General features: G+C 38.3%; 9 protein-coding genes across 18 annotated transcripts; 6 read left to right on the top strand and 3 right to left on the bottom strand.

Moving 5' to 3' along the window:
• Positions 1 to 50,473: 50,473 nt before the first annotated feature.
• On the bottom strand, positions 50,474 to 57,197 carry LOC135077693 (protein arginine N-methyltransferase 7). 3 transcript variants are annotated; one of them, XM_063972262.1, is made up of 9 exons: positions 57,069 to 57,197; positions 56,754 to 57,001; positions 56,402 to 56,647; positions 56,120 to 56,298; positions 55,491 to 55,716; positions 52,184 to 52,968; positions 51,615 to 51,763; positions 50,970 to 51,126; positions 50,474 to 50,643 (listed from the first exon to the last, which is right to left on the bottom strand). In XM_063972262.1, the coding sequence occupies exons 1-9, from the start codon at positions 57,119 to 57,121 to the stop codon at positions 50,536 to 50,538; spliced, it is 2,151 nt and encodes a 716-aa protein (XP_063828332.1). In that variant the 5' UTR covers positions 57,122 to 57,197; the 3' UTR covers positions 50,474 to 50,535. The 3 variants fall into 3 exon arrangements, with proteins under 3 accessions (XP_063828332.1, XP_063828333.1, XP_063828334.1); XM_063972263.1 differs by having other exon boundaries at positions 52,193 to 52,968; positions 57,069 to 57,196; XM_063972264.1 differs by lacking the exon at positions 57,069 to 57,197 and having other exon boundaries at positions 56,754 to 57,062.
• Positions 57,198 to 57,636: 439 nt separating this feature from the next.
• LOC135077690 (cytochrome c1, heme protein, mitochondrial) lies at positions 57,637 to 64,989 on the top strand. Its single transcript, XM_063972260.1, has 7 exons — positions 57,637 to 57,745; positions 58,055 to 58,105; positions 59,575 to 59,723; positions 60,348 to 60,474; positions 61,011 to 61,128; positions 62,336 to 62,517; positions 64,422 to 64,989. Exons 1-7 carry the CDS (start codon positions 57,677 to 57,679, stop codon positions 64,650 to 64,652), a joined length of 927 nt encoding a protein of 308 aa, XP_063828330.1. The 5' UTR covers positions 57,637 to 57,676; the 3' UTR covers positions 64,653 to 64,989.
• Positions 64,990 to 66,123: 1,134 nt separating this feature from the next.
• LOC135077688 (folliculin) lies at positions 66,124 to 68,412 on the top strand. Its single transcript, XM_063972258.1, has 6 exons — positions 66,124 to 66,464; positions 66,546 to 66,731; positions 66,821 to 66,956; positions 67,034 to 67,296; positions 67,786 to 68,090; positions 68,174 to 68,412. Exons 1-6 carry the CDS (start codon positions 66,198 to 66,200, stop codon positions 68,307 to 68,309), a joined length of 1,293 nt encoding a protein of 430 aa, XP_063828328.1. The 5' UTR covers positions 66,124 to 66,197; the 3' UTR covers positions 68,310 to 68,412.
• Positions 68,413 to 68,611: 199 nt separating this feature from the next.
• LOC135077332 (protein LSM14 homolog B-A) lies at positions 68,612 to 97,122 on the bottom strand. Its single transcript, XM_063971859.1, has 13 exons — positions 96,900 to 97,122; positions 95,918 to 96,334; positions 94,997 to 95,103; positions 93,907 to 94,174; positions 92,988 to 93,187; positions 89,321 to 89,460; positions 86,852 to 87,052; positions 85,492 to 85,625; positions 71,704 to 71,828; positions 70,029 to 70,055; positions 69,813 to 69,899; positions 69,440 to 69,701; positions 68,612 to 68,837 (listed from the first exon to the last, which is right to left on the bottom strand). Exons 1-13 carry the CDS (start codon positions 97,018 to 97,020, stop codon positions 68,638 to 68,640), a joined length of 2,289 nt encoding a protein of 762 aa, XP_063827929.1. The 5' UTR covers positions 97,021 to 97,122; the 3' UTR covers positions 68,612 to 68,637.
• On the top strand, positions 70,380 to 74,035 carry LOC135077207 (kelch-like protein 10). Its single transcript, XM_063971753.1, has 7 exons — positions 70,380 to 71,272; positions 71,344 to 71,525; positions 71,697 to 71,908; positions 72,237 to 72,385; positions 72,505 to 72,691; positions 72,961 to 73,083; positions 73,244 to 74,035. The coding sequence occupies exons 1-7, from the start codon at positions 70,430 to 70,432 to the stop codon at positions 73,432 to 73,434; spliced, it is 1,887 nt and encodes a 628-aa protein (XP_063827823.1). The 5' UTR covers positions 70,380 to 70,429; the 3' UTR covers positions 73,435 to 74,035.
• Positions 74,428 to 82,702, top strand: LOC135077689 (15-hydroxyprostaglandin dehydrogenase [NAD(+)]-like). Its single transcript, XM_063972259.1, has 6 exons — positions 74,428 to 74,781; positions 75,488 to 75,611; positions 79,352 to 79,458; positions 80,263 to 80,436; positions 80,880 to 81,034; positions 81,469 to 82,702. Exons 1-6 carry the CDS (start codon positions 74,689 to 74,691, stop codon positions 81,572 to 81,574), a joined length of 759 nt encoding a protein of 252 aa, XP_063828329.1. The 5' UTR covers positions 74,428 to 74,688; the 3' UTR covers positions 81,575 to 82,702.
• A 2,038-nt stretch (positions 97,123 to 99,160) lies between the features above and the next one.
• On the top strand, positions 99,161 to 107,454 carry LOC135077206 (condensin complex subunit 2). The gene is made up of 12 exons (XM_063971751.1): positions 99,161 to 99,407; positions 101,228 to 101,389; positions 101,662 to 101,862; positions 102,176 to 102,338; positions 102,532 to 102,640; positions 102,761 to 102,934; positions 103,073 to 103,194; positions 103,641 to 103,850; positions 105,412 to 105,649; positions 106,031 to 106,205; positions 106,578 to 106,688; positions 107,113 to 107,454. Exons 1-12 carry the CDS (start codon positions 99,279 to 99,281, stop codon positions 107,413 to 107,415), a joined length of 2,097 nt encoding a protein of 698 aa, XP_063827821.1. The 5' UTR covers positions 99,161 to 99,278; the 3' UTR covers positions 107,416 to 107,454.
• A 4,105-nt stretch (positions 107,455 to 111,559) lies between these two features.
• LOC135077685 (maternal protein tudor-like) lies at positions 111,560 to 142,762 on the bottom strand. 8 transcript variants are annotated; one of them, XM_063972249.1, is made up of 15 exons: positions 140,678 to 142,762; positions 140,403 to 140,603; positions 137,607 to 137,788; positions 136,529 to 136,609; positions 135,512 to 135,664; positions 134,975 to 135,112; positions 134,279 to 134,425; positions 133,338 to 133,496; positions 132,539 to 132,706; positions 129,554 to 130,506; positions 129,327 to 129,475; positions 117,214 to 117,375; positions 116,296 to 116,462; positions 115,642 to 115,877; positions 111,560 to 115,280 (listed from the first exon to the last, which is right to left on the bottom strand). In XM_063972249.1, the coding sequence occupies exons 1-15, from the start codon at positions 142,580 to 142,582 to the stop codon at positions 112,234 to 112,236; spliced, it is 7,848 nt and encodes a 2,615-aa protein (XP_063828319.1). In that variant the 5' UTR covers positions 142,583 to 142,762; the 3' UTR covers positions 111,560 to 112,233. The 8 variants fall into 8 exon arrangements, with proteins under 8 accessions (XP_063828319.1, XP_063828321.1, XP_063828320.1 ...); XM_063972251.1 differs by lacking the exon at positions 132,539 to 132,706 and having other exon boundaries at positions 140,678 to 142,761; XM_063972250.1 differs by lacking the exon at positions 133,338 to 133,496 and having other exon boundaries at positions 140,678 to 142,761.
• Positions 122,701 to 124,442, top strand: LOC135077687 (uncharacterized). Its single transcript, XM_063972257.1, has 5 exons — positions 122,701 to 123,058; positions 123,162 to 123,316; positions 123,680 to 123,745; positions 123,936 to 124,004; positions 124,105 to 124,442. The coding sequence occupies exons 1-5, from the start codon at positions 122,782 to 122,784 to the stop codon at positions 124,396 to 124,398; spliced, it is 861 nt and encodes a 286-aa protein (XP_063828327.1). The 5' UTR covers positions 122,701 to 122,781; the 3' UTR covers positions 124,399 to 124,442.
• Positions 142,763 to 144,179: the final 1,417 nt, after the last annotated feature.

Genomic DNA, 144,179 nt, shown 5'->3' with positions numbered 1-144,179 from the left:
TAATTACCGACAGTCGCGGTAAAAGTGATAAATTAATCACATTTAACAGTGATTATTTAATAATTCAACCTTAGTACTAACAAATTTCTTAAAATAAAAAGTAAAAAAACTAAAACCCAACTACGACAAAAAACGACGCTGAAAAAGTATAAAACAAGATTTTCAGAATACTGAACTGAACAAACTTGCTAATGTAGTTGCATAGTAATTTTCATGTTTGGAAAGGCGTAGTCACACGTTGTCAAAGTGCTACGGTAGGTAGGTATATGTAACGTGTGACTACGCCTTTCCAAACATGAAAATTACTATGCAACTACATTAGCAAGTTTGTTCAGTTCAGTATTCTGAAAATCTTGTTTTATACTTTTTCAGCGTCGTTTTTTGTCGTAGTTGGGTTTTAGTTTTTTTACTTTTTATTTATTATTTGTACTATTTTGGTGTTAAAGTGTATTTGTGGCGCATAATATTAACAAAAATTAAATTGATGAACTAATAAGTAGTAAAGAAGCTATGAACGAAAAGATGTGAATTATATGCAATCAGCCCTTGAATACAGGTAAAGTCACAAGCAAATGCTAGTAATATATATATATTCAAAATGTACAAGTAAAGCGCTTTCAAATGATACCAAACACGGCATATTTATCTTAACTTTATTTTTTAACTCTATATGTTTTGTCCGCTAGAGGGCGCCACATTAGATTTTGTGAAACCCCATATAGCCTATAACCAGCGGACAATTAAGACGCTTCTAATGATATGTCATTTGTCGAATTCTGATTAGTAGTTTAGAAGTTACGAGGGAACACATGAACATACATACATACATACATACATACATACATAGCCTGTCAAAATCATAACCCTCCTTTGGCTTTGCCGTAGTCGGGTAAAAAGAGAACAACATCTTGTGTACGTGCTCGTGTACAGCCAAACTTTTGAACATTTTGTTATCATATATTAATATAATTTGGCATAATGAGTTTGGAATGTTTCTTGCATAATATTACTTTTCCATGATGCCTATAACATAATGTTTTGATTTAAAGTGAAAAATAGGTTAAGGTGCGGCGGGGGTGGCCCTTGGGCCACCCCTAAGCCGCCTATTTAGTTTTATACACACATAAATGACCTCATATTAATCACATTAACCAAATCATGCGGTAATTATTCATAATAACCGGCGATTATTCAAAATTTTCACATTTATCACTTTGACCGTAACATACATACTGTTTCATGCAAAAAATACAATTGATCACAGGCTATATATAGTCCGAGAGCCTCACCCTAAGCTACAGATAAATTAAACGATAGAGCCAGTAAGGTCATAACTTGAATCAATAAAAACGGAATCTCATTTTGATTTTCCCTTACTTCTCTTCTCTATAACTGAGAGGCACGTGCATAAGATGCTTAATAATAATTCAATTACGCTGCATAATATTTAAAACGATATTCATGTTATGTATCATAGCTCCATCGTATTTACGTGATGGAAATTGAAATAGGCATTCAATACCAGAAGGAAGGTTATTTGAAAGACACGCTTATCTATTAAAGTAAGATGGAATGATCGTGCATAGCAGTCGAAGTGGTGGTATGATGGCAATATAAGAACCTATTATGCAGCGTTCAAACTCCATGCAATAAAAACTGTGTCTAAGGTAATACTTTTAAAGACTTGTTCATAACTAAGCATGGAAACGCAATAATTAAAACAACATTACGAGTATGATCTACCCGATATAAAAGCCTAGCGCAATTTGTTCTTGAACTATGCAAATTAGAAGTTAAATGTTTAAATTATACAGTGGCTGCTGTATTAAACACGGTACAATATTTGCCGAGTCGTAGAACCATCAATATGGGTGCTATTAGCCATTGCATTAAGCGAATTGCGTTTTAAGAGAATGGAACGACGCGTTTATGTAAACAAGCGTTAATACAGCATTATTGGCGACCCTTGGCCAGCGATGGGCTCGATAAATGCAGGAACTTCGAAGTCGTAGCCTCATAGGGCTGGCCACAGGTGAGAGGTCGGCTTTCGCCATTGGCGCTTTCGCTTGAAAAAGATAGGAAGATTTATGCGACTGGTATTTTTTCCGATGACCCGCTGCCTAATGAGGAAGCTGGTTCTTTCTTCCGTTAAGGTGGGTGAAGATTTTATGATAATTTTCCTTATGGCTTACAATGCACATACTCGCAAAGGTATTTTACCTATCTACTCGTAGTTATTTTAAGTGGATAGGATCATTTTTGACATGCTTTATAATAGAGTAATAGAATTATAGAAACCTTTACTCATCAATTATTAATTGATTTTAATGCAACTAAAGCGCAGGGCAAAAAGGCAGCGCAGGACCGTTCATTGTGGAAAACCTTGGGGGAGGCCTTTGTCCAGCAGTGGACGTCATTTGGCTGAAACGAACGAACGAACGAATGCAACTAAAAATATTTTTATTTTGGATCGAAAATTAGTGTAGAGAATTGATGCTCTTGGATAATCGACTTCCCAACTGTAGAATTTAATTTTATGATAAACGTTTTACATATTATCTTGTGGGCTGTCAGGAATCTGGCATATACGTAGTATCTAGATAGCTAATCTCTAAATTAAACCTAGGCCCTCTGACTCGCGAGTCGCGAGTCAACCATGCAACCAAAAGACTAAGGAAGCATAACTTTGCGTTTATCCTGACCCATGACACTACACGTTTATTAGCACTTTAATTACGCTGATGATTCCTGTTTGCCTCAAGCCCGTATCCTAATCTTCCTATGTCTAACGCAAAATGGCACCGCCACAGACCATAGATCTATGTTCCGTGGGCACCGCCACACGTCATAAATCATAGATGTTATCGAGAACCGTTTGCATTAAGGTGATGGGTGACCCTATTTTCATTGGACCTTGGTGTCTTCTGAAGGTTGAGCTTTGATGAGTGAAGCGACCACGCCCTACGACTGCCATACAAAAGTAACGGGGCTGATCAAGGGCTTGCGAGGTAGGTATAATAGGATAGAGGCACACTGAGAGCCATGTAATGTTACAAATGCCGAACGAACGTAAGAGTATAAAACAATCCAAAGAAAAAAATGACCTCAATCTTTTTACCTTACCAGTGAGAGTCGAGACAAACATTTGGCAAGTTCTGAGATGCATCAGCAAAATCAGTCACCACTAGCTGCCGGATACATTGATTGAGTGATGTCATATTTTGAATCTAAAATTACTTATAATAGGCCTACTCTTCGGGTAACACTGGATTTGTGTCATTTTGCTTTACAAGTAAACACAAGTCGTCATCATCATCAACAGCCCTTTATAGTCCACTGCTGGACTATGAGCCTCCTCCACTACAGTGGAGGGTTTTGCCATAATTCCCACGCTTGGCAGGCGGGTTGGAGATCGCAGTTTAAAAATTTGATGTTTTTCTCTGCTGCCCGTTCTCTGTTTGATGTGTAGTCCCTAAGTCGCCTCTTACGACACCCGTGGGAATAGTAGACATAAGTACCACATTCAAGTCTCTCAGTAGGTACGCCGCTTCGTTATTAACCAGTAACCTGTGACATTGATAAGAGAGGGCGATGATTACCGCGATCACGCGTCATCGGCGCAAGCGCAGACTTCAATGACTCCAGATGGTTTAATTGAGTATCTATGGCAAGAAAATTATCTAGCCTTTCAAAGGGCTTTGATTATCCAGTCAGATCTATCTAGATCTGCCATGAATTGCGAATCGAATAGAAGGCGTGTAATTTTAGTGTCTCCATCCTCGTAATAACGAATATTAAAAAGCAGAATAAACATAAGTTTGAAACATGTTCATAAACATGGTTCAAGCTGGCACCAGAGATGCTAATTTAATACTTTACTACCGAACTGAAAATTATCAATTACGCATTCATCGACAACTTCAAAATCTGCTTAAAAAGGTCCAAATTCATAATGAGGCACAAAAATAAAGTACCTCTTTTTCGGCAAAACATCATCGTAACATAAAACAAAATTGCAAAATTGTCAGCAATCAGTCAACACATAAACATGCAAATCGTCGTAACATTTAGTTACCATATTCATAAAATTCCGACCTCACACGGCTGAATCGTGCGCAGCTACAAAACAATTTGGCCGACTACCTAGAACGTCATTATCTAGATCCATAAATCTTCTCGAGTCAAATCGTTCTCATTTCACACCAAATAAGTTACGGGAAGGCGCGATGCGCGGACGCAAGCCACTGCAATTACGCATGCTAATGGCGGCCGAGGTTGCCACGCGTCCAATTACGTTTATGGGATATTTCCTAACGTGTTATTAAGTTGGCAGCGACGTTAAAATGAAGGCTAGACTTTGATAATCCATTAGCTTCGGTCTAAATAAGAAAAACAATGTCTTACCCATAGATCAACAGGACACACCTAGAAGCGATTGTATTAACAGTATATAATTACTAGTCGAGTAAAATTATGTATAATAGGCCATAGCAATGTTAAATTGCAATGAAAAATGGTTTATGAAACAATTTTTCTTCGTCTTTCTTTTTCTTCTCCAGGGATCGACTTTTCGGATAATTAGACGGCTCGCCCAAACATAGAACTAACTAGAATAAATCGCCATCATCTTTCATTCAAATAAGATGAAATTCTCTCTTTACGAATATCCTGTCATATAAATAATGTCATACAATTCGCTCGTTCGTTCGTTTATTTCAGCCAAATGACGTCCACTGCTGGACAGAGGCCTCCCCCAAAGATTTCCACAAATCTATATTCAGAGACGATTAATTTCGGTAGTCAGTATAGTCGTAGTGTAGTAGGTAGTCGTAGTCCAAAATATAGAGAATGCTTCCACAAAAACTAAAAAATCCCGAATACTCCATAACTGCTGGCCACACGAAATCCGCAGCGGTGCGCGCACGCACTGAAAAACAATAATTTATCGTATCGAAGTCGGCGCGCTGTGGTTTTCGCTCCAAACGCTTCGGAACATCGATTACGCCCGAATCGAGTTGCACGATGTTGTCACTCGATGCTTTTTAGGGTTCAATTTCAACTTAACAATCGTATCTGTATAGGTATTGATGGTTATGTCTAAAAACAATAATTTATCGAATCGATATTGTCGCGCTGGTAACTTTACCAACAGTGTTGAAACATCGACAGAATCTTTGGTTTCTTTTATTTTCACTAGCCATTTATAATACTTTCAACATACTTATCGTTTTTAGGGTTCCGTACCTCAAAAGGAAAAAACGGAACCCTTATAGGATCACTTTGTTGTCCGTCCGTCCGTCTGTCAAGACCCTTTTTCTCAGGAACGCGTGGAGGTATGAAGCTGAAATTTATATCAATTACTCAGGTCTACTGTCCCTTGAAGCTGTGAAAAAATCAAACTTCTAAGCCAACGTAATCAAAAGATACAGCCGTTTATGCCGCAAATTTTTGACACTTGCAAGGGAATCAAAACCTACAGGGTGCTTCCCGTGAACTCAGAATCTTGAAATTTGGTACGAAGCAACGTCTTATAGCATAGATAAAGGAAAAATTACGAAAACCATAAATTTTTAGTTACATCACATAATATTTTTTTTTTTAATAATTTTAAACTTACTACCCATTTCCTCATAAACGCGTAGAGGTATTAAATTGAAATTCATACCAAATAATCAGGTCTATAATACCTTTAAGCTGTAACAAAATCAAACTTCTATGTTAACGCAATCAAAAGAAACAGCAATTTAAGCTGCATATTTTGAAACTCGCAAGTACTCGCAAGGGAATCAAAACCTAAAGGGTACTTCCAGTCGACCTATAATCTTGAAATTTGGCATGAAGCAACGTTTTATAGCACACATAAAGGAAAAATTCCGAAAACCTTAAATTTTTAGTTACATTACAAAATACATATTTTTTAATAAATATAAACTTATTACTTTTTTCCTCATGAACGCGTAGAGCTATCAAGTTGAAATTCATATCAAATACTTAGATCTAATTGCCTTTAACCCGTGAAAAAAAAACATAGTTATGACTCGATTGTCGTAATGAACGAACTTTGTAAACCTTGCAGGTTTGTACGGAACCCTCGGTGCGCGAGTCCGACTCGCACTTGGCCGGTTTTTATTTACCAAGAATATTTGAGTATTTAAGAAATTTGATCTGATGTCAATTCTATTAAAATTCAACACCAAACCAGTCTTCAAAATACAATTTGTGCCGGAGAAAATATCTAATTTAAACTAAACTCTCGCAACACAAATCGTAAACGCGAAATTGTATATTGGCGGAAATAAGAATGCAGTACGTGATAACATTCCGTTTCAATGAAGACATTTATGGTTTTATACGAGCGTGGGTGAAGCTGTAAAATTCACCGATAATAGGTAAATTTATTGCATTTCAGCTGATTATACCAAAGCAACGGCAAACGGTTTTAATGTGGCAACATTTCTTAGATTTTCTAGAATTTTTATAAATCGATAATATCGTTGCAACGCAAAAGCTGCAACATTTCTAAACTATCGACTATTATATCGCAGACACGTCGCTCGTAAAATAGCAGTGTGCAATCGATTACCTTCATGAAGACGTAGCAATCCTAGTAAATTTCAAAACTAGCAATTACCGACAAAAAAGGTCTTACGCATCACTGTTTTTGCCTTATGTTAATATCATCGTGGTAATTATGCAGTGGCAACCTTATATTAAATTGTAAGCGGGCCAACAAATTGATAAGCCTCATGCATAAACATGCGAGCTTTCTTTGTCCAGTGTTGTACCTACTAAGGATGCGTACGGAATTACACGCAAGGTGTAACTTTGAAATAATAAAGCCCTTTTAGGGATCCGCAGCAAACGCTGCCTGTCATTCAGTTGCAGTCTTTCAAGAAAAAGAAAAGGAAGAATAGGAAGATAACAATCTTTTGCTGACGGCTTGTGTAACGCACAATTATTATGCGTAATTCTGTTTTGCAACGGCTAAGAAAATTACTTGTTGCTGGATCTTTTTCGAAAAATATGACTACTTAGTGCGTGAAGACAATGTGACATTATCAATTCATTTTTTTCTTTCTTCAATATGTGTCTTCTAATAGGTCCATAAAGTAGATGCATACGACTCATTAGAGTAGAATTTTACCTTTTAAGGTAATTTAACTTTGACTAGACTAGTGTCAGTCACTGGGCCTCATAAGGCATTTGCAAATACACCTATTTACTAGCCAGAACAGGTACCTACGTAGGGTAAACCAGAGAGTGATTGCCCACTGGTAGTGATTGCCCGCTTTAAGAATAATATTGTCAGATGCTGACTTTGAATCATTCTAGTTAGATTTGAATTTACTAGGTAGATGGCGCCGAGATCAATGTACAGTAGATTTAAAATTTACAATAGGAAACACTAAAAAAAACAGTTATGGCGGATTTTGTCAAGACGGGTGAAAATGTTACTCAAACAGGTAAAGACTAACAATTTTACTAAGGAATTACTTGCTTAGAGGTTAAATTTTTTTTGCAAGTTATTTAATATTCAACTAATGGTGTATAGTCATGATGAAATTATAAGTGTTTTCTCCATTATCAATGAAAATAACTGATAAAATTTGATTTCTAACGGTCATTTTAACGGTGGGTAATCACTGCACGTAAATCTGTATATTTTTAGTTATTGCCCACCATCATTTCAGTTATTGCCATATGTTAATGTATAGTTATTGCCCAGGGCAATTATAATTATTAGAGTGTTGCCACCATGCAGTAGCAGTGTTTAAGTTGCTCATTGCTAGACTTGTTTTGCAATTTACAGGCATAAATATTGAAATGGCTTTTAATGTTTCATTTTCAGTATGTCAAAGACTCCAAAAGTTCAATATAGCATAGAAAATTTGCAAAAAGCGATCGAAGCTGTACAAGATGTATCCAACAATTTATCTACAAGATAAATTGGTGAAAAATATGGTTTGGCTTGAAAACATTGATAAAAATTCAAACGCAAATACAAAAAATGAAAATCCTACGTTAAATCTACTAGTGAAAATGTTAATTGTAAGGAAATAGATACAAGTTTAGGGAAGAATAACCAACAGCTAATTGAACATTCTGAGCAACCACTTGAACTGATATCAAAGAAGATAAAAAAATAAATACATATAAAATTTACATATAAAATTCAAATTTTTGCGTCATTTATGATTTGAAGTACCTAGATGATTCTGTCTCTACCGATTGTGACTCATCAACATCAGCTCAAGAAATATTCGATAATATGTTAATAAGGCCAAACGCAATTTATTTTGAAATTTTGTAGACTGTACTACTAGAATTTAAGTTTAATGTTTTGTTTTGTTTCATCATCATCATCATTTCAGCCACAGGACGTCCACTGCTGAACATAGGCCTCCCCCAATGACTTCCACATCGCACGGTTTTGTTTATTTAAAGCCTATTTTGTCATTTTCAAATTGATTATTTTGTTTTAAGATACTGGGCAATTACTGTGCTTTGATGTGGGCAATTAGTGTAAGTAATGGGCAATGACTGTACTTTTTGGAGGATTTTAAATTTATTTCAATATTTTCTAAGTTACGTAAGTTTTAACTAAAAACTGTTAATATTCTGTTTAACAGTTTATTTAGTTATAAGAAAAAAATCATAAATGGTCGATAATTAAAATACTTTCTTTAATTTTTCATTTCAATGTGTTTGAAATCTTTAAGTGGGCAATAGCTATACGGTTTACCCTATATCTCAATACTGTGGCATCTTATGTGCTTGCAAAAGGTTCTATTTTTTCGACAAAAATGTAGTCTGATATACTGTCAACTGTACCATCCTGGACCCTCTAAGTATACTTGAAAAGTTTGTCATTAATCTTAAGTACCTGCTTATTACTGTTACGGTCTACATTTTTATATATTTTCTAAATTATTCGACTAGCACATAATTCTTTATGGACCATTACTATCAATCTCCTTGCACCATGCATTTTTATGTGAAATTTTAATATAGTGGTCGATATAATAACAATTTAGCTTCAATGTCTATCCATTTTAATATAGGTTTAGGTAGATACTATAATCTTGCTATCTCTATATCAACAATTACGTGAAAACTTAAAAAAAACACTATACTTAGTTCGAGTCTTCAGCAAAGTCGGTTGTAGTAAACGTTCGAATATAAAGTAATAGGATAATGCCTGTAATTCACATCTAGACCGGCAAGAAACGCGGCGGAATACTCGCAGTAGTGATGGGAAACTAATTTTTAACTGTCTCTGTTTCGAAAACTACTTTTTATACAAAGTATCGGTTTGAAGTATTCCACTGTCAAGAAACTTAACATAATAAAATAACATATTGCTCAAGGGTGAATGGTGTTAAACTCTAATTTGATAACAAAGAACATAGAACGTTACGCATACTAGCGACTAGTGTGCTAGTGTGCTATTAATGCCAACATGAACTTTCCTATTGGATCGAAAAATGCATAAAATCCGTAGGCGTAGCTTAGAAGAACTAAGACGGCATAAAAGGATGGAAAATCAATCAAAGCACGGTGTCGGAGAAAATCTCAAACTTAGGAAAATGCGAAAATCTAAATAGACGCAAAGCTAAGCGAGTTTTCACTTAGCTTGAAATATAAAAAGTACGTAAATATGCCAACTCTTACTAGCTCTTCCAACCACAACACTAGTAGAGTTATGTCGTCATAATATAAGTTTTCGCACGTCCCCGCGATCAGTCAGCCAGCGCAGCTGCGCTCACGCACCGACGCTGCACACCACACTACTAAAACAAAACACCTTAAATTACTTTGCGTAACCATCGAAAACATACTCTAATTCAACGCCATAAATTACACAATCGCCTGGACAGATGGATCCTTTTAGAATGATATTGTTTTTCTGCGCTATATTTTATCAATGTATAGTCACCGGCAATTGCGGTAGCGACTACCGACGCAATATGCGTGAAGAATAACAAACCGGTCGATATTTCATATAATTAACCAATAAAGAGTGGGCAACGTAACGCGACAGTGGCGCATCCTGTCGGTGTAACGCATACTTTATTATCAACCATTTAATCGTTATCATCTTAGAATGAATTAGGTTTCTTACTTGCATTTGTTTCCTAAATTGTGACGTTCACTCAAAGGATCATTTTAAAAAATCCACCTACTCTAGTCGAAATACGAAGAAATATTGGCAAAATCATTTGACTACCTATACAAATAACAGAGCACTATTAGGAAAAGTGTCATTTCAGATTCTAAGGAAGTAAAATCACTTAACCTTTTCGTTACCAGTGCTACAGATCACATAAGCCTAGGCGCAGACCATCGATTTTTCGTCGGCCGATAGTTAAGTCGGGCAGTTGATCAGTATGGGCATGTATGGAAGTGCGCACATTACACCGATTTGATTTGGCCGATTCTTCATACAATTTAAAATCGGGCACAACTATCGGCCAACAAAAAATCGGTGGTCTACGCCTATTCTAATAGTTACTTCCAGTAATGTAATTTAAGTAAAATGTTTAGCCACGATTGGTAACTCAGCGTTAATTAAGAACATACTTAGATTTAGTGAAAATAAAAATATTGGCCTTTTCAAGTATGTCATGTTACGTGATAACATCTGCCCATCCTCGTGGATGAGCGAAAATTGGATGACTTTTTCCGTAGATTATAGACGCCGTTTAAGCATTATTAGAGTTGTATTACTTTATAATGAAACTAACATTATTAACACTAACTGTAATAGAACTATAATAAGTTTTAAATTACACTTCATTATTGAAGAAACCATATTTCCAATTCAAGTAAACTCGCAAATAACCCAGTAGTCCCATAATAACAGACATTTCCAATCTTACAAAATATGAACGCCAGCGCACTATAGTTAGTTGGTTATCGATTCGCCACACGAAAACCTATCTCTAAAATAATAAATTACACTGGAATAATTCAAATTATCACCTCTGAGACAACCATGTAAATTCTATAGCGGATAAATGTAGAGTTGGGCGAGTTACTGTCTTTAATTAAAGTTAATGGATAAGATATCTCATGAAACTTCACAGTATATCCCAAGGCAATCATATCAGTGACACCAAATTCACGCCTACTGCTGGGCATAGTTCTCTAAATCGATTTAACAATCTCACTAATATCTCAAATTAATAATAGTAAAGGCATAGTTAATACTAAGTAGTGTACATTTTGTGAAGGAAAACACAAATATACTTTTCTATTAACCTGATGTGGTCACCAGCATCACCTTTAAACCTTGCCTTTGTCTACTTACAAGCTTTAAGAAGATGACGTGTAGGAACTACTAATTAAGTAATCTGTACTTTAGTTAGATCATCTGTCCATCAGGCAGTATACTGGACTATGTGCCTTGCTCTATCCCATTTTATTCAGCTTCCTTTTGAAGGATCATTCTTACACGAATTTCATCTGAAATTAAAATTATTATTCAGATACAAAAATACGGAATACCTATCTTGAATTGCTGTTTCTTTCACAATGAAATTTACTAACATCCGTTAGCCCATTTGTTACTGCAAATATTCAAACTCTGCCATCTTTTTACAAAACACCTTTAAACGAAATTACCGCTTGTTTGTTTTCAAACTATTTATAACTAAGAAATGGCTACAAGATAATACCACTGTGAAAATACATCGTTTTCTAGAAAACGGGTGTCATACTTGCTATCGAACGTCGAAGTATCTATTGTCTAGATATTGACAACTATGCATCAACGGGTCGCTACATCTACGGTCATCAACAGCCCTTTACAGTCCACTGCTGGACTATGAGCCTCCTCCACTATAGTGGAGGGTTTTGCCATAATCTCCACGCTTGGCAGGCGGGTTGGAGATCGCAGTTTAAAAGATTGATGTTTTTCAGAGAGCGCTGCTGCCCATTCTCTGTTTGATGTGTAGTCCCTAAGTCGCCTCTTACGACACCCGCGGGAAGAGTAGGGGTTGGTGACAAATGTATTCTACTCTGCCGTCACCACACGGCTAACATCTACGGTACTCTATATTAATTAGTACGTTACAATGAATGTTTTGTTATCGAACGTCGATGTATTTATTGCCTAGATATCGACAACTACTTATGCATCAACGGGTCGCTACATCTACAGTACTCCATAATAATTAGTAGGTACGTTACAATGAATGTTGCTGTATCCATTTGTATTCCCGCTTTGGCATGGGTTTTTTAACGTACGCCCGCAACCCACGGATTTGCTCGCAAGGACTTCGTCACACACACGCACGCGTATGTACTCAAATGTCTCCGCAGCGCCTAGTCGTTGTTGCCCCGTTCCGTTGACAGCAATATGGGATCATCTATACTAATATTATAAATGCGAAAGTAACTCTGTCTGTCTGTCTTGCTTTGTTATAGTTTGAGTCCCGGGAAAGGACATATGATAGTTTTTATCCCGGTTTTTGAAACAGGGACGCGCGCGATAAAGTTTTTCTGTGACAGACAAAATTCCACGCGGGTGAAGCCGCGGGCGGAAAGCTATCTTTAATATATCTGTAACAGTTTCAAAATCCGATTAAAAATCCAATGCCTCTTAAAGTGAGAGAAATGTCTAAAGTTCTAATAGAATTGAAAGTTTTATTCGGTCAAAATTCTTATAGCAATAATTAGTAATACATTTCAAATATTAAGTACCTATACAGGGTGGAAACGATAAGTCATCTAACTCGATTATTTATAAACTACACAAGATACCGAAAAACTGATTACTGATCCTGAAAGTGCTTCACGAGCTCTTTCAAACGATATTAGTAATAGGTTACCATAGCTGGGCATTAACTCGTTAATCCGTTAATCGTTAATTAACGAAGTTAACATTTCTATTAACGGATTAACTTTTAAGTTAACTTTAAAAAATGTTAACGGACTCGTTAACTTCCGTTAAATTATCCTAAGTCCGTTAATCGTTAATCCAGTACCTACTATTTACCAAAAAGATACAGCAGGCACGCTGAAAAACACTAGAAAAAGGGAGTGTCTTCGCTGCCGGCGCCGGTTTCCAAAAATATCGCCATTGGGAACCGGCGGTGTTACCACGTGATACACTGCCGGCAGTCAAAATAGCTGCCGGCGCTGGCACTCAGTATAGGCAACCGGCAACAGAGGGTTCAAGTCAAGTACAAAAAGCTAGTTTCCGAAACCGTACTTTTTTATTACTTTAAAGTTTGTTTGTATTGTTTTTCGATAGCTGCGAGTTTGTGTGTTTCTACATGTTTTTGATACACTTGTATAAAAGTCGGTGATGAATATTCGTCTTAAGAAGAGTTCGAAAACGCTTAAATATAAAAACAGTGTCTACAACGAATACTAGACTACATTTCTCCGCCTGAGTGCCACTCAAAAAATTCTTAAAGTTAAAAGTAGAACTGAATGAAAAACACAACCTTCAATCATCTTTCTCAGCAAAGATTAAAATTGCCAAAAACTGTTAAAGATCAGGCACTGTTAGCTTAAAAGCAGGCGCTAATAAAAAATTGTATTAGATCAAAATAATTAAAAAACAAACTGGATGCAAAATTACTCTAAAAGACTTGACCAACTTATCAAGGAGGACTTGTCGAAAAATACCTACAAATGTAACATAACTAAAGTATGGACCAACATCCGGCGCCGGTTACCAAATGAGCGACCGGCGCCGGCTGCCGAATCAGTGACCGGTGGTGCCGGCTGCCGAAGGCACAGGGCACTCCCCTAGAAAAACGCGTTCTGACAAGTACGTTCGGGCTTCCAGAACTTCCAGAACCCAAAACAACAGTTTTTGTAACCAGAACGAAACGATATAAAAATGCTATTTTTTATTTATTTACAAGCTTTACTTATATTGACTTCACTTGTTTAGAGTCAGGAGGTGGCCATAGGAACTCCTAAACGAAACGGTGGAAACTTATCGAGTTTGGGTTTGCTGGATTTGTCTTTTCAAACACTTTGGTGTTAAATTGTATTGTAATTGAACCAAGGCTCTGAGATTGAGATACTATAGACTAAGAGCTGGTGAACGCCAGACCAGAGACGTTACTAAAACGAAAAAAATAATTGTATGCAAGGTTCAAATAATTTCGAAAGCTTGTAGCGCAAACATAAATAAAAAGAGGAATAAATTCCAAGCTTTCCAAATTATTTGAACCTTGCATACAATTATTTTTTTCGTTTTATTATCACGTGTTAACGGATTAACGATTAACGTTAACTTGCGTTAAACCTTGCTAGATGTAACGTTTTAACGTTTAACGAAGTTAATTTTTTTATTAACGGTTTAACGATTAACGAAGTTAATAATAATAATAATAATAAGGTTCCTCAGCCTGTGACCCTGACCACCGGTAGCTTGGGCCCTGCTCCGCTACCAGCGGAATAACTATTTTTAAGTATTTTTTTATAATGTATTTTTATTTATTTTTTTTGATAATTTACATTGTAAAAAAATATTTAAAATTAAGAACCAAAGTTAATAAAGATAATAATAATAATAATAAGCCCCGCAGGGCAGCTTTGTGGCGAGCTGTTGGTGAGTAGCGACACCACGGGGCCAGTTGTTAACCCGAGTGCTCCCGAGAGTCGGTCAAGACCCTCGTCTTCGGCTTGCCGAAGTGGAATCCGAGAGGGTCTGCAGGACTTTCACCTCTGGCTTGCCTTAACCGGCCGGCCAGAGTGGAGCCGCTAGAGCTATATGCTCCAGGGGTGGAAGTGTTAAAGGGCATAACGCCGCGAGTAACCTCGGAGAAAGCGCAGCACACCTCTCTACACCCCTGAGCTGGCAGACGCCAATGTTGCCCCTCAGTCCGGTCTATACGACCCATGACGCCAGGGGGGGCCCATTTAGTCGCTGGCTAGTCACCGCCTGCCATTTTTTCAGTCCGAGACTATGAACCAGGCAGGTGACCCGTAGTCTCCATCCATAGCCCAGTAACCAGTCCATCCATCCTTCATCCATAACCCTAGTCCATTCTCCAATAACTGCAATAGCTCCTGTGCACAGGCTGGGGCTGGTCTCTGGCTACATCCCATGATATAGTCAGAGACTAGATCCAGCATGTGCACCACTTTCACTTTTGTCGATTATTTTGCGCTTAAAACGGCCTCTACGTGTTGGATCTGTATCCCCACGCAAGCCTTATAAAGGACCGGGCCACTTTTGACCCGTGAGCTCCAAAGCGTACAAACATAATAATAATAATAATAATATTTTATTTCCAAAAAGATATACATATTCTTGACTAAAATAACAATGTACTTAAACTATGCACTAGTTATTGACCTATTTAAATATTTGCCAGTGAGACCCAAACTAAGCAGTATAGCTTGTATCTTGGGTTTCAGAGAGTGCAGTTATCAAAACGAGGCGTTCTTAGAAATTGAGCAAGTTACAGATTGCATGCAGTATTTTAGTAGTAGTTAACTATTTGATTAACGGTGCCCAGCTATGTAGGTTACAGACTGGATAATATCCGAAAATTCAATGTTACTAGCTTCCATACATTTAGTACTGCCACAGTAATGGCACTCATTACTTGATAATGTTAGCAAGCCTAAAAACCAATGTTTTCCATGAATAATTTTAAGAGCGTTGTAGCAAAAAGTTGGCATTCGAATTTTAGGTTTTTATTGCTTGACGTCGCGTAGTGAGTGCGCAAACTGCATTTATCTGTACAATTTCAACGCTGCGTCGACTAAACGATCTTAATCCGTAGTTGTATCGTACCTAAGACAGTACATCATACATAATAATAAAGAAATAATGTATAATTTACCTATTTGATTTTTTCTCAGATCAGACTTTTAGCAAAATCAAGTTACGTAATTAATGTATTTTTTACACTAGTAAATCCCGCGACAAGTTTTTAATCTTTAAATTGAGTAAAGTAACAAGTTGATGGGTTTGAAAGAATTTATGTTTTATTTTATTCTTTTTACAGCATCAAAAGCTTGTTTATGAAAAATATTTACTATTTAAATTTTACTTTTGACTATTTAGTTTTTATGATGCGGGATGGAAAAATTAAAATTTATTCTGATTTTGTGACGTTTCCGCACATAAATATGGATAGGTTAAATAAATAGAATGAAATGTATGAAAACGAGTGTGCCATTTTTTAAACGTTATCTATAATATCTGTGTCCATCAAAGAGCTCGTAACTAAACATCGTAAGCGCCATTCAAATTATTATCTAAAAGTTAATAATAAATATTTAGTTTTTATAAATCTAAACAAGTCAGGAAATCAAAGAGGTAAATACTGATATCATTGTGATTTTATAGAATTTATTATTATAAACCAGGGTCGTATATAATGCTAAAAAATCAGAGGTAACTTTAAGATTTTTATCCAAAGAGCAAAATTGATCTAATCGTGTTTTTAAACAGTTATCCCATTAGGTACACATGCGTTCTGTAATACAAACCCATCTAAAACAATACTTGTCAAAAAACCAAGTCTCACTACTCAGTTGTTCTACGGTAAAAAGTTGTGAGATCCATGTAATACCAAGTCCAGTCCAGGAAATCATTAACGTTTTACATAAATATATTGACTTGGCCATCGCATGAAAACACGTGTAAATTAAATTATTTAGTGCGAAATGAAACTAAATTTTGCATGCCTGTGTAGACATGCAAAATTTCAGCTCAATGGGAAAACGGGAAGTAAGTAAATTTTAAGTTGCAAGATTTTACAACTCCAGATGTCAAAGAAAATAAAAGCTTAGTTAGCAAAGATAGCTTTACAAAGAAAAGAAAGATTTACGAAGAAAATAAAAAGTACTGTCTACGATACATTTGTTAGGCCGTGTTGCACCGTCTTACTTTAACATTGACATCAAAATTGTGGATGTCAAAATTTGTCTAACATAAAACACCGGTTATTGTCAGTTAGGGTCAAAGTTATGTGGTGCATCTCAGCCTTAGTGTATTTTAATTAAATTTAATACAAATAAGGATGACGAAAATAATCGATAAGTGATCTCACTCGAATATTTCTTATAGTATGTATACAAGATGTCGAACAAATGGTTACTTACTGAAAAAGTGCTTCATGAGACCTAGCAAACGGCATCAATAATATGTTTAAGAACGGACTGAATCTATTCAAAAAACCTATATTTCCAGCTTTTGTTTTATTCAGTGAACTGCTCCTGAATCGAATGTACCTACTACTACTATTTCTATTTATTTATATTAACCGGCAGACAGTGGTGACTGAGTTTGTTGCGGCGCTTCTTCTCAGCACTTGCCAAATGTTGGTCTCGAAGCGCTGGTAGGGTTAAAAGATTATGAGACATGTAGAGGCTCCTTAAGAGCAAATGACGATTTGTAAGAACTATTTATTATTCTAAACAAATAAAGAAATTTTGACTTTGACTTTGACTTTGACTTTCATACATTTAATACAGTTACAAACAAACACGAAATCAATGGTCTCTGAGAATTCTGAGTGCCTTAATGCCGTCCCCTTTATCTGTTTATTTAGTATTTATTAATTAGTATCTCTTGATGATATTGTAGCAAGTTAAACCTAAACTCATGTTTTCCGTAAATAATTTAAATAAGAATGCAATTTACGAGTTTGTTGTTTGATTAATATATATTACTCAATTAAAAATTTAAATTTAAAAAATTAACACTTCTAATATGGTAGGTATGGCTGGCGGCATACATTTAGTATGAAATTCAGAAACTTCGCATTCAAAAATTCATTGAATTTTTGCATAGATCCAGTTTATTCTTTGACCTATATATTGTTATTGTTTTAAAGAGCTCATGAAGCACTTACAGGAACAGTAAACAGTTTCTCGATATCTTGTATAATTAAAAATCAAGTGAAATCACTTATCGTTTCCACCCTGTACCTATAATTTTAAAAATAAACTCATTTTATACGTTCATTTGTATAAGTATCTACAATACAAATACCTAACCAACTTAGTTGACATTTTATAAAACTATTTGTCTAAGTGTCATCGAGCGACCGCTGGTGGATTTGCCATTTACCTGACCTAGTTACCCCTTTATTACTAAACGTTTAATATCAGATGAATAGTTACGCACCAATTTCTTTCATTCGGTCGTCAGTAATTGAACTTTCGGAAAAACATGACGAAGCGTTGTGTGACCATACAGACGCTATTCAACTTTTATTAGTAAGGTAGAGTATATTTTATGTTGGTAGAAACACAATAGCATAGACTAATGTTTTGACACCCTGTTAACATTTTTTTAGTCATTTATTTTTCCTGACCAAACAGATACCATAATAATATCTTTTATCTATTCTACCCATATTCTGTAAGTAAAATATTAAAAAGTTTGAAAAGAAAGAAATTACAAGTCCGATTTACCTAAACAAATAAATTAAAAATACTTGCAGATCAAAAGTACTCAATCATACTACAATTTACGAAAAAATCACGCGTGACGCATATACGTCAGTGGGAAGTCAACTGACATAGACCCGGCGTCTACGAGTGCCAAAGCACGACTGATTTATGCCATTTGATGCACCCGATTTTATAGTATTTTCAAATTAATTTTTCATTTGAAGATTGAAGATAGATATTTTTTCTTTTTCACACAATAATAGTACTATGTTTCTTCTTAAGTATAAAGTAGTTTATGTTGCCAAATGACTTTTAGATTATGAGATGTGACCTGTTTTCTTGCAGTAATTTTCTCGAATTTTGACTATCTTAGACATGATAAAAATGCATTTTAATGAATTAAACATCAAAATTTTCTCAATACACTTTCTTCTTCAGGATATGCTTATTCTAATGAATACATTCTATCTTCTTACTTAGAAATAAATTTGTTGTAATATTAGTTCAAAGTTGTGCCTTCGCGAGTTACTTGGAAATCGGGCTTTCGAAATTCGCTGTTTTCGTAGGCAAAACTCCAATTTGAACGAGATTTTGTCAATAGACATTCCGTAAAAACGTATGATAATTACGATGATATAAGTTAAAAGAAGCTATAACAATAAATTATATGACTAAAATCATTTCGAAATCTGCCAAATTCTCGATTTCTGCATGAAAAATGTGACAACGCTCTTAAAGTTCGTTATTTATCCACCGCGACTTTTGATGTCATGACACTGATTAAACAACCGATTGATTTCATGACTTTTAATATGGAGTACCGTAGATGTAGCGACCTGTTGATTTCATGACTTTTAATATGGAGTACCGTAGATGTAGCGACCCGTTGATGCATAGTTGTCGATATCTAGACAATAGATACTTCAACGTTCGATAGCAAGTATGACACCCCTAGAAAACACCTCTCTAAAGTGCTTATTAAAAATAATTACGCCGTGGACGTTTGTCAGTGTTGTAAGTAATAATAAGTTATAACTATTATTATGTCTGCATTATGCCATGTCCTTTTCAGCACTTGTCTCGAATGGTAATAGGCTAAGGACTAGAAAACAGTGTTGTCAGTTCTAAGAAAATAAATATGTACAGACTCGTTATTTTTTACAAAGCAGAACAAGTCTGAACAAGCGAGCGGATGCTAGCAATAGAAAGCAGTTATTGGTTTATTTGGTTTTATTATTGGTTGTACAAACATTACGGAATACAAATCTACTGAAATAAAAAGTACTTATTTGTAATTTGAAATAATATTGGTTTTGACTTAGTACCTTCGTGAAGACGCCTAGCTAGAAAATACCGAAAGAAGCTTCTTTAGTATTTTCAACCGACTTCAAAAAAAGGAGGAGATTCTCAATTCGACCCGTATGTTTTTTTTTTCTATGTTTGTTACGCGATAACTCCGCCAATTATGAACCGATTTGAACAAATCTTTTTTCAGCGTATAGGTAATACCTCAAGGGTGGTCCCATTTAAATTTAATAAAAAAAAAACCCCAAGGGTGGAAAATTGGGGATGAACTTTTTTATACGCAATATCTCCGCCGATTATAAACCAATTAGAACGATAACTTTTTTGTTGAATAGGTATTATCGAAAGGGTGGTTTCATGCGAATTTGAAGAAAATATTTCACCCCCAAGGGTGGAAAATTGGGGATGAACTTTTTTATACGCAATATCTCCGCCGATTATGAACCAATTTGAACGATTATTTTTTTGTTGAATAGGTATTATCAAAAGGGTGGTTTCATGCGAATTTGAAGAAAATAATTCACCCCCAAGGGTGGAAAATTGGGGATGAACTTTTTTATAATATACATTAAGAATATGGTCTCAATGTACTGCCTACCTTCAGTGGTAACATCAAGGTAATAATTAGTTAACTAAAAAGCAAGAAATAAGTAAAATTTTATTAAAAAAAACCGACTCCAAAAAACCTACACTAAAAAGTAGAAAAATAATTACTAATTACCTACTTATTTATTAGGACGAATTATTAATATTTATGGGTTATTCCGTATTCGACCCATGACCACTCAACCCATTTCTTCACTCATCCCAAATTAGTATTCCTAGCTCTACCAATTAAATAATTTCGTTATTCTACCCAAATGCATTCCTCACTCCACCCAAAGCAAATATACCAAAAATAAGTATGGATAGCAAAACAACGTTTACTGTTTTTTCAGAAATTTAATAATGATAAATACATACACACATACTAGTATGTACATTTATTTTTAATTAAATAAAACAAATAAAAAACATCACCTACATGAAAAAATGATAGATATGAATAAATGTTGATTAACTAAAATTATATCAAAGATTTTATTTTGTTTTAAGGTAAATACATAAACAAATTAAGAGGCTGAAAACTTTTATCGCGGGATTAGCTGTCCACATGATTTTTTTTTTATCTTTTGTCATCTCATACCGCTTGAAAAAAAAAAGATGAAATACATTGTATTACATATTTGAAATATTTGTACAAGTGTCTAGGGAAAAAATTATACGCCATTGCTTGGTTATACTGATTTAATAAAAAATCACAGTCGTTTGATTTATAGTAGATTTATAGTAGATTTATAGTGGGTGGATTTATAGTAGATTCTAATTAGTCATTATTTGATTTGTGTCCTTTTATGAAAAACGTTTTTCAAATATATTATTGTATCAGAATTCCTACAGTTTCGATTTAATAGAACGATCTTAACACAAAAGTTAACTGAGCTTAAATTTCTAAAAAATATATTTTTATTCTGACCGTACATAAAAATCTTATATTTTTTAAGTGGTTTTAAAATGGGTTGAGCTAGGAATGTTTTTGGGGTGAATAAGGAACATAAAATTAAAAAATTGTTGTGGGTAGAGTAAGGAACAAAATTGGGTTGAGTAAGGAAAAAATAATGAGTGGGTTGAGTTGTCGTGGGTCGAATACGGAATAACCCGTCACCACACATACGATAGGCCGAAATGTCATATTAGACTCGCACCAGCTTCCTAGAAAATGGCACTTTTTGATCGCTCCGAAAATTGAATCCGTTCGTCGAAAAAATTACAAAGCAATGGAATTTCGAAATAAAACAACGGTCTCGCTATCGACGTTAATAAACGTCACCGAATCCATTATAAGTCGATATAAATCAAATAAACCGTGAAAGAGTTATATTTTTACGACGGCAGCACTAGTAGCGATTATTAAACGATATCCCGGGGCACTTGCAAATTGAACGTTCGTCCTATCAATTTCTTTAACAAGGTAAACTTTAACCGGAAAATAAATGGTTTACCACGACTAGAGTTTACACTGTTTTCTTGTGCTAATGTCCACATCCATCATTCGTAGAACGCAATTATTAGAGCCGAGTCTTTCATAATCCTAGGGCTACGGCTTTGATGTTTGATGCAATACTCGAGGGAACTGATCCTAGGAAGAGTTTCAATCAACTGATTTTATAAATTTTATGATTATTCGGTTCTTTCAAATGAAAAATTTCCAATATTTTCTGATTAACTAAGTATCTCATGCCGAAATCAAACTCTGATGGTTTAATGAAGAATAGCGTTTATTGACGTATCTACTCGTTATTAGTTATAAAGGCACAAGTATTACAAATCCATGATGTCCAAAATAGAGCCCATGTCTGCCTAGAGCAGCGGTTCCCAAACTTAAGTCTACTACCCACTTTGAGAATAAAATATTTTTTAGCGCCCCCCATTTTTGTAGTCAAGAGTCGAGCTCAGTCGGTGTCTAAGAGTCCTCCTAGTAGATGACGCCTCCCAGGCATTTACACAACGTCCCGATTTTTTTTCTGGGCTTCTTACCGCCCCCCTTTAAGCCTGCAGCGCCCACAAGGGGGCGTTATCGCCCACTTTGGGAAAGACTGGCCTAGAGTGATTGTCATAGTTTGACGTTCTCCTGGGACTAAAGAACCTTCACTAGTTAAGGTTAATTGGTTTTAGCACGTACAGTTATCGAGGTCCTCCTATGTCTCGTTTTGTGATATCGATGTATCGCGAAGGCAGTAGGGCGTTCCCATGCGATGTGATATATCGAGTCCTGAGGCGTACGAAGCACCTTCTATTTATTACTCACATTCGTGCCGAACCGTTGTGTCATTTTGTAAGTTACCACAGAATATGCATGTTGATTGCAACTGGGACTCTACTAGACCATAAAGCTGAGTTCTACGGCTGATATGAAGAGACGTATTTGAGAAATTTTCTTGCGGCGAAAGTTTGATCCCTTCGCATCGTGTAGCCTCAGCCTAAGTTACAACAGTCACTATTTCAAAACAGTTCGTCAAATCTAAAATCGGTTTTGTGCACATGCTCTTATTCCTCTATTTCGTACCTGCTAATGTGTTGCATCCATCATCCTTGGCACAGCACGCAGTAATTATCCAGCTTTCTGCTAGGCTAGTGCCAGGGCTCAGCAATTAAAAACCGATAACCCTAGGCTAGGACTGGCGAAGGCAAGACGCAATTACGTAGTTGTTTTGATGAAAAAGTACGTTTTGATCGGATAATTGAGTATGGGGCGCGAAGATAATGAAAGAATAGGGAAAGGGCCCGCAGATGAACTTGATTCTCACGTATAATATGATTTCCTCTCCTAAGATCATTACAAGAAATAATTTTAGTAAAGATTAAGTACTTTCTAACTTTTTGAGGTCGTCTGTCCATCTTATAGGTGGACGTCTCATGCTGCGCTTTGGAAAGCGTACGTTACGGCCCCATCAGCTGGAAGGCGCTGGATGCACTCCGCTACCAACCAGTCAATATAGCAATCATTGGGGGAGATCTATGTTCAGCGGTGGACGTCCTCTGGCTGAAATGATGATGATGATGATGACCTTCTACGAACGCGAGACTACTCTTGCTTCTTGTTCCCATTTTTCACTACTATGTAGCCAGAATTGAGTTTTAGAACATAATTGGACCCGCAATGAAAATAAAATCAGAATCAAAAAAGAGGAGTTCAAAGTTCAGGAATGACTTTCCTCTAAAGTCTGGTCGCCGAGCACGTAGAATTTCGTCCAATGATAATGAACGATAAGGATGGGTAGCTTGGGGTCATTGGACAAAATTTTACGTGCTCGGCGACCGGACTATAGTTAGTGTAAACGTTAACATTGCTATCCAAATAAAAATCGTTTCTATAAAATAAAAAATCACGAGAAGTAGGTGTAAATATTAATGATTGGTGATAATAACTAGGTACCCAATTTTTATTGTGTCTGTTGAACAAGAAAATGATAGCTTAAAGCACTAGATACATTCACAATAATGGCATTACCACTTTATTCATGACATGCAACGTAAAATTAAATCGGTGTTCTACGTCGAAATTAGCGGCCTCTGAAAATTGCTCTGAAATGGTCTAGAATTATGTTTTACCAAACTAACAATCAAATAAATTAAACAGTGCACAACAATAAAGGAAGGTACAGTTGTCCCAATTATCATGACGAACTTTTACTATTGCATAAAAAATGAATTCATTATCCCAATTCAAAAAAGTGTTTTTATGCTTGACGTTAATGGTGAACCGATATAGGTACAAGTAGTTTTAACTGCTCTCTGAAATGTAGAATCAAATCTCTTTTTCGGACAGTCAGATTGATTTAAACTTGCAATATTCCAAACTGGAAAAATACACAAAGTGATTTTACATATAAAAATTATTGAAGTGAAAAACAATTTTCCTTTCAAATGTTAGGAACAGTACTATCGGCCACAGTGTTAACTTCCCATTTCCGATTTTTCTCTCGCTCTTATTAAATGGTGATTCTTTGCGATAGAATGAGACGACATGACCGGAAATGGGCAGTTAACACTGTGGCCGATAGCCGTAGCCCTGCTGTAATGTTTCTCCACTGTGGTAATGGTCTAGTGTTTCATAAAACACAGGTGTGTAATTATTAATGTGTATTGACAGGCCTTTTTAGTTTTTAATTAACTTAATGATCATTTACAACTAGCATGTGCTAGCTGTATGGTTTTCCTGGTATAAGAAATGGGGTAATTTCGGTTTACACGCTTTTTATAGAGTATTCCAATGACTTCTATTGCCACTAGTCATGTCCTGAACAGAAATGCAGCTAAGTTTGTGATGTTTATTAACAACTCATTTAATTTATAATATTCGACAAAGACGCATCATATCTATCTCGCTAAGTGCGTTTTTCACGTAATTTGACGCCGGCAGATTTAAAAAAAAATTAAAACGGTTTGTCTAGCAAGTCTTTAGAGGCGATTTCTTTTGTTAAACTTCACGCGTTTTTTAGCATCATTTATCTCTTGCACTGATCCAGTGATACCGGTCTTGACAAAATCGTAGATTTCGCAGATTGGCCAGAACAAACAGAATGAAAGATTTTAAGTATACTTACGCCCGTATTCACAAACGTTGCTTGCATAAGTGAAGCAGCAAACCGAACGCACAGCGTTGAATAGAGCTCTCTCTAGCTCTGTGATTGGTTCGTGTCGCACCCTATGCGCCACAAGCACTGTGAGACCTCATAGTAATGTTTGTATTTGCCCGTATTTACGGGCGTTAGTCTCAGTCTCTAAAATAAAAACTACATTCCAAGCTGACACTCAAATTGTTTTCAATCCTTCTCTTTGTACAACTGCCGGAGGTTTATTGACAGGTGGTATGTATGCAGACTTAACATCATTCATTTTATTAGGACTTCATTCACATGTATCTTCCAAGCTCCCCATGGTTCCCTTCGTGTGATAATTAGCACGGATCGTGAGAAGTGTTCCTTCGGATGGTCAAGATGGCTGCACCATTACGATCGCTCGGCAAGTTGACGCGGTTGAAAATCCACAGTGATGTGCAGTCGATTGTTTTCCGATCGAATCGAAAATTGATAATTATTAGACATAACTAGCACTTGTAAGACTAGCTGCCAGATATTAAGACATGCAGAGAGAGATATAAAAGATTTAAATAGGATTACATTAGAGGTATTTTGTTTTGCTTACACCCGTTAATCCTGTTATGAAACGAAATTTAATCATAGTACTAGTCTAAATACTTACTAAAAATAAACCAATCATCGGCCTCAAATCTTAAATCTAGTTTGAGCTTCGTTCATTTCATAATTACACTAAATCTTAGATTACTAATTTACATTAGAATTTGACTATGAAACCTAATATCAAATATCGATTAAACCTATCTCAAAATAATGTCGTCACATCTCTAGTCAGAGTGTCGAACTCAAATTAACCTCTTTTGGTATAATCCTCTTTACGCTCAACTATTTTAAATGCTGTTTTTAGTCTTGAGATTTCCTTCAGTGAGTGACTTGAAAAGTGGTTGTCACTTGTTTTTCACTCAACCGCTCGTTAAATTAAAGAATTGCCTGGTTAGAGTAATGGCAGCGGTTTAAATCGTAATCTGTGTAAGTATTTAAGTATTTTAATTGCTGTTTAGCGTTTTAACTTGGTGACAAGACAATTAAAAACTATAAGATAGCTGCTTCAGACTGAAATAGAAGTAAATAATTTATTAACTGTTCTCATCATCTGTCATCATCGCAGTTTTGCCAAATTCTAAGGTGATGAAGCGTTATGGGCAATATTAGTTTTCAATAGTTGTTGCAATTCACGAAGGCGAGTGAGCTTTACCTACATGAGTGTGGTGGCTCGCTACTTTTCGTTTTTCAAAAGTTTTGATAGAATTTACACTATCGTTATGTGCATTTACACGTACACACACAAGTAAAGCTCACTCGCCTTCGTGAGTTGCAAGAACTAAAAGTACCGATTTGTTGTAAATGACTATTTTTTCTTGGTTTTTGATGATTACTTAGTAATGCAGAGATTGAGGGGCATTTGCTAATTTCTATTAAATCAAGTCCTTTCCTTCTAAGGCACGTCTTTGTCCAATATTATTGGCCCCTAAAGACTAAGATAGTTGCGTACTTTCTTAACGACCCACTCATCAAGGGTGCCAATGAGCCCGTTGAACACCACTACGTTTTAAGAGCTTGTCTCTACATTTGGAAAGTATATTATTTACATTTCGCTCACCACACAATGGAACTCGGTTTCTAACGCCAACATATAAAAGTGGGCACTACAAACACTGTGTTGCTTGTAGGCTTGCCAGGTCCAAAAACAAAAAAGCCGGACTTGGCGCGTAATTTGGCCGGACATTTTACCCTAAAAGCCGGACATTCATGGCGTACACAAGTAGATTTTTCCGAAAAATATTTTTATGTGCTAGCACATTCTTTTGTGTTCCTTTTGTTGAGTGATGCCCTAAGCAATTGCTGAATTTCCTTCTGGGTTAATCCTACTTAGATGCATTTATTTTAAACTAGTGTTAAACTAAAGTTAGCAAATAAGGCATGCAGCCACATAAAAAGCCTAACAAAATCCTGACGAGAGAATATTTGGTCGGACACGTCCCTAAAAAGCCAAACATGTCCGGCTAAATCCGGACACCTGGCAACCCTAGTTGCGTGTTTGTCTTCTTGTCTCCTTAATGAGAGATCCGCTTCACGCGTCACGGGCATTAACTCTTGCACTAACATAAAAAATTAAAAAAATTGTCACCCTTATTCCTAGAACTTTAAAGTTCATTTTCTTGTCGCTTTTTAAAGCACAATTATGTGATTTGTCTGTTTGCAATGCGGGTTTCGAGTCAATTGACAGATCAAATAGAAAGGTTATGAGTACCAGTGGGCGTGACCTTTGGACGAGCCCTTGTTGAGCAACCTTCGTACAATTGATCATCAGATTAAAAAGAACGATGTTAGTCCAGGCGATGGTGATCAACTTTACTGAAGTTTTGCTAGAGTTCTTTGATACGGATTAAAGATACTACAGTCTAAAATGCAACTCATACCTAATAGTAAATCATTCTTTTGACAAATATGGAATAGTTAAGTAATAATAAGTATAATTTGATATAGTTGATGTGAAACGTTTAGTTACTGTGGATCATTAAACATTGATTGCATTGCGATGAGTGATTTAAACGATAGCGTATAATAAAATACACCTTCCTATAGTTACATTCGAATCCACGTAATAAAAGGTTATAGACCATAAACTGCAATTTCCTGACAGTCACTGAATACATTCAATCCGCTTCAATTGATTGACAATAAACGTAGAATTAATAAATGTTATATTTTCACTGCTTTATTACCGATAAATGAATAAATGTATTCAGATACTGATGGATAATTGTTATTTCCCGGTTAAAATGAGTTTTTTTTATAAAGAAGTAAGGTGCCGAACAAAGCAGCATGAGACGTATACCACAAGGTGGACCGACGACCTCATAAAGGTAGCAGAAAGGCGCTGGTTATAGCCTATAGGCCATTACAAACCGGGTAATATAGAAATCATTGGCGGAGGGCTATGTTTAGCAGTGGACGTTCTGTGGCTGAAATGATGATGAAGTGGTGCCTTGTACCTATTGGTAAATGGTAACACTACCTTAATGGTAAAACTATCTTAATAAAACAGACACAATTTTTTGCCGGCTGACAATAGTGACTGAGTTTCTTGCGCTTCTTCTCAGCTCTGGCCCATTTGTTGTCCCGAAGTAGTGGTAGGGTTAATACTGCCACGTGTAAAAGCTTACTTGCAAAAATAAATTGAGTTTTATGAGATTTGCACAACATTATTTGTCGTCTCCAGCGCCAGGGCTACATTTCGTATATAAGTGCAGTTTCAACATGACGTCAGACAATGGCGTTGTTGTCGATATTGGTCGAGTGCGTGTCGAACATTCGCCTCGGATCATGTTTGGTAATCGTGTGATTTTATCGCAGTAACAACACTTAATATGTTGTTAACATCTATCGAGAGGCGGGATTTGGGTCACCAAGTATATTCTATCAGCCCACGTTATTGGACGGACTTTCACTCTTTTATAGACTAGGAAACTAATAAAGTAATAAAATAAAATGATATTTTATGTGATTGGTGAAAGAGAAGTCCTAATGCTATAAATTATACCTAATCAACGTTTAATTTGATGGCGGACCGAAGTTGCATTTCAGAAAAAACAGCATTGTTGTGTTCCGTAGGCTGTAGATAAGATAGCCTCTGTGGTTGAGGATTCTGGGTGAAGCTCGCTTCTACCTTCAGCCTGATCATCACTTTCCATCAGGTGAGATGCAGGCCAAGAGCTTCCTCGTTTTACATTAACCCGTAACCAGGCTAAACAAAAAAGGCATTAGTTTTCAACGGTTTCTTAACAGCATAAAGTTCAAATTGATGTGAGCTTTATGTCAAAGTGTGTTTATTGCATTTCATGAATGTGTATGGGTCTACCAGAGCCTGGGTAAGGGTTAAATATATCTATTGAGTATCTAGTTACTTTGTTTGTAATTAAGTTTAGATTTATAAAACGTCTTTTCACAATCAATGTTACAATCACAATTAAAGTTTCACCATCACATAGGTAATTGCTCTAAGGCAGCAATATAAACAAACCATTAACCCTTCATTTGGCAAGACATAAACTGTTTGATTTTTTCAATAAAATCTATTTAGACCTAATTGTTACTATCAAATAAAGTTAAGAAAAATAATAAAAAAAATATTTGGTTGGTATTTTCGCGAAAAACGATTGTTGCTTATTTACCACATTGCCAAATAGGGGTACTTAAATGAAACATTGAGATATATTATAGAATTAATTTTTTAATATGAAAATCATGAAAAAATCAATCGTATTTCACATTTTATGCATTAAACTAGTTTTTGGCCATTTTCGCAAAGTCGACAACGACCTTTTTCTTCAACATTTGATAGATGACTCATGTCATCATACTTCACAATTATTATGCCGAGCCAAGATTCGCTTTTTATTTTCTCTTTAGCTTCTGAAACTGGTATGTTACCGTTATCTGCTATAGTTGTTGACTTCAACACAAGAAAAATGTGTTTATCATTTATATCAGTTCAGCGGTATAAGCGTGAAGAGAGACAACACAGAGACAGACAGCAAATTCTTCCTCCCTCCTAAAATGCTGTGCCCGACAGGGTCCATAATTGCATCCAAAGTAATTACCATACCATCTCTGTAACATAATTCATGTAATACATGTTTGATTTATTGGGTATTGACACTCTTTTATATTGACAAAAATCTAAAACTATTTTGTTAGATGTTTGGCACTGTTGCTTCTAGGCAACATCGAGGTTCGGAAGCATGTCATGTATTAGAAAACACAGTTTCTACGCCAAATATTGCTTTATATGATTAGTTTGATTTATTATGAACAAAATTTAGACAAAACAAAAACAATTGGAGTTCATAAAATAGTATAAAATCATAAAACTTCCGTCTTTTTTATTGTCATTGCGCGTCATCTTGGCGTCTGACAGAAGTATGGATATGAAATCAGTCCCAAACTCAGTCGACGACCGATTCACTAGTGTTTTGCTGAACTAAGCTTCGTAACAAAATCGAATGATTTGTACAAAACTTATTATTTGGTGCTGTAGAAATATTCAAAGTGGTTGTTGCTTAAAAGCATCACTGCCAAATGAAGGGTTAATCACGTGGAGGACACCTACATCTTCATTTGCCGTTGCAGTCATAGGTCATCTCGGGCTTTCACCAGGCCTACCAGGCGACGACACGGCATGCACATTCGTTATAGTAGCCGGGGGTAATGCACGTGGATAGAGTAGGTTTATAACATAGGCATTGTTAGCAACAGTGTCCGTGCTAGGAGTGCAGTGCATGATCTGAAAAGTGTTAGATATCGAAACAAAATCTCAAAGGCGAGGAAGATCACGAATCACAAAGCCCAAGTCAATAAAGAGACGACGCAGGACCGAGCTTACATGGAGACGCATACGGAGAGCTACCCCAAATAAAATGAGAAAAGGCCAGGCAAAGAAAGAAGAAGTGAATATACTAGGAGTTGTGACTTTTCCTCATAAAAATAAATAGTTAGGTATTATTTTTCCTTTTGAGGTAGGTATGTATGCGGTTTTATCCATTTGAAAGAATATGACTGCAGTAGTGCCTATAAAAGCTCAATCACTCTTGCCTTAAAAAGACCAATGATGGTCAAATTGCATAATGTAACAATGTATTATTTCAGCAATACGAGTAGGTAGGTACAATTTATTATTGTGAAATAGAGTTAGTTTCAGTTATTTTATGTTTTTCAGAAATAAGGTTGAAGTTGGCAGGGTGAAAATAAAACAACCAAAGACAAAAACAGGTAAAATATAATTTATTTAATTTCATTGTGTTTCTGAGCTAACTTATGATATAGGTAGCGGTTGATTTTGCCGTCAAAAATACTCTGTAGCTACTGTATATTTCTCCACTGTGTCAAAGTTATAGCCCCATAGAATGGGCATTGGCGCGATATGAAAATTATTAGCCACTAATATTTTCGCAAGGCAATAAAAGCTGCAATCTGCGGAAGTCACGACGTTTAGAAGCTGTTTAATTTATGGACGTGTTAATATTATGATGGAACATATTGCTCGAAAGTATGCTACTAGCATTCATATTCGAAAATGTTTATAACGTTCTAAATCACGAATTCGAATAAATTTGTAAGATATAATGATTTTCGTCGTAGTCTAATCGGTTGACTGTTACTTAATGGATTTTGTATTAGGTAATTAACTATCGAATAAATTCAACCCATATTACAACAATAAATTTTTTGAGGATGCACAATCGCTTCATTTTCCCATAGTTTTTATTTTCGTTTTTGGATATTAAATTAGGTAAATTAGGTACTACATAATATAAATAATCTGGACATCAAATCCCATGTTCCATCATCATACCCTGAGGCTATATTTAATATTTATGAGATTATACAAAAAAATCAATGCCTACACATGACTGTAACTAATTAAATAATTAAGTGACGTAATTGCCAACAATCTCAGGCTTAATTTAATTAAAAATGATAATTATAGTTAAGGATCTCAGGGGCAAGCTACCTTTTTGCTTGTAAAATGCAATAATGAAAGGAAAAATGTTATAAAAGTAAAGTACTTGTACCATTTTTGTACCAATTTGTTAAAGTTGTGTCTTATCGTAGCAGCTTATTTAACAAAACTCTGATTTTAGTTTTTTAAATTTATTTGGTTGCACGGCTCTGGGTTCTAGGCTTTTGAGCCTGCCATTTTCAAAACAGAACGCTGGGCATAGCAAACAAAGGCGTATCGAAATAAAAAATTAAATCTGCACCAGACAGAAAAATACCTGGCCGTCAGCAATAATTACTGAAATGGCCAAACAAATAGAGCTAATTGAACAAAAAGACCGGTGGCCAGTCAACCTTCGTCATCTGCCCAATTAACGGCGATCTGACCCACGGTGTTTATTTATGCTTTGTTTGAGCAATTTGCTAATGCACAGTGGGCAGTTTATCATTGTCGAGGTGAAAGTGTTATATGCAAATGGATAATGAAATTCAGTAAAGTTGGTCTGGCTTTAGGTGTATTTTTGCGTATCAGGATGGGGTAAAGTTGCTCATGGTACTTTCGTGCTGTTCAAAACTTTATTAAGAGTACTATGATGCAATTAGTGCGTTATTTCAAACCATTTGGTAACATGTGTTAGAGCTTTTCCTAGTGCTTAGAGGTTTGGTAGAAGTTGTTTTGCATTACATGACGTCATGGGGTTGGTTGTGTGAATAATAAACGCGAATATGAAGTGGCTACAGTCATTGTTTTAATGATTTTGCACCTGTTTCTTTGAAAAAAATTGTCAAAATTTTGGAGACGAAGAGGAGTAGAATATGAGAATTGATTTAATTGCTGACAAATAGCTTCGTTCTATTAGAACAGTATTGAAATTTGGTACCTACATTTGAAAGCCTATCAAGTGTAGGTAACAGTTGCACTGCAAAATGACATCTTCTGTTGTTCAAATAGAGGCTATTTTGGAACGAAAATGTATACTAGTCACATGTGCTGTTTACTGTACAGACGACAGCACTTAAAGCTAAACACTGTAGGCTCTTAATGTAGCTATATTAAGAGCTATTTTGCAACAAAAATGCATAGCCTGATGTGCTCTTGACTAACTGCGCAATAGAAATCGGTTCTATCTAAGATCTTCATACAGTACATTCCACATAATGACCGCCGTCGCATGACTTATAGATATTAATAATTGTACGGAACCGCCGAGGTCAACTCCCGAACGGTCATAACGATCCATCAGCCACTCTCGCAAGCAACAATGCTGGGATACCGGGGGGATAGGTAGTGGGTTTGATTCCGGTAGAGTGCGTATATAGATACTACTTCTATTCTATACGCTTTGTATCTGCAGTTTGACCCTGTTGTATTTCGAACTCGATTCAAAATTGTGGACCAGTGGTGCTAGGGTTGACTATAATTATCTATCTGTTTTATATTGGTAAGTCTAGTTCTTTGATCACGGCTTGTTTTATTACAAAAGCTCTGTAAATGTAGAGAGTGTAGGTAAATCATTAAACAAATACCTAGTTAATTGACAAGGTTTGCTATATTTCTCCAGAAATCCGTAGGATATTTTTGATCGTGACAAAATATCATCAACTGACATTTCTGTTTAATTTTCACTCAGAGGAAATACCGGTAGAGGAATAGTAGACCCGCCAAGATGGCAGAGTTTAATGAGCAATTATATTATTATGTATAGTTAAATAACCGTTAACTCTAATTTATCAGGCTTAATCTTAAATTAAGCAATCATGTTTTAACTACTGGTCACAAGCAAAGGTTCACTTGCGCCTTCTGTCTTTATTTCAGTTATTGCAATACCAGCAGTTGCCGCAATAAATTATGTAAATAGTAAACAATAAATTGCTATCAACTATTAGCGAATTCTATCTCATTTGAGCCATTCCCATAAGTTAGAGATGAGCGATTTACTCAAAGCTCGATAGCTCACAACCGATAATGACCGGTGTGATAAATCTTGGTACTCGTATTGCGGATTTGAATACGAAAGACCGTTTCCTATCTTAAATTATAATTATGAGGATTCCATACTCTACAATGTCGATATCGAAACCTACATCGTAACGATATGACGGAACGGTTCAAATGTTAAAGTTTTAAGAGTTTCTGTTCTACCTATAAAAACTTTCTTCGATCGACTCTACCGATAGCTACTGTTTTTCAATAAAATACTATCAACTAATTTAATACGCATATTATGATCTTCCTACTCAAAGTTTACCAATGATTATTCCGTTTTGTCCGTGTTAAGGTTTGATTCAGTCTGGCCAGCGTGGGGAGTGTAAGCCAAATCCTCCATTTGACTCTGGTAAATTAGAGAGGGTCGTGCTCCTGCAGTGGAGACTGAATGACCTGATGATGATAAAGTTTGATATCAATAAAAGCTTGATTTTTAATCAAACTAACTAATGTTAGTGTTAAATTAAGTATCGATTGTAACTCACTTAAAACTTAAATCGACATTATCACTTCACGGGATTTATTGCAACAAAATCTTTTTAACGGTAAATAAGATATTTACCTTCCCGACGTTTCGGCTCGGTTGCACGAGTCATGGTCGCGGGCAGACTGAAGAGATGCGGCGTCGTCTGCTCCGGCGCGATGAGTGAAGATAATTTTATAGTAAAAATGCAACATAATAGTTTAAAATATTAAATCGACATCTCAACTCCCATCCCTAGTACGTTATCTTCGCAGTCCGAGAGTCATAAAGCCGGACCTCTGACCGGGTCGCGGTTCGAGTCCCGCATAAAACACGCGAATGAACGGCACAACGTCATTAGCGGACTCTAGTGAGAGAGGCGGTGTTGCCAAATTATTGCGAATTCATGTAGTTATTGTGGACCGTTAATTAATTCTTGGGTTAGTTTTGTTGGAAATATTGGATAGAAGAACACATTTCAAAGCAAAAGTGAAGAGGAGCTTTAAGCCTAACGCTTTGATTTGATTTTTATTTTTATTGTGTAGGCTTCTACTAACCGTCCAATCTGGAAATCATTGGGGTGACCTAATCGAATGTTTAGCAGTGGACGTCTTGTGGCTGAAATTATGATGATGACACGAGAAATTATAATAAAAAACCTACACTAAAAAGTAGAAAAATAATTACTAATTACCTACTTATTTATTAGGACGAATTATTAATATTTATGTAGGTATACCATGATTGATACTTCTGGAGTCGGTGCCAAGATTATGAAACATGTAAAGTTTGCCTGCACCGACTCCAAAAGTATCAATCATGGTATACCTACATAACCCAAATATGGGTTATTCCGTATTCGACCCACGACAACTCAACCCACTCATTATTTTTTCCTTACTCAACCCAATTTTGTTCCTTACTCTACCCACAACAATTTTTTAATTTTATGTTCCTTATTCACCCCAAAAACATTCCTAGCTCAACCCATTTTAAAACCACTTAAAAAATATAAGATTTTTATGTACGGTCAGAATAAAAATATATTTTTTAGAAATTTAAGCTCAGTTAACTTTTGTGTTAAGATCGTTCTATTAAATCGAAACTGTAGGAATTCTGATACAATAATATATTTGAAAAACGTTTTTCATAAAAGGACACAAATCAAATAATGACTAATTAGAATCTACTATAAATCCACCCACTATAAATCTACTATAAATCTACTATAAATCAAACGACTGTGATTTTTTATTAAATCAGTATAACCAAGCAATGGCGTATAATTTTTTCCCTAGACACTTGTACAAATATTTCAAATATGTAATACAATGTATTTCATCTTTTTTTTTTCAAGCGGTATGAGATGACAAAAGATAAAAAAAAAATCATGTGGACAGCTAATCCCGCGATAAAAGTTTTCAGCCTCTTAATTTGTTTATGTATTTACCTTAAAACAAAATAAAATCTTTGATATAATTTTAGTTAATCAACATTTATTCATATCTATCATTTTTTCATGTAGGTGATGTTTTTTATTTGTTTTATTTAATTAAAAATAAATGTACATACTAGTATGTGTGTATGTATTTATCATTATTAAATTTCTGAAAAAACAGTAAACGTTGTTTTGCTATCCATACTTATTTTTGGTATATTTGCTTTGGGTGGAGTGAGGAATGCATTTGGGTAGAATAACGAAATTATTTAATTGGTAGAGCTAGGAATACTAATTTGGGATGAGTGAAGAAATGGGTTGAGTGGTCATGGGTCGAATACGGAATAACCCGTGGTGACGACTACTGTTACAGCGTCGGGTCTAACTCTGCCTGATGACCTCACTGCTACAACTACGGTAAAGCCTGGATCTACAGCTAGCCATCTAATGAAACCCAACCCGTGAAGCACACAAAGGCAATTTTTACGATGTTTACGAATAAACAAAAAGTAAAGTTAAAAATCTTTATTGTGAAAATAAGTAATAAACAGGCAAGCAATAAAATTTTCAAAATGGCGTTATCGCCTTTTTTCCTCTTATAAGAAAGTGAGAAAGAAAGATATAGATGAGTGGGTCTAATTGGCTTCGACATAGTGATTTGTAGCTGCTCTATTGAAGTTAAATCCCGAAGGCTGATTTAGTGACAACCATATTAAAACTTGCGCTGTTAAAAGAGACAGACGTAAGTAACATTTTCTCGAAATTCCCGATTATTAACATACGAACTAATAAGAGCGTACCCATGACATTTAGCTACAATGTTAGTTCTAAGTATAACGAGCCCGTAACAACTTGCAAGAACCTAAAATCAGTGCAGGCGCTAATCGTTCCCGCAAGTCAATTACCGTGCCCCAACCGGGCATCGTGCACGCAATCAATAAAAACAATGTTTTTGTCATTACCGGCCCGCATTACTCACCCGGTCCGCTAATATGTTTATCCGGCATGACACGTCGTTATCTATAAACAGGCCACAAATCAGCATCACGCCACCGCGAATTATCGCCAGTCGAGAAAACGCAGCTGGAGGCGTTCGCTCAAATCACTATGCTTCAAGGAGGTAAGGAGGTTGTGTGACTGCCCTATTTACAGGTTTTAATAAAGCAGGCAGGCTCTAAAATCCAGAGAAAATAGGCTTTTCAGAATTATACTATTTTTAATTGACTTCAACAAAAGGAAGAGTTTCTCATTTCGGTTGTTTGTTTACCTAGATATTATGTAGCTAATTCAATATGAGTGTAAATAATTCCATCTTACAATGCAACGTTTAATAAAAACCATTTGCCTCAGCACAGAAGAACCTGTCATTCATGTGAAGATTCAAAGCAATAAACTTTCAATGTTGTACCAATGGTTGTACAAACAACAGCACGTCAGACTCTACATTTTGTTCCAAAACAGTCCCTATGACTACAACATAAAATGCCACAGTGTTTAGCTTAATGTACTGCCTGTACAACATCAGTATTGGATCTAGAACACCTGCGCATCAGTAAGTAAATAAATGTATTTTCTTTACCGTAAACGAATTCAAAAAACTTTAATCCGGAGACCCCCTGGAACGGTTAGCATGTAGAATTTTTACTTTTTACGAGTTTTCCTTTAAGGGGTTATTGAGAAATCAGTCAGGGCCATGTTTGAACACGTCCATCGAGATGGCGAATGGAAATTAATTAAGCGGAATGCTGCGTTCCGACGATTAGAACAGGATATGCGCACGCGATTTCAATTTACGCCATTTGTGATTTGGGTTTAGATTAGCCACGGATCTGCGATTTTTTCTAACCGGGACAAGATTTTATTGTGAGGAGGCCTCCCAGCGATTGAGATGCCTAAACAAAAGGTTAACATTTTCCATGATAGCTCACGAATTTGATGTGCGAGTGGATGTGTTCCAAAAACCAAATCGGTGTTCCCAACTATCGAAAGAATGACTTGCGCTTCTTTCATTTACCCCTTTAGGCAGCTGCCCAGTTCAGGCGCTAGACACCCCGATTTCAGATTTCAAAAATGTTCAGTCTTTCTAACATAAGACAAAAGATTTATGATTTAAATCGAACGTACCATTACTGCTAAGTAATTCAGTTTAGTTAAGTTAAATTAGCGCATTCACTTCCGCAATAAACCAGACCTATGCGTGCTATGGCTCAGCTGCCCTCGACCTTCCTCCAGCCCATAAACCGTCCCAGTTAGCGCGTCCTATCTCGCGATCTAATCCTTGACCATAAGGATTCACTAACTTCATCCCACTACATTTTCTATTAGAATACCCCATCCAATCGACAGGTTTATGTCCCGATATCGCTGTGTATAAACGACTAGGTTTTGCCCACGACTTCGTACGCGTGAAAATAGTTTGAATTATTTTTCTCGGTTTGCAACATTTTTCATTAAAGTCTGCTTCTACTGATCGTAACTTATTGATACCTAAAGCCAATAGCTTCCTCGATAAATGGATTATACAAAAAGAGTAATTCAAATCGCACCAGCAGTTCCTGAGATTATCGCGTTCAGAATCTTTAGAAATTTCAGGAGTGCTTATTGAGTTGTTGAGTGCGTTCAACCAAACAAACTCTTCAGCTTTTTAATATTAGTGTATAGATTTACTAAAACGATGGTTTGCGTCTACTGATTAATAGTCGGTAATTAATCTTAATTTATCTACGACAACGCGAGATTAAGCCGGCATTAAAATGTCTGCGCGTTGGACTTCACGCCAAAAATCACACCTGGAATGCAATTAGAAAACCGATTGCGGTACTGTACAATGTTTCTGGGCAGTTTGATCATAGACAATGCTAATTATACGAAATGGTTCGATGGCTGATACTCCGCTATAGTGAAGTAAATGGGGTCCCACTTAATGCAGTACAGTCGAAAACAGATCAAGCGCCTAGAGTCGATGAAGTCTGAAACTGTGTCTTTAAAATAAAATAAATTTAATAATGGTTCAAAATAAATTTGAGTTTATTTTGTGGTAAAATTGATATGCTGTGGACACTACGTGTAACCCAAGTCTTATATCTTTGAAGCACCGCCCATTGTGTACTTAATGGGTTTGTACAACGCGTTGCATTCTTTTGAGGTGCTCCAAAGGCATATCGCAATGAGAACCGATAAAACCGTACAAAGTTGGATCTGATGTGGGGGACAAACCTACTGAAAATCTTCCTACTATCTACTTTTGGACACCGGCAAGAAGGAAATTATGGAATGTATGTAGAAAAGGCATCGTAGAAGATAAAAGGAACTTTTGTTTTTAAATTCAAATGAAATGGCTGACATCTTCGGGATGTGTACGTGTACAACTATAAAGCCTTCCTTCCTCCGAACCGTGTAAATGTTAATACCTCGCTCCCGTAATAATTTGTTGTTCCCGCGGCTTGTTAATAATTATTTATTTGTCCTGCGCCCGCGCCGACTCAACACATTCTAGGGATGTGAAAAAATTTATCGATTTCTTTTAACAATCGATTGTTTTCATATCCCTACAATGTATTGAATATTTAAAAAATATTTCTCTAATCTATATATTTATGTATATTACGAAAAACTAAATTAAATATTTGTATTAGGTAATTGAAACTCGATTCCAGTACACTTTTGTTTCTTTTTTTCCCAAATCGATTACTCGTATTATCAAAAAAAGAAACATCGATTGTTAATTAATCGATTTATTTCCCTCAACGTCACATCCCCACGTTCACAAAGACGCGCGCCGCTCATCTTTACGATGCCGACTTACGATTACACAGTAATTTAATGGAATTAAATATAACTTTAGCGATACGACACGTTAGCATTTTAACGTCAGTCGATATAGATTTCCATTTAAAAGTACACAGACAATAAATATTAACGTGAAAGTGCCTATCTGCCCCCTTAGACAAAACGCACTTTTTGATCGAATCGAAAATCGAATCCGTCAAAACTCCATACAAAAAAGGGGCTTTTCGACCACTTTTCGACTGGTTTGCGATTATAATTTGCACTTTGTCTAGACCCAGTCTACCCACTTTGTCTAGTTTAGTAGACAGCGAACACAAACAAAAAGTTTTTATGTAAGTAAACAGTAATTAAAATACCGGAATGTGTGTTTAATGAAAGTATTGTTAAAATGCCTAAGTTAAGAGAAAGTGCGCATGATTGATATGCCTATTATTGTTGTTATTATATTGCAGTAGTTTTTTTATTTACTTTACGCATAAATAAATATTTCAATACTGCAATTATAAGTTTTTTCATTTAGTAACCTGTTTCAATAAATAATTCATTATTATGTGCTATAATGATAGACAAAGAAGAACCAATCAGTAGAAATGTTACATAAATAAAGTAGTAGCTACCTATCGTAAAGTCAATCCAAAATTAATTATAATAGTAGTCACTATTTTAAACCAAATTATTTCAAACGTTTATTTTGGAGCCGAATAGATGTCAAAAACAGTGTAACATATTTTAAAGATTTTGAGTGGAAATAGAACTTACAACCGACGGTGTAGTAACCAAGTTCTCAACTGCACCAAATCAGTCGTGTCGTATTATGTACGACAAACGATTACATGCCTAATTTAGGCAATCTAGTATCTTTCAGTAACGAGTGCTCTTTCACGATTTCGCCCCAAACTATTTTGATACAAGTCTTTATAGCCTGAACTTTGACGAAAAACTACTTCTTATTCTATTTTAAGGACCCACATCGTCACGTATACCTTACCTACCAAAACCAAAATAACTTGGAAGTTATGGCGATAAAGTACCTATTACCTATAATATTGCAATAGCTTCAGTTCCCACTGTGAGCGTCTCAAATTATACCGTAATTAACATAAAGAATACAGTTCTATTAAGAAAAACAATTAAGCTCAAAGTAAGATATCTATTCAATTTACCTTAGTTCATTGTAAATCTTTGGCGCAATTACACCGGCGATGATAATACGGTCCACTTCATACAAAATAATTGCACCATGCAATTGCACTTAAAATACAAAGGTCTATTTTGTGGTAAACGCTTAAATAAGGGTGTGGCACACGATGCGCTATCTCTAAAACATTATGACATAGCAAGATAATACAGTCATCTTATTTAAGGGCTACTTTTCGCTATAAATATTGTGAGAAGGATGAATAGATCCAGAAATAAAGAAGCTGCGTTTGTGAAAATCTTACAGGTAGAGCGCATCTTCTCATTAGTTGTTCAAATTAGGACACAAAACCGAACCTTTATTTGCCTTTACGATTCCAAGAATTGCAATAAACAAAAATACTAATACGCTTGTTTCTATTGCATAATTAAAATTAGTAATCAGTGGCGACCTTACTTAATTTTACGAGTAAAACTTGACCTTCATTGGCGGTCCAGGTGTTGATCCTGGCTACACAGGAGTTGCAGCGGTGGAAGGAGAGTTGGGAATAACTTTCCGTTTACCATCGAGCGTTATTGCTTAACCTAACACACCGTGTGACAGTGGCTTTACTTGATTATGAAGTCGCCGCTGCAAGCACTGAAACTGGCCGTGGCATTTACTTACAAGCTTTGACAAACCAGCGACTCTAATTACTCGATAACTCAGGGGATATCTGTAAGATCATTCTCAATTCCGCAAAGCAATATCCTCAGTTATTTATCATTGGTGTAATGCCGCTTGTTTAGAGCTGGATGATAGTAGATAGTACAGTGGAGAGCACATCAGACTCAAAATATGTGTTGGAAAACAGTCTGTATTACAACGAGATAAGACGCCACTGGGTCTAGTTTGATATGCTGTACGAGCCAGCCAGTCTAGCTTTTAGTGCTATACCTAGAGCCGGGGCAGCCAACCTCCTGTAATAGTTGCACTCTATCAAACTAATTTAATGTTATCACTTCATAGCACTTTGCCCGCAACTGCGTGCGCGCATAGGGTTTCTATGAATCTCTTGTGGTTGGGATATTAAACGCTGAAAGGTACTTTAAAGTGATTTAATTGCTTTAGTCTTCAATGAACCTTTTGTGAGTTCGTTACCTTTTTAGTAAAATTTTGTTACCATCAACCAAACTTGTGAACGGTCCAAAGCAAAAGAAATGTGGTTCTCAAAGTGTAGAAGAGTATGTATCATCCCATATAAAAATTAAATCTGCTACATTCTATTAACAAATAGCCCAATTGACAGCCATGACTACACAACTTTTACTGGGTTTCACTAGCGTCCAGACTGTTAATTTTGTCCACAAAAGAGTTGCAGTGGTAGTTATGTCTCGAAAATGCATTTTGAGAACAGCGATTGGACCTCTTATCTTCCAATTTTCAAGACCTCTTCAAAAAATCATTAATCACTTTTTCGCCCAGAACTCAATTTAAAATGTAATACATGATTTTAAACTTTCGCGTTCCATTTCAATTAAAGTTAAATAAAAGCCGTGAGTACATAATGTAACACATTAATGAACGTCGCGTTAAGACCCGTGTCTTACTATTTTAATTAAAATGTAATATCCTTACATTTTCAGTGTTCTCCCACCTCTTTGGTAGTGCCATGAAGCTTGTTCACCTCTTCAAGCCGACCTTTGCGCGGATGCATTACGCTACCCGCACTAAAATACCGATTACCGATATCGCACCGCTATACCGCTAGCACCGGCAGAATCGTCCAGATTATATCGTGGATACTTATTAGCGAAGGTATCCATAATGAAGAAGGAGATACGTCTTAAAGGATGAAATGCAGTAAATAATAGCAGTAAATAGCACCACTAAAATTGGAGTTTCTTCTGAATACATAAGTAACTATTCCCATTAGTTATTTGTTTGAAATTAAGGTCTAAATTAAGCTCTCCAAATACATATTATCTCGTCTTCAATGGATGGTGTCAGTTTACGTGATTAAAAATGAAAAATTATCTTTCTTGAAAAAATGGCATGAGTGTACCTACTGAAAAATCAATTTCTTAAATAAGAAGCTTGCATAAGGATAGTTAATAACTTCTGCCACAAAATCGATATATTAGTTAAGTTATCTTTTATCACACATTCACCAAACAGACGTTCCTAATCTCCATCTCCTTACAGCTTTAGTAACTACTTACTATCTAATAAAATGATAATAAGGAACCTTCAAACGATTTGCGACTTAGTATCGAAACATTGCATGAAAGGGAGAATTTCACAACTTCGTTTATACTAGGTAGGTATACTTATTCAATATTAAAGCCTCTTTACACTCACTATAAGGAAGCTCGTCAAATTATCTACATTGTTTAATGTTAATTCAAAATACGTTACATGAAAGCTCTCATTGAAAATTACCATAGGTACAATAAATAACCTAATATGTGCTATAATTGCATAAAGACTGACAGTCTGACACTGTCCATGACACTTTCATATTACATGCTGTATCCCTTCGGAATAAGGTCTAGCTGCCTAATATGTGATGTGTTATTGGTTCATGGTACAACTAACCTTTGTGATATAGCCGCGGGCGAGCTAACCTTATCGTATCTTTAAGATTATAAATTGAATATCTAGCCAACAGCCCGCGGTTGTGTTTAGTAATGCCATGGTAAAATCACCTACATTATACTAAATATCATGTTATGATGTGGCAGCGTGATGGAAAACATGTACAATGGCCACACTTTATGGTCCCTAATGTTACGTATGCGTTCTAATTTACATTTAGTGGCGAATAACAAAATATCAATTTGATCGGAATATTGGATAAGGTGACAGCTCTTGTAATATATAATACTTACATAGTAAATGTAGCTGTAAAACATTAACAAATAATATTATAGTAAAGCCTTATAATCATATAGTATGTCACTATTATAATTAGAGTAACCCTAGTTCAATTTGATGCAGGAAAAGAAGTAGGCTTGCTACTTGGAAACGCGTAGATATTTTATTTATTGAATCTTCTTTTATTTACCTACTTACCTATACACTTTTATGTTCACTTACCTATTTATTGAATCTGAAGCTCTATGACTAATTATAAATAAAATATATTTCGATAAAGAAGTTATGTTCCTAAAATGTAATCTCGGATAATGCCACACCACCATGGGCACCACCTTTATACGAGCGATGTGATTGAATCTGCCGCTCACGTGTTCAACTGTTTAGAAACTAAAACAAGATTCGAACGAAACAAAAGGTCAATCGATTCAAGTAATAGCGGTATTTAAGCGATAGTGTGCCGATAAAATCAATGGTTTTACAACGACACTAACGTAGAGCGACGTGACGCGCCTGACATTATTTTGATAGAGCCTCAAGCGTCGTCTTTTGTCTTTTGATGGCTTAAGATGTGCAAATAACAATATCCCAAAGATTTAAGTACGTAATTATAGAGATAAGTTTGCATTATCTCTACGTTAGTAACTTTATGTGCGGCGTTAACTAAAATTATTGCTTGTGTGGAGAGACTTCTCGCGGTGTAGTAGGACGTCGTATGTTTGGTAATATTCTTCAGATTCAAAAATCTTTCGATGCACATCATGCACATCTTTAAAACTTTAAGGCTTCAGCAAGTTTTCAATTCAATTCAAAATTGCAAATCTTTTAAGGTTCTAGTTTTTCAATATATTTAAAAGCTACATGCCGCTCCCACAAAAAGTTTGAAGAGAGTAACACCACAATAAAATGCGGGGCTCGTCCAGTTAAATGGTGGGCTTTAATGGACGGCCATCACATTTGAAGCAATTCCGATGCGCCGGCGCTGGTCATTACCGATATTAACTATTAGCTAGGTTTTATCGCGACAAATAGCATTTTCGATTGCGCTTCGTCCGTTTCAACCAAAAGACGACCGCTGCTGGACACAGGCCTCTCCAAAGAATTTCTATAACCACTGGTCCTGAGTCCTGTGTTATCAAGGTGTTTTCCGCAACCTTCACCAGATCGTTGTTCCACCAAATGAAAAGTCTGCATACACTACGTCTTCTGGTCCATGGTCGCCAGTTGACACTCGGGAACTTTTCTACACCAGCAGCCTACGAGCTATGTGTCCCCAACTGCCACGTAAGTTTCGCAAATCAGCGGGCTATGTCGGTTACTTTGGTTCAAACACTCATTTCCGATTCTATTGCGTTTAGGTTGGGTATGGGCAGCGCGTCAGGGGGCGCAGTGTAGCCGCGGCCGCGCATCGGCATTCCGTCGACTCCCGCGTCGCCTGCATTATTCACCACGCCGGCGCTGTCGCATTATACGTACGATCCTTAACGCCTTCCACGGCCGCATTAGGAATACCGGAAAAACTAACAATGTCGTACCTATTACATGACAAATTGCAACATTAACGGGAGTCAGCTGAATAAGGCGTATGCACCTCATAATTATGGAAACGTTCGCTCGCGGAAAGCAGCTTTTTGCGTTAGGAAGTGCGCCAAAGTTGCGCTATGGCATAACGTCTTGCAGTGCTCTTGCGCATGCCATTCGCTGAGTTATAGCCCGGGAGCTACGGCATTGCGCCCACCGCTAATGCCTCCCCGTACCATCAATAAACTGCATTTCAACAAGTTCTACATAAGCAATAATGATTACTCAGCTTAATTCCGCTGCGAGAAAAAGTTGCTTATTTATGACATTTGTATCCTTCGGCTGTCTGTTATTAATAACATTGGCGGTTGAATTTATTATTCAGCAGCAATCTACAAGTCTCATACACAGTTGTGTTTTGCAATTACAGTTGAATGCATTGCTCGTAATAACCGAGTAGGTAACTGTATTAAATGTCATTCCAGCTGCTTTGCATAACGCTTATGTTGTTAGGTAAATACAAAAAGATCAATTTATTACCGTCAACATCAATGTTATTTAAACTGTGTTATTGATTCACTTCTGTCGGTCATTAAAGCCCTTTGCTTGATAATGTTCATGAATAGATAATACCGCAATATGAAAACGTAAAATACATCAACGCAAACCATTTTGCAATTCTAAATCGTGTACGAAATCTTTTCATATAAGAATATGCTTAAAATTTTACAGCAAAATAGGGACCAGTGTACGGCACCTAAGTGCAAACTTGCACAGTTAAACTGGCCGGAACCAAGATAGATATTCCAGCAGAAGAAATATCTGGGAATGTAATCGGCTCCCGATCTACACCGCTTGAATAGATGAATACGGCCACGCATTACCGTGCAAAAACATGACTTTATCTCAAAGTCGCCTACCCATGGGAGTCTAGTCTACCATCAGACTAACAATGCCCCTAATAGACCATTACATGGGGATTTATGTCACGCTGGCCCAGGATTGAGGTGCACCCAGCCCATTTCCATATACGAGCAACACATCAGTAACTCTACATGTCTCCAAAACAGGCTAATAGTCGTAGATGTAGAGAAATAACTACAAAAATAACTAAGGGGACGAGTCGGCGTTTGAATCAAAGGATTTAATGAGTAATTGAGCAGAACATCATTTTATTTCATGCTAGCTTCACTATACAAGAAAACTAAACGCGGAAGGAGAGATTAAGCACCGCGATAACCGTTTGCTTTTATGTTCCAGAGATGTTCGCAGACGGTCTTGCGTTTGCAGATAGATATTTTAAAGCCGATTAATTTCCAATTAAGCAGTAAAAACATTTGAATAACGTTTCAAATTAAGTAACGCAAACATAGATTGTAAATATCTAAGTACTATTGTAAAATCATTCTGGCATAGGCATAGCTAACAACTGCGCTACAAAATAAATAATGAGACTGTCTTACATTTTTTTTTGCAAACAAAGGTTGAGCACACAATATTGATTCATCGCTGTTCAGATGCCTCGTGACCTCATGATGAATTGATGAGGTAAACATAAACGACCCAAAGAAATTTTATTGCCTTAACCCCAGGTGTGTACAATAACACCAACCTCACGAAGTGACCTCCGACCCCTCACAATCGGTCACACCTCCGAACTATCAATCATAAACCTGATCTGGTACTTTAGATATCTATCGTAGATCAAGATAAGCGTCGAAATTATCTAGCTGCTCGAATCGGTGTGCTGATTTTCTAATAAGACATAAATAATTAATTGGCCGTGTGAGCCGCGTAAGCTGGGTGGTAATGAGTGCGAAGGGGGTTGCCAGCTTTAAGATATTTTCTACCGAATATTAACAAAAAATGTATATGGATGATGGCCATTCTATTAGTGAGTCTCCTTTAAACAATGTACCTAACACGATCAATTAGAATGAAAACAATATTTTACACATCGACCTACGTTTTCGAAGGATGTACTAGGTAGGTAGCTAGCAACACGATTATAAAATTGAATCTAAGTGTAAAGCAAAGAGCAATTTCATGTTGTTATGAGCGTTAGCGTTGGTGATCAGTTAAATGCATGCTAGGTACATGTCAATAGTACTTACCTATGCATAATTTTAATGTTGATCATTGTTACTTTGCGAACTTTTTTATCATATCTACGAGTAGGATTCGGCTCCGATCTACTTATTGTGATGTAAGATTGACACAATGATTTTGGTTGATCTGTTTTGGATTTTAGGAATTGTCTCGTTGTTAGTGATAAGTTTGCTTACAAGAAGGCATCCCTGAGGTTGCGTGAAGTCAGGCAAAAACAGTCGCTGTACGACTGTGGAATTACAAAGGGGACATTAAGGTTTTTCGCTGCTGCGGTAGGTGACAGCGGGGCGTCGCACACAAAAGTTTTAAGTGCGAAATTCTATAGTGTAATTACTTACAATAAACCCGCATTGCTGCCATTAATATTTATAAACGTACTGCAATGTTACGTGACATAGCGACAAGCTCTACAATCTCGAACTGCGCAAACGTTCTAAACTATTTTTATGACTACAGTACAATACTAGACTAGATAAGTAGGCAGCAAATAACATTTTGGACGTTTATAAATTTTAAATTGTAAAACCCTCAAAGAAACAGCAACCAATCCTATACAACACTCTATAAACTTTAAAATGCTGTAATAAATTTTTCATACTAGGAACTAACTTATTGAAACTTCGCTTCGTTACTTATTTACCTACAGCCTCTTCTAAATCATCGAGGCACTTATTGAAGGACAATTACAAATAGCACTATTAATGGTGAGGAAAGGAAAATAGAGTATCGTAAGGTGATAAATATTAATTTAATTGCCCACAAAGACTTCCTGAAACAGAAATCTCGGGGACTTTTGCAACGACCTGTACACTACATAAATAAAGCGGCCTTCCACGAAAACCCTTCGGAAGTCGAAATTTATGTCCATGAGTGTGTGCGCAATTTATGTAACGTTTCACTCAAAAGCTGCGCGCGCGCTTCTGTTATCTGGTGATCTTTATCGAGTCAACGCCACTGTCGCTACTATGATTCATGTTTGATGCAGCTACACGTCGTGTTTGTGGAGAGTGGACAGGTCAGCCAGTGCCATCTTTCTTATTTGTGTTCTTAGTTGTGAGTATGAGCAATGTAGTTTAATGTTTCTACAAGTATAGTCAAAAAGTTTCCAGATGGAGTAAAGGATTAGTAAGTAAAGGCCTTACCATGAGGAGGCTCCTTCTTAGTTGTTTTTAGTACCTACAGTTGTCGGAAAATAATATATTGGACTTGTGAGTGTATGTGTTTATGTAGTTTAGTAATAATTTAATATGTTAAGCCCACAGTAAGGGCATTGAAAACATGAATAACACTAAAAAAAATATGATAATATGCCTTGAACCCTGTCAGAACCTATAGCAGCTTTAAAGTCTGATAATGATGATGATGAAAAGAAAAGGCCTGCAAGGCCAGTAGTGCCCCATAATTCGAGTATTATCAAACTCTCGACTGTTTCTCTCCAGAAAATTTTCAAGAGGGGTCGCTACAAGTTGTTACCTGTTGTATGTAGATTTTTATTGTAAGCATGGTCCCATATTAACAAGGAAGAGTGATCCAATACGACTCAGTGACAAGAAGTGTCGCAGTTGTCTACAATACAATGCACCATTAAATTACTAACACCGTAAGACTCATAAGCCAGATGTTTCTCGAGTTAAGGTAAGTGCCCCCTACTTCGGTATATTAAGGCTCTTACGACTTTAACATTTTATTTAAAAATAACCAAGCATGATATCAGTATGAAAGCTTTTGTATGCTAAACTTTGGTCTTTTGACAGTAACTTAATACATAAGTTATAGTTATATACTTTGAACTTTTTTTAATATTAATTTTTCTGCGGACCTCTTGTTTGGATCCTGTTTCGTGATAAAATTTTGCTCTGTTTCTAAGTTCGTGAACTCATGTCCCCTATTTCGGGATAAGGTTTTATGCATCGAGTTAGGATATTTTAATAATGATTAAGGGTTTAATAAATTTAAAAACGATCATATAAATTTAGAATAAATGTATTGTGTGAAATTGACGATATTACTTACCTGAAATATGTATGATAAATAACGTGTGTCTAGCTAGGTACGTACCTACGTATAAAATTTTGATTTGTTAATTCTAACAATATGTGAAAATATTTATATAACCATTACAAATGTGGGGAGGACTCCCCCTCCCCTCCCCCTTCGTACCCATACAATTTTGATTTGTTATTTCTGACCGATAAGTATGTGAAAATATTTATACAAGCCATTAGAAATGTGGGGGGGGGGGGCTAACAACCCCTTCCTCCTAATCCCACCCCTGGAGCTGCTTCAAGTGAGGGTAGCCCCCCCCTGAAAATTACTTCAGATACGCCAATGACTCATAATAAAAAGTAAGTAATTAATTAATTTCTTAGGTACCTAGGTAAGTATTAAAAACTAAAAAAATGTCGATTTCTTTGATGGTTTGTGTCATAAAAGTACCTAACACTATACATTTATATATCACGAACTTGGAAAAAAAGTAACAATAATACGGTTTCTTGTTTCGTGATACTGATTATTCCAAATTCCCCAAGTAAAATTCATGGATTATTGTCAAATTGTGTCAATTAACTATTATCTATCTCATATACAATACAAATAAACAAAGATAAATAAAACAAATCGAATTAAAACCAAAATTAGGTTGGTAGTACTTATGCTAATTTTTCTTAAAATTGGTCATTTATGTGAACTTCAAACTCGTGTATTATAAATTCTAGTGAACGAAACATATACCGAATTTAGGTCATGAGAAACTTAAATAATTGCATTATTTGTTTCATAACTTACATTTCAATTATCATAAATAATTATTTAAAAACCAAGCATCAAAACGTTATCCATAATATCCTTGATTCGGTAGTATCACGAAATAGGGGACACCCGAAAAATAATATGTACGCTATTTCGTGAGTCAATTAATCGCAATTTTAAAAGAATTCTATGTTTTCTTATAACTTTTTTCCAAGCCAAATCAATTGTCAAGGAACGCATGAAACCACTATTATAAGTTTTATTCAAATGGACGTTCCTTCGCCTTTCTATAAGCTTAAGAAGTTGGAGTGCTTATCTTACGGTGAGAGCAACCTTTGCACGCCCCACGGCTGTTTTTGGCTCTCTGAGAGTTTGAAGCTTCGTATTGCTCTCATTTTTGGCGCCACAATGTTGGTACTTGGTTTTTTAGATAGCTTAAAGAATAGAGTTTTTGTAGTGATGAAGAATTTTTATAAATAATATTCCATTTGCTTATTATTTGAGCTAGAAAAAAAACTTACGAACTTACGTACTATCACGAACTAGTAGCCGTTTACCTTACTCGTGCTTTATTTAAATATTGTTAACCACCTTCTGTTAAGTTGTATGTCTTTATTTCTGTTGAGTTTGTTTGTTAAACAGTACTTATTATTATTCTGTGGTTAAACTGGCCCGGACGTTGTACCTACGTGTTTAATTTCATTTTTCAATTACTACCGTAAACCAAATCTTTGAAAACTCTCCTATGAAATCTCTCCTAGCAACAACTGCTGATCTACGGCTTATTGCATCTGATCTATTGTTTTGTATTGATGTGATGAAGGCACTACATGCATTTATTTTTATTTATATTCGGTAGCCTAGCTATCTATCTACCTAATGTATGGTATTTGTTTATTTTATGTTTATCACCACACACTCCTTTCTCATGATGCCATGCAGAATATCAGTGTTCCAAAATAAATCATTTCATTTAGTCAACACTACACTACAAGGTCTTTCTTTATACGACAAAATGATTAAAACGATGACATTCAGATGTAATAAAGTTTTATTATAAATGCGTTTATATGTTATAAATAATTAGACTGATGATTATTCCTCAGGCACCAAGTCTAGGCTGACGTTGAACTGGCCTCTTTCCAGGTCGCACGCTACTTGATACGTCCATTTGTTGCTGCCACTCACCATTTGGGTTTTTTTCTGGAAAGAGACAATGGTTTTTTACCAGTCGGTACAACAATTAGAAATCTTTGCGTCAAAGCACCATTATGACTGCTATGGTTGTCAGTTCTTATTTCGCGAGGTACAAATCGGTGCAAAAGTGCAGTCAGGATATTAAGATTACATTTTATTCTTTATTTAAGAATATTACAAGCGGATAAGCTCCTTGATGTGACTCTAAGTCTATGAGAAATACCCTATAGGTTTTTAATCCAGCTAAGAATTTCCTTTTAGGCATAAGTTCACTTTCAGCTTTTGTTGCCCTGCTCCTTACACCCTGTATATCAATACCAAACAATACTTACCAGTATTTTGACAGCTTGTCTCGTGTGCGTATCCCACTGCACCCTCTCCCCAACCGTGGGCCACTCGAGAGGCCCAGCGCTGGTCTGCTTCCCGCCGATCTTCCAAACCGCCCATAAAGCAAACCCGTTCATAGGGCTAGCTTCTGTGTCAGTGTCACTGTAGAAATATAATTTTAAAATTTAGTTAGCGGACCAGTGTCAGCGTCAAATAGTTCGTGATATCCAAAGTGGCCAAAAAGTTAACAACACAACCTTATTCCAATGAGGGTTTTCGCGATTGAAAAATCCGCCAGATGGCAATACGTAGACGCGAGGTCCAAATGCTGCATGATTGGTTATTTTTGACATGACATTGACAGATATGTCAAAATCCACCAATCATGCAGCATTTGGATCTCCCGTCTACGTATTGCCACCTGGCGGATTTTTCAATCGCGAAAACCCTCATTGTAACAAAGACGTGTTGCGAACTTTTGGCTAATTTGGGTGTCACGAACTATTTAACGCTGACTGTACTACAAAAAATAGGCACTGCGATATAGTATGAACGCGTAATTTTTTCACAACATAACTTATTGGCAGATTTTCTTACAAAAGTGAACTTTATTACAAGCAGCTAAGGTTCTACATACGACATCTACTCACACCAACACATGCGTGTCATCTCCCGCATAAGTAGCTTTTAACAGGCTGAAGTCGATCTCCAGAAGCTTCCTTGGAACTCCTCGGCACTTGCAAGGATACTCCCATAGCGGCTGGGCCTCTATTTCTGCGTCGCTGATGATGCGGGAACTCTGAAACACGATGGAATAGTAAGTATTTGATACCACCAACACATTGATGTACAGTTGACAGACATTTTTGTTGCCAAACAGCTTGTATTGCAACGAGATAAGACGCCACTGTTTAGCATAATGTGTTGTCGTCTGTAGTGCATCAAAATGGGCTTCTACATTTTATGGAACTTTTTTGGAAGGTATTAGATATGAATCTGCGAGTAAAATTGTAATTCACGTTCTTGAAATTAATTTAGTTTTTAGGACTAGAATGAAGTAAAGTTGCGCCTCGGAATGATTTATTTATGCTGCCAAATGTGATAAACTGACAACTTATTGGCAAGTAATAATAATAATGGAACACAGAAACGCAGCCCACAATGTATTTTCGAAGGGACTTAAGGGCAATATCGAATTTAAAATCAATAAAAATTCTACCTCAATTACCTCAACAAGGCTGTCAAAAACAGACATGTCGATTCCCTCACATTTTCCTAGGGGTATCCTTATTTTGTGCAGATCCTGGAACTCGACGGGCATAGCCCAAAACTCGCAACCCTCGGGAATCACGGACACATTCTCCCTTAGCTTATCTTTGAACTTGTACAGAGTGTACGCCATTTTTAAATTCTCCCATGGCAGAATAGCGCTGCTAAAGTTGGGATCGCTTATCACATTTGTCACTTCTTTCAACACCTCATCATTCGCCTCAGGTATGATCTTGACATTCGTTAAGCTATTCTCTTTGATATAATCCTCTAGGATGCCAATATGCATATTCGTATTCTCGATAATATAGACAGTTTTAGCGCCCATACTAGCCGCAGCTAAGCCCAGAACACTACTGCCATTAAAGTCTAAAAACACCGCATCCCTCCCCATTTCTTCCCTAATTTGGTTCAGGAACTTTTTACTTCGTTTGCCATCGTTCAAATACGACACGTGGGTTCTCGATAAGGCCATGTGAACTCCGCACTCACATACAGGCCTTTTGTAGTGACTGGGTTTTGTGTTTTGGTCTTCTAGATAGAACCATAGGGAGTATTCGTCTTGGCAGGAGATGAGAGTGATTTCAGAATCTTTGTTGAGTGTGATCTCTTGTGGGAGGTAGTATACGGCTTGCATCCAATGGTCGCGCCAGGGGATGGAGTCTTGCGGGCGCTCTGAAGAAATGTCTGCGTCGGGATGGGCCCACCAGGGAGCACAACTGAGGCCGATCTTACCTGGAAATGCATTGATAAAAACCTTTACTTTGTTCAATGAAACTGTATCACAATCATAGTCATATTACACAAATTACTTCATTTTGAAACTTTGATAGTGAAAAAAATTACCTGTAGGCCTAGAATGCGCGCCACGATAAACTTTTATCAAGGCATTTTATCGATTTTGTAAGATAAGGCCATATTATACAGGGTGTTGATTTCAATACCCGCCATATTTAGGGAGTTGATTAAGTAGCTTATTCTGATCACGAATCAGCAAAAAAACTGACTTCAAATTTTTTTTAAATTATATTTTAAATATCTACGATTTCCATAATCGACCACTACAGTGCAGAATAGTCCCCCAACGCAAACGGCGCGCGGCGCTCACCCGGTGACCCGGGCAAGCGCTGCGCCCCCCGTCCCGCGCCCCACTACCCGCGCTCGCCCATGAGTCAGTCAACTATCAGCCACAATCAGCTGTGAGTTCAACGACGACTACTGGACGGAGCTTAATCCAAATCTACCCTAAAAATGTAATGAGTAAATTAGTTAATTACACCTTATCACGTTACGAGTTTATTTTTTGTTCTAAAAACTAATTAATTAAGTAGGTCTTTAATAAAAAAACCTTTTACACGAATTTGCTTCCTTCCGCAAAATAAATTTTTTTACAGAAGCTACATTTTTTTTTTAATTAAACCATGCTTTTATGTGTGTGATAAGCTTGTACCTACTTATCATTCAAAAGTACTGTAAACAGATGACAATAATGCTCTTTCATACAGGTTCGTTATTCCTTACATTTCTAGCTCTCTACCTTAATAACTTTTACGTCTTTACGATAGTAATTATTAAAATAAAACTTAACTTACCGCAAACTGAACACCTAGAAATAACACACTGGCAAACTCTTGTTCCTTCACTTTCGATAGGAGATAAGACAAGATTTTGTTTTTAAACTCGATTGATTTCAGTATCTAAACAAAATTTCTATCATTTAGCACTTCTTTCATTTAAATACAATAATACCGCCGCACGGATATCGGGCTCGCACTGACAAGACAATACATACTTCGCTCATCTTCGTGTTTCGGGCGTCATCGGCGCTCAATCGTGGATCATCGATTTTCTCCATTCATCAGTCCGATTTTGCTTCCCATGTTGAGAGGCTGCGCGCACGCTCCGCGAAATCTAGCTCGTATTTAGAATTCCTAGTACTCAATCGCTATTTCTTTATTTCTTGCCTTGTAACATCAACTTTTCTCTTCCTCTCTGCTTGATAAATGTTTTCTGGTACATAAACTTCTTACTACCGTGTTCTATCTCTGTAAAAATTTGATTTAAAATAATAACGTAATTTAATTTCTATCGGCGTTTAATTTAAATTCCCTGAACGACTGTTAGGCTGTTAGTTAGGTTCAGGTTAAACTTCCATTCTTCATAACTTACATAAAATAATTCATCATCATGTTCGTGATTATTTTAAATGAACTTAATTTCATTACTTACACGAAATAACTATCAAAATGTATTGATATTCTTATCGTTTTAATAATAACGATTGAGCTACTACAAATCATTTGCATTTGAGTATTTTGGAAGCTTGCTATAAGAGCATTAATTATGATAGGACGGATCTTTAGTTAACAAAGATCTTCGGTCATCGAATGTGCAAATTTGCGATTTTTGATTGTTTTCTCGTGCGGTTTTGAGTAGGTAGTTAGTGTGTGAACGTGTGATAGTGAGTGTGGTAATAGTGAGTGAGTGTTAGGAATATGCCTAACCATACGTACAGTGCTCGTGAGTAGATACGTAAACGTCATGGTTTACTGTTACGGGAGGGCACGTGGAAACGCATCTGAAGTCGCATCGGTAAGTACCCAACTCTAAACTTAAAGGACATTCCTTTTTAATGTAGGAAGTGAATCTGGTAATTTTGTGTAGAAAATACTCCCGCCGTCGCGGTAGGTAGTGGCGGAAAGCGCTCCAATACACTCACACACACATAGGAAACAGCAAACTAATTTAAAACGAACTTTAACTTTAGTTAGTCAAAGAAAAATACCTATTTACACTACCAACTTTACGTATCCTTCAGTAGACTATCCAACATGATAAGCGAGCGATCCGCGTAGCTCGATGGGTGCCCGTGCCACAGTAAACGTATATTGCATTATTGCGAGCCATAGTAAAGTTGATGTTGCACGGAAAATATTCGCTAAAAATTCCACTTTCGTTTGTAATTTATTTTTTGGTGGATAATGCGTTTATGTAAGTCATAATATATCACCTAAATAAATATGGCGAGTATTGAAATCAACACCCTGTATTATATCGCCAAAAATGGTCGATAAGACGTATCAAAACAGCCACATGTAAAATTCTTTCTCTCTAATCAAGCTCTCTAATATGCTACTTTCAACTGCTACAAGCCTATACTAAATTGCCACATGGACATGGCATAAAGCCTAACTTTTGTATTCCCTAAATTTATGCAATAAAGTTCAAATTAGCAAAACAAACATGTGCAAACTCACCCTCTGTATCCATATTGAGTTCCCACCACATGAACACCATCTGTGCCTTCCCAGTACCAGTAACAGTGAACTCCTGTTTGACCGTCCTCTTCATATCGATGGCAGTTCGGCCCGACCAGTCATAGTAAAACACTGGGATTGGGTCGGAGAGTTCCCGGAAGGCTGTGCGAGGTAACTGAGACAGCTGGATGTCGTGGACGGCGGCGGAGCCCGCGCATTCCTTCATCTAAGGTAAAGTAGGTGTGCAATACAAGGGTCATTTTGTGACCATGACAATGTACTATTTTTAAAGCCTTTCTCTTTTTCTACTTTTCCAATAATTTATGACTAATAGACTATAACATTAATAACATATAACACTTATAACATTTTTTTTTTTATTTACAGACAGAATAGGACACAAAAATATTAAAAAATAATAATAGATCTATTGCCTAAGGTGGGTATTCCCACTTAAAGACTATGAAGCATCATGCAAAAATGATCTTATAACTAAGGAACCTGTCAGCAAAGATTTCTTTAAAGCATTATAATAAGCATTGCCATAATAATTACTGAGATACAAAATAAGCTGTGTACTTTCTGCAGCACATTAAAAACCAGAAGCGAATAGTGCAATATTGACATACTTTCTGTGGAGTCCTCAACACAATTTGCAGATCTTCATCGGCCAAATCGTTCAGTTTATTCCACTTCTGCATGGTCGGACACTCCACCACTTGTGCGTAAATAACCGCTGAGTCGGGCACCACGATACAGTCCTCTTCCAAGAGGAACTTATGTGCATGTGAAAATGTTGACAGTGCTCCTTTAAATTATAAGAAACAATAAAGTTATAGGCCACGAATAATAAATAATGATACAAATAAATAAAAAAAAACAATATTCAATGGAACCGAGAAGTCAAGTACCTTCTCCAATCAATTCAGTGTCAAAAACTTCAGTGACTAAAATATTAGCTTTCTCTTTCATGTCACCATTTTCACCGACCGTAATATCAGTGGATCGCTTCGGTATGACGGTTATTTTGTCTGCCACGCCATTACGAGCCAAGATCTTGAGGCAGCATTCTGCCATAGGCTCAAAGGCTTCGCATGCCACAATGGAGTCAGCGCCGCATCTTGCCGCCATTATGGATAAGAGGCCCGTTCCTGTACCTGGAATTCATAAAAAAGATCTTGTTAATTCCTATTTAAATGTTCATTACATTGTTTTTATCTCTGGTACCAAATAAATGTTTTTTCTTTACAAATTTGTACATACCTATGTCCAGAACATTGGCCTTTTTCCCATCATTGTGCATTTTCTCTATAGCCAATTGCAATGCCCTATAATATTTTTTGTTTCTCTCTGTATCATGCAACATGTCAGCAAAAGCTGAACGTGCAATCTCCTGGTGATAGTCGTAGTCTTCATGCTGCACATCCCACTCAGTGCTGCCGGTAAGGGGATTCCTCTTCTGCGTAAACACTTGCATTTTGACCTGATGTCGGCTCAATGAACTTTTCAGTCTAGAAAAGATTTAACACTCAGCCGCCGGTCTCAATGTTTTAACATTGAATAGCTATAAGATACTACCTGATGAAAGTATTAACTACAAATGTACATCGATAATTTAAAATAAAAGTCATGAATTAGGACATTAGGTTTACTTCAGCAGCAATTTCATGAAAATTAAAATATTTTATAAAATCCAAGACTTCAGAAACAAGAAATAACCTCAAAGTTTTGACATTTCTTGACAAAAGAGATTTGACAGTATTTTGACAGTCTGACTTCCGTTCAGAAATTATAAAATTATCACAAGTGATTGAAGTCCAACAAAAAACATACGATTTGGTCTAGTAATCGAAACTAATCGATAAGCAGCTAATTAATTAATTCTCAATAGCAAAATTGAGTAGAAAAATATTAATTTTCTATTGAATATTTGACTTTTTTACCTGCCAGATATTTTCTTGATTGATTGAAGTATGACTTTTGATTTGAGTTTTACATGACAAGACGTTGCATTTATGTTGTCATTTTACCATCAAATAATATTTAACGAAAAGCGTAAATTGTATCGAAATTTCTTAATTTTACAAAGTGTTTTTTTAATGTGTAAATTCAGACATTAATTTTTTCAATGGCAGCTACTTCGTAGATGTCATTCGTTTCGTCTTTCATTACGACGTTTTACTATCATGGCGGCCGCCGTCGGTAGGATTTGTGGGGCACGTCTTTTGAAAAATTATGGGATAGTTGCTCCCCAGGTACTGAAAATGGTTTAACTCTACAATATGAGTATGTACACTTGATAATAACAGTCACCAGTGTCGCCTGTAAGTTATCAGAGACCAAGTTGGGAGCCTTGCAAGTTTGACCAGATAGCGGGTGTATTTATCGCTTTTCATGCGTTTCTGGTAACTCGAGGCGAGGTTTGATGAGAAGTGATATAGTGCGGAACTAGTCATAACCAAATAATATGCAAGTGGTGTCAAAAAAAAATCATGGGCAAGTGATAACCTATTCTGCATTATGTAACAAGTACATTGGAAATTAACGAAGATCGTCCATTGCAGGTATGTCAGCTGTCCACCAGTGCTCAAGGATGGACTAGGAATAGAAAATTGGTAAGTCGATGTTGTTACTTACGTCACAAAGTGCATTTCCAGGACCCTAGGAGTCTTTGCCCCTAACACATTTTATTCCATACATTGAAATGATATCATCAGCATTGCAGTATAAAGTGCATACAAGTGCATTCAATAGTTTTATGTAAAATGTGCTCATCACATGTAATAACCATTAGCAAACAACTTTTTCGGAATAAACCTGCAATGCATAATTTTCTTGTTGTGTAATGTTGCAATTTTTAAAGATCCTATTGTTATTAAAACACTCTATTCCTTCAACTTCTGTCAACTCAAATAAATGCTAGTTTACTGTGTATGGAACTTACATAGTTTTACTGTAATTCTTGTTACTTTAAATCCAAATTAATTAATTAATAGTTAATTTCTTGGTCACACATAAATTACTATTATCCAGAAAATTCCAGAGTTTTGAAATAAAGACTCATTCTTGTTCTTTGCTACAAAACCATGTTTTGATTAGTAGACACTGTCAGTAACATGCTCTTTAGCCTTGAATATTTCTTCACAGTACCTGTTTGTCTCAAAAGCGTAATAAAGTGTTCAACAATTAAATATGTAATTAGCATGATTGCACAATAATTTTCAACAAAGAAGAACGGTCACGCCCCATACAAAAAAAACCCAGACCCGACAGAAACGAGACATACATCAGTTTTTTGTTATGTCTTAATTAGTTAAATTATATATTTTTTATATTCGAAATCTATGTATAACACCAAAATATTACCCTTTGTTTTTGTTCAGGCGTTATACAAAAACTAATACAAAATGCCTATTTATCACCAAAATTCGTAAATATACCTAAATGTCTATTACAGATGCTATGGAATGTATCTAGGTGACCTGGAGGGAGATACAGCCGGATTATACAGGGTGGTTATACATATGGAACGATAAGTGATCTCACTCGATTATTTCTAAACTAGGTATACAAGATATCGAAAAACTAGTTATTTTGAAAGTGCTTCACGAGCTCTTTCAAATGGTACCAATAATAGGTTACAGATTATGGAAGCAGGTAACATTGAATTTTTGGATTTTGTAACTTCTCGTTTCCACCCTGTATAATCCGGCTGTATCTCCAGGTCACCTAGATACATTCCATAGCAGCTGTAATAGACATTTAGGTACATACATTTACCAATTATGGTGATAAATAAGCATTTTGTATTAGTTTTTGTATAACACCTGAACAAAAACAAAGGGTAATATTTTGGTGTTATACATAGATTTCGAATATAAAAAATATATAATTTAACTAATTAAGACATGACAAAAAAAATGAGGTATGTCTCGTTTCTGTCGGGCCTGGGTCACAGATGACCGTTCTTCTTTTTAAATTGGAGTAACCAACTAGCTCGGATAGTAAGTGCAAACCGATAGCACTTCAACAAAAAAAACCATTAATTTTTAAAATGTTATATTCTTTTGTTTTTTCCTTCTAGTTACTCTCCACCTTGGGTGTGGTGGGAGGAGGAGTGGGCGCTCTCCTGTTCGCCCTGGAACAGTCAGTGCAGGCTTCGGGCAACGAAGCTCACCCACCCCATCAGCCTTGGAGCCACGATGGCATATTCAAGTCTTTTGACCATGCTAGGTAAGACATGTTCAGCAGTTCAACAGTTCACTGAGCATGATTAACTGTAGTCGTATTCCTGATACAACCCACAACTGTAGAGGTGCCATTTTTTGTAAAATAAAGTACTGTAATGAGAATCCATCTGTTTATTAATCGTACATTTATTAAAATAAAACAGATATTTTTAGGACATCAAGTACCTACCAATTAACAAACTTAACTAATATGTAATGAGAACGATGTTGCACTGGCTGCTAGACTACTTTTGCTAAAGATGATAATATGTTATCATTGAGTCTACATTACACCCCCCCTTCTATCTTTCGAATAAAATTTTTCAGAAGGGGTGTGGCCTTTATATTCACTAGACAAAGAGACCAGAGTAGTCCAATGCTTTCTACTTTTGTTTATGGCCAGATCTGAGATATCTGTGCACAAATAGGCCTAGTTGTTAGCCTACATGACCATGTATTTATCCCTAGCCCAGGGTGTGGGATACATCATTTTATTTTTCAAAAGAAATATATCATAACATTTGTTAAAAAGCAGCATATTATGTAATTTGTAATGTTAGTAGGACATGCAAATAAAATAATGATAAGAATTTTTATTGATTCGTAATAAGCAATTTTGTTCCACCAGCATACGCCGGGGGTATGAAGTGTACAAACAGGTGTGCAAGGCGTGTCACTCGCTGCAGTACATTGCCTTCCGAAACCTGGTCAACGTCAGCCACACTGAGGAAGAGGCCAAAGCGGAGGCGGCAGAGGTTCGTTGATTATTTAATTTTAGTCAATTTGTTTGTTTGATGAAATTTAAAAATAAATACTTCAGAGAAGTAGTTGAAAAAAACATTAATTCTGAGTTGCACCATCATACTAACCATAACTAAATAACCGGTGGTTTTTGTATGGAGTTTGACAGATTTTAGACGTTTGTTAAAGTAAGATGGACCCAGTCTTTACTTCTGTTCATAACGCCTACTGTGATAAAGACATCAAAACTGAAAACCGTGTCTCAAATGTGACCAAAGCACTGTTCTCAGTTTAAATTAAATAAATGGCAATTGAATGTGAAAGTTTAAAATCCTAGATGAAAAAATTTTGTTGTATTATTTGGCAGCAGTCTTTAATTTCAAATATTTTCTTTTCACTGCATGTCTGCATCCTGCAGTGATTGTGAGTTAATCCTGTCTTACTTATGGCTGCCGCGACCGCGACACAAGCACAGCTTAGTGCAGCAGCCGCTAGAAAAACTGACTGTAAACCCTTTGTTGGCAAATAAATACTTTTTTTATTCCTACAGGTTATGATCAAAGACGGACCTGATGAGGAAGGCAACTACTTCGAGAGGCCCGGCAAGCTGTCGGATTACTTCCCGTCGCCTTACCCCAATGAAAATGCTGCCAGAGCAGCTAACAATGGTATGTAAACATTTTAATACAAATAGTATAGGTAAAGATTAAATATTGTGAAATATAAACTATGTAATTGATTAGCTACGCTGGTCTAATTAGTTATGTTAATAAGTGTCATTAGGCGATAGAAAGCTTTTTTTTAATGATTAATAAGGAAATATGTACCATCCTAGACTGTATCTCACTTATCACATATCACAACACGATTGCGGTCAAATACCTGCCTTGTTATGCGTAAAAAAATAGGATTATTTATTTATCATTGTGTATAAATTCTCAAAATAAGCTCGTAATATGTTTATGAGACTACCAAATTCCGAATAATGGATAAAATAAATAAATAAATCATTTATTTCCCCTCACAAACTTAGGTTAGCAATTACATTTGGTAGAAAATACAAAGCTATAGGTACTTAATACTAAGTTTGTGTGGGACTGGTGCCTGAAATAGGTTTTGTTTATAACCTGTTCTACAGGTGGTCACCAGGTCACCTGTTTCACTGTCCTGAAGTGTTAATTTCTAACCGAAAATGAAGTACAGAAAACCACGCCTTTGTCCCTGTGAATCCTGCACCATATAATGTCTTAGAATTTGTTTCCACCAATAGGTAGAGTTTGATGGGGAATTTGAATAACATACAAATAAAGATAGATTTTTTATCCTGATTTTTGAAAGGGTGACATGCGGTTTTATGTTTTTTGTGACAAACCATTATTCACGCGGGCAATAACTAGTAAGTACATAAAAAAAAAACACGGAAACGAGAACTAAACAAATCTTGGAAATCATCATGGGATGCCTATGATCTTATTGCTGAAATTATGAAGATGAAACAGATCTTATGAAGTTTACTTTTATTTTATTTTATCTGCAATTAACTTTATCATCTGATTTTTTTTATTTTATTTTAATTACACAGGTTTTATACCATAGTACGTAATTAAATAGTTAAGTAACAATAAACATAATAACAACATATTAAAGACTAAAGAGAACACTGCTCACAAAAGGATTGACAAGTTGACAATATTTTGTGCCAAGGGTCCGAAAATATGTCACTTTGAGTGTAGTCATCCAGGAGTGCATTCGGCAGAGTGGGGACTCAGCGTGCGCTACCGTGCGGCTTGGCGGCCGGGCGTTGATGATGTTTTGTTTCTGTACAATATTGTCACACATGTTCTGTAAATAAAAACATGTTTATCTTAATTCCAGGTGCCTACCCGCCGGACCTGTCGCTGATCTGCTCGGGCCGCAAGGGCGGCGAGGACTACATCTTCGCGCTGCTGACGGGCTACGTGGAGGCGCCCGCCGGCATCGCGCTGCGCGAGGGACAGAACTACAACCCCTACTTCCCCGGGGGAGCCATCTCGATGGCACAAGTGTTGTTCGACGAGGTGAGTGCAGACTAGACGCTCGCCTGCCCGCCGCCTGTCGCTGGTCTGCTCGGGACTACATCTTCGCGCTGCGCGAGGGACAGAACTACAACCCCTACTTCCCCGGGGGAGCCATCTCGATGGCCCAAGTGTTGTTCGACGAGGTGAGTGCAGACTAGACGCTCGCCTGCCCGCCGCCTGTCGCTGGTCTGCTCGGGACTACATCTTCGCGCTGCGCGAGGGACAGAACTACAACCCCTACTTCCCCGGGGGAGCCATCTCGATGGCACAAGTGTTGTTCGACGAGGTGAGTGCAGACTAGACGCTCGCCTGCCCGCCGCCTGTCGCTGGTCTGCTCGGGACTACATCTTCGCGCTGCGCGAGGGACAGAACTACAACCCCTACTTCCCCGGGGGAGCCATCTCGATGGCCCAAGTGTTGTTCGACGAGGTGAGTGCAGACTAGACGCTCGCCTGCCCGCCGCCTGTCGCTGGTCTGCTCGGGACTACATCTTCGCGCTGCGCGAGGGACAGAACTACAACCCCTACTTCCCCGGGGGAGCCATCTCGATGGCGCAAGAGTTGTTCGACGAGGTGAGTGCAGACTAGACGCTCGCCTGCCCGCCGCCTGTCGCTGGTCTGCTCGGGACTACATCTTCGCGCTGCGCGAGGGACAGAACTACAACCCCTACTTCCCCGGGGGAGCCATCTCGATGGCGCAAGTGTTGTTCGACGAGGTGAGTGCAGACTGGACGCTCGCCTGCCCGCCGCCTGTCGCTGGTCTGCTCGGGACTACATCTTCGCGCTGCGCGAGGGACAGAACTACAACCCCTACTTCCCCGGGGGAGCCATCTCGATGGCACAAGTGTTGTTCGACGAGGTGAGTGCAGACTGGACGCTCGCCTGCCCGCCGCCTGTCGCTGGTCTGCTCGGGACTACATCTTCGCGCTGCGCGAGGGACAGAACTACAACCCCTACTTCCCCGGGGGAGCCATCTCGATGGCCCAAGTGCTGTTCGACGAGGTGAGTGCAGACTAGACGCTCGCCTGCCCGCCGCCTGTCGCTGGTCTGCTCGGGACTACATCTTCGCGCTGCGCGAGGGACAGAACTACAACCCCTACTTCCCCGGGGGAGCCATCTCGATGGCCCAAGTGCTGTTCGACGAGGTGAGTGCAGACTAGACGCTCGCCTGCCCGCCGCCTGTCGCTGGTCTGCTCGGGACTACATCTTCGCGCTGCGCGAGGGACAGAACTACAACCCCTACTTCCCCGGGGGAGCCATCTTGATGGCGCAAGTGTTGTTCGACGAGGTGAGTCTTCCAATTTCTAAAAGAGGACTGTCCATAACCCATGCAAATATGTATAATCTTATCAAGAGAAGATATCGTTTTCCAGTTTCAAAGGCTGAAGATCAAAATTATGTCTATTAGACAGTAGATACCTTCTATGTATCTTGTCTCCAAGCGAATAATTGGTCTTATAATCGTTCCAGCCCTGGTCAATCCTTGATCAAACTTACTGGCCTGTGCAGTCTGAACCACAATCTTTCGTTATTATAATCATACTTGTATAATGTAATTTATTCAAGTAAATTGGAAGTTCCAACTTAAGTAAACTACAGGCATAGTATCCTCATCATCTTTTTTCAATGCAATTAATTCAGGAAAATTAAAATGGCTACTATGGGAATTCTTACATTAACCCATCAAACTCAAAGCGGTGGCATAAGACCGCGTAACAATTGATTTCTATTATACATATCTCGATTCGCAGAAAATTGAAGGCCTAATGAATTGGTCCCAAAAGTAACAATCTCCAAATATAGCTTTGTTGGGTAAAAACAAACAAAATGCCAGCGAAATAACCATTCAAAAGCAATCTGACCAGATTTGCCAGCTAGAGTTTTAAATGAATATGTTGTCCTCAGGCGGCGGAATACACCGACGGCACGACGCCAACAGCGTCACAGCTGGCCAAAGACGTAGCCACGTTCCTGCGGTGGTGCTCGGAGCCCGAGCTGGACGACCGGCGGCTCATGACCATCAAGGCCATCGGCATGTTCTCCATGCTCGCCGCCGTCGTCTACTACTTCAAACGGCACAAGTGGTCCTCCATCAAGTCCAGAAAACTAGCCTACAAACCCGTCTCTAAGAAATAAAACGCCGCAGAAATATGTAGTATAAAACAAACGTTTTAGACACTTTTTTTTTCGATAGGCACAGTAATATGTTATTTGTTTATAATTAAATTAATTTATTTTATACACCACGCGTTTATTTCTGACCTCCGGTCGCTGAACGATGTTACCATGTGGTCCGCGTCGCGTCTTTTGATGCATACTAACTTAATGTAATGGTAATAGAGCAATTACGTCGCGTATTTGATTAGCACAGTCAAATTATAAACTAGGTGAACTTATCTGTGCTTGTGATGTTCCATGGAAGTTATTAACTGTGAATCAGTGTACAGTTGAATAAATGAGTTAATAAAATCGACTTTGATTCGTCTTTTAATGTTTCTCCTCTAAAGAATTTCCTCCTTTATCCTGGCTACTTTAATCCTAGTTTTCCAAAATAATTACAAATAGGTACTAGCGACCCGTCCTGATATCCGTACGGGTATAGATATAGGTAGATAATTTTAAAAAAATACGAAACCCAAATAAAAACCATGAAAATCGGTCCAGCCGTTCTCGACTTTTTGTGTTCGAACAAACCCGACTTCTATTCTAACAAACGAAAGGACTAACAGGAGCCTAAATACGTAATTTATTGCGGATTTTAATCGTTATTAAAATTTCTTATTCTTATTGAATAGAGTCGCTTCTCAAACTAAATCCTACTAATATTATAAATGCGAAAGTTTGTGTGGATGTCTGGATGTTTGTTACTCTTTCACGGAAAAACTACTGAAATGATTTTGATGAAACTTTACAGTATTATTATTTATAACCCAGAATAACATATAGGCTATAATTTATGACGATATTATGTGACAAACTAAATTTCAAGCGGGTGAAGCTGCGGGCAAAAGCTAGTTTTAAATAATTTTCGAGTTCCGCCTTAGGCAGTCCGTTTTTTTCAAGTTGTATAATTAACATTTTTTGCGAATTTGTTTATAACGTAACAGCAGAATTTACTTTTATCGCTCAATGTTTGCTACCAACCAATACATTCTTCGTGTGTAGCATAAGGATGGAGGAATACCAACTTTGATTTATTAGAAGCATAATTAGAAGAGACCAACATCTCATCTCAAGAATAGTCCAATCTGGGGAGCACAGAGTACGTAACTGGGGAGATTAACAAGCGTTTAGGGTCGTCTTAGACTCATTACTCTTCTTTTTGTAGTCGGATAAAATCAGAGTAGGAACCGGAACCGGATATCAACTAGGAACTAGGTACCTATCGCTATTTTGGTGCTCACAAAATTGAGTGATGAGCTGTAGAACGCATTTTAATTAAGTTTTTTGTATGGTTAAATTTGATTATATATTTCTATAAAACAATAAAATTGTATTGCAATAAATAAATCGAATGGGATGCGTTTTGTTGAACTGAAAAATGTTTGACAGTTCAATCAACAAGCTCCAGCTGACTTTGACATTTTCGTTTGTCATTTTACTCGTGCCAGGTATTTATTTCGCAAAATTAACAAAAATAAAGTGAATAAACGTAATATTTCGTGATATATCTTCCTCAAAATGAACGCTATTATTGGCCTGTGTCATTTCTGTGAAGCACATGGTCCCAGGCCATTGTTTTGTACGTTTACAACTGACGACGAAAATCATACGAAAGAATCCTCAAAATCTACTGTAGAATGCACAGGATGTTCTTCTCTCGGTTCGGAGACCATACTCGTGTCACGAGACGACGATGGCACGATATTCTGCAGTAGAGAATCAGTAGTAAATGCAGATGTAACCACTTTTCTACGACAGGCAGCTATCAGAAGTATTACTTGTGAAGTAAGTCGTATGAAATACAGCTTAGCGATTTAATTTGTGAGATCATACCCACCTACGTAACTTAAGTCTTCACTTTACCAGGTAAGTTGGAGCAAAGAAGGTGGAGTGGTATACTTCAGTGACACACAGGGGCATGTCCTAAGCCTGACGTTTCAGCTGAAAGATACGCGCGCTCGCGGTCTGAAGCGCTGGTTCTCAATAGTCGTGCTCATGAAGGACAAAATGCTGCTACTAAATCTCATGCCAGTTCTGTCTGAACACATGCAGGTAAAAATCCAACCCTTCACCACTCTTTCTTCATTCATAACCTCTGTCTTCCTGAAACATTTTGGAATTAAGCTGTTGTTTGTTTCTAGAAAATATCAAAAGAGCTACAAGATTCAGCTGAAACTGTATACAACAATGAACAAAAGATATGCTCCCAAAGAGCTTTGAGGCTGAAAACTGGAAGGAATGATTTTGGACAATCTAGGTCACTGAAACAACTAACAGGTAAAACGATTCTTATACTTAAATGAAGCATTGTGATTCTGTGGGCTGGAATTATTCTAAAATTCACTATTTTTCAGGTGATGAAGAGGTTTTCAAGAGACTTCACTCACACTTCACATGGATGCTAAAGGCTGGGGCTCTAACATACTCGGAGACATTGTACACAAGCCATGACCTACTAAATAAACTCAACCCTCAAATGGTCAAGAACTCAATATTTGATACAAAAGTCTGTGAAATCCCAAGCGAAGAAAACTGTATTGATTTGAGAGCATTAGAAAATATGCTGTCTAAATCTGTATTCCGAATACTACTGTACTGTACATTGATGGGAATCAATGTAAGTTTTAATTTCTTATCTTTATTTATAAACAGGGTTCGAGGATATATATCAAGGGATATATATCAAGATATATATCGGATATATATCCGATATATATCAAGCCGGTTTTGATGATATATATCAACTTTTAAAATTTGTTACTGTATTTGTACTTTTTGACATAAGATTTTTATTTTTTTAGTTGAATTTGCCGTATTTCAAAGATATTTTATGTTTTTGCTTTATTTGTCTGATTTTAAGTTATAAAAACATTAAAAACATGTTTATGTAACACATATGCAATAGTATTCATGAATAATACAATAAAATAATACTATGGCTTTCATACAAAATTGATATATATCAAAGTTGATATATATCGGATATATATCATAAATATCCGATATTTTGATATTTATAATAAATATCGGATATTTTCGAACCCTGTTTATAAACCCTAGTTAACATGTCTTTATTTCAAAAGACCTACCTTCATATTTGTTTCAGATTGAAATAAAACCTAACATTGAAGAAGCCAGCATTATCACTAAAGGATTGAAAAGATGTGTACCTATAGATGTTGAAACACCAAATGTAAGAAATGTAAACCAAAAAATACCTGCTAAGGATAAAAGAAGTGTCTGTATTTTAGAAAAAACTGATAATAGTAACTATTGCTGTAATTGGTCTGGAAGTTTACCAAGTAAATGTCCTACAATAATGATAAGAATAGAAAATGCAATGGAGAATTCAAGTTTCAATGATGCAGTTCTCCATCAACACATAAAATCATTATTATTAGAATGGCTTGGGTAAGTTTTAGTGGCAAATAGATGTTTTACATTATACCTGCATATTTGAATACAATAATTATTAACTTTTCTGATGTTTTCAGAACAGCAAAAGCAGTCAAGTCTGCAATAGAATCATCAGGGCCAAAATCAGAAGCAGTTGCTAACCTGAAAAAGGTGTTTGGTCTATCACCTCAAGATGACTTATTGATAAGCTATTGGATCAGTGCTTATTGTTGATCAATCTCAAAACTTACAAGTGCTTTCTAAAAGCCTATTTGTAGAAAATATAGTAATGTAGTTTAGCCATGTAAGAATAAATCTGTGATATTACAAGTGTAAACTTCTTGTATTACTTGCCCAGCACACTCACTAATTTATTTTAGTAAGCAAAATGTTAATATCATGAGCATGACAGTGACAATCTTGGACAAATTAATTTCCTAATGTATCAGATTAGATGAGGAATGCCACTATTCTGACTCATATTAGTTTACCTAACAGTACTCTTCCGCTCATTTCGTCAAAAATAAAACCAAAAGTAATTTTGTAGTCCTTATATTAAAGATTACACGTTGGAGCGGCGGCTGGGTCGTGCGCGCTCGTGTCCCTTGGAGCGCACGTAGGGCTTCGTGTGGGAGCGCGGCGCGCCAGGCGCGGGCCCGAAGTGGCGCACGGCCTCGCGGGCGTTGCGTTGACCCTGCACTAGCACTGTCTTGCGGCCGGTGGGGGCACGGAGAGCCAGCTGGTCGAAGGTTAAGATTTCTCCTGCAAAGACGAGTCAAAGTTAAAACTATGAGTCCACCAACTTGAAATTTTGGAGAAATAAAAAGCTTATAGTGTACTTTTCAATTTCTTTGATTGATGAATTCAGTATTGCTGAGGGAAATTGATGTAGTTTTCATAAAAATAGGCAATCAAGCTTTAAAAAATTTTGTGCTGCAGTGTGCCGCTACCTAATAATATTCCTACAACCCTGGACTAATATTAATAATGTTTAGGACGGAACTTTTAGATAGGTAGCATTACTAAAATGATTAACAAATGAACTGTCTCAGATAGTCTAAAATTAGGACTGACTTGTACCATGGGAACTTGTTATAAACATACATACTTGTTATAAATATGCATAGAAAACACCTAGAATCATAGATACAAACAAACATGTTCATGTAATATGTAGGGATCGAACTCTCACATCTTTTACAAGTTAGGTAAATAATCCACCATAGCAATGGAGCAGATGTTTTTGTACAACAAGAACTAGGTACTACATGTATACTGTATTCCAGAAAACATAGCACTATAGGATTTTATAGGTTGATAACTATCAAAAAAGTAAACATTGAATAATTGTTATTGTTACTAACCTCCAGCAGCCAAGATACGGGCGCGCGCCTTCTCTGTGACATGGAGGGCGGCCACGGTCATCTTGGGAACGGTGTATAACCTCACATCATTGGTCACTGTGCCGACGACGACGGCGATCAGACCCTCGCGCGTTGGCTTCTTCATGTGACGGGCCAGGCGCGACAGCGAGATCGGTGGCCGGTTGATGCGGCTCATAAACAGACGGCGCAGGACGATCTGGTTGAACTTAGAGTTCGTACGCCTGGCCAAGTATCTGTACAACTATCAACAACAAATTCGAGGTTAGAATGCTTTACACACATGACAAATACATCACAAAAACACGTAACTATGAATATTAGTATGTTTTATATGATGTGCAGGGCTACTTACTTTTACGAGCAACCTCAGGTACACATCCTGAGATTTTACTTCGGTGCGCCGAACTTTCCTGTCGTGTTTATGGTTGATGTCGATACCCTGAAATCAACAAAGCAACACATTCTGAATCCACCGTTCTCACTGGAAAACACTTTGGACTTTCACAACACATCATTTTCACTCAGATTTTCGTGGATTTATTCCAAATTTTGGATTTACGAAACTCACCATCTTGACAACCGGATGAAAAAGAGACTATAGACAATAACAATATTTGACAGCTGAACGAAATGTTGCTAGTTCATAAATGACCATAAACAAAATGAACTAGGTCGTACGAAAAAATTATGAATCGATTTTAGAATCGATTACATACTATATCGAATGTTATTAATTTGTAAACCAATCCATGAATTTCAAAAATGAAGGTAAATATTGAATGAGCAAGTTTTTTTTATCGTGTAATATTTTTAATTGGCATTTGATTGAATGTTACCGGCAACTTATATTCCAAAAGTTGATGACTTTTGAATAGTTTACTTCAAAATATCAAAACAAATGAAACCGTCTGTCGTAAAATCTGTCATCGCGACAGATAACAAGTTTCGACCGCCGTTTTTTCGAAAGGCATGGAATTTAATACGAAACATCGAAAATTAACCAAAACTAAAAATTCTGTTCGTACTCCTTCAACCGCGAAACCACGTTTAACCAAAAAGAAGACTGTAACTCGTAAAAGAAAATGCGTGTGTCTCCCTGAAAATTACTCGGTAGTAGAGTTCCCAGCTATTTGGAATGAGCTGCGACAAAACGGCCAACTGTGCGATGGAACGATTGTTTGTAGGGACATGAAAACTATACGCGTACACCGGGCGATACTATCTGCCGTAAGTCCGTATTTCAAAGCGATATTTATAAATTCTTTAAAAAAAGGAGAGAAAGAGGAAACTGAGATATTCGTTGATGTCCCTAGTTATTACATGAGTCTTATCCTTGATTATGCATATACGGGCACGTGTATCGTAACCGCAGAGAATGTAGAATATCTTTTGCCTTACGCGGATCAATTTGATGTTGTCGGAGTCATACAGCTGTGTTGCCAATTTCTGCTGCAAGAGCTGAGACCGCATAACTGTCTTGGAATATTTAAATTTGCAAGGTATTACTTCTGCGGGGAATTAGAAAAGAAAGGTAAATTATATATAAGACAGAATTTTAGCAGAATACTTAAGGAATGTAATGAGTTTAAATCACTTGCATACGATGAGCTCGAAGACATCCTGAGGGATGACGAACTCAATGTTCGGAACGAGGAAATAGTATTCCAAGCTGTTAAAACGTGGGTAGAATATGATTTAGAAAACAGAAGAAAATATATTCCATCGCTATTGTGCTGTGTGCGGTTCGGTCACATTAGTTATAAATATTTCAAATCAAAAATACTCCAGTGGCAGCCAGTCGTCGATGATGCAGTAAGTAACGGTTTCATTTTCAAAACATTTGAAAATGGCGTCGTTCTTGAATGCAAATAATCATTTTACAGAAGAATCAAGAGGCGTTGTATCCAGCTGTGGTATTTCATACACTGTTAGATTCTCGCCCCGGTACGGAAGCTGACCTAAACGACCCTCTGGCGAGACCACGAATACCCTACGAGATACTTTTTGCTGTTGGAGGATGGAGTGCAGGAAGCCCCACAAGTTTTGTTGAAACATACGATACGAGGTAATGTAGTTCTAAGAAAGTTAAACATCGAGTAGGGCCTTAAGGATCCGTAACTTTCGCTTTATCACCTTAAATAAGACCAAGAAATGCTCCCATAGTTTTTAGTGCATTTAATTAGCTACTTACCTACTCTTGCTACGTAACTCACTTATATTTGGCATACAACTTTAGGGCTGACCGTTGGTTCCTCTCCATCCACATGGACCTGACGCCTCGGGCGTACCACGGGCTGTGTACCCTCAACAACCTGATCTACATGATCGGCGGCTTCGACGGCAGCGACCACTTCAACACCGTCCGATGCTATGACCCGGTGGCCAACACATGGCACGAGAGGGCTTGTATGTACCAGGCGAGGTGTTACGTCAGCGTGGTCGTTCATGGTGAGAATTTAAGAAATACTCTCCTCGTAAATGAAGCACACACTTCTAGTGAAATACGTTGCTTAACTATCTAGGAATTTTTAGGAACTCCTATGTTCTTCTGATTAATTTCGTTGCCGGTCTAATGACTTAGCTTCCCCCCGGGACCTTCACTGGTTGGGTTTTTATTCGCGGTCAAGCTGTAGATCCTGGCTACAGTTGCAGCAGTGGAAACAAGAGGTGGGAATAGTCCCGTATCTTAGGAATTTTGGTAGGTAGCAGTCTTGTCAACTTTGCGTCACTGATTAGGACAGCTAATGAAAACTTGGGTTCTTTATTCAAATGCCAGATGGTCTGATTTACGCGCTGGGTGGGTACAACGGGCGCACTCGCATGTCCTCTGTGGAGCGCTACTACCCCGACAAGAACCAATGGGAAATGACAACGCCGATGAACAAGCAACGGTCGGACGCCAGCGCAGCTTCCTTGAGTGGCAAGGTATGGCTAATGGACTGAACCTCATCTGATGAAGCGATTATCACTGCGTCTTCTATTATTATTTTTTTCAAATTACTTTCAAATTAGGTAGTAAAGGATCGTTGTTTGACTACCTTCAGATTTACATAGTGGGTGGTTTCAACGGCCAAGAGGTTCTGAGCTCGGCTGAAGTGTTCGACGCAGACACGAAGCAGTGGAGCTTCATCAGGTCCATGCTGAGTCCTCGCTCTGGAGTCAGCCTCATCGCCTACAGGGACTGTCTCTATGCTCTCGGAGGATTCAATGGATACAGTCGTCTCAATACTGGTATATCCTTAGTATCCTTACTACAACTGTAGTTAGATAGGTTCAGGAATTGCAGAGATGGTAGTCCCGTTCTAACTGTAGTGGCTTTAATAGATTATCAGATTTAAATGCTTAAGGACGATGGTCTGATTACAGAATGCTGTTAGGTTACACCGTTACACGAATCATAAAAGTACCACTTAAGCACTTGTAGCTTGCTACTATAGCTTTGGCCATGTTTATTTGGCTTAGCTCTCTGACGTCAAGTGAATTTGCTTGCTTTCGCACAGGAGAAAGATTCAATCCTCACCGCGGTGGTGACTGGCAAGAGGTGACAGAGATGTTCAGCGCTCGCAGTAACTTCGCTACTGTTCTGCTGGATGACATGATCTTCGTTATCGGAGGCTTTAATGGTAAATTGAACTTTGCTACAACCTCATTTGTAAGGTTATTAAGCATTGATTCGTTCAAAAACTGGCATTTATATTCCGGAAATTACTACCTTTCCGATGAGTCTCTCCTACTTCAGGATAGTTACTTCGATAGTAATATTATGGCTTAATATTCTTACAGGGTCGACCACAATACCTCACGTCGAGTGCTACGACGGAGACACCCTGGAATGGTATGACGCTGCTCCAATGAACCTGAATCGGTCTGCCCTAAGCGCCTGCGTTCTTTCGGGACTTCCCAACGCGCGCTCTTTCTCCTACCTCGCCAAAGCTGTTCCCGCCGCTGGAGCAGACCAAGCTCACCATTCATAGTCCAAAACTATTCTAAACTTAACCACACCACCCCTTTCCTTCGCTGTTATTAAACATCTTTGTTGTAACCGTACGTCTCTGAAGAAATTTTAGATACAGTTGATTGCGAGTGCTGGCCATTTTGTCGCGGACGTTTTGTTCGAATTCTCGACTGTGATATAATAATCAATTAATGTACATAGCGTTTGTGTATTCTATTTTTTAATATCTATCATAAAATCATGGTAATTTAATTGTATAGATCAATGCCGATAAACTTTGTACTTTATTTTTATATTAAACAATGCGTTGTAAAGGGCGAAGCTCTATTCTGGATTATTTTAGATAAACTTTTAAAGCGAGGGGTTTATAAATTCTCAAGTTTTTTTTATGTATAGTGTAGTTTGTGATAAATTTATTTTGGTACTTTTGTGTATAGTTCGCGTCCGGCAAATCAGGATGGTCGCGTTTTGGATGTGTGTACGATGCGCGGGCGCGTGCGGCCGCGGCGTTGTTGTATCTGTGATATTTTCAAGGATAAAATTGCAAAAAAATGTAAAATTGATTTTTATGAAGAAAAATTTACTGTACCCGATTGAAAGATTGATAAATTTACAAATAAAGAAAAACATTACATGAATTTGATGTTTTATTTATAATTTCCGCTTTCCCAAATTAACAAAATTAAATGTGGGTAGGACATGGACCAAAAAAGCTTCTCGCGCAGGCAGTCTTATCGCTTTAACGTGATCTCTTTCGCAACCTAACCAGAAAATAAATAAGTACCTACCTAAAGGCTAAAAGGGAATTAGGCAGTGTGAAATTTCCCAATATGATTAACAAGCCATTTAAAAAATAGTTTCATCAAAATCTGTTAAGCATTTAAAATTATTCACTACCCGAGTAAATAAATAAAACAAGAGGAAATTAAAAGTCAACTTACGGGCCTTATTGATAAAGGAATCATGCATTCCTTTAGCGTCAAGTTATTTTGATACTTGCGTGACTCATTAGGAAACGATATGCAACGCAATGATACGTGCGCGTAGTGGCCGGTTATTTATATCGTAGGACAAAGCCGAAACTACCACCGAATACTCTGAAATTCTGAATCAGCGTACTAGCGAGTGTGGATGTCGTGCGATCGTGCGTACACTAGGGGGAGAAAATAGGGAGGCGGGCGCGCCCCACCCCGGTATTCCCGGCGCGATCGAACCGCAGCGGGCGTAGTGGACTTACAGACGCATTCGGGCGAGGTGTTCCGTGAAAAAAGTGATGGAGTTAAAAGGAAAGGTTGCCTTGATCACCGGCGCTGCCGCCGGCATCGGCCTCGCGTACACAGAAGAACTCCTCAAACAAGGAGCCAAGGTAAGTAAATAAAAACACTTTTCCTCCGCGCATGGCCAAGAAATTCGTAAGTTCAAGGCGAAATTGCCGATGAATGAAGTGGCTGGAAGTAAGCCAAGCTTCCAGCATGAAAAATCCGCGAAGACAGGTTCATTATCCGCTAATAACCATTCGTTATTGATTTTTGCCGGCGCCCGTCCTGCGTGATTGTTTTCGGTATAACTTTCCTTGTTGTATTATGTCCAGTTGTAGATATATCCCGAGGGGGTTGTTGCTATTGCTAATACGCAATAGTGTTAAACTTTCGATTCAGAACAGCAATTTTAAGAATTAATTAATCCAGTAGGATCAGTTTGAGAAATTATGGACAGTTTTTTTAATGAAAAACAGCGGAACGAATTTTATTCTTCATCCATCTGATAAACCCCATGTGTGACTGAAGATTTACTTGTAATGTACTGTGTAATGGATGTTGCCACTCCTTCGAAGACTAGCAAATTCATGGTTCAATGTGGCCCTAAAGTCATTAATTGTACCTACAACCAGCTATCGATGTCCGTAGTGATCGAATCCCGACAAGTGCAAATGTTAGTGTGATAAGCACTTATGCTATAATCCTATAACTTCACTTACTTTGCTGTGATTGTTCGAGCTATTTATTTAAATGTGATTTAGGAAGTTAGCATGACTCAAGTACTAACAAGGCACTCACCCCACCACTTGTCAGGTTTCAGTATGCGACATCGATTCGGAGATCGGGGAACAGGTGGCCGACGAGCTGGGAGCCAAGTATGGCCGGAAGAACGTGCTGTTCTGCCAGTGTGACGTCACCGACTACCCACAGTACGAAGGTACGAAGCGTCAACCAAAATCCAAATGCTTATCTTCACCCCACCCATACTTACATTGCAGGCTTTGTGTCGAAAAATAACAGAACGATTTTTACAGCCTTTTTTTTTGGTCCAACATAAACAAAATACTAGTCTTGCTATGTATTGCTTACATAGGCCGATTCTTATACAAAATAGATATAAAATAATAAATTGGAGAAATCACGCAACTTTTCTAACAATTAAAATGAGAAAATGTAACTTACACCGTTTTGTTGATTACAACAACATGAGCAATTAAATTAAATAACAATAATCAAGACAATTAGTAAGATTTTACATTAATGATTTACAACAACAATTAATCAAACATTTTACGTAATGAATAATAACTTTTTAAAAAAATAAAACCGACTTCAAATGCGTGAACACAAAAAAAACTGAAAATTAAAAATATTGCGTATAAAAAAGTTCATCCCCAATTTTCCACCCTTGGGGGTGAAATATTTTCTTCAAATTCGCATGAAACCACCCTTTTGATAATACCTATTCAACAAAAAAATAATCGTTCAAATTGATTTATAATCGGCGGAGATATTGCGTATAAAAAAGTTCATCCCCAATTTTCCACCCTTGGGGGTAGGGTTTGTACCCGGGTAATCCCGGAACCGAAAGAACCGGGAAAACCCGGGTTTTTTCGACAGCTTAAGAACCGGGTTTTAAAAATTCAAAACCCGGTTCTTTCGGTACTTTCGGGTTTTGCATATTTATCTAAAAATCTGTTATAGGTATTAGGCATGAGTCGTAACAAGAACATTGCGAACGTATAGAGAACCTAAATATATCAGATTAGCTACTAATAAAGATTACCTACTTATTGGTTTTGTATTTTGTTTTTTTTATGAGATATGTAAATATTTTAAGCATTTTTCTTACAATTTTTTAAAATCACTGGCATATTTTTGTTTGCGCTTACGCTGCGACAGGTTATACAGAAGATTGAGGAGTATAACTTGCCACTATGCTTGGCGTTCGTAGACTATGAGAAGGTCTTCGATTCGTTCGGGTCTTGGGCAGTGCTTACAGTCTCTTCAGCGGTCCCGTATTGACTATCGGTATATCGAGGTGCTGAAGTGCTTGTACAAAAACGCCACCATGTCGGTCCGAGTACAGGAGCAGAGCACGAGGACGATTCCTCTGCAGTGAGGCGTTAGGCAGGGAGATGTTATATCTCCTAAACTGTTCACCACTGCATTGGAAGACGCTTTCAAACTCCTTGAATAGAAAGGATTCGGCATAAACATTAATGGCGAGTACATCACTCACCTTCGGTTTGCCCACGATACTGATTGTGGTCATGGCAGAATCGTTGTAAGATCTTGGCACAATGCTCAAAGACCTTAATCGAGTTTCCTAACAGGTAGGCCTGAGGATGAATATGGACAAAACAAAGCTTATGTCCAATGTCCATGTTGCGCCTTACCCAGTTTCGGTTGGGAGCTCAATCCTCGAGATTGTTGACGATCCAGCTAGGTAGGTCCAATTTCGAAAAGGGAGTCAATCGTCGAATCCAACTCGGCTAGGCAGCGTTCGGGTAACTACGCAACATCTTTTCATCCAAAATACCTCAGTGCCTGAGGACGAAAGTCTACAACCAATGTGTGTTACCAGTGATGACTTATGGCTCGGAAACGTGGCCTCTCACTATAGGCCTTATACAGAAGCTCAAAGTTGCACAGCGTGCTATGGAGAGGGCTATGCTCGGTGTTTCTTTACGAGATCGAATCAGAAATGAGGAGATCCGTAAATGAACTAAAGTAGCGACTTTAGTTCATTTACGGATCTCCTCATTTCTATGTCAGCGGATTCAGCGGACATAGCCCGACGCGGACGCAGAACTGACGGCCGATGAGGCAGGAAGGTCCTGGAATGGAGGCCGCGTACCGGAAAACGCAGCGTGGAACGTCCACCCACAAGGTGGACCGACGACATCATAAAGGTAGCAGGGAAGCGCTGGACGCAGGCCGCTACCAATCGATCAACATGAAAAGCCTTGGGGGAGGTTTATGTTCAGCAGTGGACGTCCTATCCTATGGTTTAAAATTAAATGATGATGATGATGATATTTTTGTGTGAGAGTTGGCAACACTCCTTCTCCTTTATTTGCTTTGCATCTGACAGTCAATATATAAATAGTAGTGATGGGCCGACTATGGTCTTTGCCGACTAACCGACTAGCCGACTAATCGGTTTTCAAATTGCCGATTATTCGGCCGACTAGTCGGCAATGCCGATCATTCTAATACCTACTTGTCTAAAGAATAATATCTAAATTTCTCAAATAAATAAGAATATCTAGATTTCTAAAGGGATAAATATATTTAAACTTCTTGAGAAATGCGATTTCTTTGATTATGAGAAAAAATTAAAGCAATGTCATAATTTTCGACGGCGGAGGGGTCAGAGGAGGTGACAATATGATCGCCTCCATCTGGGCTCCTGGCGCGCCGTGATATTATTCTTACTTATCGACGTCAAAACGGCACGCATCCTAGGCCCACTGATTCCTCTCCACCCTCCACGGTGATGGTCAGAAGCTGGGGCCTACATGGCACAGACTACCACCACCGTCGGATAGGCAGGGCCCGCCAATTGCTGGCACAGACTGTGACTGACTTTGTTCGGATTCCCATAGTTCTTCACACTAAGGCGATCGACGGAGCTCAGGGGTTATTTATGTGGGTATTCCTCATCTTTCCGATGAGAGCAGCCCCACATAAAAGAGTGTCATAATTTTTATATGGACAAATTACGTAAACTTTACACATTTTTGATGATTTCCTGGTAATTTTAACTAATCTTAACTTTGTATGAATTTAGACTGATTGCTAAAATTTTAAATCAGGTGAAACCACTTTTTACTGATTTTTTGCAGTCAAAAATAGTTTAGATAAACACCCTAGGTCTACCTCATAATCATCTTGGTAATTATGAGTTTTATTTAATTCACATACCTATTTAATTTTGTAATGCACCGATTATAATCGGCAGATTTTGCCGGATAGTCGTCACTAGTCGGCCGACTATAAATGATGCCGAATAGTCGGCTTTCCCGACTAGTCGGCCCATCTCTAATAAATAGTCAAATATATCGATAAGTGGGATGAAAACTAATTATTTTACTTTTTTTTATTTTTGGGAGCAGAATTTAGTAAAAATAGAAAAATATTGTAAATCATGTTTGTTGATTATTCCTAGTCTATTCAAAGAAGTGTTATTTCAATAAAAAAAACATAATCAAAATATTGTTTTTTTGGAACCGAAAGAACCGAAAAAACCGGGGCTCCCGGTTCTTATGACCACCAGACCCGAAAAACCCGGTTCCTCAAACCAGAACCGATTCTGCATTCCCTACTTGGGGGTTGTTTTTTTATTATTAAATTTAAATGGGACCACCCTTGAGGTATTACCTATACGCTGAAAAAAGATTTGTTTAAATCGGTTCATAATTGGCGGAGTTATCGCGTAACAAACATAGAAAAAAAAAAAAACATACGGGTCGAATTGAGAACCTCCTCCTTTTTTTGAAGTCGGTTGAAAAATGTAATTAATCGATGTTCACTGTCCTGGAAGGCTATACTGACAACGCCTAACTTGTGGCGGAGTTTTTTGGGTAGGTTTATTGTTGACACGACAAGAAGACTGTCCTGGCTTAATCTAAGCAAAGGGGTATAAATGAATAATCTTTGGAATGATTGCAGAGGCTTTCGAGATGACGATGAAGGTGTTCAACCGGCTGGACATCGTGATCAACAACGCCGGCGTCATGAACGACAGGTTCTGGGAGCTGGAGGTGGACGTCAATCTAGTAAGTTACCACCTTTAACTTAATAATAAATTAAACTAAAAAAAATCGCTCATCATTTTGTTAGCAACGAAAGGATTAACGCTGATTTGGCTATCAAATTACACCTGAGGAACGCGGGGAGTCGTACGGGATAACAAAAAGATATTCCTTGTGGCATTCGAACGTTGGCCGCGAGCGAGAACGCCATGACCCGAGAGCCTTCTAAAATATCAGTGTGTTGTGTACCTATGATTGATGGCTTGAATTGGCAAATTATGGTATTGGTGAATAAGTTGGTTTCAGACTATTTGTATTTAATATCCAATTTGTGAGTGAGTATGTGTACGAATTTAACAATTTCAGCCGTTTGAAGTCTAGTGCTAAACGTAACGTAAGCCCCACTACTACTAAAGCCTGGTCCGTGAGCACGTAGAATTTTGTCCAATGACCCCTAGCTACCCATCCTTAAGCGATAAGGATGGGTAGCTTGGGGTCATTGGACAAAATTCTACGTGCTCACGGACCAGACTATACTAGAATTTCTACTTATACCTACTTATTCTTATAAAGTTCCATTCTTCTATCTTCCAAGTTCTCTGGGTAAATTATTACTTGATTAACTTATCTCATCATCTGTGCAATATTTTGCAAAAAAAAAAGTTAATTCGTTCATCTTTTTAAGTCAAAGAAAGGAATCAAAGGAAGTCCCATCGAACCGTAAAGTGCTTTTCTTCACACTCAAAAAGGATGTCCCGTCCGCAAATACGTAGAATAATGAATGACAACTAAAAATAGGCGTCACTAAAAATATCCATTGATCGGCAGAACGGGGTGATACGCGGGACGCTGTTAGCCTACCGGTTCATGGGCAAAGACCGTGGAGGGCAGGGCGGCACTATCGTGAACACGGCGTCCACAGCCTTCGCGAGACCTCAAGTGTCCACCCCCATCTACACTGCTACCAACTACGCTGTGGTGGGGCTGACCAGGTCTTACGGGGTAAGTAAGTCTTGGTACTTTAGTTCTAGATTAATAGGCAGAATAGGGAGGAAGAATTACTGGGAAGAACTGCTGAGGATACCGCGTTTATGAGGTTGCCAGTTAAGTCAGTTACTATGTCCTTGAGGACGCAAAATTATGATCACCCCCATCTACATTGTGCTGGCGCTTGTTCCCAACCAGTCACACTGCTGTAACCTATATTTTCCGTCAGTCTAATAGTCGTCAGATAAAGTAATTCAAAATAAGAATTATGAGGTATGCTGGGAGAGATTGGTGCGGAAGGAACAGTCACCCAGAGAAGCGACACTCCTCACCCTACTCCTTGAGGCGGAGGCTATAGTGAACTCTAGGCCGCTGACTCACGTGTCAACGGAACCCGATGCAGAGGAGGCGCTTACGCCATTTACATTATAAATTAAGAACTGTCCCGTATCTTACAGGACCAGTACCACGTGAACTTGACAGGCGTGAGAAGTATGGTGCTGTGCCCGGGGCTGACCGACACGGGCCTGGTCAAGGAGATCCGCAAGCAGCTCATGTCGTCCGAGTACGAGGCCGCTTGGCAGAGGGACAACGCTAACTGCAAGACGCAGAGGTAGTTTAACTTAACTGTTAAACCGTTTTTGCAGGGCTATAGGTGTCCCAAAATTAGCACGTAACACCGATACTATACTAGTAAAGGTTGATGGGTCCAAGACACATCGAATAAGCCTAAATACGTACGACATATAACGTCTATAGAAGTTTCATAAGTTTTGTAGCTACATTTGAGACACCGTTAGGTTATACAGGGTGTCACTTATGCCGCCAGATTGCTTTAAGGGGAATGGTTTAAATTATTCGAAACTTTGTATACCGTTATGATCAATTCGTCCAGATGAAATGGCCAACCTTGCACTTACCAGGCAGCTGGTCAACTCAAGAACACTTCTTTTCATCTGCCTGTTTTTGTAGGTGTTCTGTGGGGGGAAAATTCAGCTTCAATTACTTGCACAATGTCAAACCAGTGAAAATTTTTGTCTTTTCCAGCGCGGAGCACGTCGGCAGGTCGCTAATCGAGATACTCACCAAAGGACAGAGTGGCTCAGTCTGGGTTGTCGAGAACGGCCTGCCAGCCCGGGAGTGGCGTGGCTAAACAGTCTACCAGCGAAGAACTGATACAACAAACTTACGGGCAAACAAAACGTTTGTGAAACTCCCGTGCCGTTAGAGAATGGGGCTTAGGACGCTCGTCCTTGCATAGAATGGTACGTAATACTAGATTCAATCTCTTAGATATTTACAGTCATAGAATTTGAACAATACGCGTAGGTAGACAATTTTCAATAAACGTCTCTAAATCTTTCGAGCTCTAATATAGTTCGTTAATGATAAATTACCATTCATTTGCCTAATTCCCATTTTCTAACAGCACTCTATTTTAACAGGATGGTTCAAAAGTGAATTTTTCTATGAAAATATTTTCTTGCTGTACTTTTGGACCAGCCTGTATTTTCAATGACAATTTTATCAAAAGCTCAACTGAAATACAAATTCGTGCCAACTAGGGCCCAACCACTTTCCTCAGTACAACAACTTCAGCTATCTTTTAATCAACGTTTCAAAATGAACATTTATTTTTTCAAGGCGAGGAAAGGGCACAGAAAAAAGCAATATTTTTAACCGCACTTTTTTAAACTTATGAACTCTTTCAAGCTGACTTCAAATTATGAAGTGGTTGTGTAAATATTCTGTTTCGGTAGGAATAGTCGTCTCGTGTAAGAAGCAGCATTTATATTTTTTAAAGAATGTTTTATAAAATATGTAACAACATTAATGTATAATTATACGCGGTAATATTTAGATGTAAGTCCTTGTATTGTGTACCTTCCTACTTATTGTAATAAAGTTGTATACAGACAAGTATGTATTTTAAGCACATACTTGTATTTTAATGCTTTTGAATTGTTAGTTACGGATGTCAAACATTTTGTTTAAGATTGTAGTACTAAGTGTGCATTGTTTGCAATGTATAAATATCGAGGGCGCAAGTTAGTACACTTCGCTTATGGGGGTGAATAATAAATAACAGCAACAAGTATGAAAAATTCGATGTGTGTCCGATTGCGCCTAAATTGTTTTAATTTTATATGTTTTGTATGTAATTATGTATACATTTTTTATGAAGTTTGTTGACTATTTACCGACATTATGAAGCTTATTTATTGCCAAGTACATTGTGTACAAGCTTAAAATTTATTTGCAATAAAAACAATACACAAAATAGGAATTTCATTCTAAAAGAAACCACCATTTGGAAGATTTGTAGTAAATGTATATTTCCATATTAATACAATCACCAGGTACAGTTTTTGAGTTACAGATTTACAAATATATTGTATTTTGTCAAAAGTTAATTTCAATTTTCACACGAAAAGGACTTTTGCCAAACAATCTATTTTAATAGTAGAATATATTTTACGACAAATGATTCCAATTTATAGAACGAATTAAACTAAGTCCTCTTCAGAACAATTCGAACGCATACTAAAATTTGTGTGATAAAACAGTGGATCACTTTCTTAGTTGAATAACCCTGGCGGCGCCGGAGCCGCTCGGACGCGGGCCCGGCGCCCCTCAGTCGCACGCAGTCCTACTATCACATTTTATTTTCTAAACTAACAATAAAACGACAGTCAATAAAAACAAAGTCATCCACATTTTATTAAACACAGGGCCGATTGCAGCATAATATTCGATTTCAAAGTCCCCCGGCCAATCGTTTGGCCTTATAAATTTACTCTGACCCAGCAGATTACTGAAACTACTGCACATACCCTCACATAACTATACAAGTGTGTTGTTACAACACATCAGTAGGACTGCTGAGAAACACCCGGCCATTGCTAATTAAAAAATGGAAGCGCAATGGCCCTAAGAAATAATAAAACATGTACATTTATCTATCTCTCGTTACAACTTTAAATAGGCACGACCGCGCATAATACGTGAGAAGCTTTAGGAAAATATAATCCATTGGGCATGACATAAATAAACGTTTAAATAAACTATGCAGGAATCCACTTCTACATAGCCTCGGGAAAATTTACACGTGAGGCGTCGGCAATCGCCTCTTGACACATTGACATCTCATAATACATAATTTAGCCTAATATCGCTGTTTCCGGTCGACTTGTGACATAATACAAGTTAATTTAGTTCATGCCAATGTACAGTACAACTTGCCCAAACATTACCGTTGCTCACTGCTCTCCTATAATTATTTTACACTATCCGTGAGCGCTTTACCACGAAGACGTTTTGTTCTTTCGCTTCTTACGGGAATTTCCATCTTACTCCTTCCATTTATTGGATACAACACTATCACACCAAAACATTGTCCGTCTGCTTATATCCACACCACTTTGTAAGTTCCCGCAAGGACAAAATTACCTTTAACTGATTAACATTATAAACAATCAATCACCAAGTTACACTTTTCCGTTACGTTTGCTCTCCTGATTAGTCCTCGCGATAATAAATTAAGATTCATTGTATACTCGGCGTCGCATTTCTCTTTTACTTTGCTGTGGACAAATGAAAAAAAGTCTGTTAATATTTTGGATGAAAATTAGTTTGAAGTCTTTTTTTGACTGATCTTGGCCAAAAGCATTGGAAGTTTGGAAGTTTAAATTACTCAAAACTATTTAAATCATACAATTTGTTTTCAATGCAGCCCTTCGTGTATTGTAAGGGAGCTACGTCCATTTTACGCAGAGTTCTAAATAACTAGGTACGTAAGCTGTTTAAAATAAAATTATGCAAAACGTCGGCGTGCGATGTTCACATAAAATAACTTTATATCGCGTAAACAAAATGCGCACGTAAATTATGTTAGTTATCGATCGCAAACGATATACGTAGCTTTCTCGCTTTGAAGTATTTGGAAAAATCAAGTATGCAAATTAATTTAGATTGACAAATCGATTATTCAAGACTAGAATCAAGAGGATACAAGTGGCGGCACGTAAGTTTAGCGCTGACCGAAACGTAGAGGATAGTCATGCATGGATACATGGGGACAGTCGGCTCTACGCACGCCCGCCCTTCATTGCTCTAGCCTAGGGATGTTATGGATTTCCGTAACCGTAACCGAAACTATCGGATATCCGAAATAAAAAAATACAGAGATTATTCTAGATCTAGATTCAAAAGTTTCGGATAAAGGTGGAGTCTAAATCTTAATATTTTTTAATATTTGTTACTTGTCTGGCATTCCCTGGCACCATCTAATAATTTAAATCATAGGTGTCGTCATAGTACATAAAGTGGCTATGTGGGCCGCGCAGCATCCTGCTATTTGAATTTAACATAATATTTAAAATTCTAATATCCGTAATCAAAATTATCCGAAACTTTCGGATAATCCGAAATGATTTCATATCCGTAACCGTAACCGGTATAATATCTAATATCCGTAACCGTATCCATAACCGAAACTTCATATCCTTAACATCCCTGCTCTAGCCCCCCTAAGATACCTACATTTATGCCTGTTTTCACCATTAATTCCTAATTTTTAAGGGACCCCTATGGTGAAACAATACAGGCATTTTGTATTCATAGGAGCCACTTAAAAATTTGGGATTGATGGTGAAAACGGGCATTAAACTTCTAAACGGTAAGCGCTAGAGAATCGTGCCGCGTAAAGCCCGGTCTCTGAGCACGTAGAATTTTGTCCAATGACCCCAAGCTCAGTCGCGACAGCAATATAATTACGCGCGAGTTTATATTTATATTAACCGGCAGACAGTGGTGACTGAGTTTGTTGCGGCGCTTCTTCTCAGCACTTGCCAAATGTTGGTCTCGAAGCGCTGGTAAGGTAAAAAGATTATGAGACATGTAGAGGCTCCTTAAGAGCAAAATGACGATTTGTAAGAACTATTTATTAGTCTAAACAAATAAAGAAATTTTGACTTTGACTTTGAGTAATAAAGATGGGTAGCTTGGGGTCATTGGACAAAATACTACGTGCTCAGAGACCAGACTATAGTAACAGTGATCGCGTCTCACCTGTGGCTGTGGCCGGCATAGGCGCCGGCAGCGCGGGCGGCGGCGCGCTGGAGGACGGCGCGGGCGCGTTGGGTGCGCGCGCGCCGCGGTTCGCGCCGCCGCCCCGCCCGCGCCCGCCGCGCATCACCCGCCATCTGAGGGACAACGATGTTCATTTAGCATGTTACATAATAAATTCTTTATGGATTAGCAAGGTACTAATTTGGCACTATGGTAGGGTACATAGTAGCACAGAATAATAATAAGTACTACGTACAGAAGTTTTACTTCGCGAAGGTATTTAAAAAAATGTATGCTCAATGTCATTAACAATATGGTGTAATTTTGCCTGTCTCAAGAGTCAAGCACCATTTTGTTGACAAACGTCAGTGATCGGCACTGCGCCGAAGCTATAGGGCTGACTTCGGTAAAATGATGTGACGTTAGGTGCGAAACTCCGGAAAATGGCGGAGGAAATATAGTTCCAAAATACTGAACTGTCCTATCGATGACATTGACAGCGGGGCGCCACCGTCAATACCGAATCGCTGGTTCCGATTTTTGCCATGTTGGAAACCATAAAGTTGAACGATGGTAGCGCCCCCCTGTCATTGAGTTTGGTGGGACAGTTCAGCGTGGTTCATCTATAATGGCAGGGTACATAGTACGCAGAACTGACGGACGATCACACACAAGGTGGACCTCATAAAGGTAGCACGAAGGCGCTGGATGCAAGCTGCCACCAACCGACCATTATGGAAATCATTGCTTTGGACGTCTTATGAATGAAATGATGATGATGATATTATAAGTTTTTACTTAGGCATAGATATGAGAATAACATAGGTTTGGGAAGAAAGAAAGGGAGAACGCTTTCACGGAAGTCCATGGATACGCTTTTTTCAGACGCCGTCCACAATCCACATTCCACACGTCATGTTTTACTTGAGCAGCTTGCGCTAATGTCTGGTTACGTAAATTAAGTTTTACAAGCTTTAAGCCCCACCCATTGCCAAAATTTGGCAATTCTGAGCTATGTCGATCACTTAGATTCTCACAAATGGAGAAACTCCGTGCATAGGTTGCTCCTTCACCTTTTGGATAACCTTGTGCCTTCTTATCGATAGTAATGGACCACATCTCAAGTCTACTACCGCTATAGTATCGCAAATAATAAAAGGACACAGATTTTATTACTAAAAGACGGAACGCATTTGAGTGACGCGGCGTGGTACTGCACTACACGTCACTTACTACGCAGCGACACCGCCCTAATCCTCAAATTGATCTGTGTTGCACAGACCAGACAATTTGAGGCTTTGTGGCGCGTCGCAGAGCCAATCAATTGTGACCCAAACTTAAGGTTTAAAATGCAACTCACGGCTGATGCTGGTTGTAGTGCTGATTGTGCATATTGTGCATGCTATGCATATTGTGCATGTTATGCGGGTTGTGCGGGTTGTGGTGCCGCCATCCGGCTCGGCCGCGCCAGGCGCCGCGGCGGGCGCTTGCCACGCCGAACGTTTCCGAGTTGAGCTTGCGCTCCGTTCGCCAGTCCGTCCTTTGACTGCGGCCCTTTGATCTGCGGACAAGTTAAGTAGCTTTTAGAGAGAATATTGCTTGGTAATTTTTGAATGGTGTAATGGAAAATATACCAGTACATAAAACGATTTATTATTAGAGTACCTAGTAACTTATCTTGACAGAAAAGCTTACTTGAATCCTACTATCCTACTAATATTATAAATGTGAAAGTTTGTGTGGATGTCTGGATGTTTGTTACTCTTTCATGCAAAAACTACTGAACAGATTTTGTTGAAACTTTACAGTATTATTTTTTATAACCCAGATTAACATATAGGCTATAATTTATGACGATATGTGACAAATAAATTTCAATAAATAAATAAGATGTGTCTAAAAAGCGCCATCTATAGTCATTGGTTAAAATCTACAGCGCTGGGCAAACTACATGTTTTTGACATTCGTAAATACATATTCATGCGGGGAAAGCCGTGAAACGCCATCTATCAACATGATAATATTATCTAACAACAGATTTTACGAACTAAGGGGGTAAAACGAGTCCCACGCGTACGACGGGCGGCCGCTAGTATTCAATAAGTTACGGAGGGGTTCACAGATCCACTATAGCAGGGATGGCGAACCAATGGCACGCGTGCCAATGATGGCACTCGCCACAATATTTAGGGTATGCCACCAATCACAAAGTTTACTATAAAATAGTAAGTAATATGTTTAGATTAAGGGCTATCGTATTTGCCCTCATCTATTAGTGCCACTGTAGAGTAAGGTCCTGTCACTCGTACGAACCTACACTTGTACGATACTACACCTCATTGATAGCATTAGGTATTATTTTGATGACACGTTCATGACTACATCCAAAAAATATTTAGAAAGGTGGCACGTTGATACATAAAGGTTCGGCATCCCTGCACAATAATAGGTTCAACAAACTCAGCGCAACGTGAATATAAATTTAAGTGTTACAGCAAAGTTTATGCAACTTCTCGCAGGATCGAGTCATAAATAATGGATTTTAAATAACTTTACATAACGCGGCGAGGACACCAACTTCAGGCGTCACAAATTCGTACCCTGAATGTTATTGACCTCATAAATATAAATAAGATAAAAACTTGAGATACCGTTTTATTACGTCTGTTTATATTATCTGAATCAAAACAAAACGCCATATTTATTGGCTCCGTGCACGATTACAGCGCCAACTAGCGTCCACAACTTTGTGGGCTCTGTCACATTGACATTTAGGTCGTGTATTTGTGAAAAAATATCGAAATGAAAAATTAACAAATATTTTCGACTAATAAATTGTTGTGATTCCACGATTTGGTGGAAAAAAGGTTTTGAAATCATTTTGGTCATTCAAATGAGGTAAGTCCAAAAAATGTGTTTAATTTTGATTGTGTCAGGGTTTGTTTACTTCATTTAAAGTTGTAGTTTTACAGTAAAACAAAAAGAAAAAGCTACCTTAATGGTTTCATTATATAACAGTAAATATATTTAAATGTTCCTGTATCGCTAGTAATAAATTAAATATCGTTTTCAGATAGAAATGAGTATTGTTTTGAAGACCGGGTTTGTGAGTGTTACTCACAATATCAAATTCCAACCACAAACTGTATTTAAAGGAAAGTTGTTGGTATTGGCTGGACATGTCCGAGATGTAGAAGAATTAAGAACAAAACAAGGGCAGAGTTCAATAATTCACCCTCTCATCATAAGGCAAACATCTGTGCACAACAACTACTGTCTCATTTTTGTACTACCACTTTGTATAGTCTAGTTATTTCCAAATTGTAAACGGCTATTAAACCAGCCCTATCGAAATACAGTCCACTCTTTTATTTAAGTTCCCAGTAGGACCCTTTTCATGCGATTAATTAATGATATTAAAATGTATTATGTAAAATCGCTTTGCCATTGACAGATACATCTGATGACAGAGCTTACATTATTTCTACTTTTGACCACCATGAGCGCTGCGATAGATTATGTTACCCCCACCTAGTACTTCGCACCCAGCGAATAGATTGGGTATAAATAAAAAAAAATTCCAATACAGTTGAACAAGTTATTCTTCGTGGACTATCTCGCTAAAGCGCGTAGAACGTCGCGCAGTGATTGGCAGAAGCCAATGTTGAGTAGATAAAGAAATACGTGCATTTATCTATATTATGAAATGGTACGAGTAACAAGTAGACGCATTAAGAAAAAATAACTGCATATTACAGTGATAACCAAAGAAAATAAAATAAGCAAATTGGTTCATTAACCAATTTGTTCATTAACCAATGTCACTGACCTCTCAACAGCTTCGCAAGAGATGTTGTCGAAGAAGCTCTTGTTCTTATCATAGCCCATGAAGCCGCTATCATTCTCGTCTACCTCCGCTTCACCCGCGCCCGTCTCGTTGCCGGAATCGTCCTTTTTGTCCACCTCGCCCTGTAGAAACAAGATAAATTCATAAGTAACTTGTGCTATCGCAGCAAATGATAAACGGAACAAAGGTACATTGTTTGCGTTTATCGTTTCTGCCACCGAAAGACTAGACTGAAAAGACGCTAGATGAGTAGCCGCGTGGCGTCCAACGTGTTAAAATGTTATTGCTTGATGAAGGATTATTCATTAGAGTGAAGACGCGCGTATTATGAAATCGTACGTAGACATAACGTACGTAACGTAACGCGAATGCATCGTGTGGCTGGCCAATAATAACAAGTAAATCGTGTCTGCTCTTGCGTTTACAATGTAAATGTTTGAACACAAGCTGAACTATAATACACATAATACAATTTTGAGTTTACTTGTTTCACTTGTAAAGCCTACGGGAGCCACCTAGCTAGACTAAAATTATTTTGGAAATCGCTTCACTATTTTTAGGGTTCCGTACCTCAAAAGGAAAAAACGGAACCCTTATAGGATCACTTTGTTGTCCGTCCGTCCTTCTGTCAAGACCCTTTATCTCAAGAACGCGTGAACGTATCAAGCTGAAATTCACATGAAATACTCAGGTCTATTGTCCCTTTAAGCTGTGAAAATATCAAACTTCTAAGCCAAGCCAATCAAAAGATACAGCCGATTATGTCGATATTTTCAACAAATTTTCGACACTCGCAAAGGAATCAAAACCTACAGGATACTTCCCGTAAACTCAGAATCTTGAAATTTGGCATAAAGCATTGTCATATAATGCAAATATAGGAAAAATTGCGAAAATTACATTTTTTTAGTTATATAATATAATAAAAATATTTTAATAAAATGAAACTTACTACCTTATTTCTCACGAACGAATAAAGGTATCAAATTGAAATTTATACCAAATACCTAGATCTATTGTCCCTTTAAGAAGTAAAAAAATCAAACTTCTAAGTTAACGCGATCAAAAGATACAGCAGTTTATACCGACACCTTAGACGAATTTCCGTCACACGCTAGGGAATCAAAACCTACAAGGTACTTCCTGTGAACTCAGAATCTTGAAATACGGCACGAAGCAACGTTATATAGTACAGATAAAGGAAAAATTGCGAAAATGATAAATTTGAAGTTATATAAAATTTAAAATATTATTTTTGCTTACATGACATAAAATATTTTTTTAATAATTATAAACTTACTACCTACCCTTTTTCACATGAACGCGTAGAGATATTAAAGTTGAAATTCATATCAAACACTTCTTAAATCTAATTGCCTCTAAACTGTGAGAAATTCTAAATCAACGCAAAAATTCAAAACGTTGAGGTAGGTACCTACCTATAATGCAAATATAGGAAAAATAAATAAATAAAAAATAATCATACCGCATATTTTTTTTTTATAAAACTCCGGACTTTGACGTAATTTTGGTTTAAGTGAAATGAATGGTGTCCATTGGCATAGCTACAGGTTTTACCTTAGAATACTTGTTTTATATTTGTAGATAGTTACCCTGCCTAAAAAAAAACCCTAGCTACGCCAAAGCTAGCGTTATTTGATAAGGATCAGATATAAACACAAAATAATCTTGCGTGCATACCAATGTTATTTATACCATTTTGCAAGGGGAAAGGGATTTGTGGTTAGCCCTGACTACTTAAGGACAGGAAAAAATCAAATGATACCGCGAGCTAACTACGAACAGCGCCATCTATTGACAACCGTGCGAACTACGTAGTGTCGTTGCTCGGTGATAGGTGTTGCTGATTGCAGCTCATTGTTACAATACTTTTTATTAAAATCGGATTTTATTCCGGAGGTTTTACAATTTCTTACTACTTTCGCAAATCATTACAAATGAAGAAAGGAATTTATAGCCTGACCAGGAACATAAAAACCCTCGCCATGTTGCGGAAAACTAATGGTACTAATTTCTTTTAATGGCAACAGTAACTGAAAACTTCATTGACATGTCACCTTGCATGTCAGTCTATTGTTGTCAAAGTGTAAACAAACTTTATTTTAAATGTGTGCAATTCATTTTGTGAATTAAATTGCTAAAATATTTTTATAGTCGTGAAAGAAAAGTGGTTCACGATGTGTTAATGTATTTGTCGAAGAGAAATACTAAGGGTTCGGACAATATTTTCATTGAATAATGTTTCCGACAAAGGTTGTCAAATTGACTGACATGTTAATCGTATAGTACAGTCCACTATGAAAATTAGCTGTAGTCTGTTTCAACTACCTATTTTAAAGTTTTTTGTCACTTTCTAAGTTTTGAATTTTATGGAATTGGGAAAGAAGTACCGAGTTTGAAGCGTTCATGAGCAGACATTGCAGTTGAATATTCAAGTTCTGAATTTGAATATTGATGAATAATAAAATAAATCGTACTAGCTCGATTGATGCTTTCATTTAATTTATTTAAACCAGGTTACCTTTAATAATATTTTTCGTTCATTTATGAAAATATCAAATTAGCCCGTAATCCTGAATCCTGATACATAAATTTAGCCATTAATTTAACACATGTACGACTGTACTCAGTGTTGCACTATCAAATGCAATTGAAGCGCCTCTATGCCAGGGTTTTTATGTTCCTGGTCAGGCTATACGGTGTGGTACCCTCAATGTACAATTAGATTTCGAGCGATACCACTTTTGGGCATTCTCCTTTTAAGTAGTTACTTTCCCCATTGTAATGTTATGAATTTCATTTTGCAATAAAAATACCATAGTTATGACTCGATTGTCGTAATGAATGAACTTTGTAAACCTTGCAGGTTTGTACGGAACCCTCGGTGCGCGAGTCCGACTCGCACTTGTTTTCATACAACGCAATTTTGAATCTTTTACAAATGCTACGGTAGGTGCTTGTCAAAACAGATTTCGGCAGATTTCCTCACATGCGTATTCTACGCATTACGAGAAATACTTGTACGAAAAGGACACTTGCGGGTGTCACGCATGAGATGATATTAAAAATGCCTTTAGAACTAGTCTAAAACCATAAGCTGTACCAGGCCTGTTCATCTCCGCGAGTTTACATCGAAAACAAAACACGCACGATGGCCCACCTACAGGATACTATTCGACAAGGCCTCACATACGAGCTAACATTGACTCACGCACGCGTTTTCTTGTGTACGATGGAAGAAAATGGTGTACTAAATACTGTGCAGTATTGAACTGCCTAAATAATAATAAAAACACAGAATGTACTTTTTTAAGTTGCCTCAAGACACTGAGAGGTAAAGAAGTAGTTAATATTATTCATGATAATTCATGCTAAATCAAGTATTTCCTCCGCCATTTTCCGCAGTTTGGCACCTCACGTCACATCATTTTACCGAAGTCGTCAGTCGTCGTTATAGCTTCGGCGCAGTGCCGATCACTGACGTTTGTCAACAAAATGGTGCTTGACTCTTGAGACAGGCTAAATTACACCATATTGTTAATGACATTGAGCATACATTGTTTTAAATACCTTCACGAAGTAAAACTTCTGTACGAAGTACTTATTATTATTCTGTGGCTGTACTTACAACAGGCGTAACCTCAGGCTTGACCTCCGCATCGCTGATCTTGGTCTTGGCGAGCTGATTGCGCAGCTCCTCGAACTCAGTATTGGCCTGCTCGAAGTCGTAGTCGTTGTCGAACTTGAGCGTGTTCTTGTTGCGGGGAACGAAGCCGCGACCGCGCCCGCGCGGCCTGCCTCGCCAGCCGCCGCGGTTGTAGCCTTGCCCTGGGAAAATGGACGCCTTGATTATGGGATTAAGGGCTGGTTTGATTAGGGAAACTGTTACTATGCTGTATAGGGGCCGACCAATCAGAGTAGTGAAGTCAATATCATTTGAGGAGGACCCTGCCACTGATAGAGGAGACGTGAAATGGATGTATTTAGAGAATTAGTCATAATACTGCTAAGGATCTTAGCATGAATAAAATAGAGATGTTTATGAAATGGATGTAATTTTAGAATGAGCCATAGTGTATTATTGCCATTGGATGGACCCTTCCATTGACAGAGGAAAGGCTTGTTATGATGATGATAATTCGACGGTGGTGGTGCGAGCTTTGCGGCTGCTGATGCTGCGCTCCGCTGGGGTAGCGCGTGCGCTGGTTCACGCGTACGAAGTCGAAGTATTATGCTAAAAGACTCACCACCCTGATGATGATAGTTCGATGTCTCGCCCTGATGGTGGTGGTGCTGCCGCGAGCTCTGCGGCTGCTGATGCTGCTGAAGTCACGGGCGGTCGCTGGGGTAGCGCGTACGAAGTCGCGGGCGGCCGCTAATATTATGCTAAGACTCACCACCCTGATGATGGTAATTCGACGTCTCGCCCTGATGGTGGTGCTGCTGCTGGTGCTGCTGTTGCTGCTGCGGTTGTGCTGCGCGCCGCCGCTGGGATAGCGCGTGGGGTGGTTCACGCGAACGAAGTCGAAGTATTATGCTAGACTCACCACCCTGATGATGATAATTCGACGTCTCGCCCTGATGCTGCTGGTGGTGGTGGTGCTGCTGCGAGCTCTGCGGCTGCTGATGCTGCTGCTGCTGGTGCTGCTGATGCTGCTGCTGTTGCTGCGGTTGCTGCTGCGCGCCGCCGCTGGGATAGCGCGTGCGGTTCCGCGAGTTGGTCCGGTTGCGGCTCTGCTGCGGCTTCTGGCCAGAGTTGCTGCCGCGCCGGCTGTCGCGCTGCTGCCCGGAGCCACTGGCGACGGAGCCCACCTGCTGGGACAGAATGAAATTTTAACCTTACGATAATGATTTTCACAACGCCTCTGATATTTATTGAGTAGGTGTAAAGCCTGGTTCGTGAGCACGTATAATCCCGTCCAATGACCCCAAGCTACCCATCCCTATCGCTCGCGCGTAATTATATTGCTGTCGCGACTGTGTGACGGGCGCCCGCAGTGAGTGTGCGAGCGCGACAGCAACATAATTACGCGCGAGCGATAGGGATGGGTAGCTTGGGGTCATTGGACGGGATTCTACGTGCTCACGGACCAGGCTTTAGATGCGTTGCCGCGTTGTAGGCTTAAGCTTCAACCACACCTACGCGTGCAGATCGCCATCGCCGGCGCGATCATGCGGTCACACGACTCATGACAGTCCGTGCGACCTGTCATTATCCTATGATCGCGCCGGCGATGGCGATCTGCACGCGTTGAAGTGGTTCAAGCATTAGTTACGTGCACGAATAAATGGCGCTCGGAAAATTATTCTCTCCTAGCCCTGAAGTGAATAGCTCTATGATAAAATAAAACATAATTAAATATTTGTAGCCACACAAATGCAGGTATTTATTTATCTTCCTTTTTAATAATTGTAGATATTAATTAAAATTATTTAGCTTTTCTCTAATTTTATTAATTTCTAAAGTGTCAGCAGCAAAACATTTTTATTAGCATCACATTTGACACCCATCAATAATAAGTCAATTTTTTTATTATCATAGTAATAAAATTAATAAATTAAAACCTAAAATGGAATAAAAGATGACTAGAACACTAATTTACGAAATTGGCTATTATAATCTCAATTAGAACTTACCTGAGTGCCTTGATCAGCCGTAGGGCTCTTCCTGTGTCCAACAGCAGGAGTACCAGACCTCGATGCACTCTGTTGAGAGCCTCCTCCAATAAGATCCAGCATTGAGCCTAAAACACAATGATACTTTAATTCACATGAATAATTTAAATAGATGCTATAATTTTGCAAGCATATTATTGGTGAATGACAATGCAAAATTAAAGCTGGAGAAGTGAAATGCTAGTGTGTATAATGAGAAAAAAATATCTAATAAAAATTCGGCACTTTGTGTAATTTACGACAATTTAGAGAAATTGTGCAAGAATACAGTGTTTTTCAGAGTTTCTTATGAAATAAGCAACAGACCAAGGAATGTTTATGCAATTTGCGATTTTCAACTTTATATTGTTAGTTTTATTAGTACAGGTGGGTATATTAAACTTGTTGTTAATACTGCACTATTGGAATTAATTTCATTGGAAAAATAGTTGTGTAACATTATTACAGGTTAGAAAGGAAATGTATTACCCTCAAATAATAATACATAATACTTTTATATGATGTTATACATACTACAATACAGAAAAATAAATGGTGGGTGAAAAGTAAAACACTACTAAAGCATACACATAGGATGGATGGAGGTAAATGAAGAAAGCACACTTAAAACCTTCTAGAACTTACTGCATAATTTCTTCAACACAGACACTGTAGCAATAGATTTAATGTGACTACCCTCATCACAATACTACAGTAAACATTATAAATGTTCACTATAATATTCTAGACCAAAATTGCAAAATCAATTCACAAAACAATTACAAAAGGTAACTTGTTTGTCAAATAAATTGATAAGTTCTAGAAAATCTAAGTAACTGCAATTAAAAATCGCAAGGCGGCATTTATGAAAGCATTGAAGCGAGTATAACCAATGAGGGAAACCTTGGTCTTTCACTTGGTTTAAGTGGTGTACCACTCCAGATCCGATCGGAGCGGTCGTGGGTTGAGGCTGTATCGCCAGCTCCACTGAGGTTTGCGGAGACAACTCACTGGTCTTGTTGAGTTGGGCATGCACACTTCCGGGGAAACCAGCCATTGGGTGGTACTGCGGGTATTGTGTCTGTCCAACGACCGGATGATTGAACTGTCCAGCGTACTGCCCCGGGGGAGGTGCGCCTCCACCGAGCGATGGGGGCACTGACATCTGCATAATGGCAGGATCGTTGGGCAGAGAGGGGACATTGTTGAGCACCCGGATGTCTTTGATGTCAGAGCCACGGAACAAGATGTAATCGTACACTTGGCTTTGAGGTGCTACCGGGTACTGTGTCTCGCGGTCCTCAGTACCGAATGATCGCACTGTGAAAGAAATAAAAAAGCATTAACATATTTATGCACATTTTCATACTATTGAAGCATACCTTCCAAGAAAATAATGAGAGAATTAAAAATTAAAGTGTCAGGTAGGCATTGCAAGTGTAAACTATGATAATTTAGTCATGAAATAATGAATTTCTGCAGACAACTGTTGCATTGCCATTCTGAAATAGGAGCGTAGTAATTGTTTACAGGAATGTAGCAGATATCAACGTCATCAATGTGAAACTCCGGTCACTTTCTAAGGCTTAACAATTTATTGAGGGTAGAATGCAAACAACGTGCCACGTACGAAAAAACGAACGTAGCAGTTTCGAGAACGGCAAATGTAAAACAATTAGACTAAATAATCCTACAAACAATAAACAAAGATTAGATTTGTATTCTAGGAGGGAAGACTTACCTGTCAAAGTGGCGGTCAAATACAATGGAAAAGATATGTTTCTTTACAGACGCAAGAAATACAGGTATTGAACGTAAATTAAGTACCAGTAAAGGTGCTATGGGGATGTAAATTACTGCTATAAGAATCCATTTGTCAACTTACCGCTAGCCAAAGCGATGGTACATTCCTGAGGATCAACGGTAAAAAGTCTCCCTTCGTACCGAATATCTGCTTTCGATATTAGGCTTATCTTGGAGCCTAATTCAGGCATTCCAGAACTCATAGTGTCACTTTAAAAATAATCCACCGATGACAAAGATTTTTCCCGATATCGTCGACCGTGAAATATCAGCCACCGAACAAAATGACTGACGGGAAGTTGGCAACAAGCGCGGCGTTTACAAACAGCTGGCCAAAATGAGATGGCAGCAGCGGAAGCCTATACAAAGTGGCGACATCTATGATTTTTTAACATAGTTTATCTGTGAAATAAAATAAATATCTTCAATTATTTACAATTACAATGATTTTTTGATTAGTTTTACCATAATTAAATATGATAAATAAAATTTAATGTAAAAACAAACAAAACATGACGCGATATAAAGCGATATTGGATAACCAGAGACAATATTTTGTACTTACGTTTATATTCCTTTGCTTACCTTTCAGCAAAGATTTACAAAAATGTTTTTGTTTATGATGAATGTCAAATTTGATTTTTGGCGCGAAAGTAAAGCCTCAACCGTGCCTCAACTTTACCAGTTTTGTTTTATTTTCTCAAATTATTTGTGTTTAGCCGACTAATAAAATAATAATGTTTTTTTTTTTTTTTTTTTTTTTATCCACAACGAGGAAGCTCTTGACCTGTATCTCACCTGATGGTAAGTGACGATCAGGCCGAAGGTGGAAGCGAGCTTCACCCGGAATCCTCAACCACGGAGGAACTGGCTATCTTACCTCTAACTGCCGGAACACAACAATGCTGTTAACATTGCTGTTATGGCGACAGACTTAGGTAAGATGGTGGTAGCTAGCCAGGCGGACTTAGAACAAGCCCTACCACCAACCAAACCGAACAGAAAAATCTGCCCCCTCTTGGAATCGAACCCGGGACCTCTGCGTCTGAAGCAGGTGGTCTTACCACTAGACCACAGAGGCGGTTAATGGTCGATTACTAATTAATCATTAAGTGTTCGTGAACAATGTCGTGAACTAACATATAAGTGTATGCAAATGAAACAAAATAGTGCAACATCAGTATCAAATTCTATCAAGAAGTCCTATGAAGTAAAATAAATAAAATAAAATTCATTTATTTCAGGCCAGGGCCCATAAAATTAAAATGAAAAGTAAAAACTACTGTGTCAAAACTGTGGCGCGAAAGGGAGACATTATCATCTAAAATAATACTTCATCATTATTTAGAGTAGGCGCACACCGTTGATTTTTCGTCGGCCGATAGCAGTGTTGCCAGAAGGTTACTTTTGTAACCTTTTAGGTTACTTTTGAACTGCTGTGGTTACTTTTAGGTTACACTAATGAAAAGGTTACTTTTAGGTGATTTTTCAGAAATTGTAGAATTAACTTTACAGGTTATTCAGTAAAAAATATTAATAGTGACAAAAAATTTATGTCATAAAGTGCATTTAAAAAAAATGAGTTTTAGCGAATGTTTTTCGATAATAAAACGCAAATCCATGAAACGTTTTTATACGACTGGTCACTTTTCGAATTTAGATGATGATCAATTGTATTCATTTTCCATCCATGAACAACCTTACACAATCATCGCTCCGCACCCCCCCCCCCCCCCCCCCCCGTGAGAAGGTTACTTTTGATTCAAAAAGGTTACTTTTTTTTATATTTCTGGTAATTTCTGACTAGACCCGACTGGCAACACTGGCCGATAGTTTAGTCGGGCAGTTGATCAGTATGGGCATGTATGGGAGTGCGCACACTACGCCGTTTCGATTTGGCCGATTCTTCATAGAATTTAAATTCGGGCACAACTATCGAATCCGTTCACGGTTCACGGAGCGATGTATCTATCTCCATACAAATAATAACCCTGAAAACAGCCTATCATCATTATCATCTATCATCCTTCATGATATCAAGTGATATCATATAATTAACCCAAGTTCCATCCCACTTGGTCCCATTTTGTAACTCGTCATGAACTCGTCTCACTCACAAACTCACGAAATGGCACAAATCAAGTCGGCCTCGATGTGTATTGCTAACATAAAAAAAGAAGAAGATCTCTATTCCTTCGCACCTGTTAAGTGTGCATAGTCCTTTATTAAAATAAAACCGAAGACTTGGCTGTATATCATAAAGCCCTTGCCTTTTCCTACAAAAGGAAAAAAAAAACGATTTTTGACTTGACACATGAAGCTGTCAAAAAAAAAAAGCCAACGGTCGTTTGAATTTCAATTTCATCGAAAATATTATTTTTCATTTCATATTATCTACAAACGAATTCATTTAAAAGTGCAAGTGTTAATACACTGTACAGTTTTGTATATCAATGTTACAATGGTGTTGGAGACTCCAATAAGTTCGCGAGCTGGATTCCCAAGACTCAGCAGCAGTGGCGGGAGCGCCAACAGTTCTATCCGACGACGGAGTCTCATACCGCAGAGCCGTGTAGCAGCAAGAGTTGAGGTAATTAAGAAGCTTCTGATTCATATTCCTAGCAGGTTTGTTTACTAAATCACCAAAACTGTTTATTGTTGACTGTGTATCTGAACCTAGGCTTTAGTAACCAAATAAGTACATAACTTAATTTCATAGCTGGGCATTAACTCGTTAATCCGTTAATCGTTAATTAACGAAGTTAACATTTCTATTAACGGATTAACTTTTAAGTTAACTTTAAAAAATGTTAACGGACTCGTTAACTTCCGTTAAATTATCCTAAGTCCGTTAATCGTTAATCCAGTACCTACTATTTACCAAAAAGATACAGCAGGCACGCTGAAAAACGCATTCTGACAAGTACGTTCGGGCTTCCAGAACTTCTAGAACCCAAAACAACAGTTTTTGTAATCAGATCACTAACGCAACGATATAAAAAATGCAATGTTTTTTGTTTATTTACAACTAATTTTAAGACCAGTTCTCCTCAACCGATTGAGCTGAAATTTGGTATACCTACTCATGTAAGTACGATGACAATGCAATGGTATGGTACCATTGAGCTGGTCTGATGATGGAGTCAGGAGGTGGTCATAGAAACTCCTAAATGAAACGGCGGAATCGCATCGAATTTGGGTTCGTTGGATTTGTCTTTTCGAGCACTTTAGTACTAGATGATGTCCAGGGTCCAGATGATGGAGTCAGGAGGTGGCCATAGGAATTCCTAAACGAAACGGTGGAAACTTATCGAGTTTGGGTTTGTTGGATTTGCCTTTTCGAGCACTTTGGTGCTAAATTGTATAGTAATTGTACCAAGGCTCTGAGATTGAGTTGAGATACAACTAAAAAGTGTATAGTAAAATTATAATAAAAAAAATAGTTTTTATTCTGAAAGGCAGTTCTACTAAAACGAAAAAAATAATTGTACCTACTTATGCAAGGTTTAAATAAATTCGAAAGCTTGTAGCGCAAACATAAAAGAGGACTATATTCCATGCGCAATACAATCTTTCGAAATTACATATTTGAACCTTGCATACAATTATTTTTTTCGTTTTATTATCACGTGTTAACGCATTAACGATTAACGTTAACTTGCGTTAAATCTTCCGAAATGTAACGTTTTAACGTTTAACGAAGTTAATTTTTTTAGTAACGGTTTAACGATTAACGAAGTTAACTATTTGATTAACGGTGCCCAGCTATGCTTAATTTTAATTGAACCTTTGGTCAATGCTATAACTATTTTATGATATTAATATTACCAAATCAAAAAGAGTTTTGGTTATAAAATTATAAAATGATTCGACCATAAACGACTACAGCAGACAGTCTGAAATCTGAATACATCTGCATTGTAAGCAAAGGGTTCTAGATGGATCATGTTTATTACATGCATATCAGTGTTAATTTTAGAAAGATTTAAACATCTCTGTGCTGCCCAATAATTTTGTAATTTGATTTAAATGATTACCGCCGCTCTCCACTTTCGTCGGCCGCTGTCTGAAAGTCAGCGTCCAGGCATTAGCTTGTGACATTTGCTGAGACGGAGACCTTTTGCTGCCGCAACTCTGCTCACATTATTTCATTTTTCATTGTTATTTATTTTGTTTTTTATTTTGAATGTGCATGTTAAATATTGAATTGTGTAATCTTGTTAAACTATGTATGTGACTTTGTGTGCAGCAAATAAATGCTTACTTACACTTACTTACTAGTACTTACTAAAATTAGGATCTGCTTATCATCGCTTACTTAGTTACTGGTTAGTTATGCTGGTTTCCAGTTGGGTTAAAGATCATTAAAATTGATGTCCACAGTTTTCTTAATTGTTACGATTCCTTCAGGATCAAAACGATGATGATGCTGAGCGTTCATCCCTGGTGGCATCGGAGCGGGCGGTGGCGACGTCCACACCGCAGGCATCTCCCCGGCGTGGACGGGACACCATGTCCTCGTCTCCACAGAAGGAACACTTCCAGGGATGCCTCAAGCTGTATGCGGAGAATGTAAGTTTATGGCACTGTTTTCAAAAGTTTATTCAAACTATGTTCGGACATGTAGTAGGTTGCTATCACTTTACAAGACGGACTGATTAATATAAAGGATTAAGAGAGGAAGGAGAAACATCATAGAAACATCTACAATATCAAATTATTTAACAAGTAAAATTAATAAAACTTCCATCAAAAATCTTTCCAAAAAAATGAAATTCTTTGTTTTATTCTTTAAACTTCTATCAGTGATGCACCATAATAACTTATTACCTTTTCTTTTCTAGAAAATAAACAAAGACAATGCATGGAATCTACAACTGATAGACTTTATGACTTCGATGTTACGACGGCATGACTCCCGCATGGAAAACCTTCAGACAGCTTCCACGGTAGTGGACGCTTCGGCGAGGATCTACTCTTTTAGGGTAGACGCTGTGCACTACGATGTGCTGAAAATGGCTGGTGGATTGAGCAAAGCTGCTCAGGTAAGAAAATGTCAAGTTAATTTTTGTCCGACTATACTTATATTTTTTATTACATAGTAACTAACACACACAGGCCATGAGGCCACTGAGATACGAGAATATGCTTGGTGCAGAGATGGGTAGTCTAAAATTGTACATTTGACATCATATAGAAGTAAACCTCACTTTTATTAACTGTTACATCTTCACTTTAGATGTAGTCTAAAAGTACGATGGACTGAAAAGATTGCTCATTTATCAATTGCTTCATGTTGAACACAGATGTTAAAGATGAACTTAGATTAAAATTGAACCTTGTTTAAACAATTTTTAGACAAAAAGAGGTAAAAAAGACGACGACGGACTCACGCAAGACGAAGGTGCGGTGGATGGCGACTCCGCTCCCGCCAAGAAGCAGAAGAAAAAGAGATCTAAAGGCGCCATCGCTGCCAACCCTGAGGTGTTCAATGGAGATTTTGATTCTAACGATTGTATAGGTATGGCTAACACTAATCTAAGAATTTGTTTAAGGTTGAATAGAAATAAGAACCTGGTAGAAGTAAACATAATATTTTCTCATAGTTCTTGTAAAAAGAAGACAGTCCTTTCACTTTCTTGTATGTAGTATTTTATTTAAAGCATTATCTAAAAAAAATCTATTATTCTCATTTAAAACTTTTTCATTTACAGATCCATTTTTCGAGAGGCTTGCTGCAACGACGGGCGATGTGACGTCATCGAATCGAGCATTCAATGCTTCTTTACCAATTCATGACAAAACATTGGCTTTAATTTTGAGGTAAGTATTTATTAAAACTGCCTTAAAACTAAGTCAAATAAAAAAAAAAACATTTATTTTACAAGTAGGCTTATAAAAAACTCTTTTACACAGTTTTTATCAAATTAATCCTTTTTCCAGAACTGACCTAAATTTCCTGGAGTCAATCAAAGAGAATGTCCCAGAAGAAATGGAATTGACAGAGCGAATCTCTCTAGCTATGAAGCTGCTGCCAGCATTTACTGAGAATGATCAGATATGCGAGCCTTTTACTGGCTTCTCAATAAGCAACTGGGACCCTGATAGTGAAGATGTGTAAGTTGATTATACATTTTTTGTTTGAACCTTTTTGACTTTTTAAGTTACCTTTAGACTGCCAGTGTTCATACTTATTTTTAAAATCCCATATTTTTAATAAGAAGTTTTTGTGTATCTTTTCTTATTTGTATGCAGTGACCGTGTAACCAACTGGGTGGAGGAGAACCGATTGAACTTGTCGCAACAAGCGCTCGCGTTTGATGTGAATGCCGAGGTGGAGCCTATACCACAAGATGAAGCTCACAATGACTTGTATGGTGAGTCTATAATCCTGTATACTGTCGTCTTTTTCAAGTTAATGTATGTAGTTGGAAGTTAAAAAATAGAACAGAGCTTGGGCATAGCAAATTATGCACAGCTAAATTTTTTAAATAGTAATTAATTTCTATTTCTTTAGTCTCAGAATATGTCTGTCTGTGATTTTTTACCATATTGTGTTAGGTCCCCATTACACTAGCGTTTGTCCGTTCAACAGTTTGTAGGAACGCTGCGATGTATTGCGCTGCCGCGACTTTAAAGCAGTATACTCACAGAAAAGATACCGCAACAATGGGATGCGTGCGTCGCGATATCATTTGCGCGCGGCGCTGGGCATACGTTCACTATAATCACCTATGCTGGATAACCGATAGTGAAAATAGGGGCTCTAACTTGGAACAAATGTAATAAGATCACCTTCTCTCAATATAATTTTACTCCACAGACGACGAGCCCCTCGGCGGCATCGACAGCGAAGAGGAAGCCGAGGCAGCGTTAGCCGCGTGCGCACCGCGAGTGGCCGCCTGCCCGCCCGCGCGGCTGACAGACATGCGGCCCGGCGCGCCGCACGACTCGCGGCTCGAGTACTCCTACTGCGGCTCCATCGTGGCCGCCTGGGCCGGGCCCGCGCACTGGCGCCTGCGCAACAACAGAGGTCAGTGACCCGCGCACCACCGACATGCGGCCCGTACTGCGGCTCCATCGTGGCCGCCTGGGCCGGGCCCAAGCACTGGCGCCTGCGCAACAACAGAGGTCAGTGACCCGCGCACCACCGACATGCGGCCCGTACTGCGGCTCCATCGTGGCCGCCTGGGCCGGGCCCGCGCACTGGCGCCTGCGCAACAACAGAGGTCAGTGACCCGCGCACCACCGACATGCGGCCCGTACTGCGGCTCCATCGTGGCCGCCTGGGCCGGGCCCAAGCACTGGCGCCTGCGCAACAACAGAGGTCAGTGACCCGCGCACCACCGACATGCGGCCCGTACTGCGGCTCCATCGTGGCCGCCTGGGCCGGGCCCAAGCACTGGCGCCTGCGCAACAACAGAGGTCAGTGACCCGCGCACCACCGACATGCGGCCCGTACTGCGGCTCCATCGTGGCCGCCTGGGCCGGGCCCAAGCACTGGCGCCTGCGCAACAACAGAGGTCAGTGACCCGCGCACCACCGACATGCGGCCCGTACTGCGGCTCCATCGTGGCCGCCTGGGCCGGGCCCAAGCACTGGCGCCTGCGCAACAACAGAGGTCAGTGACCCGCGCACCACCGACATGCGGCCCGTACTGCGGCTCCATCGTGGCCGCCTGGGCCGGGCCCAAGCACTGGCGCCTGCGCAACAACAGAGGTCAGTGACCCCGCGCCGTGCTGATATGTACACACGACAGCACATCAGGTTACCCATTTTTGTTGCAAACTCGCCCCTATTACAACTGCACAAGAACCCACAGTGGTTACGTTGACGTGCCGTGACGGCACTGCCGTCGTCCGCAACATCGACGTCTTATAGCTGAAATTATGATGATGAGACTAGGAGTACTATCGGCAACAGTGTGAACTACCCATTGCCGGTCATGTATGTAGTCTCGTGCTATCGCAAAGAATCAATATTTGATGAGAGCGAGAGCAAAAACGGAAATAGATAGTTAACACTAGTGGCCGATAGTACTCCTAGTCTCATCATCATAATTTCAGCTATAAGACGTCCACTGCTGAACATAGGCCTCCCCCAATGGTCGGTTGGTGGCAGCCTGCATCCAGCGCCCTCTTATGAGGTCTTGGTTCATCTTCTGGATGGATTCTTAATCTATCGACGATGGAAAAAACATCGAACTATGTATATCCTACAGTCATGCATCGAGGACTATCAATAAAACATAGTGGACCCCAGCACTGCCTAAAGCCTGGTTTCCACCAAGGCAGAGCGTTTCATTCTCCAATAATGAATGAAATCTGATTGGTCATTTAAACATTTCTCCGCTCCGCCTTAATGAAAACCGAGCCTTATCTTGATCAAGTTTAGGCCGACTGACAAAGAGGAATCACCACATTAAATTGTGTAGATCAAAAAACTGCCAGTTTATCTATGATCCAAGTGTTGTACTAAAACATTTAACCTGGTAAAACTTAAAAGTATTAGATCCAAAGCTTTGTTGTGTGACTTGTATTTATAAATAAAATATTTTGTACAACCATGATCATCAAATCCATAATTATTCACAGCATCAAAACAATCCGAGCGGACCCAGTCCACCGGCGGCCGACTAACAGTAGAAGGCAAGAAGCCTCCGCGGACGAAACGTCAACTAGACTTCCAGAACGCCGGCCTAGCGTTCGACTGCCGAGGGACTCCCGTAGGCGAGTACGAGCCCGCTCAGCCGGCCAAGATCATGATCAGCAGGAAGACGTTGGCTACGGGGCACACGTGGAACGAGACTAACTTCAAGACGCCTATTGACAGGTAGGTAAATAAGTAGTAGAGTCAATTTTGTCCTGTTTAGACGCTGGTCTAGCGCTCGGTTGTAGACAATACCCGTGGGACAAAACGAACCTGTAAAGTTTATGATCTGTAGAAAACACTGACTTCATGAAACAACTTTGAATGAGACTTGCATCAAGACGTCTATAGATAACAAACAATAAAAATCTCTAATAAAGTGTGTGTGTGAGTAGAATTTATTATATAGCAGCTATTGTCATGACGATAACAGCCCACCTCTAAGCCAAACACCGCGTGGTCTCGCAAGTTTCACGCGTCACGAAAAAAATATCTTATAGTTTATTCTTTCCACAATATTGTACATTAATCTGGTTCTACAAGCTCAATATCTTCCATTTCCAGAGGCCTAGACGAATCCCACTTCCGCAAGCTATTCCTGCGCCGCAACGTGATGCTTCTCCGCAAGCGAGACCTGGAGCGGAGCAAGCAGCCGGAGCCCGAGCCCTGTGTGGAGGAGGCGCGCGACTACGACTACGACAACGAGAACGACGCCTCGTACTGCCCCAACAACGTGCCTGTGAGTAGTGCGAGCGGCCCAAACAACAACAGGCAAAAACAGGGTCATCGCGTATGTTGATAAAGTATTTTAAACAATACATACTTTGACTTAAGGTCCTATATCCCTTAGATGGAGAAGAGTCAACAGTCCTCCATCGCGTTCGGTCTTGAGCTTCGCGTTTGATCTCGCTCCAAGTCTTACCGATTTTCTTCGCCTTGTCTGCTACATTACGCCGCCTAATTTCCTTGGGGCGACCACGTTTGCGTTTTCCTTGGGGGTTCCAATCATGTTTGGCGATGTGATCGGGGTCCCTTCGGAGAGTATAGCCGATCAAATTCTGGTAAAATGTGAACTAACATTTCAAACATAATTATATGGTGTTTATTTCAGGATGGTGATGACTGGGGCAACGAAGACGCGACAGCTGCGGGCGATTTACACGAGCAAGTAAAGGCGGCCGAGCCCGAAGAACTTGGTGATATGCTGGAACCACCGACTAAGGTAACTAACAAACTGAATCTAATAGAAACCATAATTATAGATCGTTTCATCCACGAAGACGCGCCCCACCAATTTTTGGTCGAGATAAGCGGGGGGTGTGGGGAGTTTGATCCGAGCAATCCGAGCGTCATTATTGTAGTGTGCGTGTGCACTCATGGATAATTTAGCGCGTACCGATAACTCTCAAACATTAGCGGAAGAATGGTGGGGCGCGTCTTCGAGGATGACACGATTTAAACTAGATGAAAAAAAATAGTCAATAGTGACTTGGCAACAAAAACTAAGGCTGGGTTGCACCATCTTACTTTAGCTATCACAAACGTCTAAAATCTGTCAAACTACACCATACAAAATCCGGTTATTGTTATAGTTACGGTCAAAGTTAGGTGGTGCAACTTAGCCTAAATGTATTGTGTATTTACAGGTGGCGAAAATCTTCATACCATACGCGATGCGAGCGAAGAAAGTTGACATGAAACAACTAAAGCAATGCACATGGAAAATGCTGACAGAGAAGACTCCAGAAGGCGATATAGAAGATGTTTCTCCATCTACATTCTTCTCCATATACACGCGGCTACCTAACAAACTGTCCAGTCATATGAGAGAGTCGCTCAGTGTGCCACTAGCCTTACTGTCAGTGCTGCATTTAGCAAATGAGAAGGGACTCATCTTGGAGAAGAAAGACGACTTGAAAGATATTGGCATTGTCGGACTTATAAAATAAGTAATCAAGTTCTACAACACCACTATACATTCAATGTGAACTTTGTGGTAAAGTTCAATATCACAAAGACGCCATTGTATTAATTAACGAATGGCAATTTTGGTGTTGTAGAATGTAGTAGGAAAATATATTTGTCACAACTAAAGAATTTACTAGTGCCTATCAATGTACTTTAATAGTAAATTCATTTTAATGCTGAGCATTAAATTGTACATAATAATTAATGAACTGAGACTTTTCCAATGATATTTTGTGTGCCAGTTGTAAACTATAAGTTTCATGATTGTACAGATCTTTTTGTAATAGATTTTAATTTTGTATGTACTTTATTTTTCTGTAATTGTTAAGAAACAAAACTTTAACTAATAAAGTATGTAATGTATTTTTATTTACTTGTTTGCTTTCAAACCCATTCATTACCAGTCCAAATGAATTTGAATTTGATTAAAAAATCCCAACGCAAAAAGATAAAGTTAAACCACAGAATAAGACGAAGAGCTGCTGATGACATTGACAACGGCTGAACCGATTTTGATGAAACATGTCTATGAAGCGCCTCGTACTCATGAATGACGAAAAGTTCTTAAATTATATACTTTGTGGTGCTAAAAGTGTTAAAGCTTGTGCTCCCGTACTTATTTATAGACCGCACGTTATTGTATTGTTAGTCTTGGAAGCAGCCTAGGTTTCATAAAATGTTGTTTCTTTTTTTAAATAATAAATGAAAGAGTGCATTACCGCAGCAAAATTTTTATAAATGTTGTGCTTTAGAGAGTCGAGAGTATAGCAGATAATTAGTCCATCGTGAGCAGAAATTTGTCCACTAATAGCAAAATTCGTTCAAATTATAGTTTTAAAGTTATTAGGAAAAAACAGATTTTGCTGGGGTAATGTTTGAAACATTACCCTGGCAAAATTTTTTTTTGAAAGTCGTTCTATCCCGGAACCAAATACATGGATAGATAGCTTTTGTTGCGTAGTAATTTGTCCACGAATAGCAAAATTTGTTCGTGTTCCGGTTCTCAAGTTATTCAGAATTTTGCTGGGGTAATGTTTTGTGATGTCCCAGATCTCGTAAATGGCTCAACGCAGAAGTTTGAAAAAAATACCAATGATAGACCTTGATATGTCCAAATTAGTTCAAGCATTAGTCATTGATTTGAATGATAAACACCAGTGTAATTAAATGATTTCGAAAATCAGATAAAACGGATTTGTGAGTAAACCAGTCAGTGGCGGCGTAGCATGGGTTGGCACCCGGGGCGATCACCCCCCCCCCCAATCGCACCCCCTCCCCGTATCATGACATAGACCGCAGACTTTTCATGCAGATGCGCTAATTAGTACTAATCTGCGCGACTTGTGTCACCCCCTGATGCTTGGCACCCGGGGCGGACCGCCCCCACCGCCCCCCCCTTACGCCGCTACTGAAACCAGTACTCTTACAATCGAATAAAAAGGTGTAGCATGTACCCTTGGTACACCATTATAACCACAGTAAATATAAATGATGTGGCTTTGCGCAAAAGAGAGATTTCAAGAAATTTAATTTATTTTAACAGTCTTACTTTCGTGGCCGAATACGCAATTCCCTTAAAACAAGGGAACATGGCATACAATGGACAAATTAAAATGTTCCTTGAATAAGCTATCCTGTTAATTTCAGCTTTATATTACGACTTAAAAGAAAGTTATTGAACTGCAAAAAATATCAGGAATTCTTCTATAAGCCAACCAAATTATAAAGGTTACAGAAAAGCGATCACTCCATACATACAGGTATACTTCGCAAATTAGTAGCTTAGCTGTCAATGTTTTGTACAGTTATGTGGAATATTGTAATTCGTGCAAACGATTTTTAAATATTAAATTTCTAATCAGTCTCCATCGTCCTTCCACCATGCGTTTTTTTTTTTCAAAAATAATGTCTAAAGTCTGTAGCTAAAGGTCTACGCTGCAAGATGGAAGAATCTTCTAGCCAAAAAGATGGCAGATGCAGCAGATGTCAACGGATTTAAAACTGGAGTTCATGTGACCCCTTGTAGACTTGAGTGTCCAGAGCGTCCCTTCCTCCACCATGCGTAAAAATTTTCACAAAAATACTGTCTAAGGTCTGTAGCTAAAGGTCTACGCTGCAAGATGGAAGAATCTTCTAACCAAAAAGATGGTAGATGCAGCAGATGTCAACGGATTTAAAACTGGAGTTCATGTGACTCATTGTAGACTTGAGTGTGTAGAGCGTTCCTTCCTCCACCATGCGTAAGAATTTTCACAAAAATACTGTCTAAGGTCTGTAGCTAAAGGTCTACGCTGCGAGATGGAAGAATCTTCTAGCCAAAAAGATGGCAGATGCAGCAGATGTCAACGGATTTAAGACTGGAGTTCATGTGACTCATTGTAGACTTGAGTGTGTAGAGCGTTCCTTCCTCCACCATGCGTAAGAATTTTCACAAAAATACTGTCTAAGGTCTGTAGCTAAAGGTCTACGCTGCGAGATGGAAGAATCTTCTAGCAAAAAAGATGGCAGATGCAGCAGATGTCAACGGATTTAAAACTGGAGTTCATGTGACCCCTTGTAGACTTGAGTGTCCAGAGCGTCCCTTCCTCCACCATGCGTAAAAATTTTCACAAAAATACTGTCTAAGGTCTGTAGCTAAAGGTCTACGCTGCAAGATGGAAGAATCTTCTAGCCAAAAAGATGGCAGATGCAGCAGATGTCAACGGATTTAAAACTGGAGTTCATGTGACCCCTTGTAGACTTGAGTGTCCAGAGCGTCCCTTCCTCCACCATGCGTAAAAATTTTCACAAAAATACTGTCTAAGGTCTGTAGGTAAAGGTCTACGCTGCAAGATGGAAGAATCTTCTAGCCAAAAAGATGGCAGATGCAGCAGATGTCAACGGATTTAAGACTGGACTGGCACCACCTTGCAATGTCATCCTCTCATTGTTATCTGTAATGTAAATTATTTTTAAAATGTATTAAAAAAATAAAATGTTCGTTTTATTATTTCAATAATCTGACCTCTCAACTCAACACAACACCTTTGTTCGCAACTGTACTGACGAAAGCTCGATATCATACCGTTGATTTAAGATGGCAAGCCTTATGTATGGAACGGTCGCTTTTTAGTGACCTTTATAATTTGGTCGGCTTATAGAAGAATTCCTGACATTTTTTTGCAGTCCGATAACTTTCTTATAAGCCGTAATATAAAGCTGAAATTAACAGGATAGCATATTCAAGGAACATTTTAATTTGTCCATTGTATGCCATGTTCCCTTGTTATAAGGGAATTGCGTATTCGGCCACGAAAGTAAGACTGTTAAAATAAATTAAATTTCTTGAAATCTCTCTTTTGCGCAAAGCCACATCATTTATATTTACTGTGGTTATAATGGTGTACCAAGGGTACATGCTACACCTTTTTATTCGATTTTAAGAGTACTGGTTTACTCACAAATGCGTTTTATCTGATTTTCGAAATCATTTAATTACACTGGTGTTTATCATTCAAATCAATGACTAATGCTTGAACTAATTTGGACATATCAAGGTCTATCATTGGTATTTTTTTCAAACTTCTGCGTTGAGCCATTTACGAGATCTGGGACATCACAAAACATTACCCCAGCAAAATTCTGAATAACTTGAGAACCGGAACACGAACAAATTTTGCTATTCGTGGACAAATTACTACGCAACAAAAGCTATCTATCCATGTATTTGGTTCCGGGATAGAATGACTTTCAAAAAAAAAATTTGCTGGGGTAACGTTTCAAACATTACCCCAGCAAAATCTGTTTTTTCCTAATAACTTTAAAACTATAATTTGAACGAATTTTGCTATTAGTGGACAAATTTCTGCTCACGACGCGATGGACTAATTATCTGCTATACTCTCGACTCTCTAAAGCACAACATTTATAAAAAATTTGCTGCGGTAATGCACTCTAAATGAAACCACATCATAATCGGTCCATTCGTTTAGGAGAGCCCGTTTGCGTAAAGCAACAGAACCCAAAAAAAATGTTGAGACTTGTGATCCGAGACATTAGCACTCTTTTTTTTAGTTGGGATTTTAAAAAAATAATTAAGGACCTTTACTTTTAACGTGAGAGAGATGGTTTTAATAAAACAAGTGATACTTTATACAGAACTTTAATGTTTTCTAAACAAACAATTCGCAAACATAACTATCTGTGATTATAGAAAATCAACTCCATCTGTATTACAAAACAATCATGTAGTTACACTGGTATATATTTTTATTATACACAAGAGGGATGAATCACTTACTTTTAACTGGTTGAAGGTGTTTTAATAAAAGCATTAAGGTAACCTATTTTCGTGTATAGTTTTGCATTAAACTCCACCAAAGGAATGTACGTACAGGGGATACATAACATACATTTTAAACTTATAAAATAAAGAAAATCTGCGTAAACAACGCAAATCAATATTTTAACAGAACTTAACATAAAAACAATTATAAAACGTAAAAATGAGTATTAACGACAATAATTATAATTATCACGTTTAAACGTTGAAAGGATTAGAAATTATATCATCACACTGCCAGCCATACTCATTCATATAATCGTAACTCACTGGTTAACGTCTAGGACGGGATGAAAACAATGGCTTAGAATTTTAAGTAGTTTTAACACAATTAGTCACAAACCATATAAAAAATAGTGTCGATCACACAGTAGACACTCATTCGTAATCTTAAGATTAATGTGTCATAGACTCACAAAAATAAAATATATAAAAAAGAAATACTAGTTAAACGCAATGAAAAAATATACTTATTTATTCACTGAGACGTCACCTCCGCTTTATTTACATCATCTTTTTTGACATCCTCTTTAGTCTGGTCCACAGCCTTAACTTCAGCAGTCGATTCTGCTTTCTTTCCCGTAGGACTTTCCTTCACAGGCGATCCCTTCGAGGGTGATTTGTCTTGATCACCGCTCGTGTAGCCAGTATCGGTATTTATAGAATCCTTGGACTCCTCTCTTTCGGGGGTTTTGATAGTGTCATTAGAATTTTCCAAAGTTTCGCTAGAAGTGTTTTTTTCTGGACTAGCGGTTACGTCATTGCTGCTTTCCTCTGAGGCGAGGGCGATATCGTCACTCAAATTGTCAGCTTTTGCGTCAAAGGACTTATTTTCTATGACAGTGTGGTTGCTATCTAAGCTTTCATCGAGGTCTGGCTGTGACGTATTTAAATCAGTCTCGGCATCAGCAAATTCGTCATCAGCCTCTTTAGCGTCTCCGCCGCCCTCCTCTTTACTGATTTCAATATTGTCAGTATCTTTAACTTCTTTAACAGATACTTTTTCACTACTGTCACTAGCATCAGTGTTTTGTTTCGATACAACAGTACTTGTTTCTTGTATGACTTCTTTAGCTGCCGGTTCTACTGTTGATGTAGCTTCAACCTTAGGTTCTGCATTCTCTGTTGAGGTAATGGCTACCTCATTTTGTGGCTCCTTTGTTTCTACTTGAGTATGCTCGGCTGTTGATTCAACTTTTTCACCTTCTTTAACTTGAGCCTCAGCTTTCGTTTCAACTACTTGAGCGTCTGTTTCCGTTCCAACTACATGGGCCACTTCCGTATCAGTTACTTGGGCCACTTCCGTATCCACTTGGACCACGTCCGTATCCGTTACTTGGGCCACTTCGGTTTTTGCTACTTGGGCCACTTCGGTATTCGCTACTTGGGCCACATTTTCGGTATCTTCTACTTGAGCAACGGCTTCCGTTTTCGCTACTTCCGTTTCTGACGAAATTAGAGAAGCCACATCTTTGCCATCTAGGAACACCTTTACAAGTATCGGTTCCTTCGTGCTATCTAAAAATTCTATCCGGAATGTGTGCGTTTCATCGGATGCCAATTCATCCAGCTTAGCTTTCGCAGATTCACTCGTGGAACTATCTACAGTGATTCCAGCCAATCGACAGCATTTAGCCAAAGGTTCGATCTGAGATAAGTCTTCTGGAAGTTGCCGGAATTGGTCACACTTAGCTTTGTTACCGAAATCGATAAATTGTACGTGGTATGCACCATCGCAGAACTCCAGGATTTTAGCTCGGTACCACTGCTCGTCGTCGTCCCAGAAAGCGGCGCATAGCGCTCCAACTTTCAATTCGGGAGCGGCCTCAAACTCTGCCGCACCGTCCAAACTGTCGGTCACCTTGTCAAGATCAGCTGACGTGTCATTGAGTTGAACGTAGAATTCATCCACTGAGTTCACGTGGCATATGATGCCGTCACTGTGCAGATCTTGACCGACGGGTGTCGGTCGCTCGCTCACCGGCTGTTCCGTTTGCTCCTCGCAGAGCCCAACTAGCTCCTCGGTTACCGATTTGCCCTCCAAATATAACTCAACGATAGATATATCGCCGGACGCTATGAACTGTACGTTAAAAATAGTAGCACCCTCAGCTGCCAATTCGTTAAATTTAATCTCCGATTTACGCGACCACGTTTTGATGTCGCGCGGTTTTTGAAGGGCACACTTTCTAGATAGCGCCGGTTTGACTTTAAGTTCGTCGGGCAGACTGCGCAGCTCGTTAGCGATAGACGCGTTACCGTAGTCCATGAAAAGGACCTCGGTGCCCTCCGAGCCGTCGACGATGACTTGGGCTCGGTACCACTCCCCGTCTTCGGGGTATTTAGCTGCGCAAATGACACCTTCCTCCTTGTCCTTGAGCTCCGGGAAATTCTCGGCGTCTACCATGGCAGACTCCATCGCTTGCAACTCGGGAGCGGCAGTTTCCAGCTGAATCCAAAATTCGGAGGGCGAGTTGACGTGACTTGCGAAGCACGACGGCAGGTCGCCTCCGCATTCGGTCTCCTCGGATCGCGCCGCGTACCCCTCCGACACCAGTTTATCTGTTAGGTTCTGGCCGTTGATGAATATGTCCACGTACGTGGTGACGTCTTTAAGCACTATTAGAGCATCGACGGCCGTAGAGAAATCGCCCACGAGTTGGGTGAAGAAGTCCGAGGACGGTTCTGACCACTGGCCGGTGCCGGTCGGGACCGCGTTCACGCTCGACTTGATCGCGTATCGCTCGATTTGCTTGAAATGGTCGGGCATCGTCTTGATCAGACCGGGCTGGTTGTCCAATACGTCCGTGTTGCCGTAGTCGATAAAGCGGACCGTGGTTATATCTGAATCCGAGTCGAGTATTTCAGCGCGGTACCACTGATCGTCGGCGAGATACTTGGCCACACAGAGCGTGCCCATCTCGCGGTTTTCAACGTCTGCGTAGCTTTCGGCGTTGGCCTGCAACTCGGCTTGGATCTCCTCGATTTTGTCGACCTTATCGGCCATTTGCAGCCAGAAGTGCCCGGGCGTGTCGACGTGGCTGATGTAGACGCGCGTGCAGCCTTCGGGTGAGGCGGCGGGCTCGTCGGCCGGCGCCTCCGCCTTGGGCTCCTCGCTGGAAGCGATCTGCGGCGTGGCCAGTTTCTCGTTGACGAGCTTCATGGCCAAATCCACGCCATCGAGGTGTAAGCTGGCCAGCCAGCCGTCGTTTCCGAACGCTAGCGTCACCTGAACTTCCTTTTCCGTGGTCCATTCGGTAAGTTTCGCAAGAGCATCGTCCTGCAAGGCGACTAAGCCCAAACTGGCCACGAGGGCAAGTGAGCACGGCTCGTAGAACTTGAGATCCAGAACCTTGAGGTTTTCTTTGGGGATAACCTCAGTGTTTCCGTAGTCGGAGAACTGCACCTTGATCTGGTCGTCATCGTTGCTGATGACGGTGGCGCGGTACCAGTTGCCGTCGGTGGACTTTGCTGCGCATATCGTGTCCACGTCGAAAGTGGCCAGCGGTTCGGCTTGACCTTCACCTAAGAAGACAAAGTAAAATAGAAGTTTAGCCCAGTGCGATTTTAAAGATAATAATATTTCAATCCGATATGTAATGTAATCAAGTCTGATAAAATTTTATCAAAGCTGTTTGTAGATTTTGCAGCTTAAAATTTAACCAGTATCATAACTGTCAGGACAACAAGACTATTACATAGGGAAATACACAGTGTTTGGAAATATCAAAAGCAGACACACAAGGAAATCGTAAGGCTGAGTTACACCACCTAACTTTGACCGCAACATTAACGAAAAGCGTTGCTTTTTGCATGGAGTTGGATAGATTTTTGACGATTGTTAAAGTAAGATGGTGCAACCCAGCATATTTTTTTTTAAACTTACCCTCTTCATAAAACTTGTACAGATCATCCAGCAGTTGTGCAATCTTGTCAGAATCCGCCGACTTGTGCAGGTATATCTCATTCAAGTTCTCCGAGTGGACCACATACGCGAGTCCGAAGTTGTAGTTGAATACTGTGCGCATGCAGAACGGAATCACTTCGTCGTAGGCGCCTTCGTCTGGGGTGATTATGGCGATCTTTTTGCCTGTTTGGCAGTCGTATAGTGTTGACACGAGACTGAAAATAATGAACTTAGGTTAAAACTTAGACATGATAATAATAAATAATAAATCTTATAGGGTAGTGCCAATGGAGTTATTTGATAAAACATATCTTGAACATCCTTATGAATATTACTTTAAATTACATTAGGCGACATAAATAGGTTGTTTATTACAACAATCAAAAATGCTATTCTAATTCAATAAAAAATCTGTCAATATGACTCTTTACTCTTCAGTGTCCAATGACTGGAAGTTTGAAGACCTACCCAAGTCAAAAAGAATATAAAGGGAAAGTAGTTTCAGTTTTAGACCTCTATAGCTATGTATATTTTCCATAGAAGTCATATTGATTGGCCTATAAAAGAATTTGACGTGTCTTTGAGTGAAAAAGTAGTATACTTCAATACACAAGCGATGTATAATATATTTACCTGATGCCCTCAACATTGTTGATGTAAATAATGAACTTGTTGTTGGTGAGCTTCTGCTTCATCTCGTCCAGGGAGAGAAGCACCTCCGACTGCTCCGTGTAATTGTTGAGGCAGCATTCCAGCGACTGGTAGTAGTACACGCTTAGCTCTGTCGGCAGGATCATGAGCTGGAACAAATGGTAAGTTAGTTTTAACTATAGTCTGGTCGCCGAGCACGTAGAATTTTGTCCAATGACCCCAAGATCCTTATCGCTCGCGCGTAATTATATTGCTGTCGCGACTGTGCGACAGGCGCCCGCAGTGAGTGTGCGAGCGTAACAGCAAACATAATTACGCTCGAGCGATAAGGATGGGTAGCTTGGGGTCATTGGACAAAATTCTACGTGCTCGGAGACCGGGCTTTAGTTTTGTCGTGAACCCTAAAACAGATCTTCCGTGTCAATACGTCTAAAAGAAGTCTTGAAAGAGCCCTTGTAGATGTGACAATGACTCAGGGAGAAAACCATTTTCACCTTATTACTAGCAGGCTAAAGTAGCTGATGTTTGATTATATGAAAAATGTTACTGATTAAGAAGAATCATTTTGGTTCTAAGCTATAACGGAAGCAGTTATTAGTTACTGCTGCTATAAAAAGGGTTTTATTAAGGCCCAGAACAGACGGTGAAACGCAACTGCAATGAAACTGCAACTGCTAGTTACTTTTGAGTTGCATCTAAGTTTCTGTCAGTTTCGTTTCACCGTCTGTTCTGGGCCTAAAGGTTAAGAGCAAGTCAATAACATTAGTGGTGGGATTACAGTAAAAAATACAGGTCTTTAGCATCAACAGGTACAGGCAACGGTAAATACTGTGGTCTCTTGTGGCTGTAATAAGTTTCATGTAGTTACACACTGTAGTTACTTTAAAAAAAATAGCTTACCTTGTCCAAAGATGTGGTGATGACATTCCCGTAGTCTGGCAACACCGCGGAGATTTTGCTGGAGTCAGAGACATCGTTCAGTATGGCGCGGTAGATCTTGTCTTCATGCTTGACGGTGCAGTGGATGCCTTCCGCTAGGCTCTCGGCCGTTAGTGGGGTGAGCTGAAGGAGACGAGTTACGATTAGCAAAGAAAAATAATAGTTTCAAAGAAATTACTCAATAAACAGTTTTTTGGCGAATTAAAACCTCATAAAGGTAAGAAGGCCCTGGATGCAGGCCGCTACCAACCGATGTGGAAATCAATGGGGGAGGCCTATATTCAGCAGTGAAGAAAGAATTTATTCGATGCAAGTATACAACAGACAAAATAACAACTAAAACTAAAACAATAGAACGGGTACAAGCACCAAAATGGCATCTGCTCAGTATAAGCCGTGACGACAGGAAGCGCGTATTCTGCGGAAGACAGTAGAGCTAAAGGGCGCAACTCGCCCAGGAACAATCGGTTAACAAGTAATTTTAAACATAGGGGCCGTCCATATATTACGTCATTCTAAATTAGGGGGGGGGGGGGGGGTTGGTCTGCGGATGACGGTAAATGATAGATAGGGGGGGGGGTGTTTCGAAATTGACGTCATTCTTATTTATTTATTTATAGTTTATTGTTCACGTACAAAAAGATTATTTCTAAAAAGAAAGGACAATGGGCAAAATGGTACCCGGTTCCAATAGATATGCTTCTAGTGTCATTTAAAAGGTCTTACCAAGACGAACAACTTTTACTATGACCACCAGCCTCAGATCTGGTTGTGTTCGAAGTTAAACGTACTTTTTTGCAGAATGGTACCCGGCTCCAATAGTTATGTTTGTAGTGTCATTTGAAAGGTCTTACCAAGACGAACAACATTTACTATGGCCACCAGCCTCAGATCTGGTTGCGTTCGAAGATAAACATACTTTTTGTATAGTAGAAGTATCACACGTGTCCATGGTATGGTACTTAGGTTATGCGAGGCATGAAGGGTTTACTGCTCCAGCATTCTTCCTTAACTCTATAATTATTTATAGGGATAATTGTGAAATAAATATTTTTATTTGAAGAACTACTAGCCCTTATTTATAAAAAGTTACACCTAGGATGAACCATGGATTAAAATGACATTTCCATACCAAATGACAATTTAAGCAAGAGTACAACTAGGGTGTAACTTAATTTTGTTAATAAAGGGGTTAGGATTTTATTACTTCTTAAGGATTTTATTATTGGTTGCTAAAGTGAATAAACCCACAAGACCCAATAAGTCCACCCACAAGATGAACCGACGACCTCATAAAGGTAACGGGAATACGCTGGATGCAGGCTGCAACCTACCGGCCATTGTGGAAATCATTGGGGGAGGCCTATGTTCAACTGGACGTGCTATGGCTAAAATGATCATGATGATGATGATGAAAGAGAATCAAGGGCTAATAGCTTGCGTAGTTCGTCGTAGGTATAATCCTTTCCTTTTCAATGCTTCTTTTAGTTATATTAATAGATTGTAGTCATAGTACAAACTCGTATACATGGATGATTGTGTTATACTTTCTTATAATACTTAGTGGAATTACTGCTTTCAAAACGTGAATTAGAACTGGCCCCATAGCAGATATTTTCCTACATCTAAAGGCCTTTTGAAATATATATTGGTTATGGCTATTGGAGCGGGTACCACTTTCCATACATTTGTGCCCATCATCCTTTCTTCCAGCACACCTAGTAAGTGAGACTGCAAATGTGAGAGGCGGCTAAGGCACGTACAATACTAAAATAACTCATAATAAACATACATAATGCAACATAGATGTACACAAATACAGTAATAACTACAGATAAAATAAATAAACATAATATTACATATAATACTAGCTGCCCGCCCCGGCTTCGCCCGTGGTACTTACATGTATTATACATGTCGGAGCGTCGGGCTCTCGGACGGCACCAGAAGGGTCTCTCATTGAATTCATACTATCTACCTATGTGGGCGTATAGGGAACACGTGCGAGTGGATACTAACACTAATTATAATCACTGATTATAAACGACTAACTTTACTAGACTAGAATGTAAAGACTGGTTCGTAATTTAATCAATATTGTCCACAGTTAAATTTAACAGAAAGATCAAAGTTACTGAATTACTTTAACAAAGTTAGAGACGCCTAGACTTAATAAATTGGGAGCGATTGACGAATTTGTGAACCACGCCCAGTCACCACCACGTCCAAAACCCGAATGTGCAATGACTCTAACACTGAGTCCCAAAATCTCTACGTTCCAGGGCTCTGTACCTGAAGTTTTTGTAAAGCTATTAATCCATCAATACTGCACTTGAACGGGTCCACAACTACGTCAGGCAACATGGAGATTTATGTCACCTTCGTTCCCAGGCGCGCACTTAACTCTGGCATAAGAGCTTTGGCGCTGCTTAAAATTCCATAGCAATAAACTAGCTAACACATTGAAAGTGTTGTGAGAACTATAACATTAAGTTATTTAATTTATTGCGCCCCGCGCGCCGACACGGCGATCCTGACTCTCACGCGTCCTCGTGTGGATCAGCATTTAAGTCGTCATGTAATATGACAACCTCACTCATGTAACTTAAAGTACCGTTCGGCTATCCTACAATACCACTATGAGTAGGAAGGTGCATGTCAGTAAAATGTCAGGTCTCCACAGATTCAAATCAAAACTACAAAGTTTTCAACTCAGTCAAGAACAAATCTAGTTTCAACTAGAATCTTAAAGTTATTTCAACCAAAACTAAGGCCAAGGTTAACGTAACTAATACCCGTGACACACTGTCACGCGCTATCGGAACACATCCGACCATCGGAATCACCATCCGATACCACCAGCACTCACGGCCAGTCACAATGGCACTCACGGCCAATCACCATCGGTACTCACGACCGAACACAAAGGCACTCTCATGGCCTCACCATCGGTATAGATGACCGATCACAACGGCACTCTCATGGCCGTTCACAAAGGCACTCCCATGGCCTCACCATCGGTATAGATGACGGAACACAACGGCACTCTCATGGCCGATCACAAAGGCACTCCCATGGCCTCATCATCGGTACTCACGACCGATCACAACGGCACTCTCATGGCCGATCACAAAGGCACTCCCATGGCCTCACCATCGGTATAGATGACCGAACACAACGGCACTCTCATGGCCGATCACAAAGGCACTCTCATAGCCCCACCATCGGTATAGATGACCGAACACAACGGCACTCTCATGGCCGATCACAAAGGCACTCTCATAGCCCCACCATCGGTATAGATGACCGAACAGCAGCTATCGAAACAAATTCAATCAACTGCCCAACCCATGACCTCATTACTCATCATCGCCGCGCAGTCTCCGACCAGCTAAACTGGGTTAGGAATATGACCTACGATCGACAACAAGACAAGGCCCTGAGTACTCTTAGTCATGTTAACCAGCCATAATTTTCGTCATAACTAACATTAAAATGTCAAAAGATACTACAACAATATCATCATTATTGATATTCTTTCTTATAATAACTCTTTCAATCTCATTAGCGCCGACAACGGCTAAACCTGACTATTTCTCGCTCTGTGGGGACGTAACATTTCAGCATCACTCGATAGCAATCGTTAGCATATTTATAAATTCTATAAACAACTGACTAATGATTTTAAAATCACATCGGTCATTATCATCTCAAATCAAAAAAAAAAAAAAAAAATTATTGCATAATGTAAGTACTCGTACATAAAGATCACACACTACTTACATAGGTTGTATAAGGCGTCACTAACCGTGTTATCATTAAAAATAATTCATACACGACCAGTCCTAGACTAAAATCAAAATAAAACATACTCTAATAAAAAAAAATCATAATCAAAATTCAAATTCAAAATTTAGATAAAATCAAAATTTAATCAAAATCAAAATCTGATCAAGATCATAATTTAATCAAAGTCAAAATGTAATTAAAATCAAAATTTAAAATTTAATAAAAATTTAATTAAAATTTAATTAAAATTTATCTGAACCAAAATTTAATTAAAATCAAATCAAAATTAAAAACAGAAAGGAATCAGAAAGTTTATTACTTGCACCCAAACTTTAGATAGGTAACTAGGTACTGCTCATAAAAACCTATCAGTTTTTTGAGAGCGACAACTGATAAAAATGTAATTGAATCAAGAAATTGTTGAACTACACCATACTATTTTGGCATGTCTACAACAGAATCAATTATTTTTTTTCATAATTCTAGATTAGAATAAAGAAAAGGAAATGTCAAATCTAATATTAGTAATCCTAGTAGTCCTAAATACAAACTACTAACTTATTTTAAAATACTAACGATGTTAAACTCAATATCAATCATCAAGAATGAACCGAGTGTAATAACAATGTCAATATTTTTGAGAATACTTATGCATTTTCATTTTTACATTGCTTCTATTCAAATTCGTTATAACAACTAGAATTCAACGACCCTAAATAGGTAGTTACGATAGTTTGGGTCTAATATGAATCCAGTTATCAAGATTTTCTTATTTAAACAAAATCAATAACATGAATTTTGAAATGCGTTCTTGGTTTTCTCAAATCTCTGTTTATTTTTACCTAAATACGAATTATACCATAGTCATTGTTTATTTATTCAATGTTTGGATTGGAACAGACTTGAAAATATGGCATAACTAATTAGAAACAATCTGATAGCACTAGAAATGTTCTAAAATAGCATCTTTTCGGTGCATAATACCAGACATTCAGTAATTTGATTATTATCAAACTAAGTGAAGTCAACTTTATTGCGAGTAATTTGTTAAAAAGTTGCAGTCAGAAACAAGTGTAAAATCGTAGCTAGTAAAAAATATCGAAAATGTTTATGGTTAAGTAGGTAGGTAGGTACTTAACGATTGAATTCCTCCACATGAGACCCCAAAACTCAAGTACTTCACTTAAGATTTTTTTAAACGATCCCTTTTTTATTGATTTTTGGTTTCAAAGCTTTAGGCCCAGTTTCACCATACTCTGTTAGTTATTCTCTTAATGAGACATTACTTAACCAGTCATTAAAGTTAACAGGGGTGCTAACAGCACTGTTAAATTTTTGTGTCCCATGGTATTATTTTAACAGACCATTAAGAAATCATACATTAAGCGAATGAGTAGTGAATGAGTCTCAAATCATTCACTCACTTCCTAAACCGACCAAAACAAAATGTCATTGTATGTAATGGAATTGCTTCGAAAACGAGCACTATTCTCTTTAGTCGTATAATATTTTTGTGACATGTAAGGCGACTGATTTAAATACCACGTATTTTGTAGAATTCATCAGAAATCGGGTTGCATTTCATTTTGCTGGTTGAATAAATGTCAAACATTTGTTTGTATTCTGTGTGTGTGACTGAGTTTGAGGTTACCTACCTTGTTTTCGCATTGTGGTTTTGTTGTGTGTTAATTTTTCAAGTGTTATAATTGTGTATTACCGTGTGTTACATCTTGTTTTATAATGTCGAAGAAAACACGCGGGCCGAATTTTTCTTCAAACGAAAAGGAAATCCTAATTGAGTTAATTACCAAATTTAAAGATTTGGTTGAAAACAAAAAAACCGATGCCGTAACATCGGCTAACAAAAACGAGGGATGGCGTAAATTAACAGAAGAGTTCAACTCTTTGAGCTCTTTCAGTGTCCGAAACACTGAACAATTAAAAACTTGTTGGGACAACATAAAACGCACCACGAGAAAGGATAAGGCAAGGACTAAGAAAGAATTGTTTTTAACAGGTATGTATTAGGTATATTATGGAATTATTGATGCGAACATACCTATTTACAATATAACCATGTTATTATTAAGTATTTTACCATACAGCTTTTGCTTTTGCAGGAGGAGGCAGGCCAAATCTTCCACCAACAGAACCATTCCTGGGCCAGGTAGAAGTGCTACTTGGGCCAACATTAAGTGGACTGGAGAATCCATTTGATTCCGATGCCCAATACTCGGAACAAGTTTTATCAGAAAATGAAATTGAAGTACCACAAGTAAGTACCAAACACCTACTTTGAGTTTTTTCAAAGTGTGACTGTTTTTAATCAATATATTATTATTATCTTAATTTATTATAGACAAGCAGCATTACTGGTGATATGCCCATAATACATACATAAAACATAATTTATTGGAATTATTGATTTATGGCTTGGAGTTAGTATCAAGTGTAAACTATTGTAAACTTTGTAAAATTGTGTAGGCAGTAAAACTATAGACAATGGTGTGGTGTAGTTTAATTATTAAAGCTAGATGATATACATCAAAAAGCGTTTCCAATGTCTTCAAAACACAAACTGCAATGTGCAACGCAGCCCAAGAGGCTTTATGATTTATAATCCTTTTTTTTGTTTTAGAATGAACTGATTGTGATTCCATCAATACCTTTGGAATCAGATGAATGCTCAAAGGTAGTACAAGAGGTCAGTCACTTATATAAACATGTTAACAAGTTAGTAGCATAGGATTAATTTTAAATATCAGGAGTATCAACTATACCATAAAAACAAAATATTAAGCTCAGATCAGAATATAAGTTTGCAAAGAGAAAATTAAAATATATGCAGGTAATAATAATATGTGAACTACGTTACAAGGTACTTTTTGTTTTAGATTGAATGCACTGGTCCGTTGGAGATCTCAGAACAGAGAGAAGATGAATGTTCGAATGCAGTACCAGAGGTCAGTATAATAATAATAAATAATAAGGCAGTTACACATATTATGCAAAAAAAAACAACATGGGCATAAAATTTAAAGTACTTCTTCAATTATGTTTCAGTGCAAAGATGTGAAAATGTGGAATGGTTGGTCACCGGCTGCATTAAAATCTAAAGTATCTGACCCATTGGTGCTAAAGAAAAAGAAAAGTCCATCATGGTTGCAGAGAAGACGACCGAAGGCTTCTATACAGGACAAATTACTACAAAGTAAATTGGAATTAGTGGAAATTATGAAAAAAAATAATGAATTGGATCTGAAACACAAACTTCTTCTACATGAAGAACAATTGAAACAGGAAAAAATCAGAACCGCAATATTGGAGTTGCAATTAAAAAAAGAACAAAACAGCTAATTTGTAAGCAAAAACTTCCTATGTTCTATGATTTTAAGTTTAATAAGTGGAAAAATAAAATAAAAGTTTTGAAAACAGCTAGTTATATTTATTGAATTATCTTATTTATTTAAAAATTGAAAATAAACTTCAGTAATTGTAGGTAGGTACCTATATCACTTTACAAAGCAGTTAAGTACAAACTCTTAAAGTAGTCATTAATAAGCTGCCTGCGTACTGGATTAATGTCCCTTGTGGTTGGATCAGTTCTGTTCCCATTGTTTCTTTGTTCTCTGATATGGCCTTGTTGCAATAATTCTTCCCATGGTTTTGGAAGCTCTAAATCAGGGTCATCTGGTGGTAAATCTTCCTTTGCCCTTATGAGAATATTATGCAGTACTGCAGTGGCCACGATAACAGGCAGGCAGTTTTTTATTTGAATCTGCATTCCCAAAGCGAGCACTGGGAAGCGACGTTTCCAAACTCCAAACAGGCGTTCAATAGGGTTTCTACTTCTTATCTGAGACTCATTATAGAGTACCTCCTCTGGTGTCCTTGGATTTTCCAGTGGCATCATGACATAAGGTCGATTCATGTATCCACTGTCAGCTAGAAGAACTGCATCACCATACCGGTTACTTTCAAATAATGCATTTCTATATGAGGCATTCCAAATAGTCTGATCTTGACTGCTTCCTGGCCATCTTGCCACCAAATCTAAAATTTCTAGGTTTGCACCACCAATGGCTTGCACATTTAATGACATGTAACCTTTCCTATTCCTAAAATACTCTGCATTTTCTCCGCCAGGTGAACGTATACGTATATGTGTGCAGTCCAAAGCACCCAAAGCTTTTGGGAATCGTGCAATATTATAAAAATTTAATTGAGCTTCCGATAGTTCCTTCTCTGAATTAGGAAACTTGATAAATTGGCTGCTGAGGGAGGCTATTGCAGTGGTAACTTTATGAATAATCCTATGTGAAGTAGACTTGCTTGCTCCGCTGTAATCTCCTACGGTGATTTGTTGCGAACCGGTTGCATAATACCTCAAAGTCAAAAGGAGTTGATTGATTGGTGAAATAGATTCATTCCTGTAACAAAATTGAGGTTAGGTTTAATACCATGTTGTAGGTACCTAATACTTAAGTAATTTTAGACTATAATTTTGTTGTAAGTAGGTACATAAGTGCAAGCAAGTAATTTACTTACCGATCTGATGGGTATTCAAGATTGTCTTCAATCAATTCCAACACATCCAAAACAGATTCTTTCGAAAGTCGAAATCTTATGCGAAAATCAACATCGTCATATTCTTCGAAATAATGACGCCGTTCTTTAATAATTTTAGGTCGTCGTACTATATAGTCCAAATTGTCTAAAACTTCCAAAGGATCCTCGTTTTCGAAAATAAAATTGTACGCCATCGCGATCCTGTTCCTGTGTGACAGTAAACTAACAGCCTGTTAACCATCTAACGGACCTAATGAGCAGCAATTAAGTTTAACAACGGATTACGGATATTTAACATTCGTTAAAACATGGTGGGACATTCAATAACCTTAACAGTCTGTTAAATGATTTAACAGGGGTGTTAATTATTTAACATTGTATGGTGAAACTGGGTCTTAGTGTTTCAAACAAGGTCTCCTTACAAAAAATCCCTTGTTCGATGGATTCCATAAGAAGTATGACATCATTATGTCAGCATAATTATTATAAAATGGAATGTAGTTACTTACATTTCTTAGAGATTTGTAAAAATACAGAAAGTGAACTTCTCAAAGGATTGGAAACTGTATTGCGATTTTCATTAAATTCATAATAGCCAATATACAGGCAAACAGTAGGTACACGTTTAGTAATGACGTCTAATGTGACACCAAAATATTTCATACGCTGCCCATATTTTTTTTGCATAAGGTGTTAAAATGCATCACAAAAAATATTCGATGGATGACAGTACCATTAGCGTATTACTTTTGCGTTGACACTAAAACATGCCTTTCCTTGTACCTAACAGTATGAAAAATCAAATGTAAGGCGTACTGAATTTATACGTGCACTGTGACTTCAGCAAATCAATCTTAATACCCTCAGATCATAGAAGATCTGAGTTAACACCTAACATCTGTGGATGCTACTGTCCACGAAAGTGTTAAATCCGTCTATCTTTTCATCATTAGTGTGGCAAACAATAAATGTATAGCTAGATAGATGAACAATTTCCTTATTTAAACTAGCAATAAAACAACAGTGGTGGTTGTTCACCCTTTAAGCATTAGGAGAGCGCCTCTTCAGGGGACACATGAATCTCAATTCTATTTGAGATTAGGTATCTCATTTTTGATACACGTTTTATGACGATAAAACACAAATTCATTCACCGCTCCACCACACCAGCGCTTTTAGATTGGAATTGGATAAAACCAAAAATTTGGAAGGTGGAAAAGTAGTCATTTTAATAGTTTATAACTTTCAGTGGTAGTACCAAGAATTACTGGTATCATCATTATTCTTTAAATAAGTCAAATTAAATTATCTATGGCCGATCCAAAAAGATTCAGTTTAGTGAAAATATCAACTTTAAATTTTACCATTACTTAGAATACTTGTCTATTCTAAAGTAGGATTTTTTTTATTAATCAATTTTATCCTTCATGTATTTTTGACACAGTATACATCTTTATTTAAATTTCATAGTATATCATTCTGTTTCATTAACTTTAGCACGATCAGATGGTGTGCCTACTTCACACAAATTAACCATTCGTCATTTTTTTAACATCTTTCGAGTTTACAACAGCCGGTGCAACTCGAGCAAAGTCAAGCAAAAAGTGGTAATAATTATTTAAATTATTTTATTATTGCCTAACCACGTATCGTGTCAAAGCATATTATTGAGTTACAATCTAAATCTTACGAACCATCTAAATGTACGTAAAATTACGATCAATAAATAATGAGTTACCACCACATAGTACCTATTTTCAGGAATCACACGAAAATCACAAAACAACGTATCAAATCAACAATCGATCACATAAGTATCAAAACAGACTTGAGACTACACGTTACCACATGCAAGTGACCACATACATTATGTGTCATCCAGAAAATGTATTAAAACAACATTTTCTCTATTCAAAGAAAAAGCAGTCTCAAAGTCAAAATAAAAATGGAACGACTGACCGTATGCAGCAATCTCCACCACCGTGCAGGCCCGGTGATGCTACTCAGCTCCTGATGATCATACTTTACCAGAAGCTGTCGTCACCTGGACACGCGACAAACCACTCTGCAGGTGCAGAGGGTCCACGCCATTTCGCACTCGCGACGCGGAATCCCACTTCTGATGTCGGAGCGTCGGGCTCTCGGACGGCACCAGAAGGGTCTCTCATTGAATTCATACTATCTACCTATGTGGGCGTATAGGGAACACGTGCGAGTGGATACTAACACTAATTATAATCACTGATTATAAACGACTAACTTTACTAGACTAGAATGTAAAGACTGGTTCGTAATTTAATCAATATTGTCCACAGTTAAATTTAACAGAAAGATCAAAGTTACTGAATTACTTTAACAAAGTTAGAGACGCCTAGACTTAATAAATTGGGAGCGATTGACGAATTTGTGAACCACGCCCAGTCACCACCACGTCCAAAACCCGAATGTGCAATGACTCTAACACTGAGTCCCAAAATCTCTACGTTCCAGGGCTCTGTACCTGAAGTTTTTGTAAAGCTATTAATCCATCAATACTGCACTTGAACGGGTCCACAACTACGTCAGGCAACATGGAGATTTATGTCACCTTCGTTCCCAGGCGCGCACTTAACTCTGGCATAAGAGCTTTGGCGCTGCTTAAAATTCCATAGCAATAAACTAGCTAACACATTGAAAGTGTTGTGAGAACTATAACATTAAGTTATTTAATTTATTGCGCCCCGCGCGCCGACATACATATAAACCTTCCTTAAGAATTACTCTATCTATTAAAAAAAACCGCATCAAAATCCGTTACGTAGTTTTAAAGATCTAAGCATACATAGGGACAGACAGCGAAAGCGACTTTGTTTTATACTATAAGTCGGCTTCCTTTGTCTTTGGCGCGCACCGCCACCGCTGCGGTCCTGCGGTCTGTGCCTGCGGACGTGAACGATGCAACACGTTTATCCGCGCAGATTTTGTCATCACGCGTTTAACGCAAATTCGTTAAACAAAATCAGAAAACTATTTTCACTGCTATCTATTACTATAGTCGATCCGCGATGGTTATTGACTTACAAAAAGTGCACCAGCGATTGTTTTCTGCTGTGAAGAGACGTTATTTTGATAAAACCCCTCAAGCCGCACAAAAGCTTTGCGATGAAATATGGCGTAAACTGAAGAGTGAATTTAAAATAATAAAAGGTGATTCTATAACCAAGTGTTTTAATCATATAATACCCTATTTTTCTCAAATTTGCAATGTTTTAATTTTGTCAAAGTGGTAATGACGTCAATTTTGGGAGAAGGGGGGGGGGGGTCATTAAGAAATGACGATAGGATGATTGTAGGGGGGGGGGGGGGGTCTAAAATCGGAAAAAATCGATGACGTAATTTATGGACGGCCCCATACATAGATACAGCAACGTCCTGTGACTGAAATGATGATGATGATGAAAGTGAAACAAAAAAAATACGTATGAACTTGAGCGGAGCTGATATTTTTCTGTTGGCTACGTTTTTGCCATTGAATCATTGTAATTACGTAGGCAAAGAGAAACTAACTTCGAGGTTATTAAAGGTTTTTTGCTATCTTCGGAAGAATAGTGAAAGGTGAATCATTATTCTGTCTGTTGAAAGTTTATTGCACGTCTATTTGTGACTTTGATTAATTGCGTTGAAATGTTAAAAATAGATTATTTTCTTCAATAATATATCAATGATATTTTACTAACTTTTGATGTATCAAAACTGGCGATGGCGTTCTCGACTAGCGCTGCCTTGTCAAGGTCCAGTTGAACGTAGAATTTATTTATTGACTCCACATACGTCACTCGGCACAGGATTTGCTGACCTACGATGATCGTCAGGTCGATTGCTTCGTCTGGAAGATTAACAAAACATTATTATAACACAAAAAACAAACGACTATAGTCAAGTACAAAATTGAATTTCTACCAACCTTTCAAAGTGACAGACGACTGGTGCTCTGACATAATAGCCAACTCCTTTTCGACCAGCATATCAGCCACGCTGACGCCATTGTTCCACAGCGACACCTTGTACTGATCTTCCACACACTCCTGGAAAACGCATTGGTATCGAGGAGCGTTGAAGCACAGATCTATGCCCGGGTCAGCTTTCCATTCGCCGTCTTTCGGCGCAACGCCCACTAACGAGCAATGCACTGCCATCTTCGGCAGATCCATTAGCTGGCTATCTAATTGCCAGATGTCTTTCGCGTCAACTAACTGCTTGTTTCCAAAGTCCACGTATCGGACTATGTATTTTGAAAACGGCTGTACGGATACCACCGTCGCTCTGTACAATACCCCATCAGCAGGGTACCTTGCCAGCACCGAGGAGCCTACACCGATGACTCCAGAGTAAGACTTCACACCCTTATACAGTTCAGGAATCATGTGCATCATTTCCAGGAATTTCGGTTGCAGCGACATGATCTGTGTGTAGAAACTCTCCGGTGATATAATCCACGTGACCGACACCTCGTGTTGCGCGCCAATTTCGACGGTCGGGTCTGAGAATGCGGTGGTGTGATCCACTGGGTTAGGCAAGTCCTTGTATTGCACTTGCGGTGCGAATTTGCGCGGCGGTCGTTCTCTACCGCTGTCTTGGGACCGGAAACTTCTCTCGGACCGCTTGTCGCTATCGGATGCGTACTTTTCGGTCCTTTCGGCGCGGTCTCTGGGGGAGAAGTTGCTTCGAGGCGGTCTTTCCCGCCTCTCTCGGTTGTTGAAGTCCCGCTTCCCGTCCCGGTTCCAGTTTTCCTTCTTGTCGCCCCAGTTGTCCCGTTTCTCGCCGCGGTTGTCGCGCCGGTCGGGCCTGCCCTCGCGGCTTTTGTTGCCCCAGTCATCGTTCGAGTTATCCCCTTGGTCTTGGTTGAAGTTGTTAGCGCTGTAAAGACAGGTAAATATATTTTAGTGACGTCGAGGTTGTTTAGGTTACAACCCGTATTCACAATATTTCAGACAAAGGTTTATGTTGATTATAGATGTTAAATGATTAGAAAAATGCAAGAGGAAATATGGAGTCTTGTGTGAATCTCAGGTCTGTCATATTAATTCCAAAGGCTATTTTGATGAGCTGCAATTGGAAACTATCTGCTGCAAATATTCACATATTTATGCATGAATTGTATTTTTTCTCCAATTAAGACAGACTTCGACTAATAGAAGAGCTGTATTTATTATCATAACTTCGTTGTGAATACGGGTGTATGTATTGCTGTTTTAGTTGATAAAAAATGAGTTTGGAAATTTTCCGCTACTTCGTTTCGATAAACCGCTTATTATGCGTTTATCGAAGGAAGTCGTTTCCTGTGGTCTACTCCTCACGATAACTTCAATATATTTGGACTATTTCTTACTTATGTGAAGTGACGAAATAAGACAAATATTTTGAAATCCTTGTGCCGACTAGACCTTCAAATTAGTAAACAGCAGCATTATTTTTCGCAAAGATTTTGCTGCCAGCTATAATGTAAATGCATGAAGGAAGAAAAATAAACAAAAGACACACACCAAGAACGTAATTTATTAGGCAAATAAGGGCAGTATGTACAAGCGACGAAACGCAAAAGAAAAATACGTGTCCCAAAACAAAGGAGTGAACAAAACATAATACGTGCTGAAAATGAAAATGCGAACTCGATCGACACACGGTGCAATAGATGGAATGTACTTAACAAAAACGAAAGCTGAATTCGTATCGAGAGCTGCGTGAGTGAGCGCCCGAGCGTGGCCAAGCAAATAGGGCGAGAAAACGAGCACACGCCGATCCAAACATTAATGCCTCATTTAGCTGATTTCTTCATCACAACGTAACGTTTAGTTATATGATAAACGTAATAACTGTTATTACAATGACGATAAATATGTCTCTGGCAGTGTACAGAATCGTAGTCGTGATTCGTATATGAAGGCTATTTTTTTGTTGCTCCGATTGATAATATTTTAACAATACTTATTAAAATTTCTTAGCATTTTGAGTTGTTACTTAAATCAAGAATTTGTTAGGAAAATTATTTTTATTATGCATTGTTTTAAAAAGTTTCAAGTTTGATGACTTGCAAAGGCATAGCGCACCGCAACAAACGCAGATTTCTTTTCACGAAATTAGTATTTAGTTTGTAAATGAACATGAATATTCAGTCGCACCGAATAGCGTTGTACTGAAGCGTGAAATAATCAGCACTATTATAAAGCACTTTTCACATTTACCGTTCAATTATTGTTACTCAAGTTAGTAATAAAAAGTGGATGCTGTCAGTCGGAGCGGTCTTCCGGTGGGTGGTAGTTTAAAGTGTTACGATTGTTCGTTATGCAATGCAGTTTAACGAATTTAGCCGATTAAAACGATAACTGAACGCAAAACCTTACAAAACAATATCAGGATGTTCAAAATTATGTTCGTGCAAAAATAATCATGTTTCTTATAACAACTCAAATGAAAAATCAAACAAGAACGCTGCATACAGCACAAATAAAACCAGGTCAAGTCTTTTTACAAATGCATGCAGTTATGAACGTAGATTCATATTCACACTTACATACTAATTTTTTTCATAGATTTGTAAGACTTTAATAATCAATCTAGATTAATGAAAATTCAATGAAATATGGTAACAGAAACTCATTAATTATTACATTTATCAAATAAAGATAATACTGCAAATGAGAGGTGAAATTTTTTGAATACCCAACAGATGCAGTGTGTAATTTTCTTTTTATTAGGGAAAATCAACAGCTGTGAATTCAAATGACATGAACCATGTTTTTACAAGTAATGTAAATAATCGCTCTCACTGCGACATGCCACCAAATAGTCTATCAAAAACTAAGTTTTGCAGGTCTTGCGTTCACACAGCTAAGCGAAGCATTAACATTGAATCAGGAAGCGGACGAAACTTTTCTTGTTACGGGTGTACCGTTTGAGCCTGTCTTGGACGGAGGATCGGGCGTTTTGGGCGTCAGCTGAGGCGGCTTCCGCAGCCTGACGTAGTCGCTTGCCCACGCCGGCAGCGTCCTTGCCTTTCCACCCAGGCCGCGGCCCAGGCTTATCATGCTCCGCTCGAGGTTTCCGACGCTCGAATTTGCTGTTTGTAGAATAAACATGCGTGAACTTCGCCTGACTGATTCTTTTAAAGAGATTCCCAAATAAGTGCGCGCGCGCAACAACTAAACTGTCGACTAGGGCAGTTGACATTTGACACCAAAAGTCAATTGACATACTTTTTGTAAGCTGTCAAAACCATAATTATCCTGACTGTCCCATTATTTTGTACATTATGGCAACAGGAACTTAGGACGTCACTGATTTGCAAACTCAATTGACTATTTATCAATTTGAAAGCTACCAAAACTGAAAACGGTTTCTAGAGATTTGTGTTTTTAAAGGAGGTGCGCGACTTGTAATTATTGGCGAATGGAGTCTCATCCTGACTTTCTCTTATTTGAAACTTTGGGAATCCCTTTTTGTGATAATTACCAGTAGACAGGCGATTTTCAATATCAATACATAAATAGTAAATAAAATCCCTAAAATATCAGAAACATAAATAAATTACATAATATTGTAAAAACCGCAGAATTCATTAATTAGTAAAAGCATAAATAATAAAAAACAAAATAATATAGTTACGTAGATAGTCCATGCAATGGCTGCGTGCCCCGATTCTCCTGGTTTGCATCCAATCATTCCGGTACTCTCTATAATATTTTACATACCTGTTGTCCCATTCTCTGTTATCTCTTCTATTGTCCCGATCTCTGGTGTCCCTGTTGTTGTATTGCCTGTGAGGCTGCGTTTGGTTCGTGGGGGTCTCGTCCCAGTCGTCGTCAGCGGCGCTAGAAGCCACGTTGTTCTCCCAAGGCTTCTGGCCGCGTCTAACCATCAATACATATTGGCATCATGACGGATGAACGATGATGAAGGAACTTTACAGCCAATAAGTGAAACGTTTGATTTATTGAGAGCGATGTCGCACTCTAATAGCCGAATGGAATGACCAGTTTGTAATATGATTGGACAATTGGACATGAATCCCAACTAATGGCATATAACAAGTTAACAACTAATCGTATGGCCAGCTTTGGGGCAGGCAAGACTTGAATGGACATCACACAGTTTTGATAAAATATGATCGCCTATGATGAAGGTAACTTTAGAGCCAATTGGAACCAATACGTGAAAGATTTGATTTATTGAGAGCGATGTCGCACTCTAAAATAGCCGAATGGAACGATCGGTTTGTAATATGATTGGACATGTAGCCCAACTAAAGGCCAGCTTTGGGGCAGGCAAAGACTTGATTGGACATCACACAGTTTTGACAAGTGAAACAAAAGATGATCGCCTATGATGAACGATTATGAAGGTAACTTTATAGCCAATTGGAAACAATAAGTGAAAGTTTGATTTGTTGAGAGCGATGTCGCACTAATGGCCGAATGGAACGGCCAGTTTGTATAGGATGGAATATGTGGCTTTGGGCAAGCAAAGACTTGAGTGAATATCACGCAATTTTGACAAATGAAACAAAAGATGATCGCATAAGAACAGAACCTGGTATAAAGAATCTTGAGTACAAACCGGTATTGCCGAATAACACAAACTAAGCAGTGGTTATCTACAGGCCGACATGTCCCGAGGGTGTTACGTTACTCACCTGTCTCTAGTGTCCCGATCTCGGTTGTCCCTGTTGAATTGCCTAGGCGGTTGGAAGGCGGGCTTCGCAGGCGTTTCTTCCCAATCGTCATCGGCCGCGGGAGCGTGGCTGGAGGCAGTGTTGTTCTCCCAAGGCTTGTGGCCGCGCCTAACCATCAATCAATATGATTTGGTCACGATGAACGCGAGAGGAATGGGTATAATGATGAATGATGCTTTTTTCAGCCAAATGGGATTCAATTTGTTCCATAACTAATATGGATAGTTAATTAATGAAAGGTTGCGTTCATTGACGCACTTTACATTCAAGATATCTTTTCAATAGCCCTCTTAAGATTATAACCATTTTTTTAGTTAGCAACATGACAAATATACGAAGAAGCAAAAAACGAAAAACAGCGAGGTACGGAGAAGGTTATTTTCAGCGACACCAACTCAAAATTAGAAAAACCATAAAAAGGGAGATGTAGCGCAACAAAAACTTTTTTCAGCAGGATAATAAAATTCTCAAATCATCATGCACTGCACAGCATCCAGCGTAAGAAGACTGTCCGAAGAACAACGATTATGTATTACGTATGGAAGGAGTCCCCTAACGCTGATTCTGATATTACTAACGCTGGAGATGACACACCAATGTTAAGCGGAGGATTGGTACATGCTACAACGATGAAACACATCTGCACACATCACTCACCTATTGTCCCGGTCTCTGTTATCCCGGTTGTTGAATTGCCTGGGCAGTCCGGCAGGTTTCGCGGGTGTTTCCTCCCAGTCATCGTTAGCAGGCGCGGGCGCATTCGATGATTTGTTCTCCCAAGGCTTCTGGCCGCGTCTAATCAATACATTTGACGTGGATCACAATGAACGCGATATAACTGGATGATGATGATTAACTACTTTAGCTAAATGAAATCGGTAATAATCTCGCTTTGGGCGGCAATGTCACGTTCATTGAGAACCATGTCGTATTGTACAAAGGAGTTACCTATAATACACGTGTAGGTACTTGAGATGAAAGTAAAATTATATTACCAGGGTATCACAAATACGGTAATTCATAGACTTACTTATCAGGATCTAAAACAAAGCCTGAATTCCATGTTACTCAGAATCTAATATAGGGCTGCATTTTGTTGTAGAACACATTTTTGTAACAGGATGGTTGCTGGGGATGAACCTATATCAAGCGAATATTTACAGACATGTATTGTCCCATCAAGTGCCCACTAACCTGTCCCTATTGTCCCGGTCTCTGTTGTCCCTATTGTCCCTGTTGAACTGCCTCTGAGGCGGCTGGAAGGACTGCGCAGGCGCCTCTTCCCACTCATCGTTGGCGGGCGCGGCGCTCGACGCGGCGTTGTTCTCCCAAGGCTTTGGCCCGCGTCTAACCAATAATTATAGACCATTATGTACGAGGTAGATGATATGGAATTCGGTCAATGAACTGGTAATGGACGTTTTTGTTTTGGTATGGTCTGTTTTAAGATGCTTTTAGAGTAGAATAGAGAAGTGATTGCGGGTGTATGCTTACCACACAGACCACACTCCATTGAAAAAGATTTAAATCTCAATTTATTGTCTGTGATTTGGTGTTGTTCAGTAAAAAATAAAGTTTGGCTCAAAATAAATATTAAACATTAAAAACAATAAAACAAGTCTTTCGATTGATAAATGCTTGCATTAAGTTAGGAACACTAAAACTAACGCGTTTGACCAAAGCGATAAACAACAAATCTTATTAGACCGTATTCCGAAGAAAGGAAAAAAAACTTTCAGAACAAACGGCTTAAAAGTAAAATGTGTTCATTGCTAAAATGTAAGATTTCTGCAATTAAATATTGGAGTGGTAGCGACAACGCTACAAAAACTTAGCGATGTTGCGTGCACAGAGTAATTTATTGGACAGCTTCTATCGCATCTCAGCTCCGCGCATAAGAAATGCACCAACACTATTCCACGAAGCGGACAATAAACAGTTAGACGCGTGCGCATAAGTAATACTTGGCTGAGTATGCTGTACGCAACGATAAATATTGTTTCGATACAACAGAAACAAGCCTAAGTTATAATTATTAGATTAAGGTCAATGGAGATGGTTTGGAATGGTCACACATTTGATGGTGCTGTAAATAATACATTTTGAACTAATCCTCATTATATGAATCTGTTACATGTTAAAAGTGTGTTTCTGTACGTACTTAAGTGACATGCAATTAAATAATTTAAATTTAAAGTTTTTCAAACTCACCTATCGCCTCTGTCTGGCCTTCCGCCAAACTTTTCACTGTGACGGCCCGGACCGGACCGATCGAACGCTTCCTTATTGTCCCTGCCCAAACAAAACACATCATGGTGTTACCAACACTTCAGCTACACTCACAAAAACACACACGAACCTTTCCAAGTACCATTATCTCACTGATACGTTATTAAATAATATTAATGATGGATTACCTATACATTTTATGTGTAAGCACTGAAATCGCACCTCGACTAAATCCCGACAATGGGTTCAAAGAACCGAGACCAAGGCCAGAGCGTGAGTCAGGGCACAATTACCATTTTTTGTGTGAAAGCAAAAACTTCCGAAATTTTCTCAGCCATAGCTATACATGGGAATAATGGTTCTAAAAGTACACTCTCTATCGGTTATCGTTAAAGGATGAATTTTATCAACAAGATATGCAGTTTATCTGTTTTCTAAGCGTAAGATACGACCGTTAGATAGACTGAGACCATTTAAATTTCCTCATGCATCAAAAAGAACCGCTAATTTGCTTACTTCGCATCGTAAACTCGCATCATAGTTTCTATTTACAACCGAAATAGTTATAACGTCAAATATTATGTTTAGTGCAGTTAGTCATATTTTTATTATTTTTGTATCCAATTTGTCGGTAATTTATTGTTTTACGCTAAATGAGTAAGTAAGTATGCAGATTGTCTAATATTAATCAACAGTTGTTATTAGCGTGATCTCAGTTTGTAGGGTCAGGGTTTGCGTAAACAAAGACTTCAAAGTTCCAAGGTCCAACATTATCTGCAGTTTAATTGCAACAAATATTTAATTATTTTGCACTGACCAGTATTTGATAAATCTGTTAATCCCACGTACTCACGTAACTATATTAGGAAAGTGAATGACGGATATCACATTATTCAACCAACATCTAATTTTGGAATACAATGAGTACTTAGTATTTTGATTGAGAATGACGTGTCCCGCCCGTTTACGTCGCTTTTATTACTTGCCCAATGTTTTGATACCCAAAACTTAAAGGCGTTTACTACTTTTACCTGTAATGATAATGTATTTTGATACTTACCGTCCTCGGAAGCTGCCTCCCCTATGACCGAAGTCTTCATTGCCTTCCCTCGGCGGTCTACGATCATCCTTGAAGCTTTTCTCCCTTCTGAAACTCTTCTTGCGACTGTCATCAGGTACGCTGCCTTCGGGCGAGCTGAAATTCTCCGGTGCGTCCTTTCGGATAGGTGTCGTGGCTTTAGGCTGGCAAAAATACCAATAATATGAGTCACACGTGATATATGCAATTGGTAGAATACCTGACAGGTTTTTCGCATTAGTTACCAATGAATTACTTTCAAATTGGCCTGCTCTTGTTGGATGCGCATTGCCAATTATTTTCCTTTGACGGCAGACGTTAATTTAACCACAAACGGTCTGATTTATAGATGAGGCAGCTGAGACAAGAATATTTTTAAAGGCTATCTATTTGTGTGTAAGTAAATATTTACAATTCTCTAAGCATGAGCATGGCATAATATTTAATGACATCACAAAGTGCTGAAGTCATCGCCTACTACATTTTAAAGGTGTATGTATCTGACGGTAGATCTCAAAAAAGCTGTGCAAACACGAAATATCTGACAATCGGCGGTGATAGACAGTACCATTATTAGAGCGGCATTCAAAATAAAACGTCACAAAACGTGAATGTGGTATATTAGCTACAAACGACGGCACAGCGACATCTTACGCAGTTGTACTAAGTTCTATTTTGTGCAATAAAAATGTGGTCTGTTGTGATATCGACTGTTTTAGCTTGTCATACATCGTGTGCATTATCACTGTCTTGCCAAACTACTCGTTATGTTAACGGTACATGTATTTCACACTTTATTGAATTACCTACTATAATGGAGTAAAATTGCTATAAATTCCGACCAAATGACGTCCAACACTTGCGTTTCTTGAATATTTTATGAATTTCAGCCATATTGACTATTAAACTGAGCTAAATAATAGATGTGACGTGTCGTTCAATTTCGTCCACGCAAGCAAGATGGGGACGTTTAGGCTTTATTAATTTAACGTGTTATGACTAAAAATTCCCAGAACATAGAGTGCCATATCTTAATACACACATTTTAACTTTAGTATATTTATTTTAAAGTCATGTTTAGTCTTCATTCAACAGACTGCTGAGCTGGTTTATTGATTCAAAAATAAACTTCAGATACAGACTTGGTCAATTTTATGAACATGAAATCTGATACTGATTTAAGTCTTTCTGTTCATAATAATAGACAAAAACATATTTTTGCCCTTCTGACCCACCGCACTACCAAACCACACTACCAGTAGTGTCGTGGGGAATATTTTTTCCCTTCTGCACTACCAAGCCAGTAGTGTCGTGGGTAACATACATCTTCATTCCCATCGACACTACTACCATAACTAAATGTAAAATTTGTAAAATTTTGGCTTGTTTTGTAATAAATTATGTTTATATGCAACCCTAACCTCGGTACAAAGCAGTTTGACGGAATTTACTGAAAAAAAAAAATACCTAAAAGGGCTTATACCTATATACTACTTTGCGTGAAAGAAAAACAAAAATTAAATTATTTTTACCCGACTGCGGCAAAGCAAAAGGAGGGTTATGATTTTGACAGGCTATGTATGTATGTTCATCTATTCCCTCGTAACTTCTAAACTACTTATTAGAATTCGACAAATGACATATCATTAGAAGCGCTTTAATTGTTCGCTGGTTATAGGCTATATGGGGTTTCACAAAATCTAATGTGGCGCCCTCTAGCGGACAAACTATACAGAGTAAAAAAATAAAGTTAAGATAATAATGCCGTGCTTGGTATCATTTGAAAGCGCTTTACTTGTACATTTACCGTAACATGTACGTACATAAGCCCTTTTAGGTAATATTTTATTTTCAGTAAATTCCGTCAAACTGCAAAATTGCACAGAGGTTAGTGTTGCATATAAACATAATTTATTACAAAACAATCCAAAATTTTACAAATTTTACATTTAGTTATGGTAGTAGTGTCGATGGGAATGAAGATGTATGGCCCTTAAAAATTACCCACGACACTACTGGCTTGGTAGTGTAGAAGGGAAAAAATATTCCCCACGACACTACTGGTAGTGTGGTTTGGTAGTGCGGTGGGTCAGAAGGGTATTTTTGTGGTACACAAATAATTCATAAAAATACCACTTACATTCCTGAGTTCTTATTAGCGAGGTGAAAGTGTTGATTGTTAGTGACATCATTAGCCGTTGCACAATGGATGCCTTACTGGCTGGCATGTAATCTGCCGTAAATATTAATTAAGCTAGGCAGTTTTTCACCAAATTGTTTCACACCAGTTAAGAGTTTGATATGGAAAATGGTCAATTATTTAGTCTATGAAAAGGATTTCTTATAAAAGTATTTTCAAGGCAAAGAAATATTTTTTACCAAGTTATTTTTATATCAAAAAGTTTTTTAACTTGGCTGTAAATTGATAAAAGTAGTTTTCTAGTTTTTCTTTTTTTATAATAATTTATAACAATTAACTTTTGTGTAGTCAGTTTATGAAGAGAAATACTAAAATTGAGATTTAATTTGAAATCTATACTAATCAATATAAATGCGAAAGTAACTCCGTCTGTCTGTCTCTCTTTCACGCCTAAACCATTGAACCGATTTTGATGAAATTTGGCATAGAGATAGTTTGAGTCCCGGGAAAGGACATAGGATAGTTTTTATCCCGGTTTTTGAAACAGGGACGCGCGCGGTAAAGTTTTTCTGTGACAGACAAAATTCCACGCGGGCGAAGCCGCGGGCGAAAAGCTAGTATAAAATAAATTGAGTTACCTCATGGTTGCTCCTAGGCTGTGACAACTGGTTCATCTTCCTGGCAATGTCCAGCGGTGGGCTGACGGTGTCGTCTACCAGGCTGACCAGCATAGTGTCGTTGGACAGGACGCCCACGATCTGCGCCATCAAAGTCTTCTCCAGAGCCAGCATCTCCAGCTGGTTGGACGTCTTGGTCTCAACCGGTTTGTTTTCAAAGCCCTAGTAAAAAAATATAAATAAAACTTACTTTCCAATAACAAAAAAATAGCATATTTCTTCAGAGAGATGCTTACTTTTAATGCACACTTCAGGGCTTGAGCGGGAAGCTTTATTAGATCAGGAGTGATTGTTCTCAGGTCAGAAATCTCGATCTCCTGCTCATTTCCATAGTCCACATAAACTACGATCACTTTTCTTCCCTTGGTGTCTCTTATCCTTGCTCTGTACCAGTTGTCATCGTCAGGGAATCGGGCACAGCATGCTGCACCCACTGGCAGCTCTCCCGGAAACGAGGTGCTCTCACAGTGAACCTTGACCGCATCCATAACTGCATTCAGCTCATCAATCTTGTCTGATAGTTGAACGTAAAACTTGATACAGCTGTCCACATAAGACACTAGCACAGACTGCCTCGTTCCCAAAGGAAGCATTCCCATCCATTTAAATTGCAGCTTGTCTTTCATGTTTGCCATCAGCAAATCCAAAACATTCTTGTTGTCTAAATACAATTCTCCATATTGAATCAACGGTGGGCCCTCTGGTGCCACCACCCTCAAAGTCAGGACCTTTCCATTCACAAGCTGCTTAAATGTCTCATTCAAATGGGGACCTTTTTCCAATTTCTTGACCCCAGATAAGCAGAATCTCATGGCAAAGACATTGGGTTTCACAAACTCCTCTGGGATATCAAATATGTCATAGTATGACACCATCTCTGTGTCCCCAAAGTCAACAAAGAAGAGTTTACACTGAGAACCAGACAAATTCATGACAATTGCCCTGCAAATAATTCTGTCTCCTGACATACGGCCCAAGCAAACCGTGCCAATCATAGGGGGCTCAGCGAGACTGCTGTGTGGTCTCTTGTTGATGTCATCCATCATATTCTGTAGCCTTTGAGCATCGGTTGCAAGCTGCACTGCAAATAGCTCAGGGCCTTCTTCAGCAAATGAAACAAAAACTTTATGCTGAGAATTAGCCTCTAGCAGCCTGCTCTTGTAGGTTGCGGACTTTTTAGGGGAAGCCGGTTTGGCTGTGGCCAATGCTACAGGAGGAGGCGGTGTTAAAGGCTCCGCAGCGGCAGCAGTACTTGCATGTTGTGGCTGGCGGCTTGGAGGTCGAAGGTTCACTGGGTTTCTTGTGGCCTTATTTGTCACCAACAATCTTTGACTAATCAGTGATGGCGGAGGTATCGATCCATTGAATGGCAAAGAAACATTCTGTTGTAAGCGCATTGCTGATGCTGGATTTGAAGGAAAATTCTGATTAATCAAAAATGGTACATGTTCCATATATGAAGGTGATTCAGAATGATAAGTCGGCTGCCAATTGGGTATTTGTTGGTTTTCACTTGTCATCTGCGATAGCAGCACTTCTTGCTTGACTATTGGCAATGCCACTCCGAGCCTGTTGGACACAAGGTGCGTCGACAAATCATTCCCCTTGAACTGTATCGAGATTAGAGGCAGCGATCTTGTTTGCGCGTCCACCGTGGCAGGGTACTCGTTGTAACACAGAAGACTTTGTAATTTTAGCAACAGTGGCTCCTCCCATCGACCGGACGGGTGCATGAGCCTAGACAAGTAGTAATCTGTGGCTTGGCCACGCAATTGCAAAAACATTGGGTCATAGCTGTCTAGAAATCTGATAGTACTCAAGGATATAATATCTTTGTTACCGTAATCAATGAAATATACTCCGACTAATCCGGTGGCAATATTAGTAGTGCTTACTATTTTCGCCCGATAGTACGCACCGTCTTTGTATTTCGCGGCGCAAATGACGCCCTCGTGAATGGCCGCTGGAGAAACTGTACCTACACCCTTCTCCAAATTTTCGCGAGCAGTTTTGAACAGGCTTTCTACCATTAACGAAGATGGTTGGTCAAGCTGCCCGCTGACCCTCAGGAAGTGGCCATCTCCATCCACATGGGTCACGTAAAGTCGAAAGGATCTCGGAATTTCAGTAGGCACAGCCATGATTCTAAATAATAAAAGTGGCACAATAATGAAGAAAAAAGAAGTCTTATAATTCACATCACTTGTTTAGAAACGAACGTTGAACGTCGTACCAACTTTAATCACACTCAGTCAGACTTACAAAAAAAATACCGCTTTCTTTTGTTTTCAATAAACATGGCGCCTGAAAACCGCTTTTTCGTCAAAATTACACTTCCTATTCAAAAAAAGTTCAGCAATTGGTCAAATCTATTGTCAATCAATCTTTTTTTTAAATGTGACCAATCAGAACGCGCGATATTGAAATATCGTGTTTATGATTTGTCAAAGGTGCTTGTCAGTGTAAACTAGGCATGGAACATTTCATGAATAGCAGGTGAAAAATCATATGAAATGAATTTCATTAATCACACCTGCTATTTTACTTCACATAGACTGCTTTAATTTCACAGTCAACGAAATCACGAATCACATGAATTTCATTCATTCATTCGAGCGAAGTTCGTGAGCGCAGCTCTGCGAAGCGACCGAGCGAGTAAGAAGGAATGATTTGATCATGTGCGTGTTAGAAAAGGACAAGAGATGTGATGACGGACGAATCTGGGCATTTTAAATATGAACTTTAAACTCAAAGGTGTAAGGTTTAGATTTCCTTGTCATGATTCGTGTGATTTCATTAGATAGCAGGCAGATGAAATGAATGATTTTCATTAGTCGCGCGGTTATCAATGTGCTGTGAAACTGTTTGTTTTTTGTTGTGCGACATAAATGAAACAGATATTGTTACATTTCATATTTTAGCTAATTAGCAATCCTTCATCATAATTCATACTTCATTAAAAGTAGCACATTATATGAAAGAGCTACATTAAAACACTGCGAATAAAAATCATTGCCTGTGAAATTTCGCATGTGAAATCATATGAAAAAAAAATCATCATTTCATTGAATGAAAATGAATGAAAAATAGCAATCATTTCCATGCCTAGTGTAAACCACAGACTATTTATTATTTTAGGTCGTGTACTCACTATAATACTAATCGATTAAATAAACCGCACTTTTTCTAAGACTTTCTTTAAAGGGTCACCTCTATTCGGAAATGGAAATGAGCTAGCAAAAGCAATTTTTGACACTTGACAAGAAAAAAAATGTTGACTAACAGCTGTCAAAATAATAGCAAAGCGAAAATGCGGAATATTTTTCTTTGAAAATTGACAATGTAAATGATTTTATTGATTACAGCTAAGAAACACAACAAAAATGATCGAAGCGTGTTCAAAACGATGCATGTTATTTGGGACAGTGTGCATGGGAGTGTAAGTTTTTTATAAAACTACTGTAACTTTTCATACATTTAGCAATAAATGTGTAATAATTTTGTTTCCTTTCCAGCTTAACCATTGTAGTCCTCATATTAGAATCACAGTTAGCTGATACATTTTCTGGCAGCCAGCGAATGAAAAACAAAACCTTTCCAACTGAAAATAATTCAACATGTTGGGTGCACCAGCCATTTAAAATAATTAGTGAATGTCACCCTTGCTCAGGTAAACAACTATTTTTTTTTTATTTTTTTTGTTTGGATCTTGTACCAAATAAATTATTTACTAACATA

The sequence above is a fragment of the Ostrinia nubilalis genome, chromosome 13 (assembly GCF_963855985.1).
Source record: "Ostrinia nubilalis chromosome 13, ilOstNubi1.1, whole genome shotgun sequence".
NCBI classification, from domain to species: domain Eukaryota; kingdom Metazoa; phylum Arthropoda; class Insecta; order Lepidoptera; family Crambidae; genus Ostrinia; species Ostrinia nubilalis.
This window is presented reverse-complemented; position numbering and strand designations above follow the sequence as displayed.

Bases quoted from the DNA above. Each gene is read 5' to 3' on its own strand.
- LOC135077693 (XM_063972262.1), bottom strand. From the start codon at position 57,121: ATGACTTTTATTTTAAATTATCGATGTACATTTGTAGTTAATACTTTC. The intron at 55,717-56,119 runs GTATGTCAATAT...ACTTTACCTTAG, and splicing joins TGTTGAGGACTCCACAGAAA to ATGAAGGAATGCGCGGGCTC. The intron at 50,644-50,969 runs GTAAGTATTGTT...GTCTCTTTCCAG, and splicing joins GACAAGCTGTCAAAATACTG to AAAAAAACCCAAATGGTGAG.
- LOC135077690 (XM_063972260.1), top strand. From the start codon at position 57,677: ATGGCGGCCGCCGTCGGTAGGATTTGTGGGGCACGTCTTTTGAAAAAT. The intron at 58,106-59,574 runs GTAAGTCGATGT...TTTTCCTTCTAG, and splicing joins GGACTAGGAATAGAAAATTG to TTACTCTCCACCTTGGGTGT. The intron at 60,475-61,010 runs GTTCGTTGATTA...TTATTCCTACAG, and splicing joins CCAAAGCGGAGGCGGCAGAG to GTTATGATCAAAGACGGACC.
- LOC135077688 (XM_063972258.1), top strand. From the start codon at position 66,198: ATGAACGCTATTATTGGCCTGTGTCATTTCTGTGAAGCACATGGTCCC. The intron at 66,957-67,033 runs GTAAAACGATTC...ACTATTTTTCAG, and splicing joins GTCACTGAAACAACTAACAG to GTGATGAAGAGGTTTTCAAG. The intron at 67,297-67,785 runs GTAAGTTTTAAT...TATTTGTTTCAG, and splicing joins GTACATTGATGGGAATCAAT to ATTGAAATAAAACCTAACAT.
- LOC135077207 (XM_063971753.1), top strand. From the start codon at position 70,430: ATGGAATTTAATACGAAACATCGAAAATTAACCAAAACTAAAAATTCT. The intron at 72,386-72,504 runs GTATGGCTAATG...GACTACCTTCAG, and splicing joins CAGCTTCCTTGAGTGGCAAG to ATTTACATAGTGGGTGGTTT. The intron at 72,692-72,960 runs GTATATCCTTAG...GCTTTCGCACAG, and splicing joins ATACAGTCGTCTCAATACTG to GAGAAAGATTCAATCCTCAC.
- LOC135077689 (XM_063972259.1), top strand. From the start codon at position 74,689: ATGGAGTTAAAAGGAAAGGTTGCCTTGATCACCGGCGCTGCCGCCGGC. The intron at 79,459-80,262 runs GTAAGTTACCAC...ATTGATCGGCAG, and splicing joins TGGAGGTGGACGTCAATCTA to AACGGGGTGATACGCGGGAC. The intron at 80,437-80,879 runs GTAAGTAAGTCT...CGTATCTTACAG, and splicing joins GGCTGACCAGGTCTTACGGG to GACCAGTACCACGTGAACTT.
- LOC135077332 (XM_063971859.1), bottom strand. From the start codon at position 97,020: ATGAGTTCTGGAATGCCTGAATTAGGCTCCAAGATAAGCCTAATATCG. The intron at 93,188-93,906 runs GTGAGTCTAGCA...CCATTTTCCCAG, and splicing joins GAATTATCATCATCAGGGTG to GGCAAGGCTACAACCGCGGC. The intron at 69,702-69,812 runs GTAAGTAGCCCT...TGTTGTTGATAG, and splicing joins ACCTGAGGTTGCTCGTAAAA to TTGTACAGATACTTGGCCAG.
- LOC135077206 (XM_063971751.1), top strand. From the start codon at position 99,279: ATGGTGTTGGAGACTCCAATAAGTTCGCGAGCTGGATTCCCAAGACTC. The intron at 101,863-102,175 runs GTAAGAAAATGT...AACAATTTTTAG, and splicing joins GATTGAGCAAAGCTGCTCAG to ACAAAAAGAGGTAAAAAAGA. The intron at 102,339-102,531 runs GTATGGCTAACA...TTTCATTTACAG, and splicing joins TGATTCTAACGATTGTATAG to ATCCATTTTTCGAGAGGCTT.
- LOC135077687 (XM_063972257.1), top strand. From the start codon at position 122,782: ATGTCGAAGAAAACACGCGGGCCGAATTTTTCTTCAAACGAAAAGGAA. The intron at 123,059-123,161 runs GTATGTATTAGG...TTGCTTTTGCAG, and splicing joins GAAAGAATTGTTTTTAACAG to GAGGAGGCAGGCCAAATCTT. The intron at 123,746-123,935 runs GTCAGTCACTTA...TTTTTGTTTTAG, and splicing joins GCTCAAAGGTAGTACAAGAG to ATTGAATGCACTGGTCCGTT.
- LOC135077685 (XM_063972249.1), bottom strand. From the start codon at position 142,582: ATGGCTGTGCCTACTGAAATTCCGAGATCCTTTCGACTTTACGTGACC. The intron at 135,665-136,528 runs GTGAGTTTGAAA...ATTATTGGTTAG, and splicing joins AGGCCAGACAGAGGCGATAG to ACGCGGGCCAAAGCCTTGGG. The intron at 129,476-129,553 runs GTTGGTAGAAAT...TTAATCTTCCAG, and splicing joins GTCGTCTGTCACTTTGAAAG to ACGAAGCAATCGACCTGACG.